Source organism: Giraffa tippelskirchi, chromosome X (assembly GCF_054371585.1).
Source record: "Giraffa tippelskirchi isolate mGirTip1 chromosome X, T2T-mGirTip1v1.2.pri, whole genome shotgun sequence".
In the NCBI taxonomy this organism is placed as follows: domain Eukaryota; kingdom Metazoa; phylum Chordata; class Mammalia; order Artiodactyla; family Giraffidae; genus Giraffa; species Giraffa tippelskirchi.
In genome coordinates, this window is record NC_137289.1 from 56,426,541 (window position 1) to 56,536,763 (window position 110,223).

The 110,223-nt window shown below is 42.4% G+C and overlaps 3 protein-coding genes and 2 long non-coding RNA genes across 9 annotated transcripts; 3 read left to right on the forward strand and 2 right to left on the reverse strand.

Moving 5' to 3' along the window:
• Positions 1-11,033: 11,033 nt before the first annotated feature.
• LOC145536937 (melanoma antigen preferentially expressed in tumors-like) lies at positions 11,034-40,894 on the forward strand. Of its 2 annotated transcripts, none has more exons than XM_081567253.1 (4): positions 11,034-11,248; positions 36,761-37,060; positions 37,498-38,100; positions 38,925-40,894. In XM_081567253.1, the coding sequence occupies exons 2-4, from the start codon at positions 36,771-36,773 to the stop codon at positions 39,436-39,438; spliced, it is 1,407 nt and encodes a 468-aa protein (XP_081423379.1). In that variant the 5' UTR covers positions 11,034-11,248; positions 36,761-36,770; the 3' UTR covers positions 39,439-40,894. The 2 variants fall into 2 exon arrangements, with proteins under 2 accessions (XP_081423379.1, XP_081423380.1); XM_081567254.1 differs by having other exon boundaries at positions 11,109-11,248; positions 37,498-37,650.
• A 2,365-nt stretch (positions 40,895-43,259) lies between these two features.
• LOC145535650 (T-complex protein 11-like X-linked protein 2) lies at positions 43,260-59,367 on the forward strand. Its single transcript, XM_081564047.1, is given in 7 exon segments — positions 43,260-43,307; positions 55,082-55,302; positions 56,193-56,329; positions 56,598-56,815; positions 56,911-57,092; positions 58,087-58,250; positions 59,059-59,367. Coding segments are annotated over 7 exon segments (1,203 nt in total). The 3' UTR covers positions 59,292-59,367.
• A 4,103-nt stretch (positions 59,368-63,470) lies between these two features.
• LOC145536938 (melanoma antigen preferentially expressed in tumors-like) lies at positions 63,471-96,969 on the forward strand. 4 transcript variants are annotated; one of them, XM_081567255.1, is made up of 4 exons: positions 63,471-63,719; positions 92,691-92,990; positions 93,416-94,021; positions 94,847-96,969. In XM_081567255.1, the coding sequence occupies exons 2-4, from the start codon at positions 92,701-92,703 to the stop codon at positions 95,358-95,360; spliced, it is 1,410 nt and encodes a 469-aa protein (XP_081423381.1). In that variant the 5' UTR covers positions 63,471-63,719; positions 92,691-92,700; the 3' UTR covers positions 95,361-96,969. The 4 variants fall into 4 exon arrangements, with proteins under 4 accessions (XP_081423381.1, XP_081423383.1, XP_081423382.1 ...); XM_081567257.1 differs by having other exon boundaries at positions 63,494-63,719; positions 92,688-92,990; XM_081567256.1 differs by lacking the exon at positions 63,471-63,719 and adding an exon at positions 78,573-79,239.
• Positions 64,809-68,787, reverse strand: LOC145536940 (uncharacterized). Its single transcript, XR_014076094.1, has 2 exons — positions 68,708-68,787; positions 64,809-67,538 (listed from the first exon to the last, which is right to left on the reverse strand). It is a non-coding gene; the product is annotated as an uncharacterized LOC145536940 (long non-coding RNA).
• LOC145536939 (uncharacterized) lies at positions 96,489-101,056 on the reverse strand. The gene is made up of 2 exons (XR_014076093.1): positions 100,954-101,056; positions 96,489-99,744 (listed from the first exon to the last, which is right to left on the reverse strand). It is a non-coding gene; the product is annotated as an uncharacterized LOC145536939 (long non-coding RNA).
• Positions 101,057-110,223: the final 9,167 nt, after the last annotated feature.

A 110,223-nucleotide genomic window follows, 5' to 3' on the forward strand; every position in this document is an offset into this window, starting at 1 on the left:
CCTGAACCCTGTCTGGAGGGCCAAGGCGAGCCCCGCCTTCGCGTCCCGGGAAGTCTTCTCTGGCGTGTCTCTCCTGCCCGACCTCCCTGCCACGTCCCTCGAGGTTATGTTCGAGGGTTCCGTGGGGCCCAGCCCCTCATCTCCAACGCTCCTTCGTCACTGTGGCCAGTTACGACACCTCCACCCCACCCCCAGCCCGGGTGTGCTCGACCAGCGCATAGCCTCCCATGTGTCTGGGGCAGAGCCTCAGGGCTACGTGGATTGGCTGAGGCTGCTCCCCTGCGGGTGGGCTTGCAGGCCTGCAGCCCAGGGCTTTTCCCCGCCTTCTCCGCCTCGGGCCTCCCCTCCGTCGGTTAGGCAATTTCTCCCCCTCCTCGCCTGTGGCTGGGAGGGTGCCTGAGACGCGGGTGCGAGGAGGGTCCCGGGGTTTGGGAAAGTCAAGGGGCGATCGGGGAGCCAGGGGGTTCTGCCTGCTTTCCAGGGGACCTGGGGTTGTCGTCGGCCGGCGGGCGCCCGGCGCCCAGTGATCCCTAGTCAGGGGCCCAAAGCGCGGAAGCCTGCGTGCCCCGGGCGGTCTGTAGGTGGAGAGTGGTGGTCCAAGGCGGGGTGGCGGCTGTGGGGCGCTCCGCCCCTGCTTTGTCTGCCTCGCTGTTACCTAGCCTGTCCTGGGGCGGAGGTTTAAAGGCTCCTGGGGAGGTCGCCTGTCCGCCTTGGGGTCGGGCCCTCGGGTAGTCAGGAGATTGGTCTCTTCTTCCCCAGATTCCGCCGCTCCAAGGGCCTGTGGCGCCCCCTGGCGCCACGGTCACCCAGGCGTAGGCAGGCGGGAGGGGGCTACCGGCAGCGGTTGTCTTGCCCGCAGCCGCTTGTTCCCCTGCTTGGGACCCTCGTCCTGGAGGGAGGAGGGAAACCCCTCCGCCCCCCACACCCCCAGAGCCTGTGCGGTGTCAGAGGCTGCCCCTGCTGGTCCCTGCCTGGTGCCCCATCTGGAACTTTCCAGACCATCAGGTCCGCTGTTTCCCTCCTGGGCATCCTCCTGGGTGAATGTGCCTGGCCAGGGGCTGGTCTCTCTTGGGATGGGAGGGGGGCTGAAGTCAAAACCAAACTGGTAGGACTCTTAGCAGTGGATCAGAGTGTGTCTTGCTGATCAAAGGCCTGCGCACCCTGGTACCCCAGTGTTACTCTGCTGGGAGTGTCCTCTCAGGACCTCCAGGTCCTCCATCCCCCTAAGTTCAAACATGGGGGCACCTGCCTTTGTGGCAGATGCCTGGGAACGCTGCCCATGAGAAGGAAATAGGAAGACAGCTTACATAGAGGCCCTGGCTGCGGCCTCCGCGGTCGGCCCCTCCTCGGCAGCTTCCACGTGCTTCAAGCAGTCTCTGGGCTTGCTCCCCTGGGATGTCCAGCATGGGGAAGATCTTGCAGTCCCCGCGGTGCATGTGGCGCTAATCCGAAGGTGGTCCCCGCCCTGCTATTGGCCTAGTCGGGCTTTCCCCGCCTCCTCTGCGGCCCCTCCCCACTGTTTTCTTATCTACTAACTGGGGGCTTCCCAGGTTGGAGGAGGGGCATGCTTCCTGGTAGGGAAAGGAGGCTTCACTAGTAGGGAGCTGATGACTAAGGGGTAAAGAATCAGCCTGCCATGCAGAAGACCTGGGTTAGATCCTTCCGTCCTTCCACTGGGAAGAGCCCCTGGAGAAGGAAATGGCAACCCACTCCAGTATTGCCTGGGAAATCCATGGACAACAGAGCCTGGCAGGGCTACTTACAGCCCATGGGGTCCAAAAGAGGCCGACATGGCTGAATGACTAAATATGCCATGACATAAATGTGACAAAGTAGACAAGAGATCAACAAATAATACACGTAAAAAGGAAAACGCTTCCTCAATAAACCTCTAGACAGATGCCAAATCACATTAGCTTAAAAAATGAAAATTAGGAGATATAATAAGTGAGAAAGCCACCTTGAAGAAAATTTTACATGATAGAAACTATTAAAAATAATATACAAACATCCTAAACACTTTAAAATATTTTAGGTAGGTAAGCACATTACCTAAGGACAAATGCATTTGGAAAGTTTGCACCAACCTAGTAAATACTGGATATCTAAGAGTCACGGTGATGGTTTCATATAGATGGAAGATGCAGAATGATTTTTTCTTCTAAATAAACATTTAGAGTGTTTAATATTTTGTAATTAGCAAAATTTGTTGAGTGAAACACTAGAAAATATATACTAACACGTTGACCAAACATTCACATGGATTTTTAGGTTTTCTTGAAGGTTTATTTCAGTGTGTGTCTATTTTTTGTCTTTCACTTCCATCATCCAAACTGTTCACAACTCTTGTGCAGATTTCTCTTCAGCTCATGCAGGAGATGGATTTCTTCTCTCAGGTCACAGAGACTCCAGAAGAACTTGCTGTTAGGAGAGAGAAAATTCCAGAAAGTTCTGCCTGATACCCTGTCTTCACTCCCTCTCCCTTGCTAAGTAAGCTGGTCTGAGACTTCCAGAGTTCCAATTCTGTCTCTGACAAACAGGGAACATCGATCCACATTGTCCACATTTTTCCAAAAGAAGCAGCATGACTTTTCCCGCTACTATTATTTCAGTGCCCACTAAGCTCCGCTTCCTGTGTCCTTTATGCTTTCCATTTCTGTCCCTGGTATGCCCTCCCTGGAACGGGCTGAACTGTCATGCAGCTACTTTCAGTACTTCTTGCAACTTTGATCTTCCTTCAGAAAAATCCCATATATGGCAGCGGGAGTTTATTAAAAACTCTTCATGGTGGTATCATGTTCCTTCAGTTAGAGCTCAGTCCCAGTGTCTGCATCTCCGTGTAGCATCTGAATGACTCCTGACAAGCTCCTATATTTCATTAAGCCTCAACAGCCTCAGAGAGGGCCAGGACCTGGCAGTTCTGCATATCAGAGTCCTGATCAGAACACAAGAAGGAAGAAAATATGAAGCAGGAGGCACAGGGCCTGGCATGCAGCAGGCCCTCAGAGTTCCCTGGATTTGTAGATCCAAGTAACTGGGACCCAGGCCTCCTGATTTTAGCTACCTGCTTCTGCATGGGTGGCTCGGTTTCTAAGGGTTCTCTCGGTGTTACACCGGTAGCAAAGTGGGGGTGGGGGGAGGGCAGTAGAACTGGGAGCTCAGTCTCTTCTGGCCCCGAGGGCTCTCCTCTCTCTCCTTGGAAAACGAACTTCTTTTGAGGACTCATCTTGCTTATGTGGCCCTGACAAGGTGATTTGGAGACAATTCTTGGTTTCCTTGATCATTTTTCCTTATTTTTCCAAAACCCCATGACTTCATCCCATAGACTCTCCTCAAAAACTCTCCGTGAAGACCTGGTCCCTGCCCACAAGCCAAACTGGGTGAGTCAGTCACCATGAGGTCTTGACCTTAGGACCCTATATGGTAGGTGGGATTGTGAGATCCTCCCCACCCTAACCCACAGGACACCCAGGGCACTCCCCTTTACACAGATGATGCTGGCACAATGGCTCAGGTTGATTGTTTTCCACTCTTTTAAGGATGTGTGTTGAGTGAGCCCTAACACATATGCCATGATTACCTGTGATGAACCTCTCCTCTTGTGGCTAAGGTCATGGCTGATGTAGAATCTTCCCTCTGCTGAAGGGGAAAGGCTCTAATCATGTGATTCCTTGAGTCTTGCAGAACTCCAGGCTCATAACTACTCCTTCAAAAATCTCTGCACTAAAAGACTTGACTAAACTCAAGCATGGCTTTTAGTAGCTTAAGGCTGTATCTTAGAGACAACCCCATCCCAACTTACCCCCCCACACACCTTTAATTGTATCCTTGAAAAAGCTCAATGCTAACAATAGGATTTGCTGTGTGTTGCATCTAAAACTTGGTAGCAGACAGATATTCCCCAGTACTCACTCTTAGAGCAGTTAGATATCTTATAGTTACAATCCTTTCTCCTCAATTTGAGATGAAACATTGCCTCAAGGACCTGAGAGTCATCCCTGTGAAGTGCAAAGGTTCAGGGAGATAACCCTCCCTGTTGTTCCCTGTCCCTATCTATGGGAGGTTAAGGGCTTAAGTTCAGTGAACACCTTGTTTCAATTTACACCACTGCTTCCTGTCAGCAATACAATAGAAGACTGTTTCTCTTCCAGATAAGTGAAAGAGAGAAAGTGTTACTCTTACCCTCAAGTGCAGATCTTTGCAAGCCCATGCACTGTAGCCTGCCAGGTTCTTCTGTCCATGGATTTCTCCAGGCAAGAATACTGGACTGGGTAGTCATTCCCCTCTCCAGGGGATCTTCCCGACCCGGGGATCGAACTCAGGCCTCCCACATTGCAAGTAGATTCTTTACCATCGAGCCACCAGGAAAGCCACACATAAGTGCTAATTACCAAATCCAAGTAGCTGCATCATAGGAACTAACCCCCTACTCCACCCCCATTCAAACACCCCTTAATGACTTTCCCTTACCATTCACCCATCTGTAAAAACGTCTCCAGCCTTCTTTTCAAGGATTCAAGTTCAGTTCACACTGGACAGTTTACAAGTTCAGTTCACAGTGGACTTTCTTCCTATATGTTGTTGTTCAGTTGCTCAGTCGTGTCCAACTCTTTGGAACTAGTGCTTGGCCTTGTTTGTCTTTGATACCTCTCAGGATAAATATTTGGAGAGAGGGGAGTGTCCCTGGGGTGGAGAGTGTGGGAAATCTTGGGATTCATAAGTAGATGAGGGAGGGGCAGAGAAACCACGCTTACCTTTGAATCCTCACATGAACCATTCAGGATCGATTGTATTACTCTCACTGTAGTTTCTTGAGGTTTGATTTATGGCCAAGCATATTCTGGGATGTTGCAGCCACAGTTGTTCTATGCAGTATACTAATTTGAATTAATTTTGTCACTCACGTTGTTCAAAACTTCTCCATCTAACTGATTTTTTTTGTCTGTTTTACTTGTAATTCAGTGAGCTGTTAAATCACCTCGCTGTGACTGTTTATTTCACTATTTATTGTGTCAATTTTTGCTGCATATATTTTGACTCCTATGATAAGAAGTGCATAAATTCAAATTGCTTTATTAATATATTCTTATCAAGTGAAACCTTTTATACTTATGAAATGTTTCTTTTCTACAGTATAGTTTCCTGAAATTAATTCTCTCGTTGATGTGCTGTAACAATTTGATATTTTTATTTACTTTTGGATATTTCTCAATCATGATCTCTTCAAATACTTCTCTATTCTTCTCTTTCTTGAATGCCAATGAAACGTGTATTAGATTTATTCACCACCTCTCCATTAACTCTCATCTACTCTCTTTTGCTACTTTCTATCCTTGTGTCACTCCAGGTTACAGTCTATACAGTTTCCTTAGACCGATATATCATTTTTCTAAGTCTTCTTTCAAGTAGGAAAATCATCTTTGAGCTTTGAACCACAGCACGAAATATTCAGGGTATAGTTTATTATGCCTCTCGTATATTAAAGGGAGGTAAGGGTTAGAGATGTTAAGTGAATGTTCTCAGGTGACCCAGCATGACAAAGGCAGAGCTCAAACTAACATAGATCAGACCCTCAGCCCAAGTCCTTCCCACTGTACTTGCTTTCTCCTGGGCTATGGATCTTCCCAACCTCTCACATCCCAGAAAATACAGTATAGTGAGGTCTTCCAACATTTTTAGAACTGTGCAATACTTCATTTTAGCTTTTAAAAGTCAGAGAAAGAGACACAGATGTAAAGAACAGACTTTTGGACTCTGTGGGATAAGGCGAGGGTGGGATGATGTGAGAGGATAGCGTTGAAACATGTATATTATCATATGTGAAATGGATCGCCAGTCCAGGTTGGATGCATGAGACAGGGTTCTCAGGGCTGGTGCACTGGGATGACCCTGAGGGATGGGATGGGAAGGGAGGTGGGAGGGAGGGTCAGGATGGGGAACACATGTACACCCATGGCTGATTCACCTAAATGTATGGCAAAAACCACCACAATATTGTAAAGTAATTAGCCTCTAATTAAAATAAATAAAAAAGAAAAAAAATGAAAGTCAGTGATTCTGCTTCATTAGGCATGATATTTTCCTAGGACTTTGTTCCGGCCTTTGGAGCACTAATGTATTGTTCCAAAAACAGATTACAATGATCACGGTATTTCGTTTCCAAGAAGAGCAAACCCCAGCATGTTTACTCAGAGAAGCATGGGAATTATTTGGAACAGTTTTGATATACATCTTTCATCCTACCAGGAGCGAGATGGACACACAAAAATGAGTGATGTCCACATGGGCCCCCTCAGCATGACTGCAACATGTCAGCAAGCGGAATAGATGGCCAGACATTTAACACTTTCATTCTTTTCCTTCCTCCAACTTGGCAGAGGGCAGAGGTGTTAGAGGAGATTGCAGGACAGGCCTCTTGGGGGACACCGCCCGTCCCTCCCTGCACTCGTCACACCATCCTGCCTGTCCTCCAGAGGAACCCCAGGTAGCCTGAGACAGCTGTGATTCCTCAGAGAAATATCCAACTCGGACAGGCACAGGGGCCATCGGGAGAGAAAGTGGTGATCATAAGGGCGGGCCAAAGACCCTCAGCCCCACAGTGAGCCGGGAACTGTCCCTTTACTCCTTCTGGGGACGACCTACCCCCATGGCTGCTCTGTTTCCCACGGCCAAGTCTGACTGAGCTCACACAGGTGACAAAGCTTCAACCAGCATCCAGTGACCCCCAGTCCAACATGTGCATAGTTGGAGGAACGGTGCCTGGGCTGTTCTGGGGCAGGGGAAGGAAAGGGCTGCCTCAGGGGCACCGCTTCCCCTTTTCCTTGCCTCTCCTCTGACCCCCGCCATGGTAGAGCTTTCTTCTCTTCCCTTCCCTTTCTCTTTCTCCCTTGTCTCTACACCCCTATGTCTCATCGCTCCCCTCCTCCCTCCACTCTCTTCCTGTCTTCATCTTCCTCCCTCCTTCCTGAGCCCCACCACACCCACCTCCCTGCCACAGCCTCCTGGGCCATCCCTGAGGTCTGTCTTGATTTGACAGAGTGCTGGACCCCCAGTGAGGTAGCAAGGCCCTCGCCTTCCATCCCCCCACTCCCTCTTCCTCCACACCTTTCACTGGGCACTGGAGGAACGGAGGCAGGGAGGGGAGGAAGGCCTGCAGATTGGATTTGAAGTGCTGGTCCTTGTGGCACAGGAGAAGGGAGTTGGGACAGTCTGGGAGGGAGCTACCCAGGGGAGAAAGGAGAGAGAAGATGGAGAGACTGAGGGTGAGAAGCTTCACCACCCTGAGCTGTCAATCACTTCTTTCTATTTCTGGTGTTGGACTGTGCCATCTGGAATTGTTTCCCAAGTTGTTACCTCTGGAGAGTGCCTACATTCCTCCCTGACACTTACAAACATTGCTGATCTCTGCACCTACCCTTGAGTCTGTTAAGTTGGGGGTAATTATCCCCTATTCCCAGTGTGTTGAGAGAGATTTCATTATGAATGGCTGCTGGATTTTGTCAAATACTACTTCTGCATCCATTAATGTAGTCCTGAATATTTTCTTCACAAATTATTCGGACTGCCTTTCCCTTCCCCCTTCCCTGGGGTCAGCCCTGCCTAGAGGAGAACTGAGCTTACACTCCCTTTCTGAAGCTACAGAAGGGCTGTGAATTGATGCCTCTCATTGACTGGGACGGTATCCAGGGCTGAGCGGGGTTATTCCTACCGCTGAAGCAGCCTGAGTCAGCAATCCACTTTTGCTTGGGTGGAATCAGAGCAGGAATCTGAAGGTACAGCCCACATCACTGTGTGTTGCACCCAAGAAGCATACAAAAATACACATGAATAGGGTCCAGGGTCTTAGAATGTGGTATTCAAAATGCCTAGGATATGATAGAGATCACAGGACCCCGAATTAAGAAAACCACTACTTGAATAATAAAAGACATCTGACAGATGCCAACACTGATGTGAACAATTTTGAAATAATGACAAGAAGTTTGAAGTGACCATCATAAAAGTAACTATCAAGTAGTTACAAATTCTCTTTAAACAAATGAAAAAATTGAAAATCTCAGCAAAGAAGTGAAAGAGAAAGAAACACATGGAAATTATAGAACACAATACTGCATTTCTTACTGAAACCTGGGAGATGGATTTTAGACTTAAAAGTGGGCTTCTTCTACCTTGCTTTCTATCTTATTATCCACTGAGCAATATTAGATTTGAAATTCAGAAGGAAGATGCAATAGAGTGTCATTCAGACGTTTACTGAAATTGAGAAATGAAGTCAGACTTTTACTTATAAACTATAATGCTATTGATAATTGAAAATTTTCAGTGAGAACTAGATTTCCAATCGTTCAGTCATATGCTGAACATTTTTCATAAACTGAGTGAACTACACTTGTAGTACCAAGATTTAGAAAAAGGATATCTAAAACACATTTATCTGGTGTATCTACAATATTCTAGAAATTACATCCTTTGCAAACTAAAAATATGAGAAGCCAGTTTTCAAAATCCTTATAGGGGAAAATAGATAACTTAAAATTCTCCTTTTGAAAAGATTTTGTTGCTCTTATCTTCACCCATGAGTGGTCCATCTAGAGGAAGACATTAAGTGCATTATCGTTGCAATCTGCCCAATTACTGTCTGTACAAGCGGCACCTGAAGTGGACCTCTCAGTTGTTTTCTGCTCAGGATTCTTTGGGCAGAACCTGACATTAGGCTGGGCTAATGTCTGTTCCTCTGAGCAACAGACAACAGGACTTTTCATTATCCTTGCCTGAGGTTCTTTAGAAATTTCTCTGGACACAGGAAGCATTTCAACCAACCATTACCCATTAAAAAAGTGATACTGGGTTGGAGATGAGTTAAATACTTAGACTTTCCTTAAACTACCTATGGGAAACAATATTGATACGCATTGTTATTCTTTTGGACTGAAGCAGAATCTAAAGCACAGTGTGCTTTAAGGTAACTTCGTGGAAGTTGCAATATATTTTTAAGCAACAGAGACTAGGAAGAAGCCTAGATCTCTTGACACTCAATTCTGATAGCATACAGTCAATGATCATGATAATCATCCTCCATTTATCATCACTGTCAAGTGTTCTGCTAAGCCCTATATATGCATTATCTAAATGGAAGCCTATCAACAGTCAAGAAGTGACATCAATTGTCATTCTCCTTTTGAAGATGGATAATGAAATCTTGGAAGTGTTAATGTGCCAGGCCAAGGTCATGGAGCTTATGGTACCACTCAGTGGTAAAGTCATGAACCGAGGGATCCAGTCTTAATATATTTAATGCTATTACCCCCATCTACTGAAAGATGACATTAGATGGCAAAAATTAGAACACTCATGGATGGCTTACTGCTTTAGCAGCAATTAAAAGAATATAAGAAAGAAATGTTGAAGAAAGAGAACAGAAAAAAGCAAAACTAAACTGAAGCAAAGTAAAAACAACAACAACAACTCAGAGAAACAAAACATACTCAGAAAACCTATGATCAAATGCTAACTGTCATGAAGAAATGTAAGCCTTGGCTGGTAAGGTGAGAAGAGAAGTGAGCTTAGTGAGGGTGGTGGTTATAGGGACATCTACGTGCAGGTTGTTACAGGAAAATACATAATGGTGTGAAAACATGCTTGGTGAGTTAGAGTTAGGGTCAGGGGCACAAAAAAGAGGCTAGTGTGGCCGGAGAACAATTCATTGAACAAATGTTGAAGCATACATTATACCAGGCATTACTGTAAGGATATGTTAATGGACGAATAAACACAGATTCCTGCCTTCCAGGAATTTATATTTTTCCATCAGAAGGAGATGGCCAATTTAGAAAAGTAGCATATATATAAAATGTATTGTATTCCGAAAAGTGTTAAACAATTGGGAAGAGAATAGGAAATAAACAGTGGAATCAGGAGAAAGTGAAAAGCGAAAGTGAAAGTTGTTCAGTCGTGTCCGATTCTGTGCGACCCCATGGACTAGACAGTCCACGGAATTCCCCAGGCCACAATGCTGAAATGGGTAGCCTTTCCCTTCTCCAGGGGATCTTCCTAACACAGAGATCAAACCCAGGTCTCCCACATTGATGGACGGATTCTTTACCATCTGAGCCACAAGGACAGCCCAAGAATACTGCAGTGGGTAGCCTATCCCTTCTCCAGTGCCTCTTCCCAACCCAGGAATCGAAACGAGGTCTCCCACATTGCACACTGAGAAGGTTGGACACAAATACCCTGAATGCCTCTTGTTCTTAAAGGGGTCGCAGTTTTCTTCTTCCCCAGAGAAGGGCATGGCCTCACACTCCAGGATTCTTGCCTGGAGAAGCCCCTGGACAGAGGGTCCTGGTGCGCTACGGTTCATAGGGTCACAAAGAGTCAGACAAGACTGAAGCGACTTAGCATGCATGCAGTTTTCTCCTTTATGCTACTTTTGTCAAATGTCAATGTCATTGCTATGCTGGCTTTACTGCACAGAGGCCAGAATACATTTTCCCTATCTGGTGTGGACTCAACTCCTTATTTACCATAGGAGAGCCATGTGGACACTAAAGTCTGATGGCTTTTTTCATCAAGTGCTAAGTCGCCCATCAGCCTCCTCGTCCATGGGATTCACCAGGCAAGTATACTGGAGTGAAAAATAAAAAAAGAATACTGAAGTGGGTTGCCGTGAACTCCTCCAGGGGATCGTCCCGACCCAGGATCGAACCTGGACTCTGGCATCTCCTGCACTGGAAGGCGGATTCTTTATCACTAGCGCCACCTGAGGAGCCTCTTTTTCATCAAGGGGCCAATCGTTTTTAAGTTCAGTCTCTTGCAAAGTTCATCGATGTGGACATCAGTTCTCTGGGTTTGAGTCCTGGCCTGGCAGAAACCCTGGCCAGGCGGTATCTAGGCCACACGGAGAGACCTTTTGCCGAGCTTTCCACCCATGGGTTATAGAGACGCGGAGCTGGCATCTGAGAGGAACCCTCTCACCCATAAGCCTCTCTGCCTTCAGTCCCTGTGGGCGGGTCTGTATTTTGGCCCCGCCTCCCGGGACCTAACTGACTGAGTGAGTGGGTGGCATCTGACCGGAACTACACCAATCACGTGCTCTTCTGGCGAGGTTAGCTTGCGGCGGAAACCGTTAAGCCGCCAGCTGCCTCCAGCACTGGGGCTTGTTGGCGGCGACCTGAGGAGAGGGAGGAACGCGCTGCCACTGCTGGGGTCTTGGACGTCTCAACTATTTTCCGACTCTTCTTCCAGTCAGGTACATCTCAACAGTATTTTTTCTATAAACTACGTCTCTACTGATATAAATGAAATTACCTAGGACCAAAGCTTGGGGATTAATAAGAAAGGCGATCGATTGAATTGCTCGCCGGCCAACTCTCCTGTCCACCCTCTGTACAACCCTCTTTCCTTACCTGTGATTAGCTTCAATTTTGTGACTAATCATTTCTTGCTCTCTTTAAAATCCCTCGATCCAAAAAAAACAAAATAAAATCCCTCGATCGTGTTGCGTTCCTTTAAAATATCGTATTTCTTTGCATCGAATTATTTCTGTGGTTCATAGTGATATGCCAAACTTTAAATTCTAAATGTTGAGATGCATGTTTGTATATATGTGTGGGTGTATATACACACATATGTGTCTCTGTGTGTATATATATACATACAGAGTCCAGGTTCGATCCCTGGGTCGGGACAATCCCCTGGAGGAGGTCACAACAACCCACCTCAGTATTCTTTTTTTTATTTTTCACTCCAGTATACTTGCCTGGAGAATCCCATGGACAGAGGAGCCTGGCAGGCTACAGTCCATGGAAGCGCAAAGAGTCAGACATGACTGAGAAACCAACACTCTCACTTTCAAACCACTTTGAAATAGTTTGTTAATGGATCACGAGGCACGAACATTTATCCATCTTTATATCCCTCCTCCTAACCGTATTTCAATTGGTTAAACTATTACTAAAAAGTGAGATTTATAGTATAACCGTGGGGCTTCCCCTGTGGCTCAGCTGGTAAAGATGCCACCTGCCAATGTAGGAAACATGAGAGACTTGCCTTTGATCCCTGGGTCGGGAAGATCCCGTGGAGGAGGACATGGCAACCCACTCCAGTATTTTTGCCTGGATAATCCAATGGACAGAAGAACCTGGTAGATTTCAGTCCATAGTGTGGCAAAGAGTCAGACAAGACTGAATCAATTTATCACACAGATATCATTATGGTTCCTTTCAGCAGTGAGTGATTTTTTTAAAAAAATTTTTTGGAAATAACTTTAGACCCGAAAAATGTTTGCAAAAAACAGTATAGAAAGCCTTCGTCCAGATTTCCATAATGTTAACATCTTACATAGGCATAGAAAAATTATGAAAATTGGAAATTAATATCGATGCAGCACTATTAACTAATTTACATACTTTATTTGAAGTCTACCATTTATCGCGGTGATCTCCTTTTTCTGTCCCAGCATCCCAGCATACCATATTTGGCCATCATTTCTCTTTAGTCTCCTCCAGGCTGAGAATTCCTCAAGCTTTCTGGGTCTTTCCCAACGGTGACAGTTTTGGAGATACTGGTGGGGTGTTTTATAGAATGTCTGTCAATTTGGGTTTGTTGGTGTTTTCTTAGGATTAAATGAAAGTTACACATTTTTGGCGATAATACCTGTTTTATTTCCTCTCCTTCATTCTAATGGTGATGGAGTGATTTCTACCATAGGGATCTGGGGGTGACTGCTGAACATACACACTGGACAAGTGCTACCCGCAACAGCTTCTCAGTAATGTTCACTCACTGCCCTCACCGCCTGAGGGCAGAGGACACTACTGGCCAGGTCGAGCCTCAGGGGAGTCATGCTCTGGAAGAGAACGAACAAGCAGGGCTGTGGGAGGCAATCTGTGGTAACAAGACGAGGAGGTGACCCTTGCTTCCCAAGGAAAGATGTGATTAGCTTGTTTGAATACTTCTGTGGGCTGGTGGGGAACTGAAACCTGATAGTCAGGGGCAAGCAGACACTGTGGCTAGTTCCTGTGATAAGGCTGCTTTGGGGCTAGGGGAGTTCTTGCTGGGAGCCAAAAAGAGGGATAGGATTCTTCTCAGACTTTTATTCACCGCTTTTAAAATTCATCTGTTGATTTTGCCTACAACAAATATGACTAAAAGGTGACTTTCTATGTCCTATTCCTATCATATTTGTTCATTGGAATTCTGTAGAGCTGTCTTTTTTCCCCTCATAATTTTATAAATTTTCAAATTATAAAATTTTATAGAATGCCTTTCTAATTATCAAATCAAGTAATCAAATTCTTTATGTCAATATTGAATTGTGAATAGCTTCATTATATTGTGACTTATAATCAAATTATATCATTATTTAGTTTCTTGCCTTTTTCCAGCTTTGGTGATTAGGAACTCCTTCTTGTGGGGTTTGTGTTCTTTTAGCATGACCTGGTTCTTTTTTGTGTACTTCCCTGCTGGTGTTATAAGATATTCCTGTTCATCTCGTGTTTTTCTTTCCCCACCATGACCCTGAAATCAGAACACTTCTGCCAAAACCCATGTTTCCTTTCCTTGGAAAATGACATTTAGTAGCTGATATCTCCCTGCGTGTTCATTGCTACTGGCGTTTCCTTGCACCTAGGTCCTCCTTCTCCATTCCTAAGTGAAGGAAATACATTTTCTGTATATGCTTACACTTCCAAATACATTGGAATTTCTCTAGCTATTTCTGTAGATAGTGAAAGCCAGGAGATCACACTGATACTTCTTTTTTTAAATTAATTAATTACTTTTAATTGGAGGATAATGAGTTTACAATATTGTGATGGTTTATGCGATATATCAACAATCCACTCTAGCCTTATTTGTAACTTCTTTGTCTCACCTGGCTCTCCTTATCTTCAGTATTTACTTATTTGTTCACACCTGATTATACACGATGTAGTTGCAGAAATGCTACCAAATGGTGAGATAGTATGGCCGACCTAATGGACATGAATTTGAGCAAACTCCAGGAGATAGTGAAGGGTGGGGAGACCTGGTGCTACAGAGCTGGGGGTCGCAAAATGTTGGACACAACTTAGTGACTGAACACAAAAACACACCTGTTAGCAGCGGATCTGATGACTTGTGTTTGTGTACACTTCTTTATATCTTAAGCCTCAGAGGATGCAATCAAAGTACTGTTCCCCCAAGGTGCTTAGCTTAGCTATTTTCTTCCTCACCCCTTCTCTTGTGGTTAAGGCATTCATTTGTAATCTATTTAGGTTAATTTGTTGGTGTTTCTAATTTGAGCTTGCCCTCTCCCCGCATATCCTAGTTCATTTTAATTTTTCACTTAATCTTGGGATATGTGAAACACTACTGTGATTCAAACTCAGGGCTACACAAAAACACATGCTGTAGGAGTATGATTCTTTCCCCATGCCTTCTACAGCCTTCCCATTCCCCATTTCTTTCAAACAGTCCCCCTGTAGATAACCAATCTGGTTATCTGGTTGAATCTTCCCTGTATTTACTCTACACAAATGAACAGATACATATGGGTTGTCTTATGTTCCATTGTTTATTAAATGAAAGATAGCATTTTCTACAGCTTTTTTGCACTTTTCCTTTTGCAATAAACAGCATTCCATTAAAAAATAACTCCTTATTCTGTACTCCTTCATTCTTTTTTACAGCTACATTGGATTACACTGGCTTCTATAGGGGCATTTCAGTTGTTTCCAACATTTCGTAATTATTAATACAAACAATGCTGCAGTGAATAACCCTGGGTACACGTGTTTTTGTGTTGGTAGAAATATCTCTTCAAGTTTTATTACTAGCAGTAGGATTGTTGGGCCAAATGTTAAATGCATCTGTAGTTATGTTAGGTATTTCCAAATTTCTCTCCAGAAGAGTTGTACCACTGGCCACTGGGATTCTTTCCTCACTGCCTCACTATCAGAATGTGTTTCTCTATCTTTGTGACCTTTATTGTCATTGTAGGTGAGAAATGATATCTCCGTGTTGTTTTAGTATGGTGGTGGTTTACTTTCTCAGTTGTGTCTGACTCTTGTAACCCCATGGACTGTAGCCTGCCAGGCTCCTCTGTCCATGGGATTCTCTAGGCAGGAAGACTGGAGTGAGTTGCCATTACCTTCTCCAGGGGATCTGCCCCACCCAGGGATTGAACCCGAGTCTCTTGCATCTCCTGCATGCCAGGTGAATTCTTTACCACTGAGCCACCAGGAAAGCCCTTGTTTTAGTATGTATCTGTCTAATTATGAGGAAGTGACACATTATATATATATTGCGAATTCTCTATTCATAACTTTTCCCATATTTCTGAGGAAATATTAGCCCTTTGCCCTGCAGTACTTGACTTCTCTGTGTATACTTGGACTATTATTCATTTGTCTGTGGGACATCCTGCAAATACTTTATCCCAGTTTCTCCAATGCCTTTTAATTTAGCTCAGCTGCTGAAGGATCTGCCTGCAAGCCAGGATACTCCGGTCCAATTCCTGGGTCGGGAAGATCCTCTGGAGCACAGATAGGCTACCCACTCCAGTATTCTTGGATTTCCCTGCTGGCTCAGCTGGTAAAGAATCTGCCTGCAAAGCAGGAGACCTTGGATCAATCCCTGGGTTGGGAGGATCTCCTGGAGAAGGGAATGGCTACCCACTCCAGTATTCTGGCCTGGAGAATTCCATGGAGTCCCTAAGAGTCATAGTGCCAAAGAGTCATGCATGGCTGAGCCACTTTCACTTTCACTTGCCTTACATTAAAAAATCATTTTTAGTCACATAGAATGTTCTTTCCTTTAACCACCTCTGGAAATTTCAGTCAGAGTTAGAAAGCCTTTCCCAATGCTGATATTGAAGAAGAATTCGGCCATAGTTTCAAGATTTTGTTCTGGTTTCATTTTCTTGTTTCGATTCCTATACCCATTTACAGTTTATTTTTGTGGATGGGAGATGATGGATCTACACTAATGTTTTTAATGTTATTCCAGCATCATTTATTAAATGTTCATCTTTGCCTCAGTGATTTTACATGCCTTCGGACCATATACTAAAATCCCCAACTATAACTGGTGTTATTCTGAGTTTTTTATTCGCTGCCACTGGCCTATTTGTCTATTCCTGTACTGGTACCCCACTGGTATAAGTTTGGGGCTTTATAGTGTGCTTTTATGTCTGATATGATTACTAGTCACTCATAGGTTTTCCATTTTACTTATATCCTGGCTATTCTTGCATGTTTTTTAAAAAATATTTACTAAATTATCCATTGCCCTAACTCGTAAAAATGTTCACTGATATTTTTGAGATTATATTCAATGTATACATAACTTTAGAGGGAATGAATATCTTTTTAATACTGAGTTATTCTATCTAAGGTCATTCAAAATCTTTCTACTTATTCAAGTTTCCTTCTATGTTTTTCGAAAGTGTTTACAAATTATCCTTGTATAGATGCTCTCGTTAAGTTGATTTCTATACATTTACTCTTTGTTATCGCTATTGTATATGGGATTTTCTCTCCTAAAGTGTCCTCCAGCTCTGTGTGTGTGTGTGTGTGTGTGTAGAAACAAAGACTAATAATTTTTGTATGTAACTTTATATCCTACTACCTTGCTGAATTCTCTTTGTTTTAGTTAATTTGTCATGGTTTCTATAAGACTGTTCAGGTGTGCTATGATATCACCTGCACATAGAGGTGGCTTTACCTCTCCTTTTCCATTCTTAAAAATCTTTTTGGTTTCTCTAGTCAACTGACTAGTGCTTTCTGTTGAAGACTGAACAGGAGTGATGTAGTAGGCATACTTCAGTTATTCCTGACCTTATTGGAAAACCTCTGGTATAAAGTACTTATATAAATAAAGTACTTGCATGAGGAGCTTCTTATATAGCTTTTATCATGTCATAATGCATCCCTGATTCCTATTTCTTGAGTTTTCTCTTTTTTAACATGAATGCCTATTGAAGTTTCCCGAAGATTGGTTTGGCATCTATGGTGATAGTCATATGATTATTGTTGTTCAGTTGCTGTGTCATGTCTGACTCTTTGCAACTGAGGCTCCTCTGTCCTCCCCTATCTCCCAGAGTTTGCTCAGATTCATGTGTATGGAGTCAGTGATGCTATCTAACCATTTCATTCTCTGCTGCCCCCTACAATTTTGCCTTCCATCTTTCTCAACATCAGGGTCTTTGTCTTTAAATATGTTACCGTGGTGAATGATATCAGTGAAATTCCTAATATAGTGCCAGCCTTGTATTAATGGAATAAATCCCACTTTGTCACAGTATATTACTTTCTAAATGTATTGTTGGCCGTTTGCTAATATTCTATTTAGAGTTTTGGTATCTATGTGTATGTGTTAGTATCCTACTTGCTTCCTAAAAGAAGTTAGGGAAGTTTTCTTCCTTTCGAACGTTCTTACACAAGTCATAAAGCTTTGGTACTATTTGATCTTTGATAGTTTACTAGAATTCACCAATAAATACATCTGAGCAAGGTGCTTCGTGGGGGTAATTCTTGTAATAACTTTATCCATTTCTTCTGTGAAAATTGGCTGATTTAAACTTTCTAACACTAGAGTCAGACTTTTGGTAGTCTGTATTTATCTAGGAAATTACCTATTTCATGTAGATTTTCAAGTTGATACAAATATAGGTTGACAAATAATCCCTCAGGTTTTAAGATTCAATGATTATTTCATCTTTTTCACGTATTACTTTGTCTTTCTCTGTGATCTTCCTTCCTTCATCAAGCCAGCTTATGGCTTGTCTGCTTTGAAAAACAGGATTTCAATTTGTTATTCAATTTTGTGCCTCATTCATTTCTGCTTTTATCTTTTGTTTTATTTAGTTGTTCTTTTATTCCTAGGTTTTCTTTTCAATTTTCTGAGGCCAGACTTTAAGTCATTTATCTTCATTCCTTTATTTTTACACATAAATGGGTTTATGGCTGTGAAGTTGACTCAGATCACTGCTATAAATGTCTCCCATACATTCTGATATATAGTTTTTCATAGTCATTCTTTATAACTTGACTTTGTATTTCTTGAACTCAGAACTTTTAAAGAAAAGTTAAAAAATTTTCAGGTGGAAAAGCCTTTCTGTTTCAGTTTTTGTTATGATCTATTGTTGCATTGGGATTAGAAAAGATTGCTTGTAACATTTCTACTTTATAGAAATTAATGATATCATCTCTGTGAGATCATTACAATCCATCACTAACAAGTGTATATTCTCTAGTCTTTTTTTGTTGTTGTTGTAAATTTGTTTGTCTTAATTGGAGGCTGATTAGTTTACAGTATTGTGGTGGCTATTGCCATACATCAACAGGAATCAGCCATGGGTCTACATAGTCCCCCAGTCCTGAACCTCCCTCCCAGTTCCCATCCCACCCTATCCCTCTGAGTTGTCCCAGAGCACTGGCTTTGAGTGCCCTGCTTCATGCATCGAACTTGCGCTGGTCATCCGTTTCACATATGGTAATATACATGTTTCAGTGCTATTCTCTCAAATCATCCCACCCTCACCTTCTCCCACACAGTCCAAAAGTCTGTTCTTTACATCAGTCCCGCTCAGCTGTCTTGCATATAGGGTTGTCGTTACCATCTTTCTAAATTCCATATATATGCGTCTATACACTGTATTGGTGTTTCTCTGTCTGACTCACTTCACTCTATGTAATAGGCTCCAGTTTCATCCATCTCATTGGAACTGGCTCAAATGTGTTCTTTTTTATAGCTGAGTAATAGTCCATTGTGTACATGTACCACCACTTCCTTATCCATTCGTCCGCCAATGGACATCTAGGTTGTTTCTGTGTCCTAGCTGTTGTAAACACTGCTGCAATGAACACTAGGGTACATGTACATGTGTCTCTTTCAATTCTGTTTTCCTTGGTCAGCATGCCCAGCAGTGGGATTGCTCGGTCGAATGACAGTTCTATTTCCAGTTTTTTAAGGAATCCCCACAGTGTTCTCCATAGTGGATGTACTAGTTTCCATTCCCACCAACAGTGTAAGAGGATTCCATTTTCTCCACACCCTCTACAGTATTTATTGTTTGTAGCCATTTGGATAGCAGCCATTCTGACCAGCGTAAGATGGCACCTCATTGTGGTTTTGCTTTGCATTTCTCTGATCAGTGATGTTGAGCTTTTCATGTGTTTGGTAGCTATCTGTATGCCTTCCATGGAGAAATGTCTATTTAGCTCTTCGGCCCACTTTTTGATTGGGTCGTTTATATTTCTGGTACTGAGCTGCATGAGCTGCTTGTGCATTTTGGGGATTAATTCTTTGTCAGTTGCTTCATTTCCTGTGATGTTTTCCCATTCTGAAGGCTGCCTTTTCACCTTGCTTTAGTTTCCTTTTTGTGCAAAAGCTTTTTTTTTTTTTTTATAAATTTATTTATTTTAGTTGGGGGCTAATTACTTTACAATATTTTAATAGTTTTTGCCATACATTGACATGAATCAGCCATGGGTTTACATGTGTTCCCCTTCCTGGACCCCCCACCCACCTCCCTCCCCATCCCATCCTTCTGGATCATCCCATTGCCCCGGCCCTGAGCCCTTGTCACATGCATCGAACATGGAATGGTGTTCTGTTTCACATATGATAATATACATGTTTCAATGCTATTCTCCCAGAACGTCCCACCCTCACCTTCTCCCTCAGAGTCCATAAAATTGTTCCATGCATCTGTGTCTCTTATTCTGTCTCGCATATAGGGTTATCGTTACCATCTTTCAAATTCCATATATATGCATTAGTATACTGTATTGTTGTTTTTCTTTCTGGCTTACTTCACTCTGTATAATGGGCTCCAGTTTCATCCATCTCAGTAGAACCGATTCAAATGTATTTTTTTTTAATGGCTGAGTAATATTCCATTGTGTATATGTACCACAGCTTCCTTATCCATTCGTCTGCTGATGGACATCTAGGTTGCTTCCATGTCCTGGCTATTGTAAACAGTGCTGCGATGAACATTGGGGTACACGTGTCTCTTTCAATTCTGGTTTCCTCGGTGTATATGCCCAGCAGTGGGATTGCTGGGTCATATGGCAGTTCTATTCCCAGTTTTTTAAGGAATCTCCACACTGTTCTCCATAGTGGCTGTACTAGTTTGCATTCCCACCAACAGTGTAAGAGGGTTCCCTTTTCTCCACACCCTCTCCAGCATTTATTGCTTGTAGACTTTTGGATAGCAGCCATTCTGACTGGTGTGAAATGATACCTCATTGTGGTTTTGATTTGCATTTCTCTAATAATGAGTGATGTTGAGCATCTTTTCATGTGTTGGTTAGCCATCTGTATGTCTTCTTTGGAGAAATGTCTGTTTAGTTCTTTGGCCCATTTTTTGATTGGGTCGTTTATTTTTCTGGAATTCAGCTGCAGAAGTTGCTTGTATATTTTTGAGATTAATTGTTTGTCTGTTGCTTCATTTGCTATTATTTTCTCCCATTCTGAAGGCTGTCTTTTCACCTTGTTTATAGTTTCCTTTGTTGTGCAAAAGCTTTTAATTTTAATTAGGTCCCATTTGTTTATTTTTGCTTTTATTTCCAATATTCTGGGAGGTGGGTCATGGAGGATCCTGCTGTGATTTATGTCGGAGAGTGTTTTGCCTATGTTTTCCTCTAGGAGTTTTATTGTTTCTGGTCTTACGTTTAGATCTTTAATCCATTTTGAGTTTATTTTTGTGTACGGTGTTAGGAAGTGTTCTAGTTTCATTCTTTTACAAGTGGTTGACCAGTTTTCCCAGCACCACTTGTTAAGGAGATTGTCTTTTCTCCGTTGTATATTCTTGCCTCCTTTGTCGAAGATAAGGTGTCCATAGGTGCGTGGGTTTATCCCTGGGCTTTCTATTTTGTTCCATTGATCTATATTTCTATCTTTGTGCCAGTACCATACTGTCTTGATGACTGTGGCTTTGTAGTAGAGCCTGAAGTCAGGCAGGTTGATTCCTCCAGTTCCATTCTTCTTCCTCAAGATTGCTTTGGCTATTCGAGGTTTCTTATATTTCCATACAAATTGTGAGATGATTTGTTCAAGTTCTGTGAAAAATACCATTGGTAGCTTGATAGGGATTGCATTGAATCTATAGATTGCTTTGGGTAGTATACTCATTTTCACTATATTAATTCTTCCAATCCATGAACACGGTATATTTCTCCATCTGTATGTGTCCTCTTTGATTTCTTTCATCAGTGTTTTATAGTTTTCTATATATAAGTCTTTTGTTTCTTTAGGTAGATATATTCCTAAGTATTTTATTCTTTTTGTTGCAATGGTGAATGGTATTGTTTCCTTAATTTCTCTTTCTGTTTTCTCAATATTGGAGTATAGGAATGCAAGGGATTTCTGTGTGTTAATTTTATATCCTGCAACTTTACTATATTCATTGATCAACTCTAGTAATTTTCTAGTAGAGTCTTTAGGGTTTTCTATGTAGAGGATCATGTCATCTGCAAACAGTGAGAGTTTTACTTCTTCTTTTCCTATCTGTATTCCTTTTATTTCTTTTTCAGCTCTGATTGCTGTGGCCAAGACTTCCAAAACTATGTTGAATAGTAGTGGTGAAAGTGGGCATCCTTGCCTTGTTCCTGACTTTAGGGGAAATGCTTTCAATTTTTCACCATTGAGGATAATGTTTGCTGTGGGTTTGTCATATATAGCTTTTATTATGTTGAGATATGTTCCTTCTACTCCTGCTTTCTGGAGGGTTTTAATCATAAATGGATGCTGAATTTTGTCAAAGGCTTTTTCTGCATCTATTGAGATAACCATATGGTTTTTTTCTTTCAATTTGTTAATGTGGTGTATTACATTGATTGATTTGCGGATGTTAAAAAAACCTTGCATTCCTGGGATAAAGCCCACTTGGTCATGATGTATGATCTTTTTAATATGATGTTGGATTCTGTTTGCTAGAATTTTATTAAGGATTTTTGCATCTATGTTCATCAGTGATATTGGCCTGTAGTTTTCCTTTTTTGTGACATCTTTGTCTGGTTTTGGAATTAGGGTGATGGTGGCCTCATAGAATGAGTTTGGAAGTTTACCATCTTCTGCAGTTTTCTGGAAGAGTTTGAGTAGGATAGGTGTTAGCTCTTCTCTAAATTTTTGGTAGAATTCCGCTGTGAAGCCATCTGGTCCTGGGCTTTTGTTTGCTGGAAGATTTCTGATTACAGTTTCGATTTCCGTGCTTGTGATGGGTCTGTTAAGATCTTCTATTTCTTCCTGGTTCAGTTTTGGAAAGTTATACTTTTCTAAGAATTTGTCCATTTCTTCCAAGTTGTCCGTTTTATTGGCATATAGCTGTTGGTAGTAGTCTCTTATGATCCTTTGTATTTCTGTGGAGTCTGTTGTGATCTCTCCATTTTCATTTCTAATTTTGTTGATCTGATTCTTCTCCCTTTGTTTCTTGATGAGTCTGGCTAATGGCTTGTCAATTTTGTTTATCTTCTCGAAAAACCAGCTTTTAGTTTTGTTGATTTTTGCTATGGTCTCTCTTGTGTCTTTTGCATTTATTTCTGCCCTAATTTTTAAGATTTCTTTCCTTCTACTCACCCTGGGGTTTTTCATTTCTTCCTTCTCTAGTTGCTTTAGGTGTAGAGTTAGTTGATTTATTTGATTTTTTTCTTGTTTCTTGAGGTACGCCTGTATTGCTATGAACCTTCCCCTTAGTATTGCTTTTTTTTTTTTTTTTTTTTTTGAAGATTTGCATTTTCTCTTTATTTTTTTTTTTTCTTTTTTTTTTTTTATAAATTTATTTATTTTACTTGGGGGCTAATTACTTTACAATATTGTAATAGTTTTTGCCATACATTGACAAGAATCAGCCATGGGTTTACATGTGTTCCCCTTCCCGAACCCCCCACCCACCTCCCTCCCCCTCCCATCCCTCTGGATCATCCCACTGCCCCGGCCCCGAGCCCTTGTCACATGCATCGAACATGGAATGGTGCTCTGTTTCACATATGACAATACACATGTCTCAATGCCATTCTCCCAGAACGTCCCACCCTCACCTTCTCCCTCAGAGTCCATAAAATTGTTCCATGCATCTGTGTCTCTCATTCTGTCCCGCATATAGGGTTATCGTTACCATCTTTCAGATTCCATATATATGCATTAGTATACTGTATTGTTGTTTTTCTTTCTGGCTTACTTCACTCTGTATAATGGGCTCCAGTTTCATCCATCTCAGTAGAACCGGTTCAAATGTATTTTTTTTAATGGCTGAGTAATATTCCATTGTGTATATGTACCACAGCTTCCTTATCCATTCATCTGTTGATGGACATCTAGGTTGCTTCCATGTCCTGGCTATTGTAAACAGTGCTGCGATGAACATTGGGGTACACGCGTCTCTTTCAATTCTGGTTTCCTCGGTGTATATGCCCAGCAGTGGGATTGCTGGGTCATATGGCAGTTCTATACCCAGTTTTTTAAGGAATCTCCACACTGTTCTCCATAGTGGCTGTACTAGTTTGCATTCCCACCAACAGTGTAAGAGGGTTCCCTTTTCTCCACACCCTCTCCAGCATTTATTGCTTGTAGACTTTTGGATAGCAGCCATTCTGACTGGTGTGAAATGATACCTCATTGTGGTTTTGATTTGCATTTCTCTAATAATGAGTGATGTTGAGCATCTTTTCATGTGTTTGTTAGCCATCTGTATGTCTTCTTTGGAGAAATGTCTGTTTAGTTCTTTGGCCCATTTTTTGATTGGGTCATTTATTTTTCGGGAATTCAGCTGCAGAAGTTGCTTGTATATTTTTGAGATTAATTGTTTGTCTGTTGCTTCATTTGCTATTATTTTCTCCCATTCTGAAGGCTGTCTTTTCACCTTGTTTATAGTTTCCTTTGTTGTGCAAAAGCTTTTAATTTTAATTAGGTCCCATTTGTTTATTTTTGCTTTTATTTCCAATATTCTGGGAGGTGGGTCATGGAGGATCCTGCTGTGATTTCTGTCGGAGAGTGTTTTGCCTATGTTTTCCTCTAGGAGTTTTATTGTTTCTGGTCTTACGTTTAGATCTTTAATCCATTTTGAGTTTATTTTTGTGTACGGTGTTAGGAAGTGTTCTAGTTTCATTCTTTTACAAGTGGTTGACCAGTTTTCCCAGCACCACTTGTTAAAGAGGTTGTCTTTTCTCCATTGTATATTCTTGCCTCCTTTGTCGAAGATAAGGTGTCCATATGTGCGTGGGTTTATCTCTGGGCTTTCTATTTTGTTCCATTGATCTATATTTCTATCTTTGTGCCAGTACCATACTGTCTTGATGACTGTGGCTTTGTAGTAGAGTCTGAAGTCAGGCAGGTTGATTCCTCCAGTTCCATTCTTCTTCCTCAAGATTGCTTTGGCTATTCGAGGTTTCTTATATTTCCATACAAATTGTGAGATGATTTGTTCTAGTTCTGTGAAAAATACCATTGGTAGCTTGATAGGGATTGCATTGAATCTGTAGATTGCTTTGGGTAGAATACTCATTTTCACTATATTAATTCTTCCAATCCATGAACACGGTATATTTCTCCATCTGTTTGTGTCCTCTTTGATTTCTTTCATCAGTGTTTTATAGTTTTCTATATATAAGTCTTTTGTTTCTTTAGGTAGATATATTCCTAAGTATTTTATTCTTTTTGATGCAATGGTGAATGGTATTGTTTCCTTAATTTCTCTTTCTGTTTTCTCATTATTGGAGTATAGGAATGCAAGGGATTTCTGTGTGTTAATTTTATATCCTGCAACTTTACTATATTCATTGATCAACTCTAGTAATTTTCTAGTAGAGTCTTTAGGGTTTTCTATGTAGAGGATCATGTCATCTGCAAACAGTGAGAGTTTTACTTCTTCTTTTCCTATCTGTATTCCTTTTATTTCTTTTTCAGCTCTGATTGCTGTGGCCAAAACTTCCAAAACTATGTTGAATAGTAGTGGTGAAAGTGGGCATCCTTGCCTTGTTCCTGACTTTAGGGGAAATGCTTTCAATTTTTCACCATTGAGGATAATGTTTGCTGTGGGTTTGTCATATATAGCTTTTATTATGTTGAGATATGTTCCTTCTATTCCTGCTTTCTGGAGGGTTTTAATCATAAATGGATGCTGAATTTTGTCAAAGGCTTTTTCTGCATCTATTGAGATAACCATATGGTTTTTTTCTTTCAATTTGTTAATGTGGTGTATTACATTGATTGATTTGCGGATGTTAAAAAAACCTTGCATTCCTGGGATAAAGCCCACTTGGTCATGATGTATGATCTTTTTAATATGATGTTGGATTCTGTTTGCTAGAATTTTATTAAGGATTTTTGCATCTATGTTCATCAGTGATATTGGCCTGTAGTTTTCCTTTTTTGTGACATCTTTGTCTAGTTTTGGAATTAGGGTGATGGTGGCCTCATAGAATGAGTTTGGAAGTTTACCATCTTCTGCAATTTTCTGGAAGAGTTTGAGCAGGATAGGTGTTAGCTCTTCTCTAAATTTTTGGTAGAATTCCGCTGTGAAGCCGTCTGGTCCTGGGCTTTTGTTTGCTGGAAGATTTCTGATTACACTTTCGATTTCCGTGCTTGTGATGGGTCTGTTAAGATCTTCTATTTCTTCCTGGTTCAGTTTTGGAAAGTTATACTTTTCTAAGAATTTGTCCATTTCTTCCAAGTTGTCCATTTTATTGGCATATAGCTGTTGGTAGTAGTCTCTTATGATCCTTTGTATTTCTGTGGAATCTGTTGTGATCTCTCCATTTTCATTTCTAATTTTGTTGATCTGATTCTTCTCCCTTTGTTTCTTGATGAGTCTGGCTAATGGCTTATCAATTTTGTTTATCTTCTCGAAAAACCAGCTTTTAGTTTTGTTGATTTTTGCTATGGTCTCTTTTGTTTCTTTTGCATTTATTTCTGCCCTAATTTTTAAGATTTCTTTCCTTCTACTGACCCTGGGGTTTTTCATTTCTTCCTTCTCTAGTTGCTTTAGGTGTAGAGTTAGTTGATTTATTTGATTTTTTTCTTGTTTCTTGAGGTACGCCTGTATTGCTATGAACCTTCCCCTTAGTATTGCTTTTACAGTGTCCCATAGGTTTTGGGTTGTTGTGTTTTCATTTTCATTCGTTTCTATGCATACTTTTATTTCTTTTTTGATTTCTTCTGTGATTTGTTGGTTATTCAGAAGCGTGTTGTTTAGCCTCCATATGTTGGAATTTTTAATAGTTTTTTTCCTGTAATTGAGGTCTAATCTTACTGCATTGTGGTCAGAGAAGATGGCTGGGATGATTTCAATTTTTTTGAATTTACCAAGGCTAGATTTATGGCCCAGGATGTGATCTATCCTGGAGAAAGTTCCATGTGCACTTGAGAAAAAGGTAAAATTGATTGTTTTGGGGTGGAAAGTCCTGTAAATATCAATGAAATCTAATTTGTCTATTGTATCATTTAAAGTTTGTGTTTCCTTGTTAATTTTCTGTTTAGTTGATCTATCCATATGCGTGAGTGGAGTATTAAAGTCTCCCACTATTATTGTGTTATTGTTAATTTCCCCTTTCATACTTGTTAGTATTTGCCTTATATATTGTGGTGCTCCTATGTTGGGTGCATATATATTTATGATTGTTACGTCTTCTTCTTGGATTGATCCTTTGATCTTTATGTAGTGTCCCTCTTTGTCCCTTTTCACATCCTTTATTTTAAAGTCTATTTTATCTGAAATGAGTATTGCGACTCCTGCTTTCTTTTGGTCTCCGTTTGCATGAAATATGTTTTTCCATCCCTTCACTTTCAGCCTGTGTGTGTCCCTAGGTTTGAGGTGGGTCTCTTGTAGACAGCATATATAGGGGTCTTGTTTGTGTATCCATTCAGCCAGCCTTTGTCTTTTGGTTGGAGCATTCAACCCATTTACATTTAAGGTAATTATTGATAAGTATGATCCCGTTGCCATTTACTTTGTTGTTTTGAGTTTGTGTTGAAACATCCTTTCTGTGTTTCCTGTTTAGAGAAGATCCTTTAGCATTTGCTGGAGAGCTGGTTTGGTGGTGCTGAATTCCCTCAGCTCTTGCTTGTCTGTAAAGCTTTTGAATTCTCCTTCATATCTGAATGAGATCCTTGCTGGGTACAGTAATCTGGGTTGTAGATTATTCTCTTTCATTACTTTAAGTATGTCCTGTCATTCCCTTCTAGCCTGAAGGGTTTCTATTGAAAGATCAGCTGTTATCCTTATGGGGATCCCCTTGTGTGTTATTTGTTGTTTTTCCCTTGCTGCTTTTAATATTTGTTCTTTGTGTTTGATCTTTGTTAATTTGATTAATATGTGTCTTGGGGTGTTTCGCCTTGGGTTTATCCTGTTTGGAACTCTCTGGGTTTCTTGGACTTCTGTGACTATTTCTTTCCTCAATTTAGGGAAATTCTCAACTATTATCTCCTGGAGTATTTTTTCATGGCCTTTCCTTTTATCTTCTTCTTCTGGGACTCCTATGATTCGAATGTTGGGGCGTTTCATATTGTCCCAGAAGTCCCTGAGGTTTTCCTCATTTCTTTTGATTCTTTTTTCTTTTTTCCTCTCTGCTTCGTTTATTTCCATCATTCTATCTTCTACCTCACTTATCCTATCTTTTGCCTCCTTTATTCTACTTTTGGTTCCCTCCAGAGTGTCTTTTATCTCCTTTATTTCATTATTCATTCTATATTGACTCCTTTTTATTTCTTCTAAGTCCTTGATAAACATTTCTTGCATCTTCTCAATCTTTGTCTCCAGGCTATTTATCTGTAACTCCATTTTGCTTTCAAGATTTTGGATCATTTTTATTATCATTATTCTAAATTCTTTTTCAGATAGATTCCCTATCTCCTCCTCTTTTGTTTGGCTTTGTGGGCATTTCTCATTTTCCTTTACTTGCTGAGTATTTCTCTGCCTTTTCATCTTGTTTAGATTGCTGTGTTAGGCGTGGCCCTTCTGTATTCTGGTAGTATGAAGTTCCTCTTTGTTGTGGATGTTCCTCACTGCGGTTGGGGTTGGACAGGTGGCTTGTCAAGGCTTCCTGGTTGGGGGAGCTTGTGTCGGTGTTCTGGTGGGTGGAGCTGGATTTCTGCTCTCTAGAGTGCAATGGAGTGACCAGTATTAATTTTTGAGATGTCTATGGATTTGGTGTGCCTCTGGGCAGCCTGTATATTGATGCTCAGGTCTATGTTCCTGCGTTGCTGGAGAATTTGCGTGGTATGTCTTGCTCTGGAACTTATTGGCTCTTGGGTGGAGCTTGGTTTCAGTGTATTTATGGAGGCTATTGGATGGTCTCTTATTAATTAATGTTTCCCCTGGCTTTCAGTCTTATTCTTGCAGTAGCCTCAAGACTTCTCCTTCCATACAGCCTCAATAATAAAACTTTTAGGTTAATGGTGAAAAGATTCTCCACAGTGAGGGATACCCAGAAAGGTTCACTGAGTTACATGGAGAGATGAGGTGGGGGGGGTGGTTGAGGTGTCCAGGAGGGGAAGAGGGGAATTCAAATGTGGAGAGAGAAATCTAGCCAGTAAGCACTTCAATCTGTGCTTTCCACAGTTTGGAACCCTCAGAGTGATTCACAGAGATACATAGAGAGGGGGGAGGAAGGTCAGCCCAGGAGGCAGCATCTCAGATAGTTCTGAGAGACTGCTCCCTGTGCAAAAGCTTTTAAGTTTCATTAGGCCCCCTTTGTTCACTTTTGTTTTTATTCCCATTACTCTGGGAGTTGTGTCCAGGAGGATCTTGCTGTGATTTACATCAGAGAGTGTTCTAATCTATGTTTTCCTCTAAGAGTTTTTAGTTTCCTGCCATACATTTAGATCTTTAATCTATTTTGAGTTTATTTTTGTGTATGGTGTTAGAAGGTGTTCTAGTTTCATTCTTTTACAGGTGGTTGACCATTTTCCCCAGCACCACTTGTTAAAGAGATGCTATTTTCTCCATTGTATATTTTTGCCTCTTTTGTCAAAGATAGGGTGTCCATAGGTGCACAGGTTTATTTCTGGGCTTTCTGTTTTGTTCCACTGATCTATATTTCTGTCTTTGTGCCAATCCCATACTGTCTTGATGACTTTCACTTTGGAGTATAGTCTGAAGTCAGGAAGGTTGTTTCCTCCACTTCAATTCCTCTTTCCCAGATTGGAGGTTTTTTGTGTTTCCATACATTTTGTGAAATTATTTGTCCTAGTTCTGTGAAAACCTTTGGTAGCTTGATAGGGTTTGCATTGAATCTATAGATTGCCTTGGATAGTGTACTCATTTTCACTATATTGATTCTTCCAATCCACGAACGTGGTATATTTCTCCATCTATTTGTGTCATCTTTGATTTCATTCCTCAGTGTTTTAGCATTTACTATATATAGGTGTTTTGTTTCTTTAGGTAAAATTATTCCTAATATTTTATTATTTTCATTGCGATGGTTAATGGGATTGTCTCCTTAATTTCTCTATTTCTTCATTGTTATTGTATAGGAATGCAAGGGATTTCTGTGTATTAATTTTATATCCTGCAACTTTACTATATCCATCGATTAGCTCTAGTAATTTTCTGGTGGTTATTTAGGGATTTCTATGAGGAGGATCACATCATTGGCATACAGTGAGAGTTTTACCTCTTCTTTTCCAATCTGGATTCCTTTTATTTCTTTTTATTCTCTGATTTCTGTGGCTAGGACTTCCAAAATTATCTGAATCGTAGTAGTGAGAGTGGGCACCTTTGTCTTGTTCCTGACATTAGGGGCAATGCTTTCAATTTTTCACCACTGAGGATAATGTTCGCTGTGGGTTTGTTGTATATGAGTTTTATTATGTTGAGGTATGTTCCCTCTATGCCTGCTTTCTGGAGAAGTTTTCTATCATAATCACATGTTGAATTTTGTCTAAGACTTTCTCTGCTTCTATTATTTCCACCATTCTATTTACCACCTCACTTCTCTTCTCTTCTGCCTCAGTCATTCTACCGTTGGTTTCCTTCAGAGTGCTTTTAGTTGCAGGTATGGCATTGTTCACGATTGATTGACTCTTCTTTATTTCTTGCAGGTCCTTTTTAAACATTTCTTGGGTCTTTTCAATCCTTGACTCTAGTCTATTTATCTGTAACTCCATTTTGTTTTCAAGATTTTGGATCATCTTTACTCTGATTATTCTGAATTCTTTTTCAGGTATACTCCCTATGTCCCCCTCTTTGGTTTGGTTTGGTGGGTTTTTGTCATGTTCCTTCACCTGCTGAATATTTCTCTACCTTTTCATTTTGTTTAGATTGTTGTCTTTCGGGTGCCCTTTCTTCAGGATGGAAGTTCATGGTTCCTTATAATTTTGGAGTCTGCTCCCTGTGGGTGGGGTTGGACCAGTGACTTGTCAAGGACTCCTGGTTTGGGGAGCTTGTGTCTGTGTTCTGGTGGGCATAGCTGGATCTCTTCTCTCTGGAGTGCAGTGAAGTGTCCAGGAGTGGGTTTTGGCATGTTTATGGCTTTGGCATGGCTTTAGGTAGCCCCTCTTTAATGTTCAGGGTCTGTTGCTGTTTTGCTGGGGAATTAGCATGGTGTGTCTTGCACTGGAACTTGTTGTCTTTTGGGGGGATCTTGGTTTCAGTGCAGATATGGAGACTTTTGGGTGAGCTCTTATCTATTAATGTTCCCTGGAGTCCGGAGTTCTCATATAGTCTAACGTTCTGGAGTGAAACGTCCTGCATGTGGCTTTTGGTCCAACTCTTAACAGTGGCTAAAGACTTCTTCATCTATACATCACAGAAGATGAAACCCCTAGGTTAATGGTGAAACATTTCTCCACAGCCGGGAACACCCAGAGAGATTCAGAGAGTTATGCAGAGAAGAGAAGAGGAAGGAAGGAGCAAGAGGGGTCCAGGAGGAGAAAAGAGGGTGTCCAAAGTGGTGAGGGCAATCAGCCATTAATGAAATCCCTAAGTGCTCTCCACAGCTCAGAACACCCAGGGAGATTCACAGAGTTATGTAGAGAAGAGAAGAGGGAGGAAGGAGATAGAGGTAGCCTGGAGGAGAAAGTGGAGAGTGAAAAGTGGGGAGAGAAGATAAGCCGGTTATAAAATCCCTAAGTGAAAATGGATACTAAAGATTTGATTCTTAAAGGTACAAAATTGATAACAAATATCAGATATAATATTTTAAAAACGTCGAATAGGGGTTAGACTCTCAAAACTACAATATAAAAATAAATGCAAAATCAATCACAAAAATAAAAAATATATATATGCTATTTGTTTAAAAAAATGTTTTTAAAGGTAATTGTAGGCTATAAAATGAAAGTTCAAAGAATAAAAAAGTTTTGAAATTTTTAAAAAAGTTAAAAAGTGATAATACTGAAATTATATCAAGGAATATGTCTGGAGCTACTATGGGCAGTGTGGGGTCACTTCAGTGTCAGATGATCCCTTGTTTCAGCTTATACTTGTTCTCAAGGTCTATTCACAGTCTCAGCATTAGCTGCAGTGTTTTAATCTGTTGCACCTGTCACTTCCAGAGCAGTTCCCCCTTCTCTGTTTATTTTGGCATCCTCTGTTTGCAGATCGCTTCAGTGTCTAATTTCTACCCTGACAAGAGGGAGTGAATGTGGCCACTGATTTAGGCTCACTTATTGATTTGTGTTGTGGGGAGAGAGGGACACTGCAAACATATACCACTGGCACGTGTGGGGAGTGATCACAGTGGATGGACCACAGTGGTTTGGCCCCAGCCCACAGTGGCGTGTACTTTCTGGGTCCACATTGCTCAGGCTCCAGAGTGCTCTGCAAGGGCACTGTCCCAAGTGCGCCCTGCATTTCATGCACTTCCCACTCAGGTTCTTGTGTGCTGCACAGGTGCACAGACCCAGATGGGCTGTGTGTTTTGTGCCCTTCCCATGTCCAAGCAGCTCAGGCGACCAGGTGCTTGGCTAGTGCACTGTCCCAGGTGGGTCGTGCGTCTTATGCACCCCAATGGTTACAACCACTTGATTTCCCTGGTGTGCTGCAAGAGCACAGCCCCAGGTGTGCCACGTGTCTCCTCTCAGGAGCTGTTCTCAGGCTGTGACATACCTGGCAGGTGTGAACCATCCAGGATCCCTGGAATACATGGTTAGCTACTGGGAGCCTGCTCACTGTTTGGTGGAAGATGTGGTCTCTGGGGCCGAGACTGCAGCAGCTCCTTGCCTTCTGGCCCTGGGTGTCACAAACCTACCTCTCTGTCTCCGGGGATGGAGGGCCCTATACAATAGCTGGCTTCCTCTCCTTTAATATTTGCACAATCATTTCTTCTGTGAGTGTGCCAGGGGTCACTGTGCGGCATTAGAGCCTTTCATGGGAAAGGGTTTTTTTTTTTTTTGGTCTCTCCGGCGATCCCATGGTTTGGGTTGCTATCTCACATTAGGTCCCTCAGATTGTCCTCAGGGCATTCAGGCCCAGTTCTTACCCTAAGGACCGATGATGCAGCCCGCGCCTCCCTGCCCAGGCCCTCTTGCTGGTGGCGGATGCAAGCATCTGTGAACTTCTCCATCTCCACGTGTTGTTGCAGTTAGGTACGGGTATTCTATGTTTTTTTTCTCTCCTGGTTATGTTCCCCTCTGAGATTCAAAACTACCCACAGGCATGCCTGTGAGAGGGTTTCCTACTGTGTGGAAAATTCTTCTTCTTCACCACTCCCTCCCCAGGACAGGTCTCTGTCCCTAAATCTTTTGGCTCTCTTTTCTTCTTTTGTATGTTGTCCACCTCCTATCGAAGAGATTGGGCTACATTTCTGGGTGCCTTGTGTCCTCCACCAGTGCTCAGAAGTTGCTTTTTGGGAGTTGCTCAACATGCAAATGATCTTTTGATGAATTTGTGGAGGAGAGGCTGGTTTCCCCATCCTATTCCTCTGCCACCTCGGGACCACCCTATTCTCTAGTCTCATACAATCTGATCAGCCGTAGACTGAGTTTGATGTATTAAATCTTCTATTGTTATTGTTTTCTCTTATTACTGTTATTTTATCTACATATGCTTCCCTATTTACTTTTTCTTTTTAATTAGTTTATTTTTTAACTTTACAATATTGTATTTGTTTTGCCATGCATTGACATGGATCCACCATGGGTGTACATGTTCTCCCCCTCCAGAAGCCCCCTCCCACCTCCCTCCCCATCCCATCCCTCTGGGTCATCCTGGCGCAACAGCCCCCAGCGCCCTATATCATGCAGCGATCCTGGACTGGCGATTTGCCTCACCCATGATAATTTACATGCTTCAGTGCCATTCTCCCATATCATCCCACCCTCGCCCTCTCTCATAGAGTCCATAATACTGTTCTATTTATTTGTGTCTCTTTTGATGTCTCACATACAGGGTTATCTTTACCGATTAACTATACCATATATATGTATTAGTATACTGTATTGGTGTTTTTCTTTCTGGCTTACTTCACTCTGTATAATAGGCTCCAGTTTCATCCACCTCATTGAAGGAGTTTGCAGTACTCCTGGTGCATAAATATTTGTAAGGATTATATCTTCACTGTGAGTTTTTGCTTTTATGATTAAGACATGTTCACGTTTTATGATTAAGACATGTTTCAGTCAGTTCAGTCGATCGGTCATGTCCGACTCTTTGTGACCTCACGAACCACAGCACTGCAGGCCTTCCTATCTATCACCAACTCCCGGAGTCCACCCAAACCCATGTCCATTGTGTCGGTGATGCCATCCAACCATCTCATCCTCTGTTGTCGCCTTCTCCTCTTGCCTTCAATCTTGCCCAGCATCAGGATCTTTTCAAATGAGTCAGCTCTTCACATCATGTGGCCAAATATTGGAGTTTCAGCTTCAGCATCAGTCCTTCCAATGAATATTCAGGGCTGATTTCCCTTAGGATGGACTGGTTGGATCTCCTGGCAGTCCAAGGGACTCTCAAACATCTTGTCCAACACCACAGTTCAAAAGCATCAATTCTTCTGTGCTCAGCTTTCTTTATACTCCAACTGTCACATGCATACATGACCACTAGAAAAACCGTAGCCTTGACCAGATAGACTTTTGTTGACAAAGTAATCTCTCTGCTTTTCAATATGCTGTCTAAGTTGGTCATAACTTGCCTTCAAAGTATCAGGGGTCTTTTAATTTCATGGCTGCAATCACCATCTGCAGTGATTTTGGAGCCCAGAAAAATAAAGTCTGACACTGTTTCCACTGTTTCCCCATCTATTTGCCATGAAGTGATGGGACTAGATGCCATGATCTTAGTTTTCTTAATGTTGAGGTTTAAGCCAAATTTTTCCCTCTGATCATTCACTTTCATCAAGACACTCTTTAGCTCTGCTTCACTTTCTGCCATAAGGGTGGTGTCATCTGCATATCTGAGGTTATTGATATTTCTGCTGGCAATCTTGATTCCAGCTTTGCTTCCCCCAGCCCAGTGTTTCTCTGATGTACTCTGCATATAAGTTAAAGAAGTAGGGTGACAATATACAGCCTTGAGGTACTCCTTTCCTATTTGGAACCAGTCTGTTGTTCCATGTCCAGTTCTAACTGTTGCTTCATGACCTGCATACAGGTTTCTCAAGAGGCAGGTCAGGTGGTCTGGTATTCCCATCTCTTTCAAAATTTTCCACGGTTTATTGTGATCCACACAGTCAAAGGCTTTGACATAGTCAATAAAGCAGAAATAGATGTTTTTCTGGAACTCTCTTGCTTTTTCGATGATCCAGAGGATGTTGGGAATTTGATCTCTGGTTCCTCTTCCTTTTCTAAATCCACCTTCAACATCTGGAAATTCATGGTGCACTTATTGCCAAAACCTGGCTTGCAGAATTTTGAGAATTACTTTATTAGCATGTGAGATGAGTGCAATTGTGCAGTAGCTTGAGCATTCTTTGGCATTGGCTTTCTTTGGGATTGCATGAAAACTGACATTTTCCAATCCCATGGCCACTGCTGAGTTTTCCAAACTTACTGGCATATTGAGTGCAGCACTTTCACAGCATCATCTTTCAGGATTTGAAATAGCTCAACTGGAATTCCATCACCTCCACTAGCTTTGTTCGTAGTGCTGATTCCTAAGGCCCACTTGACTTCACATTCCAGGATGTCTGGCTCTAGGTGAGTGATCACACCATCGTGATTATCTGGGTCATGAAGATATTTTTTCTACACTTCTTCTGTGTATTCTTGCCACCTCTTCTTAATATTTTCTGCTTCTGTTAGGTCCATACCATTCTGTCCTTTATTGAGCCCATCTTTGCATGAAATGCTCTTTTGGTATCCCTAATCATCATGTTTAATGCATTGTTAAAACTCATTCTGAACCACGTATTTCTTTAACACTTTATTCTCTAGTCTATGCATTTTTTCCTCCAGTATCATTTAACACTCCCCTATTGCATTATGATAAAAAGGTTGTTCTATTTTCTTATACTCTTCTCCCTTCTCTCATTTTTACTTGCACATTTTCTGTTTTTTCACAACGTAAAACTTCTGTGCATTAGTCTTCTCCCCTTTCCTCCATGTTCATTTTAGTATTACATGTAAAATACTCACCTTGACATAGTTTGGTGAATTTTTCCTCCTCATTACCTGTTGGAACACAATCTGAGTTCTTCTTTTAGAAGATTACTTGCCAAATATTCTGTAAAGAGACGTGTAGGGAATATTGTAAGTTTCCGGGTCACAGTGTTGCTGTCACTCTGCTCAACTTCGCAACTGCAGTGCCAAAGCATTCAGAGACAATACATAAATGATAGATCGTGGCTTTGTTCCAATCAAACTCTATATACCAAATCCAGCAGTGGGCTTCATCTGGGTTAGGGGGCCAGCCAGTCTGAAGACTGATCTCTACTCTAGTAGCTTCTTTATTTGAATATAAAATCTTTATGACAGCCTTTCATTTTGTTTGTTTTGGCGATTCAGGGAGAAGTCATGAGTACTCTGATTTGTGGTTTTCTTATGTATTGAAAGAGCCTTAATTTTCCCTTCTGTTTATTTTTCCCATCATTACCCAAGTGCCAACTGAGGCTTCTCCCTTCTTCATTGCCTTATTCTTCCCTAAAAGCTGTATCTTTCAAAAACTGCACTTTTAATAAATCCATGACCCTTAAAGAATTCCTATTAGGAATTCCTCCCCTGTAGTCCATGCTCTCATATTCTAGGACACCTTTTTAGTATTTTTAGATTTATTCTGTGCTTAGTCACTCTACTGTAGTTTTAGATCTGCTTTAAGCCCTTTCCCATTTTCCTTCTTCTCTAACTCTTGGAAGATTTCTATGTCTGTCTTTCTTCTTACCACAAAGCCTAGTCATGGGAGTATGAAAAATCATGCTGACATTTCATGATTTTTGTTTTATTGACAATTATTTTGAATTTTTGGCATTCTCCATTTTATTTTTTTAATAAATTTATTTATTTTAGTTGGGGGCTAATTACTTTACAATATTGTAGTAGTTTTTGCAATTTTAAAGAAATTATGAGGGTTTTATGCTGATGCACATTTTCCTTCTTATTGGTTTGTATCTTTTGGGGACGAAATAAATTGAGGATGGTCAAGATCGGCTTCTGCCAACTTACCTATGACCTCTAATGGCATTTTATCTTATGTAAATCTGCGTTATGTGTGCATATATTTAATTAAATACACTCGCAAGTCTATTTTCATTCTATTCCCAGAGGAGAGGTCACTTAAGTTGGCCATATAATTCACCCATATACTTACTCAATAAGCATTTTGTCCATAGCTATCCCCGGAAACAAACAAGAGACTATATATTTCTTCTCAGAACTTCTAATATTCTCCACTCTGAAGCAGGTTTGTGAAGATGGACCAAAAGACCACAGCCACACTCCTCGAGCTTGCTGCAAAGAGTCTGCTGAGTAGTGAGCCTGCAGTGATGCACGCTCTGGAGGAAATCCCAAGAGATCTTTTTGTTCCATTGTTCAACGCTGCCTTCTTTGGTGGGCATAAGAAGATCCTAAAGGCAATGGTGAGGGTGTGGCCTTTTCACTGTCTTCATCTTGGTTCACTGAAGCCACAAGAGTCAAACTATGACATCTTGGAAGCCATGATTGATGGTCTGCCAATCCCCCCAGCCCAGAACTCATCCTTGAGGTAAGTTTACGACCAGAAGATTTATAGGGAGTCAGCAGGAGGGTATGCTGTAGCCTTCGGCAAAAGGAGTATCTAACCTTCTCCCAACACTAGCCAGTGAGTTCAACAGTTGGGGTCACATTGAGTATTTCCTTGTCTTATAGAGTTGATTAAAGAATAGAGGTGATTGAGGGTACTATGTATGCATTTGAGTGTGATTACATAGAAGTGGGACATGGAGATTGAGACAGACCAGAGGTGACCAGGCATGACCAGAGGTGAAGGAAGTGTGGGGAAAGGATGAAAGATGCTCAGTTTGTGTGGAAAGAACTTCCTGGTGAATGGTGATGAAGTGATAACCAGGATTCAGGTGTTCTCTCCCTGTTTCCCATCATTGATCTTGCTGGGTTATCTTCCCATCAACCACATCTCATGTGTCCTGTCTTCTTTCCTTACAGGGGCCACAAACTGAGGATCCTAGATTTAAGGCACAACTCAAAGTATAAGACAACATGCTCTCATGTCAGGATCGCCTTCCCTTTCTGTTTACAATCATGCATATCCTCTCAGCACGCCGTCCTTAACTTAGAAAACACTCAGCAGAGTGCCAGGTGCCTTGGGATTGGTAATTCCAGGTGTGAGGTTGAGTCAGCTCAGGAAACCATGGTATTACTAGTGGATATTTCCCTCAATAATACCTTGAGAATACAGCAGTTTCTCACTTTCCTCTGTAATAAAGTTGAGCAGAGCTCTGGGTACTTGCACCTCTGCTGCAGAGATTTGCAAATCAATAGAATGTCTGCCAACAGACGGATCCTTCAGATTCTGCATCTGGGGTGCATTGATCGTCTGGAAACGGATCAAGCTTATCTGAGTGAGATCATGACCCGTTTTTCTGGAAAAATCCACCTGCACAGCCTTAGTTTGTCTAACCTCAGCTTTGGGTCTTATAAGGGAAGGAATTTCAGGTCTATTCTCGTCTGGCTTGGGCAGCTGGAAAACCTCCAGGAGCTCAGGTTGTCTTTCTTTTGCCTCAAAGATCAACTACACAAACTACTCAGGTGAGGAGGTTGGGAGAAATCTGGGTTCCCTGAAAACCTCATTGTTAAGACAGAAGGGCCCATTCTTGCATCTTCCTATGCTGCTAGTAACCTATTTCTCCTTCCACCTCAGCATAGGCATTGCTGGGTGTTTGAATCTAGCTGGGGGAAAATGGGGTACCTTATGGTGAGGGACAGATGAGGTTAGTGAAGGAAGCTCTGCTCACTCATTTATTCAGTGACCACAGGCAGACAGTTAGAACATGTCTGTACATAGATTTCTGAAAAACACTCAGTTATTCTGCTCCTGGACTTTATACCTCTCTAGAGAGGAAGGGGAGGCACTCAGAGAGAAACATTAAGTTGTAGCTCTAATGCACATGCCTGTGGATGGGTCACAAGAGTTAACACTGCCAGATAATTTTGCTCCTGTATTTTCCTGAAGGCTTAGACCCTTGAATGTAGAGCTTGCCATCTGGGAAGTACTTAAAGGAAACCCTCAGTTGCCTGCTTTCCTGGACCCATTCTCACCAAATAAGTCAACCAGATCCAGCACTTATTATTTTGTGTATACTAAGTGCATGTGATTTTTTTCACTTAATCCTTCTTGTAACCATGAATAATAATTACTGCTGTGCGCATTTTCAAGGTTAAAACCCTGTTCCTCAGAGTGGTAAAGTAACTTTCTCCGGGTCACAAATTTATAATGTCTGATCCTCAAGTCCACATTGATAACCACCTTTTGGAAACTAGTATAAGCAGTTTATTCTAGAGGAATATATTCCTGTAATTTGGGGCACTTTGATGTCATTCTTCTGAAATAAACTTACTTTTCCTCTCTTTAGAGTCCTGCCACCTCATGTGGATACATTGTGTCTCTCGTTCTGTGGCCTTTCTATCAGAGATGTCACTTCCCTGTCCCAGAGCTCTCAGGCCACCCAGCTCAGAGTATTGAGTCTCAATAACAATCAAATCTTTTCAGAAGCTTATGAGCCCTTCCAGGTTCTGCTGGAGAAGGTCTCAGGCACCCTGCAACATCTGGAGATAAATAATTGTATGATGACTGATTCTATTCTCTCGGCCGTCATCCCAACCCTGAACCAATGTACCCACCTCCGCGTCTTTAAGTTTGCCTTCAACCCCATTACGATGCCTGTGCTCAAGAGCCTCCTGCAGCACTTGACATCCTTGCCAAGGCTGAGGCATGTGATTTATCCCATTCCTGTCCATTGTTACCAGGATTGGAATTTTCTTTGCAGCTTGAACCGACAGAAACTTGCCGAAGTTCAGGCCCAGGTCAAAGCGATGCTTCACATGTTCCACCAGGATCACGTGAAATGGGCCACTTATTCTGAGTAATTTCCACTGTATAAGGAGTTGTTTCATCACTGATACGTGGCTGTTAAGGGTTCATTGTTTTGCCTGAAGCCCAAGTTTGTAGAGATACATATACAAAGTTCTACTGTTCCAGGAAACTGGGGTTTAGGAATGTTGGATATGTAACTGACCTCTATAAAAGAGAAACCTTTAAAAGGAAATAGAGGAATTTGAAACGTCCTCTGGGTCTCTTGCCCACTGCCCTCTACATCTTCTTCTCGTTACTAACCAAGTTATGACTATGTGATATATGCTGACTGAGGCATTATACATCACATCATTTCCTTCTCCACACTGATTGGTCCATTGATCCATTTATGGGCACTTGACACAATTCAGGTCTGTTGAAGCTCTTCCTAGAGGTGGTAGTTGTTCAGGAATTTTACCCTCTAGGTACCTGCAGATTTCCCTCTGTTTCTGATTCGCTCAGGTTGTTTATCAGGAAGCATATGCAGGTAAAAAGAAACAGACTATGCCCACTACCTAGTGGCATCTTCATCAGCATGTTACTGCCTCAATTTTCAGGTCTCAGAGCCCCGGCTTTGTTACTGGCTATTCCACACACATTCACCAAGCGTCGGTTATGATTTAGGAAATTTTCCACATGCTAAAAAAAAAAATAAAGTCCCTGATCTCACTCGAAGTGTAGATACTCCTATCATTTACTAGTTTGTCTGTTTTGCCTAGAGCATTTGAGAACTTATTTTTCCCCCATAACCCTCCTCCCCCCCCTTTTTTTAACATTTTCCCTTACATGATTGGCTCAAATGATATTGGCCTCTTTTATCCTGTTGGATAGCTACTCAGTCCTCACATCATGGCTTGAATGTTGCCTGCTCAGATAGGTTTTCTGTTCTCTCTTATTTCCCCATTTAAGTAGATTCATTCTGATGTTTCTTTGTCTTAATGTACCATGTACAGTTGCTTCATGGTACACATTGTTCCGTATGTATTCATTCTGTCTGCTATTCCACTAGAGTTGCACTGTTCAGTATGGTGCACACTAAACATATGTGATTACTGAGGTCTAGAAATTTGGCTGTTCTCAAATGTGATGTACTCTAAGTGCTAGATGCACACTGTGTATCCAAGAGTTAATAAGAAACAAAGGATGTAGAATAACTGATCAATCATTTATGTATACTGTTTCCATGTTGAACTGATAACATACTGCATTTCAAAAACAGTAAAGATAAGAGAATGTAAATTCTTTATATTGTTATATGTTAAAATGATAGCATTGTATTTCAAAGCATTGGTAAGGAAAATGTTAAAATAATTACCTGCTCCTATGTTTACAAGTCAATGTGATAAAATAAGGCATTTCAACACTCACTGAGAGAAAATACTGTTAATTAATAGATTGTTCCTAGTGTTTATATGTTGAAAGGGTAACAGAAAATGTCAAAAATTTGGTAACAAAAAAAGAATAGAAAAATAGTTAGTAGTTTGTGTATAGTGTTTCCTTGTTGAAATGAAAACAGATTGCATTTTAAAAACTTAGTAAGAAAGAAAAATGTAACAGTAATTAATAATGTGTTCATTGTTTGCATGTTGAAGTGATAAAACAATTTTTAAAGCTCAGTAAAAAAAAATTAGTTATTTTTCCAACATGTTGAAATGATAAACCATTTCAAAGTCTTGAGAAAATATAAAAATTAATACATAATTATTAAAAATAGCTAACAACTTGTTCCTAACTGCATTTAACGACTGCATTTCTCAATTTGAAAGACTAATATGTTAAAATAACTATTAAATTGTGTACATTGTTGCTTTTTTTGAAATGACAATAAATGTCATTTCAAGGGAATCATAAGGAAAGTAGAATGCAGCAAGGTTATCATTAGCCTGATACTAAAACCAGAGACAGACACTACAAGAAAAAAAATGACATGGCAACAGCTTTGATGTATATAAATAGAAAAATCCTAAACAAAATATTAGCAAAACGAATCCAACAATATATACATGGACCATACACCATAACCACACAGCATTTATTTCAGGGTCACAAGGATGATACAACATCTGCAAATCTATGTGTGATGCACCATTACAATAGAACAAAAGTTAAAACTCACATAATTATCTCAGCATATGCAGAAAAACTGTTTGACACAATTGAACATCCATTCATGAGAACAACTCTCAACAAAGTTTAGAGGGAATATGGCTCAAAATACTAAAGGCATGTATGAGAAACCCACAGCCAACATCTCAGGGAGCAGTGAAAAGCTGAAAGACTTCCTGTGGAATTCAGGTACAAGATAAGGATACCACTCACATCACTTCTATTTAACATATTATTGAAAGTCTTACTAGCCACAGCAACCAAATGAAAACAAAATCAAGTCCCCCATACTGGAAGGGAAGAGAGAAAACACATCCTTTGCAGATGACATGATACTTTGTATTGAAAGCTCTAAAGACCACCTAAAACTATTACAACTCATGAATGAATCCTTTAAAGTTGCAGGGTAGAAAATTAACATGCAGAAATCACTTACATTTCTATACACTAATAATGGAATATCACAAACAGAAAGATTTTTTAAAATTCTGTTTCAATTGCATCAAAAAGAATAAAATGCCTAGGAACACACGTAACCAAGGAGGTGAAACCCCTATACTTTAAAAACTGATGAAAGAAATTGAAGGTGAATAGAGAACTAGATATCCTGTGCTCTTGGGTTGAAAGAATTAATATTGTTAAAATGTCCATACTACCCAAAGCAATGTACAGCTTTAATGCAATCCCTATCCAAATACCCATGCCATTTTTCACGAAACTAGAACCAATAATCCAAAATTTATATGGAATCACAAAAGACCTCCAATTGCTAAAGCCATCTTGAACAAAAAGCAAAGATGGAGGTATAACCCTCTCAAAATCTAGACTATACAACAAAGCTACAGTAATCAAAACAGCATAATACTGGTACAGAACACAGACATAGATGAATGATGTAGAATAAACAGTCCAGAAATAAACCCATGCACCTATGGTCAATTAACCTATGAAAAAGGAGGCAAGATATACAATGGAGAAAAGACAGTTTTCAATACGTGGTGCTGGGAAAACGGGTCTGCTGCTAAGTCACTTCAGTCGTGTCCGACTCTGTGCAACCCCATAGACGGCAGCCCACCAGGCTCCGCCGTCCCTGGGATTCTCCAGGCAAGAATACTGGAGTGGGTTGCCGTTTCCTTCTCCAGTGCATGAAAGGGAAAAGTGAAAGTGAAATCTCTCATTCCCCGACTCTTAGCGACCCCATGGACTGTAGCCTACGAGGCTCCTCCATCCATGGGATTTTCCAGGAAAGAGTACTGGAGTGGAGTGCCATTGCCTTCTCTAGTCATGTACTTGCAAAACAAAGATTAGAACTTTCTCTCACACCATATACAAAAATAAACTCCAAAAGTTTTAAGGAGCTACGTTTAAGACTTCAAACCACAAAGCTCCTAGAAGAGAACATAAGCAGAACACTCATTGACAAAAATAGCAGTATTTTTTTGATGAGTCTTCTAAGGCAAAAGAAATAAAAGCAAAAATAGTCAAACGAGACGTAATTAAACTTAAGAGTTTTTGCACAGGCAAGAAAACCATAAAAAATGAAAACCTAAGGATTGGGATAAAATATTTGCAAACAATGTGATCAAGAAGGGTTTTGAATTCAAAATATATAAACAACTCATAGAACTAAGTATCAAAACAAAAAACAATTCAGTCAAAAATGGGCAGGAAGCCTGAATAGACATTTCTCCAGAGAAGATGTACAGATGGTTAACAGGCACAGGAAAAGATGCTCAACATCGCTAATAAGAGGGATACAAATCAAAACAACCATGAGGTACCACTTCACTGCAGTCCAAATGGATGTCATAAAAAGGTCTACAAATAACAAATGTTCGAGAGACTGTGGAGAACAGGGAGTTCTTTCACCCTGTTGGTGGGAATGGAAATTGGTGCAGCCACTATGGAAAACCATATGGAGCTCCTTCAAAAACTAAAAACTACCACATGATCCAACAATTCCACTCCTGGATATATATCCAGAACAATAACAAAAACAATGAAAAGATACATAACCCCATTGTTCATAGCAGCACTACAGTAGCAAATGTATGGCAGCAACCCGTGTCCATCAACAGATAAATGGATAGAATAATGTGGTGCACGCTCGTGCCTATGCACACACACACACAGACACAAACACAGACACACACACACACACAAACAGAGAAATATTACTCAGCCATGAAAAGAATGAAATTCTGCTATTTGCTGCAATATGGATGGACCTAGACAATATTATGTTTAGTGAAATGTCAGACATAGAAGGACACATACTGTATGACACCACTTGCATGCGGAAACTAAAAAAAGAATACAAATGAATGCATACACAAACTGGAAACAGACTCACAGATAAGGAAAACAAAATTTAGGTTACAAACGGGTGAGGGAAGGTACAAGGGACAAACTAGTGGAATGGGATTAAGAGATACAATTACTAAGTATAAAATAGATAAACAGCAATCATATACACTGTAGCACAGTGAATTATAAGCATCATCTGATAATAGCTAATATTGGGGTATAACCTGGGAAACTACTGGATCACTATGCCATACACTGCAAACTAATATAATACTGTAAATCAACTATTGTTGTTGTTTTGTCGATAAATTGTGTCCGACTCTTTTGACCCTGTGTATTAATCATTTACCACCAGGATCCTCTGTCCATGGGCTTTCCCAGGTAAGGATACTGGAGTGCATTGCCATTTCCTTCTCCATGGGATCTTCCTGACCTAGGGATTGAAGCCACATCTTATTCTTGGCAGGCAGCTTCTTTACTGCTAAGCCACTAGAAGAGTCCAAATCAACTGTACTTCAATTAAAAAGAAAAAGCATGCAAAATTCTTTAATGAATTATTCATCCTGCTTCTATAATGAAATAATATGCTACATTTCAAAGACCTACCAAAAATAAAACCCTGATTAATTAATAATGATGGTTACCACCATGCTTACATGAAAGATCTTTAATTGTACCAGTCTGATTTAAGATATTAATAATAGCAGCTTAACTTTGATTGCATGGAAAAACTCTATGCTTTTATTTTTTTCCATCTCATTTTGTGTTACTGGTGTCCTGGTTTACATCTTTTGATATTGTGAGCACTAACAAATTATTGCAACTTTATTTTTCAATAATTAATTAATTTAATTTAAATGGAGGCTAACTACTTTACACTATTTTGGTGGTTTTTGCTGTATATTGACATGAATCAGTCGCAGGTGTACATGTGTCCCCCATCCCGAACTCCCTCCCACCTCCCTCCCCATCCCATGCTTCTTGGTTATCCCAGTGAACTGGCTTTGAGTGACCTGTTTCATACATCACACTTGGACTGGTCATCTATTTCACGTATGGTAACATACATGTTTCGATGCTATTCTCTCAAATCATCCCACCCTCGCCTTCTCCCACATGGTCCTAAAATCTGTACTTTATACCCGTGTCTCTTTTACTGTCTTGCATATAGGGACATCGTTACCATCTTTCTAACTTCCATGTATATGCATTAATACACTGTGTTTGATTTTCTCACTTACTTTACATTGTATAACAGGCTCCAGTTTCATCCACCTCATTAGAACTCAGTCAAATGCAGTTTTTAATAGCTGAGTAATATTCCATTGTGTATCTGTACCACAACTTTCTTGTCCATTCGTCTGCTGATGGACATCTAGGTTGCTTCCACGTCCTAGTAAACAGTGCTGCAATGAACATCGGGGTACATGTGTCTCTTTCAATTCCAGTTTCCTGGGTGTGTATGCCCAGCAGTGGGATTGCTGGGTCATGTGGCAGTTGTATTTTCTGTTTTTCAAGGAATCTCCACACCGTTCTCCATAGTGGCTGTAGTAGTTTGCCTTGCCACCAACCGTGGAAGAGGGTTCCGTTTTCTCCACACCCTCTCCAGCATTTACTGTAGACTTTCTGACGGGACCCATCTGGCCAGCATGAGATGGTACCTCATTGTGGTTTTGCTTTTCATTTCTCTGAAAATGAGTGATGTTGAGCATCTTTTCATATGTTTGTCAGCCATCCGTGTGTTTTCTTTGGAGAAATGTCAGTTTAGTTCTTTGGCCCATTATTTGATTGGGTCATTTATTTTTAATACATTTCACTTTTATACGGAAGTTTCAAGTGTTCTCAATTTGACTATTTGCTTTACTTTTTCTTGTGAGTTACATCCTTTCCAAGGATTTTATGTTTATTAGTTGGTGTCTTTTTGTTTCCGCTTAAAGAACTCCCTTGAGCATTTTGTTTAAGGCAGGTCTAGTGGTGAAAAACTCCCTCAGCTTTGGTTTCTCTGGGAATGTCGTTATCTTTCTTTTCTGAAGGACAGCCTTTCTGAATAGAGTATTCTTTGTTGTCACTTGTTTTCTTTCAGCACTTTGAATATATCATCCCACTCTCTCCAGGACTGCAAGGTTTCTTTTCAGAAATTTCCTGATAGCCTTATGGGGTTGCCTTTTATGTGACAAGTCGCATTTCTCTCACAAACTTAAAAATTCTCTCCTTTAAAGGGAACCATCTTACAGTATCGGTGGTAATGTAAATTGATACTGCCACTATGGAGAACAGTATGGAGGTTCCTTAAAAAAGCTAAGCATATGTATGGCAAAAACCACTACAATATTGGAAAGTAATTTGCCCCCAACTAAATAAATCAATTTATTTAAAAAAATAAAAATTAAAAAAATAAAAAAGTAATAAAAAAAAAAAGCTAAGCATAGAATTATCATATCACCCAGCAATCTCCCTCTTGGGCATACACCCAGAGAAAACCATAATTGAAAAAGACACATGGCCCCAGTGTTCATTGCAGCACTATTTACAATACCCTGGACATAGAATCAACGTAAATCTCCATCACAGAAGAATGCACAAAGAAACCGTGGTACATATATACAAATATATACAACGGAATGTTCCTCAGACACTGAAAGGAATGACGTAGATACTGTATACAGAGGGAAGGAATTCAAAGTGAGAAAAAGGAACATCATACAGTAACAATTGTGGAATCTAGAAAAAAGACACCGATGAACTTATCTGTAAAGCAGAAATAAAGACAGACATAGAGAATGGACTCATGGATACTGAGGGTGGGGTAGGGTGTGGGATGCATTGGGGGACTGAGATTGACACACACACCCTACTAGGTATAAAGTAGGTAACTAATGAAAACCTACTGTATAGCACAGGAAACTTTACTCAGTGCTCTGTGGTGACCTAAATAGGCAGGAAAACCAAAAACGAGGGGATATATGTTGATGTATAGCTGACTAACGTTCCTGGATACCAAACTAACACAATATTTTAAAGCAAATATACTCCAAGAAAAACTGATCTTAAAAAAGTTGAAATGAAATTCTGTATTGTAAGAACTCAAAATAAGTAAAATATCAAGACAGTTAGAAAAAAAAACAATTCTTTTCCTGTCTTTGACTTTTGAGGTTTTTATTAAAATGTGTCTTCATATAACCTACTCTGAGATGATATTGCTCAGGAAATTGTGAGTTTTATGAATTCGGATGTCGATGTTGTTCCATAAATTGAGTAGTTTTCAGCCATTATTTCCACAAATAAAATTTTCCATTTTCTGTCTTTCCTCCTCCTTCTGTCTCCTCCTCCTCCATCTCTTTTGTCTCCTTACCTAGGGTCCCCCATTATGGGTCCATGTAATGGGGTTCAAAAAGTCTCATAGATTTCCACCACTCTTTTTCATTTTTTTCATGTCTGATTAGATAACTTGAAATTATCTATTTTTGAGTTCATAAATTCTTTCTTCTGCTTGACACAGTCTGCTGTTCAAGGTCTCTAGAATATTTCTACTCTCATCCATTGTATTCTTCAGCTCCAGAATATCTTTTTGGGCTCCTTTTCATGGTTTCTATCTTCTTGTTGACTTTCCATTCTGTTCAATTATTGCTTTCCTGATCTCATTGCGTTGTCTTGTAGCTGTCTGAGCATCTTTAAAGCAATCATTCTGAATTGTTTGTCAGGCACTTCATGGACCTGCGTTTCTATGGGGTCAATTACTGGGATATTAACTTGTTCATTAGTGCGGTGTTGGGCTTCCTAGATTTTTCCCATTGCTGGAAATCTCACGTTGGTGTCTTCACATTTGAGGAATCACTCTCCTCCACAAGTCTTTAGGAACTTTCTTCAGGAGATAAGCACGTGCACCAGTCAGCCAAGCTAGGTATACTGGGGGGTCTCTTAGCCTTCCTCTATGTATTCATCTGATCAACCCCTCTTGTTCATCTTGTGAATGAAGTGTTAGGATGATATACACCGTCTGTGAATTGCACAAAGCTAGCACATGTGATGATAGCCTCTTATTTATTATCCCTATCTTGGTCCCCAGAAGTGATTAAGGTACAACTGTTCACCCCATCAAGCAAAGTGGTCCCAGTTCTCTTTCTATGCCTGTGCATGTTCTGTAGAGGTTTGATTGCACCTTCAGCAGGGGTGTCTATGGAATGCCAATTTTGAAGAGGAAGGACTCAAGGAGTGCTGAGGATGCTTGTAGGCCAATTGGGGCTTCCCTGGGTGATGGGTCCTGTGAAGTTTGTGAGGGGCAGTCCGTGAGGCAGTTAGTAGGAACAGCAGAGATTTGTTGAATTGGTGTCCAATTGGCTGTCATTCTTTCCCCAACTCGTTGTGTGCTGTTGTTCAGTTGGTCAGTCGTGTCCAGTGCTTTGCGAAACATGGACTGCACCATGCCAGGCTTCCCTGTCCTTCGCTATCCACTGAAGTTTGCTCAAACTCATGTCTACTGAGTCGATGTCATCAAACCATCTCATCCTCTGTGGCCCCCTTCTCCTCCTGCCCTAAATCTTTCACAGCATCAGGGTCTGTTTCAGTGACTTGGCTCTTTGCATAAAGCAGCAAGGGTGCTGGAGCTTCAGGGTCAGCATCAATCCTTCCAATGAATGTTCAGGGTTGATTTCCTTTAGCACTGAATGGTTTGATCATCGTGCTGTCCAAGGGACTCTCAAGAATATTCTGCAGCACCACAGTTCAAAAACAGTAATTCTTCAGTGCTCAGCCTTTTTATGCTCCACCTCTCACATCCATACATGACTACTGGCAAAACTATAGCTTTGACTATATGGACATTTATCCGCAAAGTGATGTCTCTGCTTTTGAATATGATGTCTAAGTTTGTCATAGCTGTTTTCCAAGGAGAAAGCATCTTTTAATTTCATGGCTGCAGTCACCGTCTGCCGTCTGCAGTGATTTTGAAGCCAAAGCAAATAAGATCTCATACTCTTTCCATTGTTTCCCCACCTATTTGCCATCAAGTGGTGGGGTCAGAGGCCATGATCTTGGTTTTCTGAATACTGACTTTTAAGCCAACACTTTCACTCTCTTTCTTCCTCTTCATCAAGGGGCTCTTTAGTTCCTCTTCGCTTTCTGCCATTAAGGTGGTGTCATCTGCATATCTGAGGTTACTGATACTTCTTCAGTCAATCTTGATTCCAGTTTTAGTTTCATCCACCCTGGCATTTTGCATGATGTACTCTGCATATAATTAAATAAGCAGGGTGACAATATATAGTCTTGAGGTACTCCTTTCCCAATTTGGAACCAGTCCATTGTTCCATGTCTGGTCCTAACTGTTGCTTCTTGACCTGCATACAGGTTTCTCAGGAGGCAGGTAAGGTGGTCTGGTATGTTCATCTCTTTAAGAATTTTCCACAGGTTGTTGTGATTCACACACTCAGTGGATTTAGTATAGGCAATGAAGGAGAAGTAGGTGTTTTTCTGGAATTCTCTTGCTTTTCCTATGATCCAACAGATGCTCTCAATTTGATCTCTGGTTTCTCTGTCCTTTCTGAATCCAGCTTGTACATTTGGAAGTTTTCAGTTCACATACTATTGAAGCCTAGCTTGAAGGATTTTGAGGCTTACTTTGCTAGCAGGTGAAATGAGTGCAATTGTGGGGTAGTTTGAATATTCTTTGGCATTTCCCTTCTTTGGGATTGCAATGAAAACTGACCTTTCCCTGTCCTGTGGCCTGTGCTGAGGTTTTGTGTGCATTTTTGCTTCCCTTGTAGCTCAGTTGGTAAAGAAGCTGCCTGCAGTGCAGGAGACCCAGGTTTGATCCCTGGGTCGGGAAGATGCCCTGGAGAAGGAAATGGCAACCCATTCTAGGATCCTTGCCTGGAAAATCTCATGGACACAGGAGCCTGGTGGGCTGCAGTCCATGTGGTTGCAAAGAGTTGGGCCTGATTGAGCGACTAACACTGACTTACTTACACTTCTTAATATCTTCTGTTTCTGTTAGGCATATACACTTTCTGTCCTTTATTGTGCCCATCTTTGCATGAAATATTCCCTTGGTATCTCTAATTTTCTTGAAGACATCTCGACTCTATCCCTTTCTATTGTTTTCCTCTATTTCTTTGCATTGTTCGTGAAGAAGGCTTTATTTTCTGTCCTTGCTATTCTTTGAAATTCTGCATTCAGATGGGTACATCTTTCCATTTCTCCTTGCCTTTCACTTCCCTTCTTTTCTCAGCTATTTCTAAGGCATCCTCAGACAACCATTTTGCCTGTCTGCATTTCTCTTTCTTGGTGATGATTTTGATCATTGCCTCCTGTGCAGTGTTAGGAACCTCCATCCATAGTTCTTCAGGCACTCTCTCTATCAGGTCTAATCCCTTGAAGCTATTTGTCACATGCACTGCATAATCCTAAGGGATTTGATTTAGGTCATATCTGAATGGCCTAGCGGTTTTCCCTACTTTCTTCAACTTAAGTCTGAATTTTGCAATAAGGACTTGATTATCTGAGCCACAGTCAGCTCCCAGTCTTGTTTTTGCTGACTGTATAGAGATTCTCCATTTTTGACTGCAAAGAATACGATCAATCTGATTTCGGTATTGACCATCTGGTGATGTCCAGCTCCTTGCTCTCCCAAGATTATTTAGCCCTGCTATTCCTTCTGGGTTCTGTATTTAGGCAAGAAAGAAGTGCAATTCTTGGGCAGCCTCTAGCACCACTGAATCATTTAGGTGTTCACCACACTCTCACCTTCCCTTGTGGGAAGTATTACCAGTCTAGTGCATCTCTCTAGGCAATGATATGTGTAGTCTTGGTGGAAGATTGATATTGGTTAAATGACCCTGTTCTTAGTGTCTTCAATGTGTCTATTCTTGGATTTTTTTAATAAATACATCAGGGTGCTGAGCCTTTACCACGGGACACTGGGGCTCCTAGGAAAAAAAACTCTCCATTGTTATTTGCCAAAATGTGTACTTGCAGATTCCTGCCAACTTCCTGACATCACACTCCACAATTATGTATTGAATGGAAAATATTTGAGTGGATATAAAAGAGGCAATCCATGAAAATGTTCATTCTAGTCTGGTACTACGCAAGTCTATGAATTACAAGTTTATGTGCACTGTGTTTCACATGGAAGGGGTCCACACTACACTGAAGAGTCATATCAGGAGAAAAGACAGAGCTCATAAATCAACACCATACACAGAATCCCTGTGGTCTCATTTCTCTCCATCCTTTACTGGGCAGAAGTTTTCATTGTGAAGGCAATTTTTTATTTCTGTGCTGTGGTACTCCTCACAGGATGAGCCTATTATTCAACCTATTACATTCACCCCAGAGCTGTTGAATACTACATTGTGATGACTGATGCTCAGTCACCTCAGTCGAGTCCGACTCTTTGCGACCCTATAGGATGTAGCCTGCCAGGCTGCTCAGTCCTTGGGATTCTCCAGGCAAGAATACTGGAGTAGGTTGCCATGCCCTCATTCAGCGAATCTTCCCGACCCAGGGCTTGATCCCAGGTCTCAGGCCTTGCAGGCAGATTCTTTATCACTGAGCCACCAGGGACTGGAGGGTAAGCATACTCTGCTTTATGTCATAGAGTGCTACCTGGAACTGCTTCTCTTCTTTCCCATTGGTTAATACCGACAATAGAGTTACATCTATTTATGTAAATGAATTTCACAAAGATACAAACAAAAACAGGTTTTGAATACAATTTCCGCAGAAATAACACAGTTTCATCTGATGCTAGTAATATCACTGTACTGTTGCTAGGTAAGTCAGCTTTGCTTTCTGAAAGTACATTCACATAGAGTATCTAGCTCACTTGTACATATTTGTGTTAGACCCAGGATTTCAGTATTTACCTTCAGGGTAACAGCATCACAAGTGTTCTGTTGCTATCATTTCCCACTTCTCCATGTGAGATGAAGCCACTCCTTCTCCTAAAGCCACTGGCACCAACTTCCAAAACGGCCAGCTCAAAGCAAAAAAATAACAGAAGAGAAATTTGTTCTCATGAAATCCTACCAAATCACGGGCAAGCTCATCAAGCTGCTTGCCTAAATACAGTGCTTGATAATGTCTAAACTGGCCCCCAGAGATACAGATCTTTAACTGCTGACTGGGGTCCACTGATGCAACTCAAAGTTTTTAGAAGGTCCTGAGAAAAACCTGGTAATCCTCTCAGAGAAAGAGTGACCGATTGGAGTATCAGGTCTGACAGAAGCAAAATCTGACTTGAAGAGGGATAAGGAGAAGGCCAGAATTTGTCTTTTGATGTAAAAAGTTGAGCCCAGTCACCCTCAGGAGAGCATAGTTGGGCTAGGTAAAATTGTTGTGCCTATTAAAAGAAGTATACTAATTAAAAGAAACTATAATCACATGCTAATTAAAAGAACTATATTTGGCCTTGATGTCAGATTCCATTCTATGACTATATATAGATGTTTCCTAACTCTGTCTTAAAATTTTAGAGTAATTTCTATTTTAAATAAAGATAAGCCTCATTTGTGGCTCTTAATTTTGTGTGTCCCATAAGTAATTCTCCACAGTTAGATGAGACACAGTCACTTGCACAAGTAAATGTCTTCACTTACTGTTCTTCACTCCAAAACTTAGGACATTTTTCAGTAAGCCTAGAACCACAAACAGAGTCTCTTGTCTTTTCTAAATTCCTCATCTTTAGCCACAATGGAAAATTAGATCTGCTGCATTTTCTTCAGCTCATATATATAGCCATGCCATATTGCAGAAACCTAGCAAAACATCCCCAGTAATGTATAGCATTGTTTACCAAAGCCAGCAAACCAGAAAGATTAGGACAAACTAATTTTGGACATACTGATGATCCTGCAGTTTCCCACACAAACCAGCAAAATAGGTGTTTCTGGATGTTCAGTTTAACAACAAGCTCAACCCTACAAGATATGTTCCTACTCTTTTTCTCTCCATTCTGGGGAGACACAGACAGAATATGAACTGTAAGATCTAATCAATTCAGATTCCACTCATTTGTAACTGTTGTAATTCAGGCACATGGAGTATGGTGATTAAATGCTCTGATAGCTTCTTTTCTGGGTTTATTTAAAAGAAGAAAATGTTTTCAGCTAACATGAAGCTATTCATGTACTGCGCGCACACACACACACACACACACACACACACAGAGAGAGAGAGAGATAGCTTTCTACTATACACAAAACTTAGAGGCCATGAAATAGATTCAGCTGTGACTGGGTCTAATTAGCAGTAGTACTAGAAATGACTTATGTGGCATTCCAAAGAGATCTGTCATGATCTCATCTTTTCAGTAACTGAGGCTGATTTGCCAGATTTTGTCAATTAGTAAAGTTTATCCCACTGTTACTTTTCAGTGTGAACCTAGTGTGTGACCAGAACACAGAGTCTGGAACCAGCCTGCTGTCTGTATACCATTCTTGGTTGGCCACCTACAATATCCATGACCTCTTGGTCAAGAGAATGATTTCATACCTCTGGAATTCCTTGTCCTCATCATAACCTTCTGTACCAGCACCAATCTATAGAGTTACCTCTCTGAAATGAGTTATCCTTTTAAAGCGTATGGCTCATAGTAATCAATAGACACGGATTTTCTCCCCAAATTAAGAACTGCAACTCAGCAGATTTGTTTTAATCATTTAGACCTGCATGAGACTGAAGTCAACAGTGCTTATGTGGACACGCTGCTTTGGCTCATACAGTAGTTTCTGCAGCAGTAGTTTCCTTTGCTATTATTTTCTCCCATTCTGAAGGCTGTCCTTTCACTTTGCTTATGGTTTCCTTTGTTGTGCAAAAGCTTTAATTTTAATAAGGTCCCGTTTGTTTATTTCTGCTTTTATTTCCAATATTCTGGGAGGAGGGTCATAGAGGATCCTGCTGTGGTTTATGTCGGAGAGTGTTTTGCCTATGTTTTCCTCTAGGAGTTTTATAGTTTCTGGTCTTACGTTTAGATCTTTAATCCATTTTGAGTTTATTTTTGTGTATGGTGTTAGAAAGTGTTCTAGTTTCATTCTTTTCCAACTGGTTGACCAGTTTTCCCAGTACCACTTGTTAAAGAGTTTGTCTTTTCTCCATTGTATATGCTTGCTTCCTTTGTCAAAGATATGGTGTCCATAGGTGCGTGGATTAATCTCAGGGCTTTCTATTTTCTTCCATTGATCTATATTTCTGCCCTTGTGCCAGTACCATACTGTCTTGATGACTGTGGCTTTGTAGTAGAGCCTGAAGTCAGGTAGGTTGATGCCTCCAGTTCCATTCTTCTTTCTCAAGATTGCTTTGCCTATTCGAGGTTTTTTGTATTTCCATACAAATTGTGAAATTATTTGTTCTAGTTCTCTGAAAAATACTGTTGGTAGCTTGATAGGGATTGCATTGAATCTATAGATTGCTCTGGGTAGTATACTCATTTTTGCACTATATTGATTCTTCTGATCCATGAACACGGTATATTTCTCCATCTATTTGTGTCCTCTTTGATTTCTTTCATCAGTGGTTTATAGTTTTCTATATTTAAGTCTTTTGTTTCTTTAGGAAGATGTATTCCTAAGTATGTTATTCTTTTCATTGCCACGGTGAATGGAATTGTTTCCTTAATTTCTCTTTCTGTTTTCTCATTGTTAGTGTATAGGAATGCAAGGGATTTCTGTGTGTTGATTTCATATCCTGCAACTTTACTATATTCATTGATTAGCTCTAGTAATTTTCTGGTGGAGTCTTTAGGGTTTTCTATGTAGAGGATCATGTCATCTGCAAATAGTGAGAGTTTTACTTCTTCTGTTCCAAAGCTGGATTCCATTTATTTCTTTTTCTGCTCTGATTGCTGTGGCCAAAACTTCCAAAACTATGTTGAGGAGTAGGGGTGAGAGTGGGCACCCTTGTCTTGTTCCTGACGTTAGGGGAAATGCTTTCAGTTTTTCACCATTTAGGATAATGTTTGCTTTTCTTTGCATTTGTTTTTGTCATAGTTATTTTTCTTCCTATCTTTATCTCATTCTGCCCAGAAAATAGTACAGCACTACTGTTACTACTAATCCCAATGAAGCCTTAAATTATAACTGGCTCCTAAACAGAGAGAAATCATATTCTGAATATGCAATTGGGAAACCTAGTTTCTGGAGCCCCAGTAGACATAGGCTGGCATGCCTTTGCCTTAAGGAGATTGTTCATCAAAGAGTGCTTGGGGTTCCAAATAATCTGGCTCCATTGATTGTCATTTCTGGGCAGATATTGCTATCACTGCTATTACCACGCCAGAACAGCCTAAGAGATGAGATTGAAGAAGCTCTGGACATAGATCTCCTCAAGCAGGAAGCAGAGCATGGGGCCCTGGATGTCCCTCATCTCTCCAACTACATTCTTAATTTGATGACCCTGCTGTGTGCACCAGTCCGAGATGAAGCAGTGCGAAAACTAAAGAGCATAACAGATCCTGTGCAGTTACTGAGGTGAGAAACTAGATGTACTGTTCCTGAACACTAGATGTAATATCCTGTCGTAGACACTGTACCAGAAAACTCTGGCCCAGATACTGGGTTATAGCCCCTGGCTTGCCTAGTTTTTCTATACTGAAGAACGGAGTAATACCTCTATTGTTCCTCTCTGGATTATTGGCTTTTATTTTCAAAGGATGGCTTCTCAGAAGCCTTTTGATGATCTTCAGATCATTTGGACCCTTTCTAAGAAATGATGCTGTTCAGATACTGGCTTCCCAGGTGACACTGGTGGTAAAGAATCCCCCTGCCAATGTAGGAGATGCAAGAGAAGAGGGTTCACTGCCTGGGTCGGGATGATCCTGTGGAGAAGGAAACGGCAACCCACTCCAACATTCTTGTCTAGACACTAGAGTACAGTATCTGTTTCTCTGGGAGATTTCAAGCAGCACTTTTGCAGATAATTTCTTATGTATCCTAACTCAAACCTCGTGGGGGAACAGGAATGAGGATGATCCCTGTTTCACAGATAGAAGAACCAAGACCCAGAGGTAAAGTCATAAGCCAAATGAGTTGCAAATTCAACCACCATCATCCCAACTACCCACAGAGAGTTAGAATTTTAGTCATTTTTCTGAGATGGAGTACCTACAGTGGAAAGAGCGCTAGACTGGTAACTAAAAGGTCAGAAGATGCATCTGTTCCTAGCTCTGATAACAACTCACACTGTGGCCTTGGGTCCCTGGTTGCAATGTCTGTATTTGTAAACTGAAGTAGGACTGCGGTTTTTAAGGCCATTTTTAACTCTAAGACACTGCGATTTTAGGACTCTTAGCTTGAGTTCCACCTCACCCCACTAGATTACCTTTTAGAGTGTAAGCATGTGATTTTTCCTCCATTGACAGGGGCATCTTCCATGTTCTGGGCCTGATGAAAATGGACATGGTAAACTATCCTATACAGAGCCTCCCACCCTACCTGAAGGAACATTCTATCTGGTATGAATGAGCTAAATTCCAGGAACTCCTCAACAAGCAACCCAGTATGTTCAAAATTTAAGGACAAGAGAGGGGGAGATTTGACTTTGGGTCTGATTTCTTGCACTGATAGGATACTTTCTTTTTTATTTTTTGATAAATAGTTTCTCCCTGTTGGACAGGGGGCTAGGGCGTGGGGTAGGAAGAAGGAACATTTCTCCAAGAGAAAAAATGTACAAAATCACTTATTTATTGAGGAAGAATATATCCTCAAGCCTTACTTTTCAAGCCTTGGTGTTTGAAGATATTTACATATTCCCTTCTATGTCATAGATCTCCTTGATTGCACCACAAAATGGCTAACGAAAATAGCTCTAGACCTCACTACACCACCTTCAAGTTCTCCTGACTCTCCCAGCTCCTCCAGCATGGCCCGTTCATCTCCAAATTGGGCAGTGGACAACCCACAACTTCCCAGTTCCACAATGGTGCTGTTCCAGGGTTACCTGAACCTTCTTCTCTGGGATCTTGACAGTAACGAGTTTCCCGAGGTAGGAACATAGGTTAGAATATTGCCTTTTTGTTTTGTATTCGATACCTTAACTAAAACACTCTTCTGACAGCTTGCTTTTCCCTGCCTCACCAGACTCTGCTAATGGATAGAATCCAGCTGCGGGACATGGAGTCCCAGTTGAAGCAGTTGGCCATTCTGGCCTCAGTCTTGCTAGTGGCCAGAAGTTTCTCTGGTAGCGCTTTATTCAGTTCGACTGAATTTGTGAATAAACTGAAACACATAACCAAGGCCCTGATGGGGGAATTTAACTCCAGGTAAACTTCATAGAGGCTTCCCCGGTGACTCAGTGGTAAAGAATCTGTCTGCCAATGCAGGAGACCCAGATTTGAACCTTGGGTCAGGAAGATCCCCTGGAGTAAGAAATGGCAACCCACTCCAGTGTTCTTGCTTGGAGAATTCCATGGATAGATGAGCCTGGCAGGCTGCAGTCCACGGGGTTGCAAAAGAGTCAGACATGACTTAGAGACTAAACAACATGAGCAACAACAAATTTCCTAGATCTTTCTGAGAGTGGAAACTAGTATGTTGGTTTTGGAACTTAGGCAGTTAATGTATTACTGCCTTATTATTCATCATTAACCACGCAAAAGACCTTGGGCATCATCTTCAAAGGTCATTGGTGCTTTTTGATAAACTGTTTTAAGGCTTGTGATGGAAACAAAACCTATTTCCAAGGAGGTGAGTGTGGTAACTAGTTTGCTATGAAAGATCCAGTACTGTGTGTGCTAAAAGTGAGTCATTATATACTTAAATAAGTGACACTGGATTTGTGTTTGTATATCCAGAAGTTGATCCCTTGGTCAATATGTATCCATAATTTGCTTCATGCAGGGCACCTCAGCTGAAGTAAAAAGAAGAACTGGAAGTTCAGACCTCAATATATTTACAAGTTAATTGCTGAAGTAGGGAAGACAACTATGGAAAATGCCTAAGAAATCTTAAAACAGAATTTGAATAAAGTTTATGGGGCCAAAGAATACTGAGTAGATCCAAGAATGGAACTGAACCCTTGTCTAATTTGTTTCATTTGAAGTGGAGAATAGTATGAATTAGTTGATATGTACGAATTAATATGTGTGAAATAGTTGACATCTTGAGGGTAACAATGAAATGATTTGAAATGCTGAGTCCCCTGTTAGTGGTGGAGAGCTGGAATTCTTTTGTAAGTGGACCTGGCTTCTGGTGTTGGACTCTCTGGGCTTTGCCCCTATGCCAAGGTCACTCTGCTTTCTGTCCTTCATTATCTAGGCCTGAAGAGGCTATGGTGACTGTGAGTGAACAAGTGTCTCAGAAAATACGTGAACGCCTCAAAGACATGGGCCTAACTGCCCTGAGTAGTGAAAAGAAAGCCTCTCTTAGAGGCCAACTTCAGAACATCGCCAAGAAAGAGAACCATGTTCGTAGCATCATTGGTAAGAGTCCTCCTATGGTGGTGGGGCTGGGAAGGGGTGGCAAGAATGTGGAAGGTAAGAAGGTGGATTCAAGCCTGGAAGTCAATTGTGAAGCCATTCGAAAATGGAATGATCGTTGGGAAAGTCTTTTGGCTTTAGTTTCTTTATGTATGATGTGCAGAACTGAAATAGATCTCTTTCAGTTTGAAGGTTTTAAGGTCAGCTAGGATGCGTAACTTGCAGGTGCTAGTGCTGAGTGATTCCTGGTCATTCTCTAACTATAACCCAAGACCTGTGATGGGAAACCCTTTCTATATCCCATGCTTTAAGTTACCATGACGGTCACTACTTCCCTCTAAGGAGCTGATGCTAATTTAAGCCGAAGGATATATTCCCTGCAAGAATGGGAGCAGTGAACTCGACCACCTTGCTTCTAATTTTTGAATCTTGACATAGTCTGATATGGTTGTAGGACCCAGTGTTGGTACACTGGCTGCAATGTGTGTCCTTAGAATTTCATGTACAATGTCTAGGATCCTCTTGTTAGGCCACACACATCGGGAGCTCACTTAGCACCCCATAACATTATAAACAGCCAGAGACTTACTGGCTGGACATCTTTCAATAATGCATTGCTTTTAGGAGCTTTATAGCATTCCTTCTTCCAAAAGAAAAGAAAAAAATTCATTAACATGGTTTACCTAAATGAGTGGGTAGGTCAGTGAAAATGTGTTAATTTAAACGTCGGTGAACAGAGAGGGCAAGGGCATTGTGAATTTCTTCTGAAACCTCTTTGATCTTTCCCTTTTAACTTTTTTCTTGCACACAGATCAGCAGACCCACTTGTTTCTCAAAGGCTGTTTGGTTCACAGGATGCAGGAGTCTCTGCTAGACTTCCCTGTTGGCATTATTCTCATCAAGGGGGAGTTGACAAAACTGGGTTGGAAGTTTTTCAATCTGATGCGTCACAATCAGCAGGTATTTAGCCCCTATTATGATGAAATCCTTAAAGATATCATCCCTCCAGCTCAGGCCCAAGAAACAGAAGTGGAGTCTATCTGACAGTGCCAGACCCCAGTCTGGCAACAGGGACCCAGGAGAGAGGGCTCAGCATGTTCCTGGGATGACATCACCTGTGGCGAGCCGAGTAACATCTTCCTCACTATGGCCTGGACTCAGGGCTGCAGGATTCCAGCATGTAAATACAAACTGGCCCAGCCCCCTTCATAATAAACTTCTGTGCTGCAAGAAAACCTTGGTTCCTTCTGTGTTGCGACTGAATCCAGGTTTCGTGCCCTTATCCCCTACTGTCTGAGAACCCATGAGCTCGCAGTTCTCTTTCACTGGCTCATCATCTTCCTGCCTGGCTTGAGCAGGCATCAGGGCATCGGCTGCTAGCATTGTTTCCTCCAATGGAAAATCATTTCCTTGAGGGCTGTGAAAACTTTCTCTGGAATTTTTCCAAAGTATGAGTTCTGGAAGTATAAGGGCTTCTAGAGGTTGGGAATACGCTGAGTTACAGATCAGGGGAAGACATAGAACCCTAATTCCAGTATCACATTTTCCCTATAATTTTCAAACTGCAGTAATAGTAAGAGCCGCCACATCCTGTTCTGGTGTGGAGGACATGAAGCAGTATGCAAAAGTGAGGACTGGGTTAAAGTCAATATTGTCTGCCAACAAGCATTCATTTGAGGATATTTCTCAGCCTCAATGGGCGCGCTCTCTCTCTCTTTCTCTCTTTAGTGATCCTGGGGGTAAGTTTTAGACTCTCTCAAACCAATTGCAAATGCAAGCACTTAGGTCACAGACACTTGTTTCAAGTTCATCTCTGGTTCCATTAGGTCACAGACACTTGTTTCAAGTTCATCTCTGGTTCCATTCTGTAGCTAAATCTTCTATTGTCACATTTCTAGGCTTAGAACACTTCTTTCTTCTTGAGATAAATGACCTGGGTATTCAAGAGTGGGACAGCCACCATGTTTCTTCCCGCTTGCAGTCTAAGCCTCTAACTCCCAGATTGTGATTGTCAATTCATTTGGCATCACAAATGACAGATGTCCTAGATTCACAAAGATCTGGGCTTGTTTTCTTCAATTGTAGAGAGTCACCCTATCATTTGACCTTTGACTGTGTGGATCACAACAAACTGTGGAAAATTTTGAAAGAGATGGGAATATCTGACCACTTGACCTGTCTCCTGAGAAATCTGTATGCAGGTCAAGAAGCAAGAGTTAGAACCAGACATGGAACAACTGACTGGTTCCCAATCGGGAAAGGAGTATGTCAAGGCTGTATACTGTCACCCTGCTTATTTAACTTATATGCAGAATACATCATGGGAAATGCTGGAATGGATGAAGCACAAACTGGAATCAAGATTGCCAGGAGGAATATCAATAACCTCAGATATGCAGTTGACACCTCACTTATGGCAGAAAGCGAAGAAGATCTAAAGATCCTCTTGATGAAAGTGAAAGAAGAGAGTTAAAAAAAGTTGGCTTAAAACTCAACATTCAGAAAACTAAGATCATGGCATATGGTCCCATCACTTCATGGGAAATAGATGGGGAAACAGTGGAAACAGTGACAGACTTTATTTTTTGGGGCTCCCAAATCACTGCAGATGGTGGCTGTAGCCATGAAATTAAAAGACACTTGCTCCTTGGAAGAAAAGTTCTGACCAACTTAGACAGCATATTAGAAAGCAGAGATATTACTTTGCCAACAAAGGTCCGTCTAGTCAAAGCTGTGGTTTTTCCAGTAGTCATGTATGGAAGTGAGAGTTGGATTATAAAGAAAGCTGAGTGCCAAAGAATTGATGCTTTAGAACTGTGGTGTTAGAGAGGACTCTTGAGAGTCCCTTGGAATGCGAGGAGTTCCAACCAGTCAATCCTAAAGGAGATCAGTCCTGAATATTCATTGGAAGGGCTGATGTTGACGCTGAAACTTCAATACTTTGGTCACCTGATGCAAAGAACTGACTCCTTTGAAGTGACCCTGATCCTGGGAAAGACTGAAGGAAGAAGGAGAAGGGGATGACAGAGGATGCAGTGGTTGGATGGCATCATCAACTCACGGCCATGAGTTTGAGTAAACTCCGGGAGTTGGTGATGGACAGGGAGGCGTGGCGTGCTGCGATCCATGGGGTCCCAAAGAGTCGGATAGGGCTGAGTGACTGAACTGAACTGAAGTGACCCTATCATTTACAGGCCAACTACAACAGACCACCAGCACTCTAGGAAAGCAGGGGGGAAATTAGCTCACCTTTGGACTTGTTTGAAATGGACAGGAGAAAATAAAAATTCACTTGTGGGATATTATAACTGCATGGGGCAAAAAAATGTCCTCATCATTTCAGGGGATGGGAAGAGCTGAGTATAATTTACTTAATCCAAGAATAATAACAGATGGGATCTGAGTTCCATTACTCCCAGGGTAATTTTTCTAGAAGATGGATCCCAGGTGTTTGCTATATCTAGGTGAATAGAGTGATATCTTTATTGGCTAAATATAAGGCACACAGAGGAAGGAGGCTGGCGGGCTATAGTCAACGGGGTCGCAAAGAGTCAGGCATGACTGAGTGGCTGAGCAAGGCACAGAGGGAAGCCGGGGAATGAATCATTCAAGGGTTCTAGTCTCGTGACTTAGTTTCAGGAAAGAGACAATGGCTGGTTAATGTGCATTTAATAATCAGGCTGTGAATTTTGTCTAGCTGGATTTTTCTAATCTGATTTGCCAATATTGATATATTTTAAGAAAAATCTTCACTTTGGATTTGCTTTATATAAAAATGTACTCTGAATGGATCCCTGTGGAAATGACTGTTGGTGGCAGGAGAGTTGGTGGATATAGACATTAGACTGAAATGAAATTTTGCCTTATAGTTTACAACTGAAATTTGGTATAATTGATTTCTTTGAGATTCTGAGCTAGTTTTATATCTCCACATGAAGGAGATAGAAATCTTAATCTTAAACAGGGAAAGATGGCTCCATTGAATGCTGCTCACCATTTAAGGGGAAAATATATTCATATATACACACCCTGAAATGGTGAGGACATTTTCCTCCCATCGAGTTATAATACCCCACAAGTGAATTTCTTTTTTCTCCTGTCCATTTCAAACAACTCCAAAGGGGAGTATGTGTGTATGTGTATCCGCTCTTCTTCAACTCAAGCTAAAGGAGAAGCCCAGAAACGTGCAAAGATGTTCCCTTAACTCACTTAACCAGAGAAGATAAACAAAACACAGAAACACGGTGTCTGTCTGACCCTTGAATACTCACGTCATTTCTCTCAAGAAAAATGAAGTGTTCTCAGGCTCAAAACGTGACAAAAAGGTTGGTTCAGCTGTAGGATGGGACCTGTATTCACAGGCGGATACTTTACCAGTGATCCGCCTGGATTGGCAGTATGTGCACAAGATTAAATATGGTAAAAAGCCAGTTTCTGTAGCATGCGTGTGATTCATTCAACCTAGAAGAAATGGCCATTTTTACCATTTTGTGTATCCGTCCAGAGATTTTCTCTGCAAATGCAAGTACACCTAATAATATTATGATCACATACAGGCCAGGCACTCTTTTAAGCTTTCTACATATATGGTTTTATGTATTCCTCCATTGTTTATTTCCAGTCTATATTCCTAGTTCTAGTGCAGTATTCTTGCCTAGGAAATTCCATGGATAGAGGAGCCTGGTGGGCTATAGTCCACGGGGTCACAAAGAGGTGGACAGAACTGAGCACACCTGCACGGAACAGTGTGGCACAAGCAGCTCTAACGGGCATTAGAACCTGTTTTGCTTTTTGGTTTTCTTCTCTGGTTGAGTGAGTTAAGGGGACATCTTTGCACATTTCTGGGGGCTGAACGAAGTTCTTCTGAGGATTGTTTGAAGCCACTGGACTAGATTATCTTGGAAGGTTCCTGGGTTATTTTCTTACAGTGGCTGTAACAAATTACCATGAACCTGGTGACTTAAAATAACACACATTTATTCTCTTCTAGCCCCAGAGATCAAGTACAAAACCGGCTTTACTGGGTACAAACCAAAGTTTCTTGGCAAGGCCACTGTCCCTTTGGCAGGCTTTCTCTAGGGGAGAATTTCTTAAGTTGCATTTTTTACATCTAGAGCTGCATTCTTATAGTCCTTGCCTTGTGACCCATTCATCCCTCATCCAAGCCAACAACATAGTATCTTGCTTCAGTCGTAACACTGCCCTCCTTCTTCTGTATCAAATCTCCTTCTCCTTTCCTCTTTATAAGGACACACTAGTACATTGAGGGCTCACCAAGCTAGTCTCCTGGTGGCTCAGACGGTAAAGAATCTACCTACAATGCAGGAGACCTGGGTTTGACCCCTGGGTCAGGGAGATCCCCTGAAGAAAGGATTGGCTACCCACTCCAGTATTCTTGCCTGGAGAATTCCATGGGCAGAGGAGCCTGGTGGGCTATACTCCATGGGGTCACGAAGAGTCGGACGCGACTGAGTGAGTAACACTTTTACTTTTCGCTTTTGAGATAGTCTCCCCATCTCAAGATCCTTAACTTAATCACATCTGCAAAGTCCGTTTTGCCAAATCAGGTATCGTTCACAGATTTCAGGCACTAGGGCATGGATATCCTTAGAGGCCATTGTTCAGCAGACAACAGTCTGTCTTCTGACCCCTGCAAGGACTCAAATCCATCCATCATGCAAAACATATTCATCTCATCCCAATATTCCCCAAAGTCTCAACATATTACCTATCAAGTCCAGAATCTCACCTGTAAATCATTTAACCAGATATGTGAGAAACTGGGTATGATTCTCCCTGTGGCAAAAATTTTCTCCATCAGTGGGTCTGTGAACTAGTAAAAAAGTTACCCCTTCCCAAAATACAGTAGTGGGATAGGTATAAGATAATAGTTACAGACATTCCCACTCCAAATGGGAGAAAATGAAGAAAAGAGTTATTGACTCCAAGCAATCTTGAAATCCAGCTAGGTAAACTCCACCAGGCTACAAGGCCTGGAAATCATCTTCTGTTTCTGGAGATTCTGGCCTTCGTGCCTGAGGGTCTATACTTCACATCGAAGGTTCTGTACTCAGAATCATCCTTCCATTTTTCTTGAACGATACTACATGTTTGCAGCTGAGTACTTTTTATCAATTTGTTTCCTTCCTGTAGGTTTTTGGGAATCTAACACCCTTTTTCATTTATATGCTGAAAATTTGCTCCTAAGACATGTCCTTGATATTTTCTAAAACAATTCACCATTCTTTATCGGAGACTTTTTGGATGGATAGAAAAGATCTTAACTTCACTTTAATTTTTGTACATATATTTGTAGCATAGTTGAAAGCTTTTTCAGTCATATAGCTAGTTTTTAATTTCTTTGAGGATATCTATACCATGCCTCCAATGTACACAACCCACCTACTTGGTGCTGAGGAAGATGAGGAAGATAAAATCCTGCTGTAGACCTGGATATAGAGCTGTCAGAAATGGTAGTGTGTAAGGTCCAGGCAGAAGCACTGGAAAGGTGTGACCTCTGAGGGGAGAAGGAATTTAACAAGAAAAAAATTAAGAAACTAGTGTTTTTAATTTATTTATTTATTGGACGAATGCTGCAACATGTGGGATCTTAGCTCCCCAACCAGGAATCCACCTCAAGACCTGCGGCACTGGAAGTGCAGAGTCCTAACCAACCACTGAACCGCCAGGGAAATCCCACAAATAGAATTAAGTCGGAGGCATTTTCTATGGTGTCTTCTTTAAGCCAAATAAGCATTCAGTTATTCACAAGTTGTATAAATTTTGCATTTAAAACATCACTGAGAACTCCCCTGGTGCTCCAGTGGTTAGGACTCAGTGTTTTCACTTCCTTAGGCTGGGTTCAATCTCTGGTTGAGGAACTAAGATCCTGCAGTGCAAGCTGCATGGTACCCACGCACCCACCCCCAAATAATCAATGAATCAGTTCACTTCAGTTCAGTCGCTCAGTCATGTCCAACTCTTAGCGACCCCATGAATCGCAGCATGCCAGGGCTTCCTGTCCATCACCAACTCCCGGAGTTTACCCAAACTCATGTCCGTCGAGTCGGTGATGCTATCCAGCCATCTCATCCTCTGTAGTCCCCTTCTCTTCCTGCCCCCAATCCTTCCCAGCATCACAGTCTTTTCCAAGGAGTCAACTCTTCACATCAGGTGGCCAAAGTATTGGAGTTTCAGTTTCAACATCAGTCCTTCCAATGAACACCCAGGGCTGATCTCCTTTAGGATGGACTGGTTAGATGTCCTTGCAGTCCCAGGGATTCTCAAGAGTCTTCTCCAACACCACAGTTCAAGAGCATCAATTCTTCGGCGCTCAGCTTTCTTCACCGTCCAAATCTCATACCCATACATGACTACTGCAAAAAACATAGCCTTGACTAGACGGACTTCTGTTGGCAAAGTAATGTCTCTGCTTTTCAATATGCTGTCTAGGTTGGTCATAACTTTCCTTCCAAGGAGCGACGGTCTTTTAATTTCATGGCTGCAATCACCATCTGCAGTCATTTTGGAGCCCTCCCAAAATAAAGTCTGACACTGTTTCCACAGTTTCCCCATCTATTTGCCATGAAGTGATGGGACCAGGTGCCATGATCTTAGTTTTCTGAATGTTGAGCTTTAAGCCAATATTTTCACTCTCCTCTTTCACTTTCATCAGGAGGCTTTTTAGTTCTTCTTCACTTTTTGCCATAAGGGTGGTGTCATCTGCATATCTGAGGTTCTTGATATTTTCCTGGCAATCTTGATTCCAGCTTGTGCTTCTTATAGTCCAGCGTTTCTCATGATGTACTCTGCATATAAGTTAAATAAGCAGTGTGACAATATACAGCGTTGATGTACAACATTTCTTATTTGGAACCAGTCGGTTGTTCCATGGCCAGTTCTAACTGTTGCATCCTGACCTGCATACAGGTTTCTCAAGAGGCAGATCAGGTGGTCTGGAATTCCCATCTCCTTGAGAATTTTCCCCAGTTTATTGTGATCCACACAGTCAAAGGCTTTGGTATAGTCAATAAAGCAGAAATAGATGTTTTTCTGGAACTCTCTTGCTTTTTTGATGATCCAGAGGATGTTGGCCATTTGATCTCTGGTTCCTCTGCCTGTCTAAAACCAGCATGAACATCTGTAAGTTCACGGTTCACGTGTTGCCAAAGCCTGGCTTGGAGAATTTTGAGCATTACTTTACTAGCGTTTGAGATGAGTGCAATCGTGCAGTAGTATTAGCATTCTTTGGCATTGTCTTTCTTTGGGATCACAAAGAAAACTGCCCTTTTCCAGTCCTGTGGCCACTGCTGAGTTTTCCAAATTTGCTGCCTTATTGAGTGCAGCACTTGCACAGCATCATCTTACAGGATTTGAAATAGCTCAACTGGAATTCCATCACCTCCACTAGCTTTGTTCATAGTGATGCTTCCTAAGGCCCAGTTGACTTCACATTCCAGGATGTCCGGCTCTAGGTGAGTGATCACACCATCGTGATTATCTGGGTCGTAAAGATCTTTTTTGTACAGTTCTTCTGTGAATTCTCATCACCTTTTATTAATATCTTCTGCTTCTGTTAGGTCCATACCACTTCTATCCTCTATCAAGCCCATCTTTGCATGAAATGTTCCCTTGGTATCTCTAATTTTCTTGAAGACATCTCTCGTCTTTCCCATTCTGTTGTTTTCCTCTATCTCTTTGCATTGATCGGCGAGGAAGGCTTTCTTATCTCTCCTTGCTATTCTTTGGAACTCTGCGTTAAAATGGGAATATCCTTCCTTTTCTCCTTAACTTTTTGCTTCTCTTCTTTTCACAGTTATTGGTAATGCCTACTTAGACAGCCATTTTGCTGTTTTGCATTTCTTTTCCATGGGGATGGTCTTCATCCCTGTCTCCTGTACAATGTTATGAACCTCCGTCCGTAGTTCATCAGGCACTGTCTATCAGATCTAGTCCCTTAAATCTATTTCTCACTTCCACTGTAGAATCATAAGGGATTTGATTTAGGTCATACCTGAATGGTCTAGTGGTTTTCCCTACTTTCTTCAATTTAAGTCTGAGTTTGGCAGTAAGGTGTTCATGATCTGAGCCACAGTCCCCTCCTGGTCTTCTTTTTGCTGACTGTATAGAGCATCTCCATTTTGGCTGCAAAGTATATAATCAATCTGATTTCGGTGTTGACCATCTGGTGATGTCCATGTGTAGAGTCTTCTCTTGTGTTGTCGGAAGAGGGTGTTTGCTATGACCATTGCGTTCTCTTGGCAAAAATCAATGAATAAATTTACACAATTTCTGTACTAGCAAAAGAAGGAAATGTGTTAAAAGTAAATATTATAGACTTTATGCTAAGATGCCTGACCAAAGAAGAGCTTTGCTAGTCAGTGGAGAACTGGTTGCTACTGCCCCCTTGCTATTCCTGATTGGATGGATGGTTTAGTGAGGCACTGGGATGGGCCCCGCCAGGGTCTGCCCAAAGGCCTGGCTGAGCATTAAGACGGTGGATCTTGACTATGTACATAGGTGAACCTGCAGGAGGATCATTAACGCGGTTCTGAGAGCCTGGAGGCCTCTCCAGGCAGCTCTCCAGCCTGCCCCCAGGCGGGACGGGAAGGGGGCAGGGAGGCCGCCTGAGGCCGGTCCACGCCTTTGCAAGGACCTGGCGCCTGGGCGGCAGGCAGTCGGGGCTTAGTCTTCTGAAAGGGACGACAGTGAGAAGGGGTGGCGTGAAGCGATTGGGTGGGAAGGCAGCTCCTCGCCCTCTCCCCACACATCTTCGTCTTCCTCTCCTGCCTACACCCAGAACACCCTGAACCCTGTCTGGAGGGCCAAGGCGAGCCCCGCCTTCGCGTCCCGGGACGTCTTCTCTGGCGTGTCTCTCCTGCCCGACCTCCCTGCCACGTCCCTCGAGGTTATGTTCCAGGGTTCCGTGGGGCCCAGCCCCTCATCTCCAATGCTCCTTCGTCACTGTGGCCAGTTACAACACCTCCACCCCACCCCCACCCCGGAAGTGCCCGACCAGCGCATAGCCTCACGTGTGTCTGGGGCAGAGCCTCAGGGCTAGGCGGAGTGGCTGAGGCTGCTACCCTGCGGGGATGGCTTGCAGGCCTGCAGCCCAGCGTTTTTCCCAGCCTTCTGCGCCTCGGGCCTCCCCTCCGTCGGTTAGGCAATTTCTCCCCCTCCTCGCCTGTGGCTGGGAGGGTGCCTGAGACGCGGGTGCGGGGAGGGTCCCGGGGTTTGGGAAAGACAAGGGGCGATCGGGGAGCCAGGGGGTTCTGCCTGCTTTCCAGGAGACCTGGGGTTGTCGTCGGCCGACGGGCGCCCAGCGCCCAGTGATCCCTAGTCAGGGGCCCAAAGCGCGGAAGCCTGCGTGCCCCGGGCGGTCTGTAGGTGGAGCGTGGTGGTCCAAGGCGGGGTGGCGGCTGTGGGGCGCTCCGCCCCTGCTTTGTCTGCCTCGCTGTTACCTAGCCTGTCCTGGGACGGAGGTTTAAAGGCTCCTGGGGAGGTCGGCTGTCCGCCTTGGGGTCGGGCCCGCGGCTAGTCAGGAGACTGGTCTCTTCTTCCCCAGATTCCGCCGCTCCAAGCGGCTGTGGCGCCCCCTGGCGCCACGGTCACTCAGGCGTAGGCAGGCGGGAGGGGGCTACCCGCAGCGGTTGTCTTGCCTGCAGCCGCTTGTTCCCCTGCTTGGGACCCTCGTCCTGGAGGGAGGAGGGAAACCCCTCCGCCCCCCACACCCCCAGAGCCTGTGCGGTGTCAGAGGCTGCCCCGCTGGTCCCTGCCTGGTGCCCCATCTGGAACTTTCCAGACCAGCAGGTCCGCTGTTTCCCTCCTGGGCATCCTCCTGGGTGAATGTGCCTGGCCAAGGGCTGGTCTCTCTTGGGATGGGAGGGGGGCTGAAGTCAAAACCAAACTGGCAGGACTCTTAGCAGTGGATCAGAGTGTGTCTTGCTGATCAAAGGCCTGCACACCCTGCTACCCCAGTGCTGCTCTGCTGGGGGTGTCCTCTCAGGCCCTCCAGGCCCTCCATCCCGCTAAGTGCAGACATGGGGGCACCTGCCTTTGTGGCAGATGCCTGGGAACGCTGCCCATGAGAAGGAAGATAGGAAGACAACTTACATAGAGGCCCTGGCTGTGGCCTCCGCGATCGGCCCCTCCTCGGCAGCTTCCACGTGCTTCAAGCAGTCTCTGGGCCTGCTCCCCTGGGATGTCCAGCATGGGGAAGATCTTGCAGTCCCCGCGGTGCATGTGGTGCCAATCCGAAGGTGGTCCCCGCCCTGCTATTGGCCTAGTCGCGCTTTCCCCGCCTCCTCTGCGGCCCCCTCCCCACTGTTTTCTTATCTACTAACTGGGGGCTTCCCAGGCTGGAGGAGGGGCATGCTTCCCTGGTAAGGGGAGGAGGCTTCCCTAGTAGGGAGCTGATGACTAAGGGGTAAAGAATCAGCCTGCCATGCAGAAGACCTGGGTTAGATCCTTCCGTCCTTCCACTGGGAAGAGCCTCTGGCGAAGGAAATGGCAACCCACTCCAGTATTGCCTGGGAAATCCATGGACGACAGAGCCTGGCAGGGCTACTTACTGCCCATGGGGTCCCAAAGAGGTCGACATGGCTGAATGACTAAATATGCCATGACATATAAGTGACAAAGTAGGCAAGAGATCAACAAATAATACACGTAAAATGGAAAACCCTTCCTCAATAAACCTCTAGATAGATGCCAAATCACATTAGCTTAAAAAATGAAAATTAGGAGACATAATAAGTGAGAAAGCCACCTTGAAGAAAATTTTACATGATAGTAACTCTTAAAAATAATATACAATCATCCTAAACACTTTAAAATATTTTAGGTAGGTAAGCACATTAGCTAAGGACAAATGCATTTGGAAAGTTTGCACCAACCTAGGAAATACTGGATATCTAAGAGTCACGGTGATGGATTCATATAGATGGAAGACGCAGAATGACTTTATCTTCTAAATACACATTTAGAGTGTTTAATATTTTGTAATTAGCAAAATTTGTTGAGTGAAACACTAGAAAATATATACTAATCGGTTGACCAAATATTCACATGTATTTTTAGGTTTTCTTGAAGGTTTATTTCAGTGTGTGTCTATTTTTTGTCTTTCACTTCCATCATCCAAACTGTTCACAACTCTTGTGCAGATTTCTCTTCAGCTCATGCAGGAGATGGATTTCTTCTTTCAGGTCACAGAGACTCCAGAAGAACTTGCTGTTAGGAGAGAGAAAATTCCAGAAAGTTCTGCCTGATACCCTGTCTTCACTCCCTCTCCCTTGCTAAGTAAGCTGGTCTGAGACTTCCAGAGTTCCAATTCTGTCTCTGATAACAGGGAACATCAATCCACATTGTCCACATTTTTCAAAAAGAAGCAGCATGACTTTTCCCCCTACTATTATTTCAGTGCCCACTAAGCTCCGCTTCCTGTGTCCTTTATGCTTTCCATTTCTGTCCCTGGTATGCCCTCCCTGGAACGGGCTGGACTGTCATGCAGCTACTTTCAGTACTTTTTGCAGCTTTGATCTTCCTTCAGAAAAATCTCATAATATGGCAGCGGGAGTTTATTAAAAACTATTCATGGTGGTATCGTGTTCCTTCAGTAGAGCTCAGTCCCAGTGTCTGCATCTCCGTGTAGCATCTGAATGACTCCTGACAAGCTCCTATATTTCATTAAGCCTCAGCAGCCTCAGAGAGGGCCAGGACCTGGCAGTTCTGCATATCAGAGTCCTGATCAGAACACAAGAAGGAAGAAAATATGAAGCAGGAGGCACAGGGCCTGGCATGCAGCAGGCCCTCAGAGATCCCTAGATTTGTAGATCCAAGTAACTGGGACCCAGGCCTCCTGATTTTAGCTACCTGCTTCTGCATGGGTGGCTCGGTTTCTAAGGGTTCTCTCGGTGTTACACCGGTAGCAAAGTGGGGGTGGGGGGAGGGCAGTAAGAACTGGGAGCTCAGTCTCTTCTGGCCCCTAGGGCTCTCCTCTCTCTGCTTGGAAAAGGAACTTCTTTTGAGGACTCATATTGCTTATGTGGCCCTGACAAGGTGATTTAGAGACGATTCTTGGTTCCCTTGACCATTTTTCCTTATTTTTCCAAAAACCCATGACTTCATCCCATAGACTCTCCTCACAAACACTCTTTGAAGACCTGGTCACTGCCCACAAGCCAAACTGGGTGAGTCAGTCACCATGAGTTCTTGACCTTAGAACCCTATATGGTAGGTGGGATTGTGAGATCCTCCCCACCCTAACCCACAGGACACCCAGGGCACTCCCCTTTACACAGATGATGGTGGCACAATGGCTCAGGTTGATTGTTTTCCACTCTTCTAAGGATGTGTGTGGAGTGAGCCCTAACACATATGCCATGATTACATGTGATGAACCTCTCCTCTTGTGGCTAAGCTCATGGCTGATGTAGAATCTTCCCTCTGCTGAAGGGGAAAGGCTCTAATCATGTGATTGCTTGAGTCTTGCAGAACTCCAGGCTCATAACTACTCCTTCAAAATCTCTGCGCTAAAAGACTTGACTAAACTCAAGCATGGCTTCTAGCAGTCTATGTCTTAGAGACAACCCCAGACTGGTCCCCTCTGCCCCACCTTTAATTGTATCCTTGAAAAAGCTCAATGCTAACAATAGGATTTGCTGTTTGTTGCATCTAAAACTTGGTAGCAGACAGATATTCCCCAGTACTCACTCTTAGAGCAGTTAGATATCTTATAGTTACAATCCTTTCTCCTCAATTTGAGATGAAACATTGCCTCAAGGACCTGAGAGTCATCGCTGTGAAGTGCAAAGGTTCAGGGAGATAACCCTCCCTGTTGTTCCCTGTCCCTATGGGAGGTTAAGGGCCTAAGTTCAGTGAACACCTTGTTTCAATTTACAGCACTGCTTCCTGTCAGCAATACAAGAGAAGACTGTTTCTCTTCCAGATAAGTGAGAGAGAGAAAGTGTTACTCTTACACTCAGGTGCAGATCTTTGCAAGCCCATGCACTGTAGCCTGCCAGGTTCTTCTGTCCATGGATTTCTCCAGGCAAGAATACTGGACTGGGTAGTCATTCCATTCTCCAGGGGATCTTCCTGACCCGGGGATCGAAGTCAGGCCTCCCGCATTGCAAGTAGATTCTTTACCATCGTGCCACCAGGGAAGCCCCACATAAGTGCTAATTACCAAATCCAAGTAGCTGCATCATAGGAAATAACCCCCTACTCCACCCCCATTCAAACACCCCTCAATGACTTTACCTTAGCATTCACCCATCTGTAAAAATGTCTCCAGCCTTCATTTCAGGGATTCAAGTTCAGTTCACACTGGACAGTTTACAAGTTCAGTTCACAGTGGACTTTCTTCCTATATGTTGTTGTTCAGTTGCTCAGTCGTGTCCAACTCATTGCAACTAGTGCTTGGCGTTGTTTGTCCTTGATACCTCTCAGGATAAATATTTGGAGAGAGGGGAGCCTCCCTGGGGTGGAGAGTGTTGAAAATCTTGGGATTCATAATTGGATGAGGGAAGGGCAGAGAAATCACCCTTACCTTTGAATCCTCACACGAACCATTCAGGGTCGATTGTATTACTCTCACTGAAGTTTCTTGATTCATGGCCAAGCGTATTCTGGAATGTTCCAGCCACAGTTTTTGTATGCAGTGTTCTACTCTGAATTAATTTTGTCACTCATGTTGTTCAAAACTTTTCCATCTAACTGATTTTTTTTTTGTCTCTTTTCCTTGTAATTCAGTGAGCTGTTAAAATACCTCGCTGTGACTGTTTTTTTCACCATTTCTTTCTGTCAATTTTTGCTGCATGTATTTTGACTCCTATGATAAGAATGTCATATATTTGAATTGCTTTATTAATATATTCGCATCAAATGAAACCTTTTATAATTATGACATGTTTCTTTTCTACAGTATAGTTTCCTTAAAGTATTTCTCTCATTGATGTGGCTGTAACAATTTGATATCTTTTATTACTTTTGGATATTTCCCAATCATGATCCCTTCAAATACTTATCTATTCTTCTCTTTCTTGAATGACAACGAAACATGTATTAGATTTATTCACCACCTCTCCATTAACTCTCATCTACTCTCTTTTGGTACTTTCTATCCTTCTGTCACTCCAGGTTACATTCTCTACAGTTTCTTTAGACCTATATTTCATTTTTCTAATTCTTCTCTCAAGTACGAAAATTATCTTTGAGCTTTGAACCACAGCACCAAATATTCAGGGTATAATTTATTATGCCTCTCGAGTATTGAAGGGAGGTAAGGGTTAGAGATGTTAAGTGAATGTTCTCAGGTGACCCAGCATGACAAAGGCAGAGCTCAAACTAACATAGATCAGACTCTCAGCCCAAGTCCTTCCCACTGTACTTGCTTTCTCCTGGGCTATGGATCTTCCCAACCTCTCACATCCCAGAAAATACAGTATAGTGAGGTCTTCCAACATTTTTAGAACTGTGCAATACTTCATTTTAGCTTTTAAAAGTCAGAGAAAGAGACACAGATGTAAAGAACAGACTTTTGGACTCTGTGGGATAAGGCGAGGGTGGGATGATGTGAGAGGATAGCGTTGAAACATGGATATTATCATATGTGAAATGGATCGCCAGTCCAGGTTGGATGCATGAGACAGGGTTCTCAGGGCTGGTGCACTGGGATGACCCTGAGGGATGGGATGGGAAGGGAGGTGGGAGGGAGGGTCTGGATGGGGAGGGAACACATGTACACCCATGGCTGATTCACCTAAATGTATGGCAAAAACCACCACAATATTGTAAAGTAATTAGCCTCCAATTAAAATAAATAAAAAAGAAAAAAAATGAAAGTCAGTGATTCTGCTTCATTAGGCATGATATTTTCCTAGGACTTTGTTCCAGCCTTTAGAGCATTTATGTATTGTTCCAAAAACAGATTACAATCATCACGGTATTTCGTTTCCAACAAGAGCAAACCCCAGCATGTTTACTCAGAGAAGCATGGGAATTGTTTGGAACAGTTTTGATATACATCTTTCATCCTACCAGGAGTGAGATGGACACACAACAATGAGTGATGTCCACATGGGCCCCCTCAGCATGACTGCAACATGTCAGCAAGCGGAATAGATGGCCAGACATTTAACACTTTCATTCTTTTCCTTCCTCCAACTTGGCAGAGGGCAGAGGTGTTAGAGGAGATTGCAGGACAGGCCTCTTGGGGGACACCGCCCGTCCCTCCCTGCACTCGTCACACCATCCTGCCTGTCCTCCAGAGGATCCCCAGGTAGCCTGAGACAGCTGTGATTCCTCAGAGAAATATCCAACTCAGACAGGCACAGGGGCCATCGGGAGAGAAAGTGGTGATCATAAGGGCGGGCCAAAGACCCTCAGCCCCACAGTGAGCCGGGAACTGTCCCTTTACTCCTTCTGGGGACGATCTACCCCCTTGGCTGCTCTGTTTCCCACGGCCAAGTCTGACTGAGCTCACACAGGTGACAAAGCTTCAACCAGCATCCAGTGACCCCCAGTCCAACATGTGCATAGTTGGAGGAACGGTGCCTGGGCTGTTCTGGGGCAGGGGAAGGAAAGGGCTGCCTCAGGGGCACCGCTTCCCCTTTTCCTTGCCTCTCCTCTGACCCCCGCCATGGTAGAGCTTTCTTCTCTTCCCTTCCCTTTCTCTTTCTCCCTTGTCTCTACACCCCTATGTCTCATCGCTCCCCTCCTCCCTCCACTCTCTTCCTGTCTTCATCTTCCTCCCTCCTTCCTGAGCCCCACCACACCCACCTCCCTGCCACAGCCTCCTGGGCCATCCCTGAGGTCTGTCTTGATATGACAGAGTGCTGGACCCCCAGTGAGGTAGCAAGGCCCTCGCCTTCCATCCCCTCACTCCCTCTTCCTCCACACCCTTCACTGGGCACTGGAGGAACGGAGGCAGGGAGGGGTGGAAGGCCTGCAGATTGGATTTGAAGTGCTGGTCCTTGTGGCACAGGAGAAGGGAGTTGGGACAGTGTGGGAGGGAGCTACCCAGGGGAGAAAGGAGAGGGAAGATGGAGAGACTGAGGGTGAGAGGCTTCACAACCCTGAGCTGTCAATCACTTCTTTGTATTTCCGGTTTTGGACTGTGCCATCTGGAATTGTTTCCCAAGTTGTTACCTCTGGAGAGTGCCTACATTCCTCCCTGACACTTACAAACATTGCTGATCTCTGCACCTACCCTTGAGTCTGTTAAGTTGGGGGTAATTATCCCCTATTCCCAGTGTGTTGAGAAAGATTTTATTATGACCGGCTGCTGGATTTTGTCAAATACTACTTCTGCATCCATTAATGTAGTCCTGACTATTTTCTTCACAAATTATTTGCTCTGCCCTTCCCTTCCCCCTTCCCTGGGGTCAGCCCTGCCTAGAGGAGAACTGAGCTTATACTCCCTTTCTGAAGCTACAGAAGGGCTGTGAATTGGTGCCTCACATTGACTGGGACGGTATCCAGGGCTGCGCTGGGTGGTTGCTACCACTGAGGCAGCCTGAGTTAGGAATCCACTTTTCCTCGTGTGGAATCAGAGCAGGAATCTGAGGGTAGAGCACATATCACTGTGTGTTGCACCCAAGAAGCACACAAAAATGCACATGAATAGGGTCCAGGGTCTTAGAATGTGGTATTCAAAAGGCCCAGGAAATGATAGAGATCACAGGACCCCGAATTAAGAAAATCACTGCTTGAATAATAAAAGACATTCGACAGATGCCAACACTGATGTGAACAATGTTGAAATAATGACAAGAAGTTTGAAGTGACCATCATAAAAGTAACTATCAAGTAGTTACAAATTCTCTTTAAACAAGCGAAAAAATTGAAAATCTCAGCAAAGAAGTGGAAGAGAAAGAAACAAGTAGAAAGTATAGAACACAACAATACTGCACTTCTTACTGAAACCTGGGAGATAGATTTTAGACTTAAAAGTGGGCTTCTTCTAGCTTGCTTTCTATCTCATTATCCACTGAGCAATATTAGATTTGAAATTCAAAAGGAAGATACTATAGAGTGTCATTCACACATTTACTGAAATTGAGAAATGAAGTCAGACTTTTACTTATAAACTATAATGCTATTGATAATTGAAAATATTCAGTGAGAACTAGATTTCCAATCGTTCAGTCATATGCTGAACATTTTTCATAAACTGAGTGAACTACACTTGTAGTACCAAGATTTAGAAAAAGGATATCTAAAACACATTTATCTGGTGTATCTACAATATTCTAGAAATTACATCCTTTGCAAATTAAAAATATGAGAAGCCAGTTTTCAAAATTCTTATAGGGGAAAATAAGATACCTTAAAATTCTCCTTTTGAAAAGTTTCTGTTGCTCTTATCTTCACCCCTGAGTGGTCCATCTAGAGGAAGACATTAAGTGCATTATCGTTGCAATCTGCCCAGTTACTGTCTGTACAAGTGGCACCTGAATTGGACCTCTCAGTTGTTCTCTGCTCAGGTTCTTTGGGCAGAACCTGACATTAGGCTGGGCTAATGTCTGTTCCTCTGAGCAACAGAGAACAGGATTATTCATTACCCTTGCCTGAGGTTCTTTAGAAATTTGTCTGGACACTGGAAGCACTTCAACCAACCATTACCCATTAAAAAAGTGATACTGGGTTGGAGATGAGTTAAATACTTAAGACTTTCCTTAAACTACTTATGGGAAACAGTATTGATAGGCATTGTCATTCTTTTGGACTGAAGCAGAATCTAAAGCACAGTGTGCTTTAAGGTAACTTCGTGGAAATTGCAATATATTTTTAAGCAACAGAGACTAGGAAGAAGCCTAGATCTCTTGACGCTCAATTCTGATAGCATACAGTCAATGATCACGATAATAATCCTCCATTTATCATCACTGTCAAGTGTTCTGCTAAGCCCTATATATGCATTATCTAAATGGAAGCCTATCAACAGTCAAGAAGTGACATCAATTGTCATTCTCCTTTTGATGATGGATAATGAAATCTTGGAAGTGTTAACGCGCCAGGCCAAGGTCATGGAGCTTATGGTACCACTCAGTGGTAAAGTCATGAACCCAGGGATCCAGTCTTAAGATATTTAATGCCATTACCCCCATCTAGTGAAAGATGACATTATATGGCAAAAATTAGAACAGTCATGGATGGTTTACTTCTTTAGCAGCAATTAAAAGAGTATAAGAAAGAAGTGTAGACAGAGAACAGGAAAAAGCAAAACTAAACTAAAGCAAAGTGAAAACAACAACAACAAATCAGAGAAACAAAACATACTCAGAAAAATTATGATCAAATGCTAAGTGCCATGAAGAAAAGTAAGCCTTGGCTGCTAAGGTGAGCAGAGAAGTGAGCTTAGTAAGGATGGTGGTTATAGGAACATCTGTGGGCAGGTTGTTGCAGGAAAATATATAATGGTGTGAGAACATGCTTGGTGAGTGAGAGTTAGGGTCAGAGGCACAAAAAAGAGGCTAGTGTGGCTGGAGAACAATTCCTTGAACAAATCTTGAAGTATACATTATACCAGGCATTAGTATAAGGATATGTTAATGAACAAATAAACAAAGATTCCTGCCCTCCAGGAATTTATATTTTTCCATCAGAAGGAGATGGCCAATTTAGAGAAATAGCATACAAATAAAATGTATTGTATTCTGAAAAGTGGTAAACAATTGGGAAGAGAACAGGAAATAAACAGTGGAATCAGGATTTCAGGGAGAAAGTGAAAGTGAAAGTTGCTCAGTCGTGTCCGACTCTTTGCGACCCCATGGACTATACAGTCCATGGAATTCTCCAGGCCAGAATGCTGAAGTGGGTAGCCTTTCCCTTCTCCAGGGGATCTTCCTAACCCAGAGATCAAACGCAGGTCTCCCACACTGATGGGTGGATTCTTTACCAGCTGAGCTACAAGGACAGCCCAAGAACACTGGAGTGGGTAGCCTATCCCTTCTCAGTGGATCTTCCCAACCCAGGAATCGAACCGAGGTCTCCCACATTGCACACTGAGAAGGTTGGACACAAATACCCTGAATGCCTCTTGTTCTTAAAGGGGTCGCAGTTTTCTTCTTCCCCAGAGAAGGGCATGGCCTCACACTCCAGGATTCTTGCCTGGAGAAGCCCCTGGACAGAGGGACCTGGTGCGCTACAGTTCATGGGGTCACAAAGAGTCAGACAAGACTGAAGCGACTTAGCATGCATGCAGTTTTCTCCTTTATGCTGCTTTTGTCAAATGTCAATGTCATTGCTATGCTGGCTTAACTGCACAGAGGCCGGAATACATATTCCCTATCTGGTGTGGACTCAACTCCTTATTTACCATAGGAGAGCCATGTGGACACTAAAGTCTGATGGCTTTTTTCATCAAGTGCTAAGTCGCCCGTCAGGCTCCTCATCCATGGGATTCTCCAGGCAAGTATACTGGAGTGAAAAAAAAAAAAGAATACTGAAGTGGGTTGCCGTGACCTCCTCCAGGGGATCGTCCCGACCCAGGATCGAACCTGACTCTGGCATCTCTTGCACTGGAAGGCGGACTCTTTATCACTAGCGCCACCTGAAAAGCCTCTTTTTCATCAAGGGGCCAATCGTTTTTAAGTTCAGTCTCTGTTGCAAAGCTCATCGATGTGGACATCAGTTCTCTGGGTTTGAGTCCTGGCCTGGCAGAAATCCTGGCCAGGTGGTATCTAGGCCACATGGAGAGACCTTGTGCCCAGCTTTCCAACCATGGTTTCTAGAGGTGCAGAGCTGGCATCTGAGAGGAACCCTCTCACCCATAACCCTCTCTGCCCTCACTCCCCGTGGGCGGGTCTGTGTTTTGGCCCCGCCTCCCGGGACCGAACTGACTGAGTGAGTGCATGGCATGTGACCGGAACTACACCAATCACGTGCTCTTCTGCGGCTTGCTGGCGGTGAGCTGAGGAGAGGGAGGAGCGCGCTGCCACTGCTGGGGTCTTGGACGTCTCAACTATTTTCCGACTCTTCTTCCAGTCAGGTACATCTCAAAAGTATTCTTTCTATAAACTACGTCTCTACCGATATAAATGAAATTACCTAGGACCAAAGTTTGGGGATTAATAAGAAAGGCGATCGATTAAATTGCTCGCCGGCCAACTCTCCTGTCCACCCTCTGTACAACCCTCTTTCCTTACCTGTGATTAGCTTCAATTTTGTGACTAATCATTTCTTGCTCTCTTTAAAATCCCTCGATCAAAAATATAAAATAAAATAAAATGCCTCGATCGTGTTGCGCTCCTTTAAAAATCGTATTTGTTTGCATCTAATTATTTTTGTGGTTCTTATTGATATGCCAGACTTTAAATTCAGACTCAGGGCTACACAGAAACACATACTGTAGGAGTATGATTCTTTCCCCACACCTTCTACAGCCTTCCCATTCCCCATGTCTTTTCCACAGTCCCCCTGTAGATAACCAATCTGGTTATCTGGTTGAATCTTCCCTGTATTTCCTCTACGCAAATGAATAAATGCATACGGGTTTTCCTATGTTCCATTGTTTATTAAATGAAAGATTGCATTTTCTAAAGCTTCTTTGCACTTTTCCTTTTGCAAGAAACAGCATTCCATTAAAAAAACCTCCTTATTCTGTACTCCTTCGTTCTTTTTTACAGCTACATTGGATTACACTGGCTTCTATAGGGGCATTTCAGTTGTTTTCAACATTTCGTATTAATTAATACGAACAATGGTGCAGTGAATAACCCTGGGTACACGTGTTTTTGTGTTGGTAGAAATATCTCTTCAAGTTTTATTCCCAGCAGTAGGATTGTTGGGCCAAATGTTAAATGCATCTGTAGTTATGTTAGGTATTTCCAAATTTCTCTCCAGAAGAGTTGTACCGCTGGCCACTGGGATTCTTTCCTCACTGCCTCACTATCAGAATGTGTTTCCCTATCTTTGTGACCTTTATTGTCGTGGCAGGTGGGAAATGATATCTCCGTGTTGTTTCAGTATGGTGGTGGTTTACTTTCTCAGTTTTGTCTGACTCTTGTGACCCCATGGACTGCAGCCTGCCAGGCTCCTCTGTCCATGGGATTCTCCAGGCAGGAAGACTGGAGTGAGTTGCCATTACCTTCTCCAGGGGATCTGCCCCACCCAGGGATTGAACCCGAGTCTCTTGCATCTTGTGCATACTGGGTGAATTCTTTACCACTGGGCCACCAGGGAAGCCCTTGTTTTAGTATGTATCTGTCTAATTATGAGGAAGTTTGACACATTATATATATACTGTGAATTCTCTATTCATAGCTTTTCCCATTTTCCTGAGGAAATATTAGCCCTTTGTCCTGCAGTACTTGACTTCTGTGTGTATACTTGGACTATTATTCATTTGTCCGTGGGGCATCCTGCAAATACTTTATCCCAGTTTCTCCAATGCCTTTCAATTTAGCTCAGCTGCTGAAGAATCCGCCTGCAAGCCAGGAAACTCCGGTTCAATTCCTGGGTCGGGAAGATCCTCTGGAGCACAGATAGGCTACCCACTCCAGTATTCTTGGATTTCCCTGCTGGCTCAGCTGGTAAAGAGTCTGCCTGCAAAGCAGGAGACCTGGGATCGATCCCTGGGTTGGGTGGATCTCCTGGAGAAGGGAATGGCTACCCACTCCAGTGTTCTGGCCTGGAGAATTCCATGGAGGTCCATGGAGTCACAAAGAGTCATAGTCCCAAAGAGTCATACATGGCTGAGCCACTTTCACTTTCACTTGCCATACATTAAAAAAATCTTTTCTCGTCACATAGAATGTTCTTTTCTTTAATCACCTCTGGAAGTTTCAGTCAGAGTTAGAAAGCCTTTCCCAATGCTGATATTGAAGAAGAATTCGGCCCTATTATCTTCAAGATTTTGTTATGGTTTCATTTTTTTGTTTAGATGCCTAAACCCATTTACAGTTTATTTTTGTGGATGGTAGATCATAGATCTACACTAATTTTTTTTAATGTTGTTCCAGCATCATTTATTGAATGTTCATCTTTGCCTCAGTGATTTTACATGCCTTTGGATCACATAGAAAAATCCCAAAATATAACTGGTGTTATTCTGAGTTTTTTATTCGATGCCACTGGCCTATTAGTCTATTCCTGTACTGGTACCCCACTGGTATAAATTTGGGGCTTTATAGTGTGCTTTTATGTCTGATATGATTACTATTCACTCATAGGTTTTCCTTTTTACTTACATCCTGGCTATTCTTGCATGTTTTTTAAAAAATATGAACTAAATTATCCATTGGTCTAACTCATAAAAATGTTCGCTGATATTTTCGAGATTATATTCAATGTATACATAACTTTAGAGGGAATGAATATCTTTTTAATACTGAGTTATTCTATCTAAGGTCATTGAAAATCTTTCTACTTATTCAAGTTTCCTTCTATGTTGTTCGAAAGTGTTTACAAATTATCCTTGTATAGATGCTCTCGTTAAGTTGATTTCTATACATTCACTCTTTGTTATCGCTATTGTATATGGGATTTTCTCTCCTAAAGTGTCCTCCAGCTCTGTGTGTGTGTGTGTGTGTGTGTGTGTGTGTGTGTGTGTGTGTGTGTGTGTAGAAACAAAGACTAATAATTTTTGTAGGTAACTTTATATCCTACTACCTTGCTGAATTCTCTTTATTTTAGTTAATTTGTCATGGTTTCTATAAGACTGTTCAGGTGTGCTATGATATCACCTGCACGTAGAGGTGGCTTTACCTCTCCTTTTCCATTCTTAAAAATCTTTTTGGTTTCTCTAGTCAACTGACTAGTGCTTGCTGTTGAAGACTGAATGGGAGTGATGTATTAGGCATACACTGGTTATTCCTGACCTTATTGGAAAACCTCCAGTATAAAGTACTTATATAAATAAAGTACTTGCATGAGGAACTTCTTACATAGCATTTATCATGTCATAATGCATCCCTGATTCCTATTTCTTGAGTTTTCTCTTTTTTAACACTAATGCCTATTGAAGTTTCCCAAAGATTGGTTTGGCATCTATGGTGATAGTCATATGATTATTGTTGTTCAGTTGCTGTGTCATGTCTGACTCTTTGCAACTGAGGCTCCTCTGTCCTCCCCTATATCCCAGAGTTTGCTCAGATTCATGTGTATTGAGTCAGTGATGCTATCTAACCATCTCATTCTCTGCTGCCCCCTACTTTTTTGCCTTCCATCTTTCTCAACATCAGGGTCTTTGTCGTTAAATATGTTACCGTGGTGAATGATATCAGTGAAGTTCCTAATATAGAGCCAGCCTTGTATTAATGGAATAAATCCCACTTTGTCACAGTATATTACTTTCTAAATGTATTGTTGGCCGTTTGCTAATATTCTATTTATAGTTTTGGTATCTATGTGTATGTGTTAGTATCCTACTTGCTTCCTAAAAGAAGTTAAGGAAGTGTTCTTCCTTTCAAATGTTCTTACACAAGTCATAAAGCTTTGGTACTATTTGATCTTTGATGGTTTACAAGAATTCACTGATAAATACATCTGAGCAAAGTGCTTCGTGACGGTAGTTCTTGTAATAACTTTATCCATTTCTTCTGTGAAAATTGGCTGATTTAAACTTTCTAACACTAGAGTCAGACTTTTGGTAGTCTGTATTTATCTAGGAAGTTACCTATTTCATGTGGATTTTCAAGTTGATATGAGTATAGGTTGACAAAGTAATCCCTCAGTTTTTAAGTTTCAATGATTATTTCATCCTTTTCACCTATTACTTTGTCTGTCTCTGTGATCTTGCTTCCTTCTTCAAGCCAGCTTATGGCTTGTCTGCTTTGAAAAACAGGATTTCAATTTGTTATTCTATTTTGTGTCTCATTCATTTCTGCTTTTATCTTTTGTTTTATTTAGTTGTTCTTTTATTCCTAGGTTTTCTTTTCAGTTTTCTGAGGCCATACTTTTAATTCATTTATCTTCATTCTTTTATTTTTACCCATAAGTGTGTTTATGGCTGTGAACTTGCCTCAGATCACTGCTATAAATGTCTCCCATAGATTCTGATGTGTAGTTTTTCATAGTCGTTCTTTATAACTTGACTTTGTATTTCTTGAACTCAGCACTTTTTAAAGAAGAGTTAAAATTTTTTCAGATGGAAAAGCCTTTCTGTTTCAATTTTTGTTATCAACTATTGTTGCATTGGGATTAGATAAGATTGCTTGTAATATTTCTACTTTATAGAAATTAATGGTATCATCTCTGTGAGATCATTACAATCCATCACTGACAAGTGTATATTCTCTAGTCTTTTTTGTTGTTGGTGTAAATTTATTTATTTTAATTGGAGGCTAATTAGTTTACAATATTGTGTGCCTATTGCCATACATCAACAGGAATCAGCCATCGGTCTACATAGTCCCCAAGTCCTGAACCCCGCTCCCAGTTCCCATCCCACCCTATCCCTCTGGGATGTCCCAGAGCACTGGCTTTGAGTGCCCTGCTTCATGCATCGAACTTGCACTGGTCATCCGTTTCACATATGGTAATATACATGTTTCAGTGCTATTCTCTCAAATCATCCCACCCTCGCCTTCTCCCACATAGTCCAAATGTCTGTTCTTTACATAAATCCCTCTCAGCTGTCTTGCATATAGGGTTGTCGTTACCATCTTTCTAAATTCCATATATATGCGTCTATACACTGTATTGATGTTTCTCTGTCTGACTCACTTCACTCTATGTAATAGGCTCCAGTTTCATCCATCTCATTGGAACTGACTCAAATGTGTTCTTTTTTATAGCTGAGTAATAGTCCATTGTGTACACGTACTAACACTTCCTTATCCATTCGTCTGCCAGTGGACATCTAGGTTGTTTCTGTGTCCTAGCTGTTGTAAACACTGCTGCAATGAACACTAGGGTACATGTACATGTGTCTCTTTCAGTTCTGTTTTCCTTGGTCTGCATGCCCAGCAGTGGGATTGCTCGGTCATATGGCAGTTCTATATCCAGTTTTTTAAGGAATCTCCACACTGTTCTCCATAGTGTCTGTACTAGTTTGCCTCGCTACCACAGTGTAGGGGGATTCCCTTTTCTCCACAGCCTCTCCAGCATTTATTGTTTGTAGACATTTGGATAGCAGCCATTCTCACCAGCGTAAGATGGTACCTCATTGTGGTTTTGCTTTGCATTTCTCTGATGAGTGATGTTGAGCTTTTCGTGTATTTGGTAGCTATCTGTATGCCTTCCATGGAGAAATGTCTATTTAGCTCTTCGGCCCACTTTTTGATTGGGTCTTTTATATTTCTGGTACTGAGCTGCATGAGCTGCTTGTGTATTTTGGAGACTAATTCTTTGTCAGTTGCTTCATTTCCTGTGATGTTTTCCCATTCTGAAGGCTGCCTTTTCACCTTGCTTTAGTTTCCTTTTTGTGCAAAAGCTTCTAAGTTTCATTAGGCCCCATTTGTTCACTTTTGTTTTTATTCCCATTACTCTGGGAGGTGTGTCCTAGAGGATCTTGCTGTGATTTACATCAGAGCATGCTCTGCCTATGTTTTCCTCTAAGAGTTTTATAGTTTCTTGCCTTACATTTAGATCTTTAATCTATTTTGAGTTTATTTTTGTGTATGGTGTTAGAAAGTGTTCTGGTTTCATTCTTTTACAGGTGGTTGACCATTTTCCACAGCAGCACTTGTTAAAGAGATGGTATTTTCTCCATTGTATATTTTTGCCTCCTTTGTCAAAGATAAGGTGTCCATAGGTGCACAGGTTTATTTCTGGGCTTTCTGTTTGGTTCCACTGATCTATATTTCTGTCTTTGTGCAGGTCCCATACTATCTTGATGACTTTCTCTTTGGAGTATAGTCTGAAGTCAGGAAGGTTGTTTCCTCCACTTCCATTCTTTTCCAGGATTGCTTTGACTATTCGAGGTTTTTTCTGTTTCCATACATTTTGTGAAATTATTTGTCCTAGTTCTGTGAAAACCATTGGTAGCTTGATAGGGTTTGCATTCAATCTATAGATTGCCTTGGATAGTATACTCATTTTCACTATATTGATTCTTCCAATCCACGAACATGGTATATTTCTCCATCTATTTGTGTCATGTTTGATTTCCTTCATCAGTGTTTTAGCATTTTCTATATATAGGTCGTTTGTTTCTCTAGGAAAATTTATTCCTGATATTGTATAATTTTTGTTGCGATGGTGAATGGGATTGTCTCCTTAATTTCTCTTTCTATTTCTTCATTGTAATTCTTTAGGAATGCAAGGGATTTCTGCGTATGAATTTTATATCCTGCAACTTTACTATATCCACGGATTAGCTCTACTAATTTTCTGGTGGTTATTTAGGGTTTTCTATGTGGAGGATCATGTCATCAGCAAACAGTGAGAGTTTTACCTCTTCTTTTCCGATCTGGATTTCTTTTATTTCTTTTTATTCTCTGATTTCTGTGGCTAAGCCTTCCAAAATTATGTTGAATCGTAGTGGTGAGAGTGCGCACCCTTGTCTTTTTCCTGACTTTAGGGGAAATGCTTTCAATTTTTCCCCACTGGGGATAATGTTTGCTGTGGGTTTGTTGTATATGAGTTTTATTATGTTGAGATATGTTCCTTCTATGCCTACTTTCTGGAGAATTTTTCTATCATAAACACATGTTGAATTTTGTCAAAGACTTTCTCTGCATCTATTATTTCCACCATTGTATTTCCCACCTCAGTTCTCTTCTCTTCCGCCTCAGTCATTCTACCATTGTTTTCCTTCAGAGTGCTTTTAGTTGCAGTTATGGCATTGTTCACGATTGATTGATGCTTCTGTTTTTCTTGCAGGTCCTTTTTAAGCATTTCGTGCCTCTTTTCAATCCTTGACTCTAGATCTATTTATCTGTAGCTCCATTTTGTTTTCAAGATTTTGGATCATCTTTACTCTGATTATTCCGAATTCTTTTTCAGGTATACTCCCTATCTCCTCCTCTTTTGTATGGTTTCGTGGGTTTTTGTCATGTTCCATCACCTGCTGAATATTTCTCTACCTTTTCATTTTGTTTAGATTGCTGTGTTTCAGGTGCCTTTTCTTCAAGATGGAAGTTCATGGTTCCTTATACTTTTGGAGTCTGCTCCCTGTGGGTGGGGATGGACCAGTGACTTGTCAAGGTCTCCTGGTTTGGGGAGCTTGTGTCTGTGTTCTGGTGGGCATAGCTGGATCTCTTCTCTCTGGAGTGCAGTGAAGTGTCCAGGAGTGAGTTTTGGCGTGTTTTTGGCTTTGGCATGGCTTTAGGTAGCCCCTCTTTAATGTTCAGGGTCTGTTCCTGTTTTGCTGGAGAATTAGCATGGTGTGTCTTTCACTGGAACCTGTTGTCTTTTGGGTGGATCTTGGTTTCAGTGCAGATATGGAGACTTTTGGGTGAGCTCTTATCTATTAATGTTCCCTGGAGTCCAGAATTCTCAAATGTTCTAACGTTCTGGAGTGAAACGTCCTGCATGTGGCTTTTGGTCCTACACTTACAGTTGCCTCAAGACCTCTTCATCTATACATCACAGAAGATGAAACCCCTAGGTTAATGGTGCAACAATTCTCCACACCTGGGAACACCCAGAGAGATTCACAGTGTTATGTAGAGAAGAGAAGAGGGAGGAAAGAGAAATAGGGGACCAGGAGGAGAAAAGTGGGTGTCAAAAGTGGTGAGAGCAATCCAGCCAGTAATGAAATCCCTAAGTGCTCTCCACAGCTCAGAACACCCAGAGAGATTCACAGACTTATGTAGAGAAGAGAAGAGGGAGGAAGGAGATAGAGGTAGCCTGGAGGAGAAAAGGGAGAGTGAAAAGGGGGGAGAGCAACTAAGCCAGTAATCAAATCCCTAAGTGAAAATGGATACTAAACAATTGATTCTTAAACGTACAAAATTGATAGCAAATATCAGATATCAAATTTTAAAAACCTAGAACAGAAGTTAGACTCTTAAAACTACAATATAAAAAATAAATGCAAAATCAATCACAAAAATAAAAAACATACTTAGGCTATTTGTTTAAAAAAGTGTTTTTAAAGGTAATTGTAGGCCATAAAATGAAAGTTCAAAGAATAAAAAAGATTTGAAATTTTTAAAGAAGTTAAAATGTGATAATAGTGAAATTATAACTAGGAATTTCTCTGGAGCTACCATGGGCAGTGTGGGGTCACTTCAGTGTCAGCTGATCCCTTGTTTCAGCTTGTACTTGTTTCCAAGGTCTATTCCCAGTCTCAGCATTAACTGCAGTGTTTTAATCTGGTGCACCTGTCACTTCCAGAGCAGTTCCCCCTTCTTTCTTTATTTTGGCATCCTCTGTTTGCAGATCTCTTCAGTGTCTACTTACTACCCTGACAAGAGGGGGTGAATGTGGCCACTGATTTAGGCTCACTTGTTCATTTGTGTTGTGGGGAGAGAGGGACACTGCAAACATATACCACTGGCACGTGTGGGGAGTGATCACAGTGGATGGACCACAGTGGTTTGGCCCCAGCCCAAGGTGGCGTGTACTTTCTGGGTCCACACTGCTCAGGCTCCAGAGTGCTCTGCAAGGGCACTGTCCCAAGTGTGCCCTGCATTTCGTGCACTTCCCACTGAGGTTCTTGTGTGCTGCACATGTGCACAGACCCAGATGGGCTGTGCGTTTTGTGCCCTTCCCAGGTCCAAGCAGCTCAGGCGACCAGGTGCTTGGCTAGTGCACTGTCCCAGGTGGGTCATGCGTCTTATGCACCTCCCTGGTTACAGCCACTTGATTGCCCTGGTGTGCTGCAAGAGCACAGCCCCAGGTGTGCCATGTGTCTCCTCTCAGGAGCTGATCTCAGGCTGTGACATCCCTGGCAGGTGTGAACCATCCAGGATCCCTGGAATACATGGTTAGCTACTGGGAGCCTGCTCACTGTTTGGTGGAAGATGTGGTCTCTGGGGCCGAGACTGCAGCAGCTCCTTGCCTTCTGGCCCTGGGTGTCACAAACCTACCTCTCTGTCTCCGGGTATAGAGGGCCCTATACGGCAGCCGGCTTCCTCTCCTATAATATTTACACAATCATTTCTTCTGTGAGTGTGCCAGGGGTCACTGTGCGGCATTAGAACCTTTCATGGGAAAGGATTTTTTTTTTTTTTGTTCTCCCCGGCGATCCCATGGTTTGGGTTGCTATCTCACATTAGGTCCCTCAGATGTTCCTCAGGGCATTCAGGCCCAGTTCTTTCCCTAAGGACCGATGATGCAGCCCGCGCCTCCCTGCCCAGGCCCTCTTGCTGGTGGCGGATGCAAGCATCTTTGCCACTTCTCCATCTCCCCGTGTTGTTGCTGTTAGGTACGGGTATTCTATGTTTTCTTTATCTCTCCAGGTTGCTGCCCTCTGAGATTCAAAAACTCCCCACAGACATGGCTGTCAGAGGGTTTCCTACTGTGTGGAAAATTCTACTTCTTCACCACTCCGTCCCCAGGACAGTTCTCTGTCCCTAAATCTTTAGTCTCTCTTTTCTTCTTTTGTATGTTGTGCTACCTCCTCTCGAAGAGATTGTGCTGCCTTTCTGGGTGCCTTGTGTCCTCCACCAGTGCTCAGAAGTTTCTTTGTGGGAGTTGCTCAACATTCAAATGATCTTTTGATGAATTTGTGGGGGAGAGGCTGGTTTCCCCATTCTATTCCTCTGCCACCTCGGGACCACCCTTTTCTCTAGTCTCATACAATCTGATCAGCCTTAGACTGAGTTTGATGTATTAAATCTTCTATTGTTATTGTTTTCTCTTACTACTGTTATTTTATCCACATATGCGTCCCTATTTACTTTTTCTTTTTAATTAGTTTATTTATCTACTTTTTAACTTTACAATATTGTATTTGTATTGCTATATATTGACATGAATCCACCATGGGTGTACATGTTTTCCCCCTCCAGAAGCCCCCTCCCACCTCCCTCCCCATCCCATCCTTCCGGGACATGCTGGCGCACCAGTCCCGAGCGCCCTATAGCATGCAGTGAACCTGGACTGGCGATTCGCCTCACACATGATAATTTACATGCTTCAATGCCATTCTCCCATATCATCCTGCCCTTGCCCTCGCCCATGGAGTCCATCATACTGTTCTATTTATCTGTGTCTCTTTTGATGTTTTCGCATACAGGGTTATCTTTACCGATTAACTATACCATATATATGTATTAGTATACTGTATTGGTGGTTTTCTTTCTGGCTTTCTTCACCCTGCTTAATAGGCGCCAGTTTCATCCACCTCATTGAAGGAGTTTGCAGTACTCCTGGTGCATAAATATTCCTGCAGATTATATCTTCACTCTGAGTTTATGGTTTTATGATTAAGACATGTTCATGTTTTATGATTAAGATATATTTCAGTCAGTTCAGTCAATCGGTCGTGTCCGACTCTTTGCGACCTCATGAATCACAGCACTCCAGGCTTTCCTGTCCATCACCAACTCCTGGAGTCCACCCAGACCCATGTCCATTGAGTCGGTGATGCCATCCAACCATCTCATCCTCTGTTGTCCCCTTCTCCTCCTGCCCTCATCTTTCCCAGCATCAGGGTCTTTTCAAATGAGGCAGCTCTTCACATCAGATGGCCAAATATTTGAGTCTCAGCTTCAGCATCAGTCCTTCCAATGAATATTCAGGGCTGATTTCCCTTAGGATGGACTGGTTGGATCTCCTTGCAGTCCAAGGGACTCTCAAGAGTCTTCTCCAACACCACAGTTCAAAAGCATCAATTCTTCTGCGCTCAGCTTTCTTTATACTCCAACTCTCACATCCATACATGGCCACTAGAAAAACCGTAGCGTTGACCAGACGGGCCTTTGTTGACAAAGTAAGCTCTCTGCTTTTCAATATGCTGTCTAGGTTGGTCATAACTTGCCTTCCAAGGAGCAAGGGTCTTTTAATTTCATGGCTGCAGTCACCATCTGCAGTGATTTTGGAGCCCAGAAAAATAAAGTCTGACACTGTTTCCACTGTTTCCCCATCTATTTGCCATGAAGTGATGGGACCAGATGCCATGGTCTTAGTTTTCTGAATGTTGAGCTTTAAGCCAGCTTTTTCACTCTGATCATTCACTTTCATCAAGGGGCTCTAGTGCTTCTTCACCTTCTGCCATAAGGGTGGTATCATCTGCATATCTGAGGTTATTGATATTTTTGCTGGCAATGTGGATTCCAGCTTGTGCTTTCTCCAGCCCAGCGTTTCTCTGATGTACTCTGCATATAAGTTAAAGAAGCAGGGTGACAATATACAGCCTTGAGGTACTCCTTTCCTATTTGGAACCAGTCTGTTGTTCCATGTCCAGTTCTAACTGTTGCTTCTTGACCTGCATACAGGTTTCTTAAGAGGCAGGTCAGGTGGTCTGGTATTCCCTTCTCTTTGAGAATTTCCCACAGTTTATTGCGATCCACACAGTCAAAGGCTTTGGCATAGTCAATAAAGCAGAAATAGATGTTTTTCTGGAACTCTCTTGCTTTTTCGATGATCCAGCGGATGTTCGCAATTTGATATCTGGTTCCTCTGCCTTTTCTAAAACCAGCTTGAACATCTGGAAGTTGACGGTTCACGTATTGCCGAAGCCTGGCTTGGAGATTTTTGAGCATTACTTTACTAGCATGTGAGATGAGTGCAGTTGTGCGGTAGCATGAGCTTTCTTTGGCATTGGCTTACTTTGGGAATGCATGAAAACTGACCGTATCCAGTCCCATGGCCACTGATGAGTTTTCCAAATTTGCTGGCATATTGAGTGCAGCACTTTGACAGCATCATCTTACAGGATTTGAAATAGCTCAACTGGAATTCCATCGCCTCCACTAGCTTTGTTCATAGTGATGATTCCTAAGGCTCACTTGACTTCACATTCCAGGATGTCTGGCTCTAGGAGAGTGATCACACCGTCATGATTATCTGGGTCATGAAGACCTTTTTTGTACACTTCTTCTGTGTATTCTTGCCACCTCCTCTTAATATTTTCTGCTTCTGTTTGGTCCATACCATTCTGTCCTTTATTGAGACCATCTTTGCCTGAAGTTCTCCTTTGGTATCTCAAATCATCATAGTTAATGCATTGTTAAAACTCATCCTGAAGCACCTATTTCCTTAACACTTTACTCTCTAATCCATGCATTTTTTCCTCCAGTATCAGCTAACACTCCCCTATTTCATTATGATAAAAAGGTTGTTCTATTTTCTTATACTCTTCCCCTTTCTCTCATTTTTACTTGCACATGTTCTGTTTTTTCACAACATAAAACTTGTGTACATTAGTCTTCTCCCCTTTCCTCCATGTTGATTTTAGTATTGCCATGTAAAATACTCACCGTTAGATACTTTGGTGACGTTTTCCTCCTCATCACCTGTTGGGACACAATCTCAGTTCTTCTTTTAGAAGATTACTGGCAAATATTCTGTAAAGAGACGTGTAGCGAATATTGTAAGTTTCCGGGTCGCAGTGTCGCTGTCACTCTACTCAACTATGCAACTGCAGTGCCAAAGCATTCAGAGACAATACATAAATGGTAGATCGTGGCTTTGTTCCAATCAAACTTTATATATCAAATGAAGCAGTGGGCTTGATTTGGGTTAGTGGGCCAGTCTGAAGACTAATCCCTACTCTAGTAGCTTCCTTAGTTGAATATAAAATCTTTATGTCAGCCTTTCATTTTGTTTGTTTGTTTTGGCGATTGAGGGAGAAGTCATGGTACTATGATATGTGGTTTTCTTATGTATTGAAAGAGCCTTAATTTTCCCTTCTGTTTATTTTTCCCATCATTACCCAAGGGCCAACTGAGGCTTCTCCCTTCTTCGTTGCCTTATTCTTCCCTAAAAAAGTTGTATCTTTCAAAAACTGCACTTTTAATTCATCCGTGTCCCTTAAAGAGTTCCTATTAGGAATTCCTCCCCTGTAGTCCATGCTCTCATAATCTAGGACACCTTTTTAGGATTTTTAGATTTATTCTGTGCTTAGTCATTCTGCTGTAGTTTTAGATCTCCTTTAAGCCCTTTCCCATCTTCCTTCCTCTCTATCTCTTGGGAGATTTCTATGTCTGTCTTTTTTCTTACCACAAAGCCTAGTCATGGGAGTATGAAAAATCATGCTGAGATTTCATGATTTTTGTTTTATTCACAATTATTTGGAATTTTTGGCATTCCCCATTTTGAAGGAATTATGAGGCTTTTATGTTGATGCACATTTTGCTTCTTATTGGTTTGTATCTTTTGGGGAAGAAATAATTTGAGGACGGTCAAGATCGGCTTCTGCCAACTTACCTATGACTTCTAATGGCATTTTATCTAATGTAAACGTGCCTATGTGTGCATATATCTAATTAAATCCACACGCAAGTCTATTTTCATTCTATTCCCAGAGGAGAGGTCACTTAAGTTGGCCATATAATTAGCCCATATACTTACTCAGTAAGCATTTTGTCCATAGCTATCCCCGGAAACAGACAAGAGACTATATATTTCTTCTCAGAACTTCTAATATTCTCCACTCTGAAGCAGGTTTGTGAAGATGGACCAAAAGACCACAGCCACACTCCTCGAGCTTGCTGCAAAGAGTCTGCTGAGTAGTGAGCCTGCAGTGATGCATGCTCTGGAGGAAATCCCAAGAGATCTCTTTGTTCCATTGTTCAACGCTGCCTTCTTTGGTGGGCATAAGAAGATCCTAAAGGCAATGGTGAGGGTCTGGCCTTTTCACTGTCTTCATCTTGGGTCACTGAAGGCACAAGAGCCATACTATGACATCTTGGAAGCCATGATTGATGGTCTGCCGATCCCCCCAGCCCAGAACTCTTCCTCTAGGTAAGTTTACGACCAGAAGATTTATAGGGAGTCAGCAGGAGGGTATGCTGTAGCCTGCGGCAGGGGAGTATCTAACCTTCTCCCAACACTAGCCAATGAGTTCAGCAGTTGGGGTCACATTCAGTATTTCCTTGTCTTATAGAGTTGATTAAAGAATAGAGGTGATTGAGGGTACTATGTATGAATTTGAGTGTGATTACATAGAAGTGGGACGTGGGCATTGAGACAGGGCAAGACCAGAGGTGAAGGAAGTGTGGGGAAAGGATGAAAGATGCTCAATTTGTGTGGAAAGAACTTCCTGGTGAATGGTGATGAAGTGAAAACCAGGATTCAGGTGTTCTCTCTCTGTTTCCCATCATTGATCTTGCTGGGTTATGTTCCAATCAACCACATCTCATGTGTTGTGTCTTCTCCTTTCCTTACAGGGGCCACAAACTGAGGATCCTAGATTTAAGGCACAACTCAAAGTATAAGACAACATGCTCTCACGTCAGGATCGCATTCCCTTTGTGTTTACAGTCACGCATATCCCCTCAGCACACTGTCCTTAACTTAGAAAACACTCAGCATCATAGTGCCAGGTGCCTTGGGATTGGTAATTCCAGGTCTGAGGTTGAGACAGCTCAGGAAACCATGGCATTACTAGTGGATATTTCCCTCAATAATACCTTGAGAACACAGCAGTTTCTCACTTTCCTCTGTAATAAAGTTGAGCAGAGCTCTGGGTTCTTGCACCTCTGCTGCAGAGATTTGCAAATCAGTAGAATGTCTGCCAAAACACGGATCCTTCAGATTGTGGATCTGGGGTGCATTGATCATCTGGAAACGGATCAAGCTTATCTGAGTGAGGTCATGACCCATTTTTCCAGAATGATCCACCTGCGCAGCCTTAGTTTGTCTAACCTCAGCTTTGAGTCTTATAAGGGAAGGAATTTCAGGTATTTTCTCATCTGGCTTGGGCAGCTGGAAAACCTCCAGGAGCTCAGGTTGTCTTTCTTCTACCTCAAAGATCAACTGCACAGAGTACTCAGGTGAGGGGGTTGGGAGAAATCTGGGTTCCCTGAAAACCTCATTGTTAAGACAGAAGGGCCCATTCTTGCGTCTTCCTATGCTCCTAGTAACCTATATCTCCTTTCACCTCAGCATAGGCATTGCTCGGACTTTGAACCTAGCTGGGGGAGAATGGGGAACCTTATGGTGAGGGACAGATGAGGTTAGTGAAGGAAGCTCTGCTCACTCATTTATTCAGTGACTACGGGCAGACAGTTAGAACATGTCTGTACATAGATTTCTGAAAAAGACTCCATTCTTCTGCTCCTGGACTTTATAGCTCTCTAGGGAGGAAGGGGAGGCACTCAGAGAGAAACATTAAGTTGTAGCTCTAATGCACATGCCCGTGGATGGCTCACAAGAGTTAACACTGCCCGATAATTTTGCTCCTGTATTTTCCTGAAGGCTTAGACCCTTGAATGGAGAGCTTCTCATCTGGGAAGTAGTTAAAGGAAACCCTCAGTTGCCTGCTTCCCTGGACCCATCCTCGCCAAATAAGTCAACCAGATCCAGCACTTATTATTTTGTATATATTGAGTGCATGCGATTTTTTTCACTTAATCCTTCTTGTAACCATGAATAATAATTACTGCTGTGCACATTTTCAAGGTTAAAACCCTCTTCCTCAGAGTGGTAAAGTAACTTTCTCCGGGTCACAAATTTATAATCTCTGATCATCATGTCCACATTGATAACCACCTATTGGAAACTCGTATATAGCAGTGTATTCTAGACGAATATATTACTGTAATTTGGGGCTCTTTGCTGTCATTCTTCTAAAATAAACTTACCTTTTCTCTCCTTAGAGTCCTGCCACCTCATGTGGATACATTGTGTCTCTCTTTCTGTGGCCTTTCTATCAGAGATGTCACTTCCCTGTCCCAGAGCTCTCAGGCCACCCAGCTCAGAGTATTGAATCTCAATAACAATCAAATCTTTTCAGAAGCTTATGAGCCCTTCCAGGTTCTGCTGGAGAAGGTCTCAGGCACCCTGCAACATCTGGAGATAAATTATTGTATGATGACTGATTCTATTCTCTTGGCCATCATCCCAACCCTGAACCAATGTACCCACCTCCGCGTCTTTAAATTTGCCTTCAACCCCATTACGATGCCTGTGCTCGAGAGCCTTCTGCAGCACTTGACATCCTTGCCAAGGCTGAGGCAGGTGATGTATCCCATTCCTGTCCATTGTTACCAGGAGTGGAATTTTCTTTGCAGCGTGAACCGACAGAAACTTGCCGAAGTTCAGGCCCAGGTCAAGGCGATGCTTCACATGTTACACCAGGATCACGTGAAATGGGCTACTTATTCTGAGTGATTTCCACTGTATAAGGAGTAGTTTCATCACTGATACGTGGCTGTTAAGGGTTCATTGTTTTGCCTGAAGCCCAAGTTTGTAGAGATACATATACAAAGTTCTACTATTCCAGGAAACTGGGGTTTAGGAATGTTGGATATGTAACTGACCTCTATAAAAGAGAAACCTTAAAAAGGAAATAGAGGAATTAGAAAAGTCCTCTGGATCTCTTGCCCGCTGCCCTCTACATCTTCTCGTTACTAACCAAGTTATGACTGTGATATATGCTGACTGAGGCATTATACATCACATCATTTCCTTTTCCACACTGATTGGTCCATTTATCCATTTATGGGCACTTGACACAATTGAGATCTGTTGAAACTCTTCCTAGAGGTGGTAGTTGTTCAGGAATTTTACCCTCTAGGTACCTACAGATTTCCCTCTCTATTTGCTTCGCTGAGGTGTATCAGGAAGCATATGCAGGTAAAAAGAAACAGACTATGCCCACTACCTAGTGGCATCTTCATCAGCATGTTACTGCCTGATTTTTCAGGTCTCAGAAGCCCGGCTTTGTTACTGGCTGTTCCACACACGTTCACCAAGCATGTGTTATGATTTAGGAACTTTTGCACATGCTAAAAAAAACAATAAAGTCCCTGATCTCACTCAAACTGTAGATACTCCTCTCATTTACTAGCTTGTCTGTTTTCCCTAGAGCATTTGAGAACTTATTTATCCCCCATATCCTTCCCCCGCCCTTTTTTTTTTTTTTAACATTTTCCCTTACATGATTGGCTCAAATGATACTGGCCTCTTTTGTCCTGTTGGATAGCTGCTCAGTCCTCACATCATGGCTTGAACTTTACCTCCTCAGACAGGTTTTCTGTTTTCTCTTATTTCCCCATTTAAGTAGATTTATTCTGATGTTTCTTTGTCTTAATGTACCATGTACAGTTCCTTCACGGTACACATTGTTCCGTATGTATTTATTCTGTCTGCTCTTCCACTAGAGTTGCACTGTTCAGTATGGTGCACACTAAACATATGTCAATACTGAGGTCTAGAAATTTGGCTGTTCTCATATGTGATGTACTCTAAGTGTTAGATGCACACTGTGTATCCAAGAGTCAATAAGAAACAAAGGATGTAGAATAACTGATTAATAATTTATGTATACTGTTTCCATGTTGAACTGATAACATACTGCATATCAAAAACAGTAAAGATAAGAGAATGTAAATTCTTTATATTGTTATATGTTAAAATGATAGCATTGTATTTCAAAGAATTAGTAAGGAAAATGTTAAAATAATTACCTGCTCCTATGTTTACAAGTCAATGTGATAAAATAAGGCATTTCAACACTCACTGAGAGAAAATACTGTTAATTAATAGATTGTTCCTAGTGTTTATATGTTGATAGGGTAACACAGAAAATGTCAATGATTTGGTAACAAAAAAAGAATAGAAAAATAATTAGTAGTTTATGTATAGGGTTTCCTTGTTGAAAAGAAAACAGATTGCATTTTAAAAACTTAGTAAGAAAGAAAAAATGTAACAGTATTAATGATGTGTTCGTTGTTTCCATGTTGAAGTAATAAAACAATTTTTAAAACTCAGTAAAAAATTTAGTTATTTTTCCTACATGTTGAAATGATAAACCATTTTAAAGTCTTGAGAAATTATAAAAATTAATTCTTAATTAATAACTATAGCTAACAACTTGTTCCTAACTGCATTTAAGGACTGCATTTCTGAATTAGAAAGACTAACAATCCCCAACCAGGAATCCACCCCAAGGCCTACGGCACTGGAAGTGCAGAGTCCTAACCAACCACTGAACCGCCAGGGAAATCCCACAAATAGAATTAAGTCGGAGGCATTTTCTGTGGTGTCTTCTTTAAGCCAAATAAGCATTCAGTTATTCACAAGTTGTATAATTTTTGCATTTAAAACATCACTGAGAACCCCCCTGGTGCTCCAGGGGTTAGGACTCAGTGTTTTCACTTCCTTAGGCTGGGTTCAATCTCTGGTTGAGGAACTAAGATCCTGCAGTGCAAGCTGCGTGGTCCCCACGCCCCCACCCCCAAATAATCAATGGATCAGTTCAGTTCAGTCGCTCAGTCGTGTCCGACTCTTGGCAACCCCATGAATCGCAGCATGCCAGGGCTTCCTGTCCGTCACCAACTCCCGGAGTTTACCCAAACTCATGTCCATCGAGTCGGTGATGCTATCCTGCCATCTCATCCTCTGTCGTCCCCTTCTCTTCCTGCCCCCAATCCTTCCCAGCATCAGAGACTTTTCCAAGGAGTCAACTCTTCGCATGAGGTGGCTAAAGTACTGGAGTTTCAGCTTCAACATCAGTCCTTCCAATGAACACCCAGGGCTGATCTCCTTTAGGATGGACTGGGTAGATGCCCTTGCAGTCCCAGGGACTCTCAAGAGTCTTCTCCAACATCACAGTTCAAGAGCATCAATTCTTCGGCGCTCAGCTTTCTTCACCGTCTAACTCTCACATCCATACATGACTACTGGAAAAACCATAGCCTTGACTAGACGGACCTTTGTTGGCAAAGTAATCTCTCTGCTTTTCAATATGCTGTCTAGGTTGGTCATAACTTTCCTTCCAAGGAGCAACGGTCTTTTAATTTGATGGCTGCAGTCACCATCTGCAGTGATTTTGGAGCCCCCCAAAATAAAGTCTGACACTGTTTCCACTGTTTTCCCATCTATTTGCCATGAAGTGATGGGACCAGGTCCCATGATCTTAGTTCTCTGAATGCTGAGCTTTAAGCCAACATTTTTTCTCTACTCTCTCACTTTCATCAAGAGGCTTTTAAGTTCTTCTTCACTTTCTGCCATAAGGGTGGTGTCATCTGCATATCTGAGGTTCTTGATATTTTCCCGGCAATCTTGATTCCAGCTTGTGCTTCTTCCAGTCCAGCATTTCTCATGATGTACTCTGCATATAAGTGAAATAAGCAGTGTGACAATATACAGCCTTGACGTACAACATTTCTTATTTGGAACCAGTCAGTTGTTCCATGGCCAGTTCTAACTGTTACTTCCTGACCTGCATACAGGTTTCTCAAGAGGCAGGTTAGGTGGTCTGGAATTACCATCTCTTTCAGAATTTTCCACAGTTTATTGTGATCCACACAGTCAAAGGTTTTGGCATAGTCAATAAAGCAGAAATAGATGTTTTTCTGGAACTCTCTTGCTTTTTCGATGATCCAGACGATGTTGGCCATTTGATCTCTGGTTCCTCTGCCTTTTTTAAAACCAGCATGAACATCTGTAAGTTCACAGCTCACGTATTGCCGAAGCCTGGCTTGGAGAATTTTGAGCATTACTTTACCAGCGTTTGAGATGAGTGCAATCGTGCAGTAGTATTAGCATTCTTTGGCATTGTCTTTCTTTGGGATCAGAAAGAAAACTGCCCTTTTCCAGTCCTGTGGCCACTGCTGAGTTTTCCAAATTTGCTGCCTTATTGAGTGCACCACTTGCACAGCATCATCTTTCAGGATTTGAAATAGCTCAACTGGAATTCCATCACCTCCACTAGCTTTGTTCGTAGTGATGCTTCCAAAGGCCCAGTTGACTTCACATTCCAGGATGTCCGGCTCTAGGTGAGAGATCACACCATCGTGATTATCTGGGTCGTAAAGATCTTTTTTGTACAGTTCTTCTGTGTATTCTCATCACCTTTTATTAATATCTTCTGCTTCTGTTAGGTCCATACCACTTCTGTCCTCTATCAAGCCCATCTTTGCATGAAATGTTCCCTTGGTATCTCTAATTTTCTTGAAGACATCTCTCGTCTTTCCCATTCTGTTGTTTTCCTCTATCTCTTTGCATTGATCGGCGAGGAAGGCTTTCTTATCTCTCCTTGCTATTCTTTGGAACTCTGTGTTAAAATGGGAATATCCTTCCTTTTCTCCTTAACTTTTTGCTTCTCTTCTTTTCACAGTTATTGGTAAGGCCTCCTTAGACAGGCATTTTGCTGTTTTGCATTTCTTTTCCATGCGGATGGTCTTCATCCCTGTCTCCTGTACAATGTTACGAACCTCCGTCCGTAGTGCATCAGGCACTGTCTATCAGATCTAGTCCCTTAAATCTATTTCTCACTTCCACTGTATAATCATAAGGGATTTGATTTAGGTCATGGTCTAGTGGTTTTCCCTACTTTCTTCAATTTAAGTCTGAGTTTGGCAGTAAGGTGTTCATGATCTGAGCCACAGTCACATCCAGGTCTTGTTTTTGCTGACTGTATAGAGCGTCTCCATCTTTGGCTGCAAAGAATAGAATCAATCTGATTTCGGTGTTGACCATCTGGTGATGTCCATGTGTAGAGTCTTCTCTTGTGTTGTCGGAAGAGGGTGTCTGCTATGACCATTGCGTTCTGTTGGCAAAAATCAATGAATAAATTTACACAATTTCTGTACTAGCAAAAGAAGGAAACGTGTTAAAAGTAAATATTATAGACTTTATGCTAAGATGCCTGACCAAAGAAGAGCTTTGCTAATCAGTGGAGAAGTGGTTGCTACTGCCCCCTTGCTACTCCTGATTGGATGGATGGTTTAGTGAGGCACTGGGATGGGCCCCACCAGAGTCTGCCCAAAGGCCTGGCTGAGCATTAAGACGGTGGATCTTGACTATGTACATAGGTGAACCTGCAAGAGGATCATTAATGCGATTCTGAGAGTGTGGAGGCCACTCCAGGCAGCTCTCCAGCCTGCCCCCAGGCGGGCCGGGAAGAGGGCGGGGAGGCCGCCGGAGGCCGCTGGAGGCCAGTCCTCGCCTTTGCAAGAATCTGGCGCCTGGGCGGCAGGCAGTCGGGCCTTAGTCTTCTGAAAGGGACGACAGTGAGAAGGGGTGGCGTGAAGCGATTGGGTGGGAAGGCAGCTCCTCGCCCTCTCCCCACTCGTCTTCCTCTCCTGCCTACACCCAGAACACCCTGAACCCTGTCTAGAGGGCCAAGGCGAGCCCCGCCTTCGCGTCCCGGGAAGTCTTCTCTGGCATGTCTCTCCTGCCCGACCTCCCTGCCACGTCCCTCGAGGTTATGTTCGAGGGTTCCATGGGGCCCAGCCCCTCATCTCCAACGCTCCTTTGTCACTGTGGCCAGTTACGACACCTCCACCCCACCCCCAGCCCGGGTGTGCTGGACCAGCGCATAGCCTCCCGTGTGTCTGGGGCAGAGCCTCAGGGCTACGCGGAGTGGCTGAGGCTGCTCCCCTGCGGGTGGGCTTGCAGGCCTGCAGCCCAGGGCTTTTCCCCGCCTTCTCCGCCTCGGGCCTCCCCTCCGTCGGTTAGGCAATTTCTCCCCCTCCTCGCCTGTGGCTGGGAGGGTGCCTGAGACGCGGGTGCGGGGAGGGTCCCGGGGTTTGGGAAAGTCAAGGGGCGATCGGGGAGCCAGGGGGTTCTGCCTGCTTTCCAGGGGACCTGGGGTTGTCGTCGGCCGGCGGGCGCCCGGCGCCCAGTGTTCCCTAGTCAGGGGCCCAAAGCGCGGAAGCCTGCGTGCCCCGGGCGGTCTGTAGGTGGAGAGTGGTGGTCCAAGGCGGGGTGGCGGCTGTGGGGCGCTCCGCCCCTGCCTTGTCTGCCTCGCTGTTACCTAGCCTGTCCTGGGGCGGAGGTTTAAAGGCTCCTGGGGAGGTCGCCTGTCCGCCTTGGTGTCGGGCCCGCGGCTAGTCAGGAGACTGGTCTCTTCTTCCCCAGATTCCGCCGCTCCAAGGGGCTGTGGCGCCCCCTGGCGCCACGGTCACCCAGGCGTAGGCAGGCGGGAGGGGGCTACCGGCAGCGGTTGTCTTGCCCGCAGCCGCTTGTTCCCCTGCTTGGGACCCTCGTCCTGGAGGGAGGAGGGAAACCCCTCCGCCCCCCACACCCCCAGAGCCTGTGCGGTGTCAGAGGCTGCCCCTGCTGGTCCCTGCCTGGTGCCCCATCTGGAACTTTCCAGACCATCAGGTCCGCTGTTTCCCTCCTGGGCATCCTCCTGGGTGAATGTGCCGGGCCAGGGGCTGGTCTCTCTTGGGATGGGAGGGGGGCTGAAGTCAAAACCAAACTGGTAGGACTCTTAGCAGTGGATCAGAGTGTGTCTTGCTGATCAAAGGCCTGCGCACCCTGCTACCCCAGTGTTACTCTGCTGGGAGTGTCCTCTCAGGACCTCCAGGTCCTCCATCCCGCTAAGTTCAGACATGGGGGCACCTGCCTTTGTGGCAGATGCCTGGGAACGCTGCCCATGAGAAGGAAATAGGAAGACAGCTTACATAGAGGCCCTGGCTGCGGCCTCCGCGGTCGGCCCCTCCTAGGCAGCTTCCACGTGCTTCAAGCAGTCTCTGGGCCTGCTCCCCTGGGATGTCCAGCATGGGGAAGATCTTGCAGTCTCCGCGGTGCATGTGGCGCTAATCCGAAGGTGGTCCCAGCCCTGCTATTGGCCTAGTCGCGGTTTCCCCGCCTCCTCTGCGGCCCCTCCCCACTGTTTTCTTATCTACTAACTGGGGGCTTCCCAGGTTGGAGGAGGGGCATGCTTCCTGGTAGGGAGAGGAGGCTTCCCTAGTAGGGAGCTGATGACTAAGGGGTAAAGAATCAGCCTGCCATGCAGAAGACCTGGGTTAGATCCTTCCGTCCTTCCAGTGGGAAGAGCCCCTGGAGAAGGAAATGGCAACCCACTCCAGTATTGCCTGGGAAATCCATGGACGACAGAGCCTGGCAGGGCTACTTACAGCCCATGGGGTCCAAAAGAGGCCGACATGGCTGAATGACTAAATATGCCATGAGATATAAGTGACAAAGTAGACAAGAGATCAACAAATAATACACGTAAAAAGGAAAACACTTCCTCAATAAACCTCTACACAGATGCCAAATCACATTAGCTTAAAAAATGAAAATTAGGAGATATAATAAGTGAGAAAGCCACCTTGAAGAAAATTTTACATGATAGTAACTATTAAAAATAATATACAAACATCCTAAACACTTTAAAATATTTTAGGTAGGTAAGCACATTACCTAAGGACAAATGCATTTGGAAAGTTTGCACCAACCTAGTAAATACTGGATATCTAAGAGTCACGGTGATGGTTTCATATAGATGGAAGATGCAGAATGATTTCTTCTTCTAAATAAACATTTAGAGTGTTTAATATTTTGTAATTAGCAAAATTTGTTGAGTGAAACACTAGAAAATATATACTAATACGTTGACCAAACATTCACATGGATTTTTAGGTTTTCTTGAAGGTTTATTTCAGTGTGTGTCTATTTTTTGTCTTTCACTTCCATCATCCAAACTGTTCACAACTCTTGTGCAGATTTCTCTTCAGCTCATGCAGGAGATGGATTTCTTCTCTCAGGTCACAGAGACTCCAGAAGAACTTGCTGTTAGGAGAGAGAAAATTCCAGAAAGTTCTGCCTGATACCCTGTCTTCACTCCCTCTCCCTTGCTAAGTAAGCTGGTCTGAGACTTCCAGAGTTCCAATTCTGTCTCTGACAAACAGGGAACATCGATCCACATTGTCCACATTTTTCCAAAAGAAGCAGCATGACTTTTCCCCCTACTATTATTTCAGTGCCCACTAAGCTCCGCTTCCTGTGTCCTTTATGCTTTCCATTTCTGTCCCTGGTATGCCCTCCCTGGAACGGGCTGGACTGTCATGCAGCTACTTTCAGTACTTTTTGCAACTTTGATCTTCCTTCAGAAAAATCCCATAATATGGCAGCGGGAGTTTATTAAAAACTATTCATGGTGGTATCATGTTCCTTCAGTTAGAGCTCAGTCCCAGTGTCTGCATCTCCGTGTAGCATCTGAATGACTCCTGACAAGCTCCTATATTTCATTAAGCCTCAGCAGCCTCAGAGAGGGCCAGGACCTGGCAGTTCTGCATATCAGAGTCCTGATCAGAACACAAGAAGGAAGAAAATATGAAGCAGGAGGCACAGGGCCTGGCATGCAGCAGGCCCTCAGAGTTCCCTGGATTTGTAGATCCAAGTAACTGGGACCCAGGCCTCCTGATTTTAGCTACCTGCTTCTGCATGGGTGGCTCGGTTTCTAAGGGTTCTCTCGGTGTTACACCGGTAGCAAAGTGGGGGTGGGGGGAGGGCAGTAAGAACTGGGAGCTCAGTCTCTTCTGGCCCCTAGGGCTCTCCTCTCTCTGCTTGGAAAAGGAACTTCTTTTGAGGACTCATATTGCTTATGTGGCCCTGACAAGGTGATTTAGAGACGATTCTTGGTTCCCTTGACCATTTTTCCTTATTTTTCCAAAAACCCATGACTTCATCCCATAGACTCTCCTCACAAACACTCTGTGAAGACCTGGTCCCTGCCCACAAGCCAAACTGGGTGAGTCGGTCACCATGAGGTCTTGACCTTAGGACCCTATATGGTAGGTGGGATTGTGAGATCCTCCCCACCCTAACCCACAGGACACCCAGGGCACTCCCCTTTACACAGATGATGCTGGCACAATGGCTCAGGTTGATTGTTTTCCACTCTTTTAAGGATGTGTGTGGAGTGAGCCCTAACACATATGCCATGATTACCTGTGATGAACCTCTCCTCTTGTGGCTAAGGTCATGGCTAATGTAGAATCTTCCCTCTGCTGAAGGGGAAAGGCTCTAATCATGTGATTGCTTGAGTTTTGCAGAACTCCAGGCTCATAACTACTCCTTCAAAAATCTCTGCACTAAAAGACTTGACTAAACTCAAGCATGGCTTTTAGTAGCTTAAGGCTGTATCTTAGAGACAACCCCATCCCAACTTACCCCCACACACACCTTTAATTGTATCCTTGAAAAAGCTCAATGCTAACAATAGGATTTGCTGTGTGTTGCATCTAAAACTTGGTAGCAGACAGATATTCCCCAGTACTCACTCTTAGAGCAGTTAGATATCTTATAGTTACAATCCTTTCTCCTCAATTTGAGATGAAACATTGCCTCAAGGACCTGAGAGTCATCGCTGTGAAGTGCAAAGGTTCAGGGAGATAACCTTCCCTGTTGTTCCCTGTCCCTATGGGAGGTTAAGGGCTTAAGTTCAGTGAACACCTTGTTTCAATTTACACCACTGCTTCCTGTCAGCAATACAATAGAAGACTGTTTCTCTTCCAGATAAGTGAAAGAGAGAAAGTGTTACTCTTACCCTCAGGTGCAGATCTTTGCAAGCCCATGCACTGTAGCCTGCCAGGTTCTTCTGTCCATGGATTTCTCCAGGCAAGAATACTGGACTGGGTAGTCATTCCGCTCTCCAGGGGATCTTCCCGACCCGGGCATCGAACTCAGGCCTCCCACATTGCAACACATTGCAAGTAGATTCTTTACCATCGAGCCACCTGGGAAGCCCCACATAAGTGCTAATTACCAAATCCAAGTAGCTGCATCATAGGAACTAACCCCCTACTCCACCCCCATTCAAACACCCCTCAATGACTTTCCCTTAGCATTCACCCATCTGTAAAAATGTCTCCAGCCTTCTTTTCAAGGATTCAAGTTCAGTTCACACTGGACAGTTTACAAGTTCAGTTCACAGTGGACTTGCTTCCTATATGTTGTTGTTCAGTTGCTCAGTCGTGTCCAACTCTTTGGAACTAGTTCTTGGCCTTGTTTGTCTTTGATACCTCTCAGGATAAATATTTGGAGAGAGGGGAGTGTCCCTGGGGTGGAGAGTGTGGGAAATCTTGGGATTCATAATTAGATGAGGGAGGGGCAGAGAAACCACGCTTACCTTTGAATCCTCACATGAACCATTCAGGATCGATTGTATTACTCTCACTGTAGTTTCTTGAGGTTTGATTTATGGCCAAGCATATTCTGGGATGTTGCAGCCACAGTTGTTATATGCAGTATACTAATTTGAATTAATTTTGTCACTCATGTTGTTCAAAACTTCTCCATCTAACTGATTTTTTTTGTCTGTTTTACTTGTAATTCAGTGAGCTGTTACATCACCTCGCTGTGACTGTTTATTTCACTATTTATTCTGTCAATTTCTGCTGCATATATTTTTACTCCTATGATAAGAAGTGCATAAATTCAAATTGCTTTATTAATATATTCTTATCAAGTGAAACCATTTATAGTTATGAAATGTTTCTTTTCTACAGTATAGTTTCCTTAAATTAATTCTCTCGTTGATGTGCTGTAACAATTTGATATTTTTAATTACTTTTGGATATTTCTCAATCATGATCTCTTCAAATACTTCTCTATTCTTCTCTTTCTTGAATGCCAATGAAACGTGTATTAGATTTATTCACCACCTCTCCATTAACTCTCATCTACTCTCTTTTGCCAATTTCTAACCTTGTGTCACTCCAGGTTACAGTCTATACAGTTTCCTTAGACCGATATATCATTTTTCTAAGTCTTCTTTCAAGTAGGAAAATCATCTTTGAGCTTTGAACCACAGCACGAAATATTCAGGGTATAGTTTATTATGCCTCTCGTATATTAAAGGGAGGTAAGGGTTAGAGATGTTAAGTGAATGTTCTCAGGTGACCCAGCATGACAAAGGCAGAGCTCAAACTAACATAGATCAGACCCTCAGCCCAAGTCCTTCCCACTGTACTTGCTTTCTCCTGGGCTATGGATCTTCCCAACCTCTCACATCCCAGAAAATACAGTATAGTGAGGTCTTCCAACATTTTTAGAACCGTGCAATACTTCATTTTAGCTTTTAAAAGTCAGAGAAAGAGACACAGATGTAAAGAACAGACTTTTGGACTCTGTGGGATAAGGCGAGGGTGGGATGATGTGAGAGGATAGCGTTGAAACATGTATATTATCATATGTGAAATGGATCGCCAGTCCAGGTTGGATGCATGAGACAGGGTTCTCAGGGCTGGTGCACTGGGATGACCCTGAGGGATGGGATGGGAAGGGAGGTGGGAGGGAGGGTCAGGATGGGGAACACATGTACACCCATGGCTGATTCACCTAAATTTATGGCAAAAACCACCACAATATTGTTAAGTAATTAGCCTCTAATTAAAATAAATAAAAAAGAAAAAAAATAAAGGCAGTGATTCTGCTTCATTAGGCATGATATTTTCCTAGGACTTTGTTCCGGCCTTTGGAGCATTAATGTATTGTTCCAAAAACAGATTACAATGATCACGGTATTTCGTTTCCAAGAAGAGCAAACCCCAGCATGTTTACTCAGAGAAGCATGGGAATTATTTGGAACAGTTTTGATATACATCTTTCATCCTACCAGGAGCGAGATGGACACACAAAAATGAGTGATGTCCACATGGGCCCCCTCAGCATGACTGCAACAGGTCAGCAAGCAGAATAGATGGCCAGACATTTAACACTTTCATTCTTTTCCTTCCTCCAACTTGGCAGAGGGCAGAGGTGTTAGAGGAGATTGCAGGACAGGCCTCTTGGGGGACACCGCCCGTCCCTCCCTGCACTCGTCACACCATCCTGCCTGTCCTCCAGAGGAACCCCAGGTAGCCTGAGACAGCTGTGATTCCTCAGAGAAATATCCAACTCAGACAGGCACAGGGGCCATCGGGAGAGAAAGTGGTGATCATAAGGGCGGGCCAAAGACCCTCAGCCCCACAGTGAGCCGGGAACTGTCCCTTTACTCCTTCTGGGGACGATCTACCCCCATGGCTGCTCTGTTTCCCACGGCCAAGTCTGACTGAGCTCACACAGGTGACAAAGCTTCAACCAGCATCCAGTGACCCCCAGTCCAACATGTGCATAGTTGGAGGAACGGTGCCTGGGCTGTTCTGGGGCAGGGGAAGGAAAGGGCTGCCTCAGGGGCACCGCTTCCCCTTTCCCTTGGCTCTCCTCTGACCCCCGCCATGGTAGAGCTTTCTTCTCTTCCCTTCCCTTTCTCTTTCTCCTTTGTCTCTACACCCCTATGTCTCATCGCTCCCCTCCTCCCTCCACTCTCTTCCTGTCTTCATCTTCCTCCCTCCTTCCTGAGCCCCACCACACCCACCTCCCTGCCACAGCCTCCTGGGCCATCCCTGAGGTCTGTCTTGATTTGACAGAGTGCTGGACCCCCAGTGAGGTAGCAAGGCCCTCGCCATCCATCCCCCCACTCCCTCTTCCTCCACACCCTTCACTGGGCACTGGAGGAACGGAGGCAGGGAGGGGTGGAAGGCCTGCAGATTGGATTTGAAGTGCTGGTCCTTGTGGCACAGGAGAAGGGAGTTGGGACAGTCTGGGAGGGAGCTACCCAGGGGAGAAAGGAGAGAGAAGATGTAGAGACTGGGGGTGAGAGGCTTCACCACCCTGAGGTGACAATCACTTCTTTCTATTTCCGGTTTTGGACTGTGCCATCTGGAATTGTTTCCCAAGTTGTCAACTCTGGAGAGTGCCTACATTCCTCCCTGACACTTACAAACATTGCTGATCTCTGCACCTACCCTTGAGTCTGTTAAGTTGGGGGTAATTATCCCCTATTCCCAGTGTGTTGAGAGAGATTTTATTATGAATGGCTGCTGGATTTTGTCAAATACTACTTCTGCATCCATTAATGTAGTCCTGACTATTTTCTTCACAAATTATTCGGTCTGCCCTTCCCTTCCCCCTTCCCTGGGGTCAGCCCTGCCTAGAGGAGAACTGAGCTTACACTCCCTTTCTGAAGCTACAGAAGGGCTGTGAATTGGTGCCTCTCATTGACTGGGACGGTATCCAGGGCTGCGCTGGGTGGTTGCTACCACTGAGGCAGCCTGAGTCAGCAATCCAGTTTTGCTTGGGTGGAATCAGAGCACGAATCTGAAGGTACAGCCCACATCACTGTGTGTTGCACCCAAGAATCACACAAAAATACATGTGAATAGGGTCCAGGGCCTTAGAATTTGGTATTCAAAATGCCTAGGATATGATAGAGATCACAGTACCGCGAATTAAGAAAATCACTCCGTGAATAATAAGAGACATTTGACAGATGCTAACACTGATGTGGACAATGTTGAAATAATGACAAGAAGTTTGAAGTGACCATCATAAAAGAAACTATCAAGTAGTTACAAATTCTCTTTAAACAAATGAAAAAATTGAAAATCTCAGCAAAGAAGTGAAAGAGAAAGAAACACATGGAAATTATAGAACACAATACTGCATTTCTTATTGAAACCTGGGAGATAGATTTTAGACTTAAAAGTGGGCTTCTTCTACCTTGCATTCTATCTTATTATCCACTGAGCAATATTAGATTTGAAATTCAGAAGGAAGATACTATAGAGTGACATTCACACATTTACTGAAATTGAGAAATGAAGTCAGACTTTTACTTATAAACTATAATGCTATTGATAATTGAAAATTTTCAGTGAGAACTAGATTTCCAATCGTTCAGTCATATGCTGAACATTTTTCATAATCTGAGTGAGCTACACTTGTAGTACCAAGATTTAGAAAAAGGATATCTAAAACACATTTATCTGGTATATCTACAATATTCTAGAAATTACATCCTTTGCAATCTAAAAATATGAGAAGCCAGTTTTCAAAATCCTTATAGGGGAAAATAGATACCTTAAAATTCTCCTTTTGAAAAGTTTCTGTTGTTCTTATCTTCACCCATGAGTGGTCCATCTAGAGGAAGACATTAAGTGCATTATCGTTGCAATCTGCCCAGTTACTGTCTGTACAAGTGGCACCTGAATTGGACCTCTCAGTTGTTTTCTGCTCAGGATTCTTTGGGCAGAACCTGACATTAGGCTGGGCTAATGTCTGTTCCTCTGAGCAACAGAGAACAGGATTTTTCATTATCCTTGCCTGAGGTTCTTTAGAAATTTCTCTGGACACTGGAAGCACTTCAACCAGCCATTTCCCATTAAAAAAGTGATACTGGGTTGGAGATGAGTTAAATACTTAGACTTTCCTTAAACTACCTATGGGAATCAATATTGATAGGCATTGTCATTCTTTTGGACTGAAGCAGAATCTAAAGCACAGTGTGCTTTAAGGTAACTTCACGGAAGTTGCAATATATTTTTAAGCAACAGAGACTAGGAAGAAGCCTAGATCTCTTGACACTCAATTCTGATAGCATACAGTCAATGATCATGATAATCATCCTCCATTTATCATCACTGTCAAGTGTTCTGCTAAGCCCTAAATGGAAGCCTATCAACAGTCAAGAAGTGACATCAATTGTCATTCTCCTTTTGAAGATGGATAATGAAATCTTGGAAGTGTTAATGTGCCAGGCCAAGGTCATGGAGCTATGGTACCACTCAGTGGTAAAGTCATGAACCCAGGGATCCAGTCTTAATATATTTAATGCTATTACCCCCATCTACTGAAAGATGGCATTAGACGGCAAAAATTAGAACAGTCATGGATGGTTTACTTCTTTAGCAGCAATTAAAAGAATATAAGAAAGAAGTGTTGAAGAAAGAGAACAGAAAAAAGCAAAACTAAACTGAAGCAAAGTAAAAACAACAACGACAAATAGGAGAAACAAAACATACTGAGAAAACCTATGATCAAATGCTCAGTTTCATGAAGAAAAGTAAGCCTTGGCTGGTAAGCTGAGCAGAGAAGTGAGCTTAGTGAGGGTGGTGTTTATAGGGACATCTACATGCAGGTTGTTACAGGAAAATACATAATGGTGTGAGAACATGCTTGGTGAGTTAGAGTTAGAGTCAGAGGCACAAAAAAGAGGCTAGTGTGGCTGGAGAAAAATTCATTGAACAAACGTTGAAGTATACATTATACCAGGCATTACTATATGGATATGTTAATGAACAAATAAACATAGATTCCTGCCTTCCATGAATTTATATTTTTCCATCAGAAGGAGATGGCCAATTTAGAAAAATAGCATATAAATAAAATGTATTGTATTCCAAAAAGTGTTAAACAATTGGGAAGAGAATAGGAAATAAACAGTGGAATCAGGAGAAAGTGAAAGTTGCTC

Excerpts from the sequence above, each read along its gene's own strand:
- LOC145536937 (XM_081567253.1), top strand. The coding sequence starts at position 36,771 with ATGGACCAAAAGACCACAGCCACACTCCTCGAGCTTGCTGCAAAGAGT. Across the intron at positions 37,061-37,497 it reads GCCCAGAACTCATCCTTGAG|GGGCCACAAACTGAGGATCC; the intron begins GTAAGTTTACGA and ends CTTTCCTTACAG. Across the intron at positions 38,101-38,924 it reads CAACTACACAAACTACTCAG|AGTCCTGCCACCTCATGTGG; the intron begins GTGAGGAGGTTG and ends TCCTCTCTTTAG.
- LOC145536938 (XM_081567255.1), top strand. The coding sequence starts at position 92,701 with ATGGACCAAAAGACCACAGCCACACTCCTCGAGCTTGCTGCAAAGAGT. Across the intron at positions 92,991-93,415 it reads GCCCAGAACTCTTCCTCTAG|GGGCCACAAACTGAGGATCC; the intron begins GTAAGTTTACGA and ends CTTTCCTTACAG. Across the intron at positions 94,022-94,846 it reads CAACTGCACAGAGTACTCAG|AGTCCTGCCACCTCATGTGG; the intron begins GTGAGGGGGTTG and ends TTCTCTCCTTAG.